This window comes from Mytilus trossulus, unplaced genomic scaffold, assembly GCF_036588685.1.
Source record: "Mytilus trossulus isolate FHL-02 unplaced genomic scaffold, PNRI_Mtr1.1.1.hap1 h1tg000373l__unscaffolded, whole genome shotgun sequence".
NCBI classification, from domain to species: Eukaryota; Metazoa; Mollusca; class Bivalvia; order Mytilida; family Mytilidae; genus Mytilus; species Mytilus trossulus.
In genome coordinates, this window is record NW_026963340.1 from 2,245,400 (window position 1) to 2,389,578 (window position 144,179).

At 32.6% G+C, this 144,179-nt stretch overlaps 2 protein-coding genes across 12 annotated transcripts; one reads left to right on the forward strand and one right to left on the reverse strand.

The window, feature by feature from the left end:
• Nucleotides 1-8,004: 8,004 nt before the first annotated feature.
• Nucleotides 8,005-9,867, forward strand: LOC134702017 (uncharacterized protein K02A2.6-like). The gene has a single exon (XM_063563126.1). The coding sequence runs from the start codon at nt 8,005-8,007 to the stop codon at nt 9,865-9,867; it is 1,863 nt and encodes a 620-aa protein (XP_063419196.1).
• A 12,875-nt stretch (nt 9,868-22,742) lies between these two features.
• LOC134701964 (CAP-Gly domain-containing linker protein 1-like) lies at nt 22,743-110,056 on the reverse strand. 11 transcript variants are annotated; one of them, XM_063563079.1, is made up of 32 exons: nt 109,960-110,056; nt 98,686-98,906; nt 98,164-98,275; nt 93,444-93,530; nt 91,381-91,963; nt 90,654-90,873; nt 85,654-85,704; nt 81,881-81,940; nt 79,324-79,422; nt 77,909-78,054; nt 77,447-77,507; nt 76,244-76,348; nt 73,510-73,627; nt 68,715-68,749; nt 65,460-65,576; nt 62,113-62,170; nt 61,540-61,623; nt 59,710-59,777; nt 57,783-57,871; nt 55,234-55,399; nt 53,654-53,869; nt 52,101-52,304; nt 50,010-50,147; nt 48,677-48,763; nt 45,459-45,689; nt 44,860-44,912; nt 40,954-41,008; nt 39,844-40,000; nt 38,986-39,023; nt 38,018-38,142; nt 36,891-37,066; nt 22,743-23,800 (listed from the first exon to the last, which is right to left on the reverse strand). In XM_063563079.1, exons 3-32 carry the CDS (start codon nt 98,273-98,275, stop codon nt 22,779-22,781), a joined length of 4,761 nt encoding a protein of 1,586 aa, XP_063419149.1. In that variant the 5' UTR covers nt 98,686-98,906; nt 109,960-110,056; the 3' UTR covers nt 22,743-22,778. The 11 variants fall into 11 exon arrangements, with proteins under 11 accessions (XP_063419149.1, XP_063419148.1, XP_063419145.1 ...); XM_063563078.1 differs by having other exon boundaries at nt 40,954-41,002; nt 90,621-90,873; XM_063563075.1 differs by having other exon boundaries at nt 90,621-90,873.
• Between the last annotated feature and the right edge of the window lie 34,123 nt (nt 110,057-144,179).

Sequence of the window (144,179 nt, forward strand, 5' to 3'; positions counted from 1 at the left end):
ATATTCGATATCTATGGATGGCTTGTATTGTCACTTTTCAGCTAAAAAAATTCAAAATTTTAGGACAAAGGGCACTGGGCAATGGTGAGAGCCCCCTAATTGCTCAATCTTTCTAATATTATGCAGACATTTAGTCAATATGAAGATACACACTTGACTAAAAGAAATTCGGGTAGACTTTTTTGTCTTTTATGTTTACGGAGCGCCCAAAGTGCCAGTTGGATATTCAAAATGTATAGTGAAAAGCTACCTGAGACCGCTTAAATGAGGGTGAGACCCCCGTGGTCTTTCAATGTCCACAAAATTTAAGAAAATCATAGACTCTGTATATATGAAGGTTGTGTCAGAAGGATTGCCAAGAATAATGTCATATTCGATATCTATGGAGGGCTTGTATTGTCACTTTTCAGCTAAGAATTATCAAAATTTTAGGACAAAGGGCACTGGGCAATGGTGAGAGCCCTCTAATTGCTCAATCTTTCTAATATTATGCAGACATTTAGTCAATAGGTAGATACACACGTGACTAAAAGGAATTTGGGTAGACTTCCTGTCTTGTATGTTTACGGAGCGCCCAAAGTGCCAGTTGGATATTCAAAATATATAGTCAAAAGCTACCTGAGACCGCTTAAATGAGGGTGAGATCCCCTGGTCTTTCAATGTCCACATAATTTTAGTAAATCATAGACTCTGTATATATAAAGGTTGTATCAGAAGGATTGCCCAGAATAATGTCATATTCGATATCTATGGATTGTATTGTCACTTTTCAGCTAAAAAATTTCAAAATTTTAGGACAAAGGGCACAGGGCAATGGTGAGAGCCCCCTAATTGCTCAATCTTTCTAATATTATGCAGACATTTAGTCAATAGGTAGATACACACGTGACTAAAAGGAATTTGGGTAGACTTCCTGTCTTTTATGTTTACGGAGCGCCCAAAGTGCCAGTTGGATATTCAAAATATATAGTCAAAAGCTACCTGAGACCGCTTAAATGAGGGTGAGATCCCCTGGTCTTTCAATGTCCACATAATTTTAGTAAATCATAGACTCTGTATATATAAAGGTTGTATCAGAAGGATTGCCCAGAATAATGTCATATTCGATATCTATGGATTGTATTTGTATTGTCACTTTTCAGCTAAAAAATTTCAAAATTTTAGGACAAAGAGTACAGGGCAATGGTGAGAGCCCCCTAATTGCTCAATCTTTCTAATATTATGCAGACATTTAGTCAATAGGTAGATACACACGTGACTAAAAGGAATTTGGGTAGACTTCCTGTCTTTTATGTTTACGGAGCGCCCAAAGTGCCAGTTGGATATTCAAAATATATAGTCAAAAGCTACCTGAGACCGCTTAAATGAGGGTGAGATCCCCTGGTCTTTCAATGTCCACATAATTTTAGTAAATCATAGACTCTGTATATATAAAGGTTGTATCAGAAGGATTGCCCAGAATAATGTCATATTCGATATCTATGGATTGTATTGTCACTTTTCAGCTAAAAAATTTCAAAATTTTAGGACAAAGGGCACAGGGCAATGGTGAGAGCCCCCTAATTGCTCAATCTTTCTAATATTATGCAGACATTTAGTCAATAGGTAGATACACACGTGACTAAAGGAATTTGGGTAGACTTTCTGTCTTTTATGTTTACGGAGCGCCCAAAGTGCCAGTTGGATATTCGAAATATATAGTGAGAAGCTACCTGAGACCGCTTAAATAAGGGTGAGACCCTCCTGGTCTTTCAATGTCCACAAAATTTAAGAAAATCATAGACACTGTATATATGAAGGTTGTGTCAGAAGGATTGCCAAGAATAATGTCATATTCGATATCTATTGATGGCTTGTATTGTCACTTTTCAGCTAAAAATTATCAAAATTTTAGGACAAAGAGCACTGGGCAATGGTGAGAGCCCCCTAATTGCTCAATCTTTCTAATATTATGCAGACATTTAGTCAATAGGTAGTTACACACTTGACTAAAAGGAATTCGGGAAGATTTCCAGTCTTTTATGTTTACGGAGCGCCCAAAGTGCCAGTTGAATATTCAAAATATATAGTGAAAAGCTACCTGAGACCGCTTAAATGAGGGTGAGGCCCCCCCTGGTCTTTCAATGTCCACAAAATTTAAGAAAATCATAGACTCTGTATATATGAAGGTTGTGTCAGAAGGATTGCCAAGAATAATGTCATATTCGATATCTATGGAGGGCTTGTATTGTCACTTTTCAGCTAAAAATTATCAAAATTGTAGGACAAAGGGCACTGGGCAATAGTGAGAGCCCCCTAATTGCTCAATCTTTCTAATATTATGCAGACATTTAGTCAATAGGTAGATACACACGTGACTAAAAGGAATTTGGGTAGACTTCCTGTCTTGTATGTTTACGGAGCGCCCAAAGTCCCAGTTGGATATTCAAAATATTTAGTGAAAAGCTACTTGAGACCGCTTTAATGAGGGTGAGACCCCCCTGGTCTTTCAATCTCCATTAAATTCAACCAAAGTATAGATTTTATATATATAAATGATTGTATCAAAAGTGGAATGTTCTTGAACGGACTGTTTGCTGCCGATCAGATCAGACCAGAACCCTAGGCCTAGTAGAATCGATGACCTAGTTTCAAATACAAACCGTCACTATAGGTTGTAGGGAAAATATACAGACCTTTATCACGCACCTTCACACAGCTCACACAACCACCCCTTTTGATGTAAAATCCAGGTCCAAATGCATTGTTGATCGCTATTTCACACAGACAACTTAGGGCTCCAACACCTCATGCTGACATGAATTGTGTTCGCCAACATAGGAAGGGCTCGCATTGCCCTTTCCGCTAACATGGATAGGAATCCACTTTCTTTTTGAATGTTTTTCTTCAATTGGTTAGTGCTTTTTCCACTAGAATCATTTTGTAGGAGCTTGGTGATCTTTTCAATCAGTCGCGGGGTAAGCAACATCTTGTGTTCACCTTGCAGGTTTGTGTGTGATAAACGAATGGTGACCGGGAAACCTTTTTTGTCTGCTCTCTGTAATATTTAGATTGACCTTTTATAAAGTTCAAACCGTATTTCGATAGGCTATTTATTCATGCCTCGCGAAGATGGAAGCGGATGGTGAAATGTTCTCTGCGGGGATTGTGGAGGATCGCCGTCTGGATCGGTGAGGTATGTCTGCATGCGATTGATGGTTCTCAAGATCACGGGTAAGTACACCATATTTTTGGGGGGTTTGAATGATCTTTACCCCAGAATCGATTGCGGCGGGGGGGGGGGGGGGGGAGCTTCAGATAGTTGACTGAGATAGTTGACTGTTGGGTGCCGTGTATGTAGCTGCTATTGATGATGCCACTGTTCACCAGGATGCTGTTGATTCTTCTGATGCTAACAATGTATTCACCCTCTTTGTAACATGTGTTGCCCGATCAAATGTGTAGAGCTGTCTCTTAAATCCCAATGTGGTGTTCGATTCCTTAAATTGTAGTTGGGGGATGGGGGTTGAACCGAGTACAAATGCAACTGTCGTTTCCAGAGACAAGGATGGAAAACCCTTGTTTTTGGTCTGTGTTGTGGACGATTTGCTGCAACAGTGTGGTGTCCATTTATTTATTAAAACACGACGTTCAACTACTGACCGACCGATTCGAACTTGAGGCCTAGGACTCCTACGGAGATTGGAAGTGCAAATGCTTCGGTGTTGGCGGGAACATAACGCTCGAATTCCGCTCGAATCTGGATGTCCGCTCGGACTGATGACTTACATCGATGACAAACAGCGGCTATATGTCAATGAAATCAGAGGGGTTGACACCACCGTTACTGAGGAGGGTGTCAATGTTGTAGAATTTCTTTCTGGAGTCTCCTCCTTGAACACTCTGGCAACCTTGTTTTGTGAAAAAAGTCGACGGCTGAGTAGCGTTCACCTTTGAGGGTGACATGGATATTTTGCAATCGACAGCGATTGAACACGGAAGCATTATGGGTTTTGTCATTATCTCTGTCGGTTTGAAAGGCAACGATAATATATCTTGGCTTTTCTTGACCACTATTGGCAGCTAGGCGGCAGTTAAACTGTGAGGCTTGGGGAACGGCTATGAAATCACACTGTCTCATGCAAAATCCACAGAGGATCGTGGATTTTTTCTGGATGGTTTTGTACAGTTGCATCTTGTTTTCGTCTGCAGGAGTGACACTCAAGAGTTGGTAAGTTGGGCGCCGGCTTAAGGTTCGAATTCGTGAAGCTAGTATTAATATTTTTGAAGACTTTCATCGAAGGTCAACCCTTCTGTGATTGTAAGGATGTCAGACATTATGTATTTATTTATAGCATTGGAGGAAGTTGGGATGGTACCGATGCCACGACCAGAGATGAGATTGTTTAACTGGGTTTGGTTGTTGGGCTTTCTGCATTTAACACTGGGCTTGCTGCGTTGGTCAATGGGTTTTCGAGTGCGGGTCACTTTGTCAACGACATGGTTGACGACTACCACCTACCACTCCTATCATGGCTGCATTGGTGGCAGTGCTCATAGGCCTGCTTTTCAATGTCTTGGCAGCAGAGGAGGTGAACATGCGACCAGCGATACTGGCGATAGCGTCAACAAAACTTCTACCACCGTATGCATACTTTCGAGCAAAACCTTTCTTAATTGAGGATATTTCGATGGAGTTGCTTATATTCCTTGATCCTGATGTGTTCCCCTTTCTTTATGGCATCGAGGATCGCCATAATAGCGTTGCGCACACAATTATTTCCAGCACGGTATGCAGTGTTGCACAGATCCAAGCGATAGAGGAGCTGGTCAAAGTCGGAGGGTAGAAACACGGTTTGAAGTCCGCTACAATGCTTATTTTGCTGCTTTAGTTGTGAGAAACAATCTTCGACCACTTTTAGATCTTTATCGCCTTAGGGTTCTCGAGAGGGTTAATTGCATTGATACATGGCACCGGAACTGGGACAACATCCCTAATGCGCCTTGAAATGAGGAACTCAAAAGTAACGTGTAAAGCAAAAATCTCTGTGTAGTGATATTGGACATGTTTCTATTTTTAGCAAGTGACTGAACTTAATTATTTGTGGTGATTAGAAAAGTAGAGGAACATAGAATAAATGTATAAAAACTATGGAGCTATTGAATGTGTTCAAAGTATTAAATTTTCAAAGAACTTATTGTGTTAAAAATGGGATATTTTACCACAAAGAGCCGCATCACAAAAGGATGTTCGGGGTTTGCTAATTTACGGAAAAAGTAATCTCACTTTGTACCCCGAAAATTTAACCACATGTGTGAAAATGTCACAGCTTCGAAACGAGGTATCATACATATCCAAGTTAACGATATGGACTGAGCTACAGGAAAAAACGTTACCATTACCGCCTATGTAAAAACAATTTAAGATTTTGACCAACTGTTCAGGATCTCTGGATAGTCGACAAGGTCTTTTCGAGGCGATGCTGCATGTTATTGGCTTGAATCTTCCGCTTGATCACTTGCAACTCCCAGGCGAGCGCCTCACACTGTTTAGGGTCTGTAATCTTTATAAACGTTCATTTATTCAAAGCGTTGACGTGAACCTTCCTAAGTGAAGGGTTGAATACATGTAAGCGTTTGTTTGAACGCCCCTAAGCGTTGGTTTGAACAGTTGTACATTTCCTAAAATCATAGGCATATATCTATCGAAAGGTTAAAAAAACACACATGCATTTTTGCTCGTTTTTCCATAAATTGAATTGAAAAGGTCGAGCGATAAATATTTGTTGAGAAACACTACAATAATTTATGGACCTATGGGTGGTACGGATAGAAAAAATACGGACTGTCAAACAGATAAATACCATATAAAACATGCTAAAAACAATCTAAATGTTCATATAACCCCACTAAGGAGGCTATATTATTCTTCAATTATCTGAAAATCTACTAAGTATTTCATTGTACAAAAACTTTCATATTTAAAAAAGTCACCATGGCCATAATGCGACACTAAACTTCTAACTGTGTATTGCTACAGAACCTTATCGTTTTTTGTTTCAACCTTATCGGTAAATCAAAGCACTCAAAGTCCGCGTACACTACGAAAGGGACTCTCATCGGGTGGGTGTTGTTGACAAAAGTCAGCTGGTATGTCCCTTCTTTTTGGCAGCTCTGATTATGACTGCCTTGTGGTTGACGCAACACTCTTTGTTGGTTTCCAGAACTTCCTTGCTATAAACGTGGTTCAAGCACATGTAGCCTTCGATCAGCAGTAAGTTGGGTTCTCTCTCCCTCTGTTCACCAACGTTTGAAATGTGCAGCGGGTATACTTCACTATCATCTATTCTAAATACATTAAACGCCAGGGTGGAATTGGTCTTCTCAACTTAATTAATATCCTTAAGGCTTACCAGATTGAGCTCTGTGTAACACTGTCCGTTTTTTTGGTCTACCTGCAAGGCCGAAAGTATGGCCCACTTGAAACACTCCTCGTCGTTATTTTTCACATTGATTACAGCCTTCTTGGATTTGATCCATGCTGGCTAATCAATGTACTGTGACCTACCCAGCGGTCGTTGGTAATATTGACTTGAAATTTTACAATTGCTTTCGATGTCCAGTCACTTTTTTCAGAGGTCCACTGTGCAATCTTCTCTCCGATCTTTTCATCCATCTTCTCAAGCGTTTCAAGCAAGTCCGTGGTTGAGGGGAATACCTGGTTTCCCGAGTGAAAGTATCCCACGTTCTCATCATCCATCTTACCTGTTGGGTTAATCTTCACAGTGCAGCATCACATTGACTTGTTATCCTTTCAATGCCCAATCGTCTATAAGTTCCACCCTTGACATCTGAGAGACCTCAAGGAAGGTCTGCACATCCATCTTTCAGGTAGTAAATACATCTTTAAAGGCTTTCTTCAGTTGATGTACCTCAATTTTATCCCCAATGATTTCCTATCTTCTCTGATCTGTTCCTGTAACTTCTCCAGTAGTCGATCTTTCGACATCCTGCTAACCTCTATCAACTCATGCTGTTTGGCTTGGGTGATAATATCCTTCTTAGTATAGGGTTGGGACAACGCTAAAAAAATGTTGGTCTTCGTTACGATCAACTGATCCAACTGATCCTTCCTCATCCGGGAGTACCATCGGCGGTGGTTCATTTTGGCAATACCACTCAGGGCTTTGACGTTTTCAACAACTAATTCCAGCTATTAATAGCTATTGGATCGATGTCTTAATCTTTATAACAATCCAAAATAAAATCAATTTGTTTCACCCAAAACCAATATCCACGATTAAATGGTTTTTAGACCCAGCTTTTGATCTTTCGATCATATCGTCCATATCAAAATATATAAAATTCGTGGAAATCATAACCGGTGCGCCTGGTTTTTTTCATCCCATAGCTCACAATTTGCCGAGCTCAATCGGTCTCTCTCTTTGTCAAGACGGTGGTCAGCTGCTTGTTTAATCTCTCACAACCCCCAGTGGGGATAGTTGCCCCCTTCCAACATCAGGTTATAATGTCTGCCTACCTATTAACTAAATGTCTGCTTAGTAATACAAAGATTGAGAGATAAGAGGGCCATCACCATTGCCCTGTGCCCTTTGTCCTAAAATTCTGATTATTTCGGCTAAAAAGTGAAAATATAAGCCCTCCATATATATCGAATATGACAATATTCTGGGAAATCCTTCTAATACAACCTTCATATATACATAGTCTTGTAATATTGTAACTTTCATTCATTCATAAATATCTATAGAGTTCAGAGTTCACGCACGTGTTGTGTTGATGGACATAGCAGATAAGGTCGCGTCTTATTGCTTTATGTATTTGTGTTGATTAGTTAGCTCTAGCATTATATTAAAGTATGTTAACCAGAACACATGGCTTGTCTCTCACTAAATATATATAGGCTACCAACGTTACATTGGCGACGAGGATAAAAACAAAAGTTGGAAATTTTAAAAATGTATCTTTATGGATTTATTAATTAGTGACACTGATAATTAAACCATGGCTACATCTTTGCCAAATTTTCCGAGTTTTCCGGTACATGAGAACAATGCTGAAATAAGGTGGCGTAAATGGATTAGTAGACTTGAAAATTTATTCATTGGATTAAACATAAAGGACAGCAAACGACAAAGAGCACTCTTGCTACATTACGCTGGAGAAGATGTTAACGAAGTCTTTGATACCCTTGATAATACAGGAGAAGACTTTGATGCCGCTAAACAGAAGTTAACCGCTTACTTTGCTCCGAAAAAGAATACAGAATACGAAATCTACAAATTTAGGCAAGCCAAACAAACATCTGATGAAACTATCGACAGTTTTCATACAAGATTACGCCAGCTAGCTGTAAACTGTGAATTTACTGAAACATCTAAAGAAGTAAAATCTCAAATTATCCAAGGTTGTCATTCAACTAGACTAAGACGAAAGGCTCTTAGGGAAGACACGACCCTTGAAGGATTAATTTCATCAGCCAGAGCGTTAGAAATTTCCGAAAAACAGGCATCAGAAATTGAACAATCAGACAAACAATCCGCAAATGCTGTAAGAAAAGGAGTTGGAAAACGTAGAAACGGACCACGATTTCTACAGACACAAACTGACCAAAACGTAAAGAAAAGGACTACTGGTACTTGCAGAAACTGTGGAGGTGACTTTCCACATGCAAACAAGTGTCCGGCTTTTGGAAAAAGTTGCAACTCGTGTAAAAAGTTGAATCATTTTGCTTCTGTATGTAGATCCAAACGTATGGATGAAACTAGCACTTTTAAACGAAAAGTAAACAAAGTTGACAATTACGAACATGATGATGATCGGGACAGCAGCTCTGACGACGCTTACGTATTTGGATTGAGAGAAAATACTGTGAATAAAGTACATAAAGGACAACCGAAAATCAACGTGAAAATTAATAATTCTAATGTGGATATTTTAATTGATACAGGATCAAGTATTAATGTTATTGATGAAAGCACATTCGAGAACATCAAGTGTAAACCCAAACTTTCTCACGCTGACACTAAAGTCTTCGCATATGGATCAGATAAAAACTTGAAATTAATGGGAAAATTTCACGCTACAATAGAGACTGACCATAAAATAACAACCGCACCGGTGTATGTGATGAAAGGAAGATACGGGAATTTATTATGCTATGATACATCTGTTGACTTAAGCATAGTGCCAGTCATTTCGGCAGTAGCAGATAAACATGAAATATTATGCAATAAATACAGCGATGTGTTCAATGGAATTGGAAAATTAAAAGATGAAAAAGTGAAAATTCATATTGATGGAAGTATAAAACCTGTAATTCAACCACATAGGCGTATACCGTTTCACATTCGAAAGCAAGTAGAAGCAGAACTCGAAAAACTCGAAAAACAGGATATAATAGAAAAGGTGGATGGACCAACACCTTGGGTGTCCCCGATTGTTGTGGCCCCTAAACCGAAAAACAAGAACGAAATTCGATTATGCGTGGATATGAGGGAACCGAACAAGGCTATTTTGCGTTCACGTCATATTACACCAACACTTGATGATATGATCTTGGATTTAAACGGATCTAAAGTATTCTCGAAAATGGACCTTCGAAGTGGATATCATCAATTGGAGTTAAACGAAGAATCCCGGAACATCACAACCTTCACGACACACGTAGGATTACGGAGATATAAACGACTCAGTTTTGGTGTTTCATCAACCGCAGAGTTATTCCAAAACACACTGAGTAATGCACTTGAAGGATTAGACGGAGTCCGAAATATATCCGATGATATTATCGTATTGGAAGGAACCAGGACGAACATGATAAACGATTGGAAAAAATATTTGCACGACTTAAAGAGAAGAACTTGACATTGAATAAGGCAAAATGTGAATTTAATAAGAACAAACTTGAATTCTATGGTCATATTTTCAGTGCAGATGGCATATCAGCCGATCCAAGAAAAATAAGCGCTATCAGGAACACGACAATACCGAAAGACGTAAGTGAAATTCGTAGTTTCTTAGCAATGACCAATTATGTAGGACGTTTCATTCCAAATTACTCAACTATTACTGAACCGCTCCGCAGATTAACAAAGCAGAATTCCAAGTGGGAATGGACATCTTAACAACAGGAATCATTTGACAAGCTAAAGAATGAACTTGTTGCTGACCGTGTGATGTCATACTTTGACCCTAACAAAGAAACAATGTTGATAGTAGATGCTAGTCCCGTTGGATTAGCTGGATTATTAACACAAAATGGAAAAATTATCGCATACGCAAGCCGATCATTGACAGACGTTGAAACACGCTATTCGCAAACAGAAAAGGAAGCATTAGCAATTGTATGGGCAATTGAACATTTTCACCTTTATTTGTACGGACAATCATTTATATTGGTATCCGATCACCAACCGCTTGAAACTATATTCAACAGTCCAAAGGCAAAAACACCAGCACGAATTGAAAGATGGAGATTAAGATTACAGGGATATAATTTCAAAGTACAGTATAAACCAGGAAAGGTGAACGCAGCTGATTATTTATCAAGACATCCGACACCGAATACATCAATCGCATGTAAACATTCTCAATTAGCTGAAGAATATGTCCGATATTTAACTGACAACGCTGTGCCGAAGGCAATGACCCTTAATGAGATAGCTGAAAGTACACAAAAAGATAAAGATCTACAAACTGTTATTACTGCATTAAAATCAAACAGGTGGGACAAGTATGAGAGTAATACGCTAGATACATTCTCAAGATTAAGATACGAATTAACAATCGTTCCCGTTAATGATATGGAGATCATACTTCATGATAATAGAATTGTCATTCCGAAAGAGTTACAGATGCGTGTAATTGACCTTGCACATGAAGGACACCAGGGCATAGTACGTACAAAACAGTTATTACGTGAAAAGGTATACTTCCCTGGAATAGACAAACTAGTAGAACAAACGTGTAAATCATGTATACCATGTTTAGTGTCAACCCCGAAAAATGTTTTCGAACCATTACAAATGTCCGAGATACCGAATAATGTATGGGAGAATCTCAGCATGGATTTTTGTGGACCATTTCCGAATGGATATTACGTTATGGTAATAATTGATGAATACTCAAGGTATCCTGTAATAGAAACTTTAACCAGTTTAACCGCAAAATCTGTCATACCGCTATTAGACAAAACCTTCTCAATTTTTAGAATACCGAAAGAACTGAAAACAGACAACGGACCGCCGTTTAATTCAGGAGAGTTCCGAAATTTTGCAGATAACATGGGTTTTAAGCACCGCAAAATAACTCCGTTATGGCCTCGCGCTAACGCGGAAAGTGAAAGATTTATGAGAACTATAGGGAAAGCAATTCGTGCAGCTCAAACGGAACATCGCAGTTGGAAGCAAGAAATACACACATTTCTTCGCAATTATAGAGCAACACCACACTCAACAACTAACGTGTCCCCGGCAGAACTTTTATTTGGAAGGAAGATCAATACAAAAATGCCGAACATTTCAATAAATAACCAAGCCGACAGTGAAGTCCGAAAAGAAGACCACAAGAACAAAATTAAAATGAAATCATACTTCGAGAAAAAACATTCAGTAAAAGTACCCGATTTTACAGTAGGAGATACCGTATTAGTTAAACAGGAAAAGAAAGATAAACTATCTACCCCGTACAATCCTCAACCATTTACAATCAAGAATAAAAAGGGTAGTATGATTACGGCAACGAACGAACAACAAAAAGATATCACTCGAAATTCGTCACATTTCAAAAAGGTTGGAAAATCTAACATAATGACTGATGAGGAAATAGAAGAAATCATTGATGATGACATACCAAACACCATTGAGAAGATCATCACGAGAAAAACAAACACCGAAACATCTCGATGATTATGTGCGTTAAAGAGCTGTGTTACAGGCATAATAATCCTGTGCTCTTTCTGATGTATCAGTTAGGTTTGATGTTGATTTATATGTTTGTGAATTTATGATACAAATCAATTTTGTGGAATTTACTATTCACACTCGTAATGATAGCCTTATCAGATTGATCAGACGATCCACTTATTATATTGACATTACAGTACGCGTACCGAATAATTTACATTTATCACAGACTATAAAGTTCTAATTTTCTATTGATACAATTTTATGCTTCTTATCACTTAATTTGTTTACACAGACAGTTAAAGATTTTATGACTACACAGACAGTAATATAATTAATTAAAGTAGAACTTTAATCTGAGAAAAGAAGAGATGTAATATTGTAACTTTCATTCATTCATAAATATCTATAGAGTTCAGAGTTCACGCACGTGTTGTGTTGATGGACATAGCAGATAAGGTCGCGTCTTATTGCTTTATGTATTTGTGTTGATTAGTTAGCTCTAGCATTATATTAAAGTATGTTAACCAGAACACATGGCTTGTCTCTCACTAAATATATATAGGCTACCAACGTGACAAGTCTATGATTTAATTAAATTTTATAGACATTGAAAGATCAGGGGGGTCTCAACCTCATTTTAGCGGTCTCGGGTATGTTTTCGCTATATATTTTGAATTTTTTGACTGAAAAGTGACAATCTTAGCCCTCCGTAGATATTGAAGATGACGTTTTTCTGAAAAATCCATCTAACACAATCTTTATATATACAGGGTCAATGATTTGGTTGAGTTTTATGGACATACAAAGACCAGGGGGGTCTCAACCTCATTTTAGCGGTGTCGGGTAGGTTTTCACTATATATTTTGAATATCCAACTGGCACTTTGGGCGCTCCGTAAACATAGAAGACCGGAAGTGTACCTAAAGTCCTTTAAGTCACGTTTGTATCTACCTATTGACTAAATGTCTGTTAAATATTAGAAAGATTGAGAGATCAGGGGGCTCTCACCATCACCCTGTGCTCTTTGTCCTAACATTTTGACATTTTTTGACTGAAAAGTGACAATCTTAGCCCTCCGTAGATATTGAAGATGACGTTTTTCTGAAAAATCCATCTAACACAATCTTTATATATACAGGGTCAATGATTTGGTTGAGTTTTATGGACATCAAAAGACCAGGGGGGTCTCAACCTCATTTTAGCGGTCTCGGGTAGGTTTTCGCTATATATTTTGAATATCCAACTGGCACTTTGGGCGCTCAGTAAACATAGAAGACCGGAAGTGTACCTAAAGTCCTTTTAGTCACGTTTGTATCTACCTATTGACTAAATGTCTGTTAAATATTAGAAAGATTGAGAGATCAGGGGGCTCTCACCATCACCCTGTGCCCTTTGTCCTAAAATTTTGACATTTTTTGACTGAAATTTAGTTTTTTTGGCTTTCCATATATATTTCTATTTATAGTTATAAATATTTCTGGAGTTATTGGTTTTTTTCTTTTTGTCGTAAGAAATATTATAGACAAAAGTACATCTTTGAAGTCGTTTTTGTGACAAAACTCTATGATACATACAGACAAATAAGTCGCACGGAAAAGGGTTTATATTCAAGAAATTACGACAGCTTGAAAAGGTCATTTTATGATTCCTACGTATCTAATCAGTCCTTTTTACTATGAAAATCATGCGTTTTATGATATCAAGTATTTAATTTTCTTATGATTTTTCACTTAATTTTGAATATCAAACTGGCTGCTAGCAGCCGGTTGGATATTGAATATCGAATAACGAATAACGAACCGGCTGCTAACTTCACATACATTGTGGATTGTATATGATATATCCGAGAGACATTTTAGGAAACATTTTGACAGATCGTTGGAAGAAGCTATTACCAATCAGTTAAACCTCTGCCTAACCCATTTATCATTTTTATCAATACATTATGTTTAAACTAAAATTGCATTTCAACTAATTTTAAAACTGATGAATTGTTTTGGAAAAAAATCAATTTTTGTGTAGCGTAGCAACAATCGAGCAGCAGATAATACGACATTTCAGAGCTTGCTTTTCCTATCATGATTTCCATTATATCAGATTGCTCCTTACTAAACCAATCTTTTTTTATTCGGGTGGTAAAGTTTTGTCATTGTTTTGGTACTCAAGTTTAAGTCATCCTTTAGAACATTTCATGTTAATCATTTGCCTGGTTTGGAATATTTGGTGTGTCACAGACGATAACTGATAAACTGTAATCGTCGTTATCAAAATCCCGTTTTTGTTCTTAGGTTGTAACACCACTCAGTTAGACTAGTTCACTAAATGTGAAATAACAACGAACAACGCATCGGATACCACGGCGTTTGTTTGGTTGGTGTTGTCTAAGTGTTTGTTCCTTTGTGCAGTATTTTGTTGATTGTTTTTTTTTCTCTTTGACATCTAACTGGCACTGTCGTATATTTTTGTATAATTTTGACTGTAAATAAATGACACCCTTTTTTGTAACAAAAAGACTTTGGATTGTGTCTGATGTTCATATTTTGATATCATAATCTTTCAGTCAGTTTAATTGAAGTCTGGAGGTGGCATGTCAGTTAACTGCTAGTAGTCTGTTGTTATTTATGTATTATCGTCATTTTGGTTTTTTTCTAGGGCGTATGACATTTGCGCCGATTTTGAAAATTTTCATTCTTTCATTTCCGCCGATTTCATTTTTTTTCATTTGCGCCTATTTTATTTTTTTCCCTAATTGGATTTACAGGTAAGTTACAGGTAAGTTCATACTTTTACATTGGCCGAGCACAGAGTATAAAGACAAATCTAGTGACATTGCAATTGGTAAATGGCTATCCCAATGTTTCGGGTTACCATTCCTTTCCCTAAATGAAATCGATGACTGCTTCACGTTTGACATTGTCTGACGCTCCGCCCCTTTTGATGACAAATTGATACATTCGTAGACAACGTACAAGTACACATTCCATAACGGTCAACCAATTCTTGATGGCGTCCATAGAATTAACGAAGGGATGATTTCAACTTCACCATGTGGAACTCTTGGTTTAATAGCTCCCTTGTGAGAAAATGCGAACTCTAGAAATGCCCCCACCAGTACGTATGCCAGAAAAAGAAAAGATGGCCGTCTTTATCGACAATTACGCCAAATATAGAAGAGACGAAATCATAAAAAGGTATACATTAGATGTGTTGCCTACTATACATACTCAGCAAAAACAGATTTATGATTGAATGTATTCCGTTTTTATAGATTTGAATGCTGTACATATATTTTTAATTCGTCATTTTAGTATAAACAAAGTGCTTTTATCTTAGGTTTTCACTTCTTGATTTAAAACAGGAGACAACAGTTATATGCATGTTATGATTGACAATTCATAACATATGTACAACTGGCTAACGGAAAAGGTCTTTAATGATAAATGATAAATTGAAAATAACATTACTAAAATGGAGATTTGTCTCATTGGCACTCATACCACATCTTCTTATATCATTTCACCTGTTATTTACCTGTAAAAAAATCGGTGCAAATGAAATGCAGATCGGCGCAAATGCAAAACGCCGATTTTCTTTGGTTACATCTTCTGACATCAGACTCGGACTTCTCTTGAACTGAATTTTAATGTGCGTATAGTTTCTTGTGTACAATTTGGAAATAAGTATGGCGTTCATTATCACTGAACTAGTATATATTTGTTTAGGGGCCAGCTGAAGGACGCCTCCGGGTGCGGAAATTTCCCGTACATTGAAGACCTGTTGGTGACCTTCTGCTGTTGTTTTTTTTTTCTATGGTCGGGTTGTTGTCTCTTTGACACATTCCCCATTTCCATTCTCAATTTTATTGTTAATTCATTAACATCCATAACGATAACTGTATTGCGCTTTTAATATTTTCAAATAGATAATCCAAAACAAAAAACATGAACACAAAGACACATCAATAATTTGAGGGAAAAAACCCCAATTCGATCAACAAACATTATGTCAACATATAGTCGACTGGTTTTATGTTGTTACATGTATCAATCACAATAGGACGAAGCAAAGCCCGAGATGCCACGCTATCCAGCGTGAGAGACGACTGAGGTCTAAGTAAATCGTTTATCACAGCAAATTGCACCGCGTGGGCTATTTCGCGAGGCAAAATAAAATATCTTGTTTAAAAATCTGGCTTATTAGGACATTTATAGTACAGTTGGGTGTATGTATGCATCCAAACAATACGTTTGCAAATGTTTACACCTGTCCTAAGTCAGGAATCTGATGTACAGTAGTTGTCGTTTGTTTATGTAATATATACGTGTTTCTCGTTTTGTTTATATAGATTAGACCGTTGGTTTTCCCGTTTGAATGATTTTACACTAGTAATTTTGGGGCCCTTTATAGCTTGTTGTTCGGTGTGAGCCAAGGCTCCGTGTTGAAGGCCGTACTTTAACCTATAATGGTTTACTTTTTAAATTGTTATTTGAATGGAGAGTTGTCTCATTGGCACTCACATCACATCTTCCTATATCTAGTTGTAGAGCATTAAATGAAACAGAAAGGTCGTTGATATCCTTACATACCGGTAAAGCCGTCAGAAGTTCGTGAAAAATATGCATTTGTATCTTATATTTAATTTTCTGATTAGTTGTTCCATTATTTATACTCCAAAGACCCATCATGTTTGACCCCTCCACGTTATGTGTAAGCCTGTCAAAGTCAGGAGCTTGTAGACAAGCGGTTATCGTGTGTTCCTGTATATCATATTTGTTTTTCGTTTATCGGTTTGCACATACATTAGGCCGTTAGTTTTTTTCGTCTGAATTGTTTAGCATTTTTCATTTTGCTGCCTTTTATAACCGTCTACATACCGTATGGATTTTTCTCATTGTTGAAGGCAGTTCTGTGGCCTATGATTGCTTACTATCGCTTCATTTTAACTCTAGGACATATTTGTCTCAAGACATTCATACATCTTGATCCTATTTTTTTACAAGCAAGTGTTTATATTGTCAGTATTGTAGTTGTTGTTATCTGATTTTAAAAGTCATGCCTTAGATGTATCGGATAACTAACTTAACTTCTCCATCTTTGACAATGGAAGTCCCATCGGCAGTGGAATATTTCAAATATCATAATAATATTCAACTTAATATTAAATGATATCATGGGAGTATATATGATCCATAAAGAGAGAAGATATTGATAAAGTTTATTTGCACGTATGTTTCACCACAATAATAACAGATTTACGTCATCCAATTTCTTGAGAGGACACGATTTGTCTGTTGTACGCAAATATCAAATATCCATCCGTATTAATCCGCGTCTAAAGTTATTGAGATATAGATATTCAAAGTTATAGGTGTTGATTTCAATTACACAATTGTTTGTTGTTGAAAACAATACAGCGACGACAACACTACATCAGGATAGAGTTTACTGTAATAAATTTACACACATACGAACGCACACACACTAAACTTAAGTCACTTTATCAACGGATGACATTGAGTTCATTTCCCCTGTTAAATCTTATGTCACCTCCTGCATGTCCTGTTAATTGATATTTCAAAAATACACAAAGGGAATAGACATATAAACGAAAACACAGATGAAGACCGAGAAAGATTGAAAAACATCAACAACAAGAGTGCCCATGCAGCACATCTTAATTGAATTTAAAAAGGTATGCGAACCATTATTGTTGAAAATTTCGAGGGAAATATTTTTTTGCGACTATAAATAGTCCCAAATATGACATAATAGGATCTTCTCTTATAATTGTCATATGTGGTCCTGAACGTGAATGAAATATTAACCATTGGACGTTAATCTACCGACAATCAATCAGTCAATATAATTGTCATAATAGGATCTTAATTATCTTTTTATTGTAATTTTAATGATCATAATACTTGGACTCGAGTGCTGCTTGCGTAGATAAATTTTGACACAATAGCCCAAAAACCAAGAAAACAATGTGTTTGATTGGATAAAGGTACACAATTTTTTATTGACCGATATGATAACAAATGGAGCAATTGATTTATCTTTAACCCTGTTTTATTGTTCAATGACCACTGATGGAGTGATCAAAATGTACATGTTTATAATGGGTATTATTAAACTAGTAAGATGCTGTTCTGACCAGCAGGTTTGTGAGATGACTGACGTAAATTATTTACACCTCGGTCGTACAATTTCGTACATCAACAAAATAATGAATATATATGATCCTGGGATTATCAGATACCATAATTAATTAAAATTGTAACATTTGTCAGTAAAGTAAAACGAATATAGAAAAGATACCCACATCTCCTTTATAATATCCGAGGTGACACGGGGCTACTAATTTCCAAAATCCATCCTTTTTGGGTTTTTTCCCTCCCACTTGTTATGCATCTTTTTCCAGTTCCCACTATCGAACCCATTAGCTAACAGCGTCACCTATTTCACCCCTTATCACAACATCTCAAAATTGGCCATTCCCTCTTCAAACATAGATAGGAAATAAACTCATCATAGATACCAGGACTAAACAAAATGTATACGCTAGACGCACGTTTCGTCTACAAAAGACTCATCAGTGACGCTCGAATCCTAAAAAGTTCAAAGGCCAAATAAAGTACGAAGTTGAAGAGCATTGAGGACCAAAGTTCCTAAAAGTTTTGCCAAATACAGCTAATGTAATCTATGCCTGGGGTAGAAAAGCCTTAGTATTTCAAATAATTCCAAATGAATCTCTGTTTAGTAAAAATAAAAAAGTTCGGAAATGAGATAAAGTATATTCGATGGTTACAAGCACGTACCATTAAGAACTTCTGGTACTATTAACATATTTACAACCTTCTCTGATGGGACTGGTTTTCAGTATACTAATATTGATTTATACGTATTTGTTTAAATTAATCTAGTCGTATTTTACCAGATTGTGGATTATATAAGATATATAAAGCATAATGAAGACAGTATCGTTTGGAGAAGATCTTTATAAGTTGTAAAACTTGTGTCTGACATATTTGTCATCTGGATCAATACATCATGTATAAAATAACATTGCTCTTCGACTAATTTAAGAACTGGCGAATTGTTTTAGAAATGTCTACTTCTGTTCAGTAAAGCAACACTCGAGCAGAGTTTGCTTATTTAGTATTAGATATCTCAAGGTTTATACGACATTTCAGAGCTTGCTTTTAATATCATGATTTCGTTTTTATCAGATTGCTCCTTACCTAGAAGTTATTAAACCAAGCTTCATGGTTTCTAGTGGTAAAGATTTAAAATTGTTTTTTGGTAATTAAATAGGGTAACATTAAATAGTTCTAAAAGAGGGACGAAAGATACCAAAGGGACAGTCAAACTCGTAAATCTAAAACAAACTGACAACGCCATGGCTAAAAATGAAAAAGACAAACAGAAAAAGACATGACACAACATAGAAAACTAAAGAATAAACAACACGAACCCCACCAAAAACTAGGGGTGATCTCATGTAATCTAAAGTTGGAGTCACCCCTTTGGAAGATTTACGTAAATCATATACTTGTTGTGAAATACGAACACGGACATGCTGCAATTGTCGTTATCAAAAGCAGCACTTTGTTCTTCGGTGGCGACATCACTCAATCATCAATGAAACGTATCACCGAATGTGTAGTAATCAGTAGCAATATTACGTCAGATGCCTTGGCAACATGTGGAGAACCTTTCGGGGATCTCTGAGATAACACCGACTTTTGTTTGGCTCATGTTGTTCAGACATTCGTTTGTTTTGCAGTGTTTTGTTGGGTATTTTTTGGTTTTTGTCGATATCTCTTCAACTTATAAAATTTAATTATTGACACTCTGGATCTTTTTGTCTCTAATTGACTGCAAATAACTAACTTCTGTTAAATAAACAAATATTTTTTTTAATTAATAAACAGCAATAACAATAACTGCATTTTACGCTTATAATATGTTCAAATATAATTCAAAACAGTAAACACGAAAACAACGACACAGCAACAATTTGAGAAAAAGAACAATTACCAACAAATAGTATATTCATTTGAGATACGATCGGCCAACTTTATGTTGTTATACATGTACCAATCACTATCCGATAAACCAACGCCTTAGATGATACGCTCTTCAGTGTGAGATAACGAGATCTAAATGTATCTTTTACAGCAATTTGCATCGCGGCGACGGTATCGCGTGACAAAATAATATATCCCGTTTGAGGGTGTGATTTATTAAGGACATTACATTGGAGAGAATGACTTTTCAAGGGACATCACGTTGGAGAGAATGGCGTTTCCGAACATATGCTGTAGAAAGTTTGATGAATCAAAACAGGTCGTCTATTATACCTATAAAAGAGGGACGAAAGATACCAAAGGGACAGTCATTCGTGAAGAAAACAAAATCGATCGAAATTCTAGGATTAGTTATTCCGTTATCACTTGGGAGGGCATGGACTTCTTGACCGTCACGAAGGCCCCGATTATGAGAGCTGTGTAAGTAAATACCACCTGTTACAAATACGTATATTTGAATCCCTTTGAAAAGGGGATACACGAAGCACACGATTTGAACCAAACACGTGAACACTAAAAATAAAACGGTAAAATATGAAAACACTTGAAATAAAAAGACCAAAAACGTTGCACGAAAATAAGCCTTTACCAGCCTCATATAAGAGGAGTTCAAATGAAAGATTAGCCACAATGTGTGGTGTGCCAGAACAACACGTAGAAGAATGGAGCGCATCAAAATAAAAACATAACCTGCATGCATCAGCATGAATACGTTGTACTCTATTCCATTCCTTTCCATTCCTGACAACTGAAAACTTTTAATTAGCACGAATAGAACCAGATGCTCCGCAGGGCGTAGCTTTATACGACCGCAGAGGTTGAACCCTGAACGGTTGGGGCAAGTATGGACACAACATTCAAGCTGGATTCCGCTCTAAATTTGGATTGTGATTAAATAGTTGACACAGCATAGGTTTCTGACACAGAATGAATGTATTCAAATGAACTTAAAATTTTTGTTTTCTCTTAGAGCAATTCACTATGCTGTTGAATATTAATCCTCTCAAAAAAATGTTTGAAGAAATTTTCTTTTTATTTATGAAATTTCAAATGAGAAAAATTGAACCCAATTTTTTAATCACATCCCCCTTTCCCTTATTCCAAAACTAATTTCAATTAAAATATTCTAATGGAGTTTGCAACAATTACTACTCATTTAAATACATCATAAAATATTAAGATGTAAAAAAACTGCTTGTTATCACTGAATGGTAAAGACTATTTAAATTTATCAGTTGGTAGTAAAAAGTGAATAAACATTGTATATTGTATATAACAAAGATTTAAGTTGATTCTGGACAAAGAAAGATAACTCCAATTAAAAACAATTCTTGCAGATATTTCTTGCTTACTATACTGGACAAAGAAAGATAACTCTTAATTAAAAAAAAATTTGCAATTTCACAATATTGTGAAATTAGATATTTCTTGCCATTGCACAATACTGTGCAATTGAAAAGACTTGCTATTGCACAATACTTAATATAATAATTTTAGATCCTGATTTGGACCAACTTGAAAACTGGGCCCATAATCAAAAATCTAAGTACATGTTTAGATTCAGCATATCAAAGAGGCCCAAGAATTTATTTTTTGTTAAAATCAAACTTAGTTTAATTTTGGACCCTTTGCACTTTAATTTAGACCAATTTTAAAACTGGACCAAAAATTAAGAATCTACATACACATTTAGATTTGGCATATCAAAGAACCCCAATTATTCAATTTTTGATGAAATCAAACAATGTTTAATTTTGGACCTCGATTTGGGCCCACTTGAAAACTGGGCCAATAATCAAAAATCTAAGTACATTTTTAGATTCAGCATATCAAAAAACCCCAAGGTTTCAATTTTTGTTAAAATCAAACTAAGTTTAATTTTGGACCCTTTGAACCTTAATGTAGACCAATTTGAAAACGGGACCAAAAATTAAGAACCTACATACACAGTTAGATTCGGCATATTAAAGAACCCCAATTATTCAATTTTGATGAAATCAAACAAAGTTTAATTTTGGACCCTTTGGGCCCCTTTTTCCTTAACTGTTGGGACCAAAACTCCCAAAATCAATACCAACCTTCCTTTTGTGGTCATAAACATTATGTTTAAAGTTCATTGATTTCTATTTACTTTAACTAAAGTTATTGTGCGAAAACCAAGAATAATGCTTATTTGGGCCCTTTTTTGGCCCCTAATTCCTAAACTGTTGAAACCAAAACTCCCAAAATCAATCCCAACCTTTCTTTTGTGGTCATAAACCTTGTGTCAAAATTTCATAGATTTCTATTAACTTAAACTAAAGTTATAGTGCGAAAACCAAGAAAATGCTTATTTGGGCCCTTTTTGGCCCCTAATTCATAAAAAGTTAGGACCAAAACTCCCAAAATCAATACCAGCCTTCCTTTTATGGTCATAAACCTTGTGTTAAAATTTCATAGATTTCTATTCACTTTTACTAAAGTTAGAGTGCGAAAACTAAAAGTATTCGGACGACGACGACGACGACGACGACGACGCAGACGACGACGCCAACGTGATAGCAATATACGACGAAATTTTTTTCAAAATTTGCGGTCGTATAAAAACACATTACATGTATCCGAGAGTAATCTGTAAATAAATTTAATGTACCCTCGCAGCAGTTGATGAAAATAAGCAAAATAAAAAACAGTGGAATATACTAGTATATATATGTTGAAAAGTTAAGACCAAATGCGCTGAACACATTACGTATGCGTTAAAAATAAGCTTTTCAGCAGGTCCATCATGTGCGAATTCTTAACTTATTTTACAAGAATCCCGATTATCGTCAGTCTTCATCATTCGTTCTTCTTCGTGACGTTCACTGACTGTGTGACTATCATTATCGTCGATAGGCAAGGCGTCTCTTTTATTGTCAGTCTTTAACTGATGTTCTTCTTCGTGAAGTTGACTGTTGTCGATTTCGTCGTCAATCGGTACAGAATCTCGATTATCGCCCGTCTCTAACCTTCGTTCTTCTTCGTGATGTTCGCTAACTTGACCACTGTCATTATCGTTAATAGGTAAACCATTATCCTCCCCATCATCGCATTCAGTATCTTGAAATTCATCGACATTTTCATCTTTTCCCACGTTAGAGAAGTCTTTTTCGGTCTTGTCGTCCAGTTCATCCACACTGAAACCCTTTCCATCTTTATCGTCGTCACTTATGTCACTTTCCTCTGTATCTGCGACATTTTTATCACTTTCCTCAGATTTTAGTTGCTCTTGTACATCATCGAAATCTTCAGCCATATCGTCTTTTTTGTTAATAAATTCCTCCATATTTTTATTGTTTTCGACGTCAGATTCTTGTCCCGTATCAATTTCATTGTCTTTGCTCTCAGATTGTTCTCTTCTTGAAGCGTCTGTATTTAAATGGGCTTCGTCCTTAGTGTCTTTATGCTTATAATCGTCAAGAATGGGATCAACTTCATTTTCAAGAACAGTATTAACTACTTGCTCTAAATGAGTTTCGTGGTCTTTTTCGTCTTTAACGTCTACGCTAACATCATCATCATCGTATATTCCAAGTTGTGAATTACTCATTTCGTGTTCGTTGCTCCGTAGTCTACCCTCATAAGACTGTTTGGTTTCAAAATCTTCACATGTCTCTTTTAATTGGTTTTCATCCCAGGGTTTGCAGACATTGCCTTTGCCTTCAGAACATTCTATTTCGACTGTCTCGCTACCGCTATGATAACGGACTTTCGGTTCCGGAAGATTGGACTTATCATCAGGAATTGGTATCTGTAAATTCTCACAGGGTTCATGGAATTCTGTGAAATTATATATAATTTAAAAATAAATTACAAAACGTTCTAATCTAATCCAAATATTTCGTCATTGTTCCAAAAAAAAATTCTAAGGGTTCCGCGGAACCCAGTGTCTCGCCTACTTTTGATGTAAATCCCAGGCGCAACAAAAATGAGGAAAAAGATCAATAAAAATATTCCTTTTGATACAATCTTTTGATTGTAAGAAGCTACTTTCCAAGTTTGGTAATAATTCAGCATAGTTTATGAATCTAATAAATGATTTAAAAACTTTAACTGTAGACTTTTAATACACGTATGTAAGGTTAACTGAAAGAAAATCTAAGTCCATTTAAAAGTAAAAATCCGAAAAAGTGGATTTTTCTTTTTCTTCAAAATTTACTTCTGGATACTATCTTATGATCATAAATAAGCTTCTGTCCTATTTTGGTACAAACCCAGGATAGTTTAAGAAAGTTATTAAAATTTTAAAAACTTGAACCACAGAGTGAATGTAATGTTTCCCCGCAGAAAAACTAAGTCCATTAAAAAGTAAAATATGGAAAAAATTATTTATTTTTTTACAAAATTTACTTCTGGATACTATCTTATGATCATAAACAAGCTTCTGTCCAAGTTTGATACAAACCCAGGATAGTTTAAGAAAGTTATTAAAATTTTAAAAACTTTAACCACAGAGTGAATGTAATGTTTCCCTGCAGAAAAACTAAGTCCATTTACAAGTAAAATATGGAAAAAAATGGATTTATTTATTTACAAAATTTACTTCTGGATACTATCTTATGATCATAAACAAACTTCTGTCCAAGTTTGGTAGGAATCCAGTATAGTTTAAGAAAGTTATTAAAATTTCAAAAACTTTAACCACAGAGTGAATATTTGTGGACGCTGCCGACGACGACGCCGACAACGGAATGTAGGAACGCTTAGTCTCGCTTTTTCGACTAAAGTCGAAGGCTCGACAAAAATGAAAATAACTTTCTGGTATTTACATCAAATATTAAATTAATACAAAGCTTGAATCGGAATATGAAGAATAAAGGTGCCCATTTTTTAAATTCAAAATACGTCGCACAACTGTCCTGAATTTGTATGAAATATTAACCACTGGACGTAAAGTAAGCTATTTTGTATAGACTTTTCACAAAATAAAGTAACTCATCGGGTCTTTCTTTACCACGAACAACACGACGGTAGCATTAGGGGAGCAAGAACGACCGACCTTTCCGAAGTTCCTGAATTCACCCATCTGGTCCGAGTACACAGTTATCGTCCTTTGATTTTCGTTGTCCTTTGATTTTCGTTGTCCACAAATATAGTCCTTAATGTGGACAGTGTGTTACTTGCCAATTTTTGTTATACCCCTTCCAAATTTAATTCTCCATGTTTTATGCCTCATATAGCAAGTTGGGGGGTGAAATGACACTGTAAAAAAAATTGGGTCATAAATATATAGGTAAAGTAGTGATTAGGTCAGCTGAAAAAGGTAAAAAATTAGCACTTCGGAAGCTGTCAAAAGATTTCAAGACCCCCTTAACAAAAAATTGTCCATATTTTGAGTTAGAGCTGATGAAGTTTTCTCTAAATTTGATATAATTTGTCCCAAAAGTAGTACAACATACTGTAAAAATGTTATTGAGAAAGCGCAGGTGGGATTTTTTTTATTTACATTTATTGTCTAAAAGAAATGCACTACGAAATAACTGTGTACTCGGACCATCTGCTTTTAGAATCCTTTTTGTATCGCATCAACGGTTAAGAAAAGCAGTTATTTCTTCACACAACAAATAACAACACAATATACTCGTTATTCATTTTAAGAATGAGGGGACAATAGAGTATTTTTCATAAATATTTCGATGGTTTTTTTTTAAAACTAAATATCATATTAGGATGTTGATATAATGAACATTTTTGTTGTTGTAAAAATAATACACTGAACAAAATTTTGCCAGTAGTAGTGTGGAATGGGATTAAGAAGTGCAAAAAATATCATGCAGCAAGAAAAGTTCATCGTTATGTTAAAATGGTCAAAATAAAGAGATGTGGTATGTTTAATAATGAGACAAATATCCAAATGATGTGAATTTAAGTTTCTATAGGTCACCATATACGGCTTCCAAACAAAGTCTAGACCCATGCAGATATCGTATTAGTATAACGGTATATGATGTGATGTTTTAGAAATAATACAAATGGCAGTCAAATAGCAAACTGAGCCTTGTTTCTTGTGAGTCAATTTACCATTCTTTTTTGTCTTCTATACAAGTTAGCAACTGAGAACATTTACGTGCTAGTTCAAAAAGTAACAGTCTGTCCGAGAACATGACACTTTTTCGGACGAATTATTCAGTCTTGCTCCTTACTTTTAAATGCGTAGCTGTACCGCAAAATTAGCAAATATACAAATAAGAAAATGGGCACATAATTCAAGAGCAGTTAAAGTGACGCTACCCAAATGAGTAATCGATCCGAGTTTTGCCGAAATAAACATTCTGTATTATTTTCATAACATTTGGTTGAGGACCACTTACGTGAGAGACACAAACGAAAAATTCTGCAATTTTTCCATTTGTAAAAGTTTAGAACTTTAGAACGGTAAAAGTGAGCGTCGTGTATGAAAAAGAAAAAATCTTTTTTTTCCATTTGTAAAGGCTGGAAATACAACACCAAAAATCAAACTTGAACTGTGTTTTGTAATAATAAGCTTTGTGTATAAGTTTCATAACATTTAACCTAATTTCAGGTCAAACGAACGCATAGATCAGACGATGGGACATTTTCTCTCATAGGATTGCTGGAACTGGACATACACCCTAGAGTCCTACGAAACTGGACCTACGCTATATAGGATCATTGAAAACTGGACCTCACCTTTGGGTCCATTAAAACTTGATATACATCCAAAGATCTCTGAAAACTGCGATACATCCCCGGAACTCTGAAAACCAGATATACACTCTAGTATCCCTGAATATTTGGTATACATACTAGGATCACTGAAAATCCTAAGACCTCTAAAAACTAGATATAAACCCTGGGATTTCTCAAAACTGACATACATCCCAGGAACCTTAAAACAGACATACACCCTAGACTCCTTAGAAAACTACATATTCCCTAGGATCCTTGAAAACTGGACGTACGCCTAGAATCTTTGAAAACAGGATTTACACCCAACGATCTCAAAAAACAGGATTTACACCCAACGATCTTTGAAAACTGGACATACAATTTGGAATCTTTGAAAACTGGACATACAATTTGGAATCTTTGGAAACTGGACTTACATCTTAGGATCTCTGAAAACTAGACGTATACCATTGGATTTATGAAATCTGGACATTGATCCTAGGATCCTTGAAAACTGGACATACATCCTAACCCATTAAGATTGTGTTACTGTCGTATGCGGGATTCTAACTCACAACCTCTTTATTGACTTGCTAGTGATACAGTAGTTGGACTACTTAGACCATTCAGTCTTCAAGGCACCACAAGTCAATAAGAAAAAATAAATGTTACAGTCGGTTTTAATACTACTTGGCTAACCTGCTGTATCCTTTAGGTTTAACTTGCAAATTAAGTCAAAACCCTTTAAATGTTCTATCTGATGTTCTCATTAAAGCACTTCCAAGAAGTTGAATAAGCTTGATCAAGGATTTGTATAGTTAGATATACAAATCCTTGGCTTGATAAATCTTGAAAATTCCAATGAAATACTAAATCACTGACCCTCTTAAACCACAGAAAGCTAAGGACTTCTTTCTCTTTTTTAAGTGTGTTTTTTTGCTCAGAAATATGAATGCATAAATAACAATATAAAACAAATTATTAGCAATTTATTTCTGCAATATGGGATGATATGATTATATGTGGAATTGCATTATATAATGGTACATATTATATGGCAGTATAAGACCTTACCCCAACCTTTAACTTACACCCAATCCATTCAACAAGTCATTTAACTATTATTAATAAATACACGTAATTTGTCTAGTTATAATTATTAACTTATCTATCACATACCACATACATTACTGACATTACTTATATAATAGATATGATTAAGTGTGGCCTAAGTTGCTGTGCAAATGTGGAGTTTTCAGTTTAAAACAAGGTAATACATGGATAACTTATGATTAAGAAGTGATTTGTATGGTTCCTTCCAAGGTGAATCAATTCAAAAATACTCTTTCTGGTGTTCAGTGATCAACTATGAATCCTAGGTAACTGTTTGGTGAATTTGATTAATATTTTAAACTATCACCAACATTTCATGTGAATAATTTATTCTATTATAAAATCCTTCTAAAATGATCTATATGAATAAAATAGGGCTTGGAGTAAAGGTCAATGAGAAAGAAACCAAACAACACAAAGACATCCAAATTTCCTATCTTGAAAGAGGGACCAAAGATACCAAAGGGACAGTCAAACTCGTAAATCCAAAACAAACTGACAACGCCATGGCTAAAAATGAAAAAGACAAACAGAAAAACAATAGTACACATGACACAACATAGAAAACTAAAGAATAAACAACACGAACCCCACCAAAAAACTAGGGGTGATCTCAGGTGGATCTCAGGAGGGTAAGCAGATCCTGCTCCTTGAAAATGATCAGTAATTAGTATTGACCTTCAAGTAGATCATCCTCAAATGCATAGTACTTTAGGCCACACCCAATCAGGTCAAATTGATAGAATAATAGTAAAATTTACAATTATAGCGTTGTAATATAATAATCTACCACCCTGAGTGACCTATTTTTATACAAATTTGTTTCATAAGAAAATCATTTTTATTGTGACAAAGTATATTTTTGAATTAAAGATTTATACCTTGTTTACTGCTTAAACAATAGTGATTTGGAACTTTTTTTTCATTCATAAAAGGGAGGTAATCTGTCAAAATCATGACCACAACATGAATCCATCATATATAAACGTGAACTTACATAAGACATTTTTTTAAAGTCTAAACAGAATAAGGAATAAATCAGTTATGCACCATTTCATTTACAGAATGCAGAACATTTACAAATTATTAGTTTAATATGATAATGATAATGTACTTCCTGTTGACATTGATGAAATCAAATTTTTAATAGAGACATGCAAACCAAACTTTAAAAATATCGATATTAAATTATATTTTATGTATTTAAAAAAAAAATTGTTTATACATGTATATGTCCATCTATTCCCTTCATATTCTGTGGACATGACAATACTATTATTTTGAATGGTTAAAAAAAAGAACTCAACTTAGACTAGTGAGATATTTTCAGTTTCACCAATTTAATTTCTCAAAGACATTTATACCACTTGATGAAAAATTTAATTTCTATTGCTTTTTTCATACCAATTAAAAGAAATTAAAAAAGGTTGTAGGCTGACAATTTGCAATGACTTGAAATATTTCTCCTTCTGGAATAACTTTTGTTTACAAGGCAAGCTTCCAAATAAAACACTTACATGTTTAAAAATAAGCACAAAGTAGCACTGAGTATACTTAAACACTTTTCACAAATGAAGACTAAACTGAAAACAAACATTAACAAATACCATAAATAAATGCAAAAATATGAATAAATAAAGAAATAAGTAACACCCTACAGAAAACATCCTACTCAACAATTTTAATTTATTGTAGCCATCCCCTAAGTTAGAATCAACTCTACTTAAAATATCTATTGTTTTCAAACCCAAACTTGGAAGTAAGAAATGACTTTGGATGTAAATAAAAATTTATGTCTAAAAATCCTATGTATCTGCTTATTTTAAAATCAAAATTGAATGTTCTCCTGGGAGCTTATAAATACAAATATTCAATTTAATTTAGTCTCATTCTCCTTGCAGTGACATTAAAAATCACAGAACGGGTCAAAGTAATATATATAAATTTGGATTTCCTTATTCAATATTAACCACTGACATGGCACAGTTAACAAATTTGGTCCACTAATAGAACAAATGTTCAACACTGAAAACAAACACACATTTAAAAGAACATTAAAGGCACATTTTATCTGCTTTGATTAAAATGCATATTTTTCAAAATCACACTCAGTCTGACTGTTCTGTAATTTTATTCAAACCTAGCAATGGCTACAATATAGCTATCAATCAATACATTTTTATCCAACCTCCATCTTTTATAATTAGAAGGGATGATCCTACCTACCAAGGCAAAACTTATCACAGGGTTTTAATTTAAAAATTTCCACTGAGATCTCATTATATGCACAAACCTTACATGTATGGTTTATACAACCTATGAATATTTTGAATGTATTTGTTTTTGTATAGCTGAAGCAAAATATTTGTTACAATGTATAATTCAGCAGTAGCTTCAAAAAGCATAATATAACCAACAAACTGCATCTGTATAACACACACACACAAAAAGTCCATAAAATTTGTGAATATTGAAAGTTTACAAAAACTGGTTTTTCAATAGAATTTAACAAAAGCACCATATTTATGAATAAAAGGAGATGTGAGGTACATAAAAATAAGACATACCTACATTAGGTGGCATTATTTTTGAAGAGGAATATGTTTAAGCTTAACCTTTGATGCAATGAGAATAAGAAAATCTCTTTAGTTTTCCTTTCTTCCAATAAGCTAATGTGAAGTATGTACTTACCGGTACAATAAAAACATAGCCTGTTAATTCATTATATGTCACTGTAATCAATATCTTAAGACCAATAAAATATATCAAACCAACAGAATGATATCAGATTCAACAAATTTTGAAAGCAAATTCTGGGGCTTTACCTCAAGAAAAGTGAGGCTTTAACTTTAAGCCATTTTTAGACTGATTTTTATGGGAGATTTTTGTTAAAAAGAAACTTTCAGAACAAATAGTGGTACAATAAACTCCTGTCATTATTACTTTAAAGTTCCAATATAGTTTGCAGACTAAGAAATCAACCAATCAAAATATTGGATTTAGTGTTTCAAGCACAAATCTTATACACTGAGGACTGTACAGCTTTATGAGAGCCCTGGAAGCCCCTGAATCAAGTGTTGACTTCAGATCCTCATTCTAGATATATGACAACGGTTTCTCCCTCAATATTGTAACTGATGGTATATAATGAATCTACAGAGCGTGGAATGGTTCATACACAAGTATACAAGTTGAGCACTGGGATAATTTACATAATGATGTGTTTATACAAAGTGGTTTACAAATTTATCACCTGTTTTTGTATTTGAAAAAGTAGAAATTTAAAGTTTTATATTGCTATAGCTAAAATGCTAATGACAATCTTTCAAATTATTTCTTTGTCTTATTGCAACAATTTAGAATAAATGATTGATTTTATAGAGTTATGTGTTGTTTCAACAGTAATATTAAACACATACAGATATGTTATTCCAAAATTTCTGCATCTTGCATCCAAAATTGGACTTCCACTTTAGATAAAAACATGTGATAAATTTCACAATCACTTTTGACAAATTTGTTAAATTATTATATACAATATTTATATATATGTACATTAGTTTACAATACACAATTGTTTATATATTTACACTTTACAAGATGTGCAAAATCTATTCTTTCTAATGTCATAAAATGCTCATGAACTGATGATAAACAGAAAAGGTTTCTTGGTAACTTTGAACTTTTTTGATAGATATTTGAAGAGGAGAGATCACTAATTATATGGATTCCCTTTAACATAAATAGTTACCTATAGAACTACAATAAATGTACATGAACCATAGTCATTAGTTATTGTTTTCCAAAACCTAATCTTAATTTATACAAAGAAAATGAGAAATCGTAAATTATTATAAATTAACAAGAAGCTATATAACTAAAAATGTTCTTCATAAATTCGACCAAGATCAAATATTTATCTGTTTAAGGTTTCATAGAATAATCTAATTTTTATTTACCCAATTCCTCTACTTTTAAACTAAATACCCAATCCTACCCTAATTTCAGTGGCTACCATAAATAACCAATTTTACTAAAAATTTTGGCTTACTCCTATCGAATGGAAAACTGTTAACTTTTATCTGAAATAATATTTCTAAAATTTTAGTATGTACATTTCTATCTATCTATCTATCCAATTTTTAGTATTAACAAACCCTAAAAAGATATCTTTCTAACTTTAGCCTGGCATATACTACACTTAAAGACTTAATTGGCAGTCAATTTGATAGTGTTCATTTAAATCAAAATTTTTAGATGTTTTTACATGTAACAGTCCCACATGGAGTATGTGTTACAATTGGCAGTTGTTCATATCTTGGTGGTTGTTGATGCAATGTCAAAAGCTAGTTGTATCAAGTGACGTCTTACGGTTCTTGCTGATGGCAGGTGTACTTTAGGTGAAAATAGATGAAGATTATGCACTGGTATTATAAATGGAAATCAGCAGATTATAAGCATATTATGTAAAAAATTTGAACTTGAAACATTCAATTATGTAATAACCATAAGAAAATGACTCATAAAGCAGTATTTTGATGATACAATTCAACAGGATTTGTAAATTTCAAATCAGATATGTGTGCAATGTGATATTCAACTTCATTGTATGGAACAATAGACAATATTCTACTGAAAACCACATAAAAATTTGAAAATTTCCACCCATTCACTTGATAATGAAGACAACTTGTACCAGATGGCTTAGAAAATACCTTTCTAACAACTTCAAAATATTGCATTTAAGTTTCGTTATAAAAGCTTACGAAACTGTTGCTAGAAAAATATGATTATCTTCAATATCTAAAGCTTAAAGCAGGAGGTATGATAAGGGTAATATTCTGCCTATTATATGGGACTAATAGCAAAATCAAGGATGCTTTCAATATCATAATTATTTTATCAATACAAGTACATGAATTGGATGATACTTTCTTGACATTTTGATGGCTATTTTTATAGTTTTATAAAAAGATTTGTGTCAAGTTTTGCCCACAATGATATTGTTATTTAAATCAACATCTTTGATTTTGTTGGTAGTTTTACCTAAAATGAAAGAAATTTGTAGCTATAAAAAGTTTTAAAAATAAATAAGTTTATTCATACTCAGTGTTTTTAGTTTAAGGTGCCAAAAGGTGGCCTTTTCTTACCTTCTCCTTTAGGAAATTGAATCTTGAAATAATATTAATTATATTGTAATAAAATTTTGAGCTATAATGAAGTTTAAATGAAAATCAATAATGCACAAATACCTCATAGATTTAAACCAAACCCTGTTAATTTATAATAAAAGATTCTAGTAAGAAATTAACCTTGTGCATATTGTTAAAAAAATGGTTTTTTGGTGTTTTTTTTTACATTTAACACATTACACATTATATCAGACTGAATAAATCTGAGAATGGAAATGTGAAATGTGTCATTGAGACAAAAAACAGACATATGAGCAATAAAAAGCTAGAAAACTAAGTCCTTGAATAGTCAAAAAATTACTTATTTCAAAATAAAATAATAAAAAAATTATGGACTTGGAGAATAATGCAATTTTTCATTCATTGTTGAAGCATCACTATAACCTATCAAACATTTTCTTTGAATAAAAGAAAGATTTCATTTCGAAAAACTTCCATAGAAATAGCACAAGGTTAATTTCTTTTTAGTTTCACTTTATCTAATGAAAACCCTGTATTACTTAAAAAAGATATAAGAAGACAAATGCATCCTTAAATATATTTCCTCATAACTGTTTTTTTTAGAAGTACAATAATTTTGCTCAGCTAAAACATGAACATCACAACTTTTAACATATAATACTGAGTGCATATAACACAAATCACAACCCCACATCAGACTTGGACATATGCATGTTAAGACACATAAAATAATTATCTTCTGTTGAAAGCTCAAAGGTTCAAAGCTGGGTACTGCAAATGCATGAACTCTGTTCCAGTTTTGAAATTCTGTTTCATTTTTGATGAATTTCAGCAGGTTCAAGCCAAAGTTTATGCCATTAGGTTCTTCAAATATAACAATTACTGATGACGAAAGATGGTTGTTTCACAAAAATTTTGGAACTGTAAGTAGCTGGTTCACACAATATATCTTCAAATGTTGGTTGTAAGAGTTCATTTTGCTAAGCCAGTTCACACTGCATCTTGAGGTTCAAATGAAAGCCAGACTTGTTAAAGTTCAAACTCATTTGGTCTCCAAGAGGTTCACAAGAATTCAGTTCAATCCATTTTCATAACATGTCAAAGTGGTTCAAACACAGACTCATAAGTCAAAAAATTAACACGTCAAAATTGGCACTGTTTTAGAAGCAACTATAGTCTGCAAAAAGCTCGATTAAACACAAACTTCAGCATTACCTCGGAATATTGGTTTAAATTCATACTAACATAAATTTTCCTTCCTAATTAAAAATTAACTTTTTATGGAAATAACTTACAGGAAAGTTTATTAACATATGATAAATAACAAAAAAACAAAACAAGCAACATGTTTGCGTAAAATGTTAACATGTGTTTAAAACCAAAACAAATATGGAAGGAAATTCATGCCCAATATGAAATGCAGCATTCCATTGGTGGAGTAAATCTTCTTTCATGAAAGACTATAGGTGATTGGTTAGAAAGTCTGTTCATCATCACAAGCATCTGTCCAATGACCAAATGCTGCAAACAAAATAAGAATGCACACAGTCAATGTTATATTGTCAATTTTTCTAAATTTTCATCCAGTTCTTTCATACAAATTGGTTTGCAGATATAACTGACCCATTTTCGATTATTTTCAGATTAAAAATTATTTTGTTATTCTACTTTTTACTTTATAAAATTAAAAGTATATGATAGGAAGTATACAAATTCTAACTAGGAGCTGGATGATTGATTGGTTGGTTGGTGTTTAATGCCACTTTCCACACCAGGCCTCTACATTATCATTTTTTCTCACTTGTCCCTTCGGACAAGTTGCAAGAAAATCAACTTGTCCGAACTCATAACTCACTTGTCCGAATTTATAATTGAAAATTCTCTGTATTGATTATACATGTTATATGCAATAATAACACTTGCCCTTTGATTGTACCTAATAAAGATCATTAAAGGGAGCATTTTGTTATGTTATATGAATACTACATCAAAATTCATTTTATTATTTCAGACTGAAGGCTTATTTGCAAGACTGAGCTCTCTAACACATTGTCACTATCATGTGTCGTTCAAAATCAAATGATACAAACTTTAATTAAAAATTTTAAAGTTAAGGTAAAACTCCATATGGAGGTGCTCCTAATTCAAGAGACTTATACTAAGAAGAAACATTTACATTTGGTTTCCTTCCCCTTACTTATTTTCCCCTGGTCAATGGCTGCCAGCATGTTCAAATACGTTCAATCAGAGACCTAATATACAAGTTTATATGTCTCTGGTTCAATCAATGAATATTTATTTCATTTTGTATGATCAATAAAACAATCATTCATATTTTTAGGAATGTAAAAGTCTTGAATTTGATCTATTAACATCTGACATCGATTTTTTCACTTGTCCCATCGGACAAGTAGTATGATGAATCTACTTGCCCGACACCTATTTCCACTTGTCCCGGACAATCGGACAAACGGTAATGTCGAGCCCTGCACACTATTGTGCTATTGTATGGCTGTCAATATTGATTGAGGAAGCCAGAGTGAGAGAACCTCAGACTTTTGGTAATGCTGGTTTGATATACCATGCATAATAATTCTTGACGGGATGAGCTTCAAGTATTTTTTGACTGACCAAAGCAGCATTTTTAGATAAAATCTACAAATCTACAAACCAATTTATCAAAAAAGTGTGATTATACACATATTTTGTAATTTATTATTAAATTTTGAAAGATGAAAAAGACATTTCCAAATTGCAACTACTTTTTCTTTATCCCTAGGGAAAAATATCAAAGTTATTTATTGTCTTTTCATTTTTATAACAATATAACAATAAACATGTTAAACTTTCAATGGCAGATCACTGAATTTCCGAAAATTACTTTTTTATTACCTGTCCGACATTATTTATAAGCATTTTCATACCCACAATTTTTATATTTACATTTTGACCCCATTTAACATTTAATAGATCTGCCAGTGAGGTTCATTTCAATTTGATACATATATTTCAGTAGATGATTGTGGCCAATCAAAATTCATAAAGAAAACATTTTTTCTCACTGTTGTATATAACTGTACTATTTTTTAAAGTTATTTTTAATACAATAAAATGTTTGCATTTTTCCATCAATCTTTTGAAACATAATCTAATTTTTCATCTTTTACAAAAATGTTTGATTTAAATTAATTTAAATTTTAAGTTTTGACTGGCCATATCATGCAGTTAATTCATGATAATATAGTTGAAAATAAAAATATGATTCATGCCATTAACATTTCATCAATTTCAAAACAGAATGCAATATAGAGGAAATATCAAAGTTAGTTAATTACAGGCTAAGAATTCAATTTCAGAATCCAGAAAAGAATGATATGGCCAGGAGAAAGCCAGAATATTGCTTGTAAATTTATTTATGAAGTTTTAGTAATATCCATTTCATGAATAGTTATTAACTGATAGTTAATACCTGATAAAGAACAGAGCTAATCACAATAAAGTTCCGTTGGATGAACAAGACTGACATTCTAAACTTGAAATAACTATTTATCCTTTTACTTTTCAATAAAACTATAATTATTTATCTTTCACTCTCTTAACTAAAAGTAAAATCTTTGCTCAAATAAATTCTGAATGATCACATACATTGACAGCGAAACATTTGATCTACTGTTTAAAAGTTGGAATTTTGAATTCTATCAGAGAACCAAAATTTTACTAGTTTCAATATATACCAACAAATTTTTTGTAATATTTCTTATTACTTTATCATGTAACATGGGAAATTTTAGCAAAGACATTATCTTGGCTAATTTAGTTATCAAGATATAATTCCTTAAATGTCTCCTTTTGTAAATTCCAGCTTTATGGAAATTAGACCGAAGGACAAGAAAGATTAGATAAAGGGAGCAGGGTTTGAGTCAATGCCTTTGAAAATATTACCCAGAATTCAATATAATCTAAAACTTTCTTACCTTCACATATATCACAGTAAGGTCGTAGTTGTTTACGGTCACCACCGTGATGTGAGGGCGATGGAGTTTCCTCGTCGTAATCCATGGCCTGACAAGGACAATCTTCAGTATCATGTTTATCAAACACGTCACAAATATCACAGAATAATCTTGGAGGAGGCTTTTTACTTTCACTTCTATAAATAGACATCAAACAAATAAATATACCAGAATAATCACAGAGGAGGCTTCTTACTTTCACTTCTATAAATAGACATAGGAAAGAAATGTATCACAGAATAATCATAGAGGCAGCTTCATACTTTCATTTCTACAAATATATATCATAGAATAATCACAGAAGATTATTTTCACTGATACTTAATTTTGCATCCTTTTCTTATTTAATAGACCACTTTCGAGTTCCGTCACCGGCAAAAACTCGTCAATTATGCTCGCCTTTATGACATCACTTACCAGATAGAGGGGCTCGCCTGTATCCCTGTACTATTTACGTTCATCAAGCGTCTTAGTGATCGTCTTTGTGCAGGATAAACTAGAAATAATGGTTGCTCTGTAGGTACTTACTGACAATTCCCTAATGACAGCAGTGTTGATTGTCAATTTTGAGAATTCAATTTGCCTAATAATTCGTACAATATAGAATTATAGTTTTCCAACCACTCGCTCAACATTGGAAGGAAGTGACGACGCCCCTAAACGCAAAAATGACGGTGACAAAGGCGCGTATAATTTAAGAGTTTTTTCCGGTGACGGATGAACTCGAAAGTGGTCTATTGAGGTAGTTAAATAAGGAAAGATCCAAATTTGACATATTCCAAACTATTCATATTTGCGTTAATTTTCTACTCGAGAAGGTCATAAAAATTAGTTGGTTTACAGTAACTACCATGTAACTAATAAAATAGAGAATGGAAATGATAATGTGTCAAAGAGACAACAACCCGACCAAAGAATTAACAACAGCAGAAGGTCACCAACAGGTCTTCAATGTAGTGAAAAATTATCGCACCCGGAGGCGTCCTTCAGCTGGCCCCTAAACAAAAATACACTAGTTCAGTGATAATGAACGCCATACTAATTTACACCATTTTAAAGATATACCTACTCTTCAATTGACTACTTACACTTCTTCCATAGAACTGTTGGCCTCCCCATTTGTAAGAACACCTGATTCCATGGCTTCCAATCTTGTTTTTAAATCTCCATTTTTCTTTTGTAGATCAACTATCACAGAGTTAAGGAATTCAACCTAAAATCAAATGACTAGATTAAGAATCTTGCTGGAATATCTACTGTGGGTTCACTAACTTTTTCATGGATGACGGAAAACTTACATTTTTGTGGATATTTGATTTCACAGGGTTTTAGTCATACAAGTCTTAATAAAAATTGTTATTCATTGAACATTTAATTTCATGGGTCAACTGTACCAATGAAATCCATGAAAACTGGTGTCCAACGAATAATAAAGAATTCACAGTTTCTCCTTTCAGCTCAGACATTTTTTCCAAAAAAATGTACTGTTGACTGTTGTACACTTTCTTTGAAGTATGCTGAGATATAACTTTTAGAAAAAAAAAACAATGTTGAAATGATTATTACCCCAAGGTCAGTATTCTTTCAAGCAAGACAGTTGCAAACAACAGTTTAAAGAAATAAAAGCTTTTTTTTTAGTAAAATTCTTACTTGTTTATTGAAAATGGTAAATATCAATTTTTACTGCCCATTTTTTTTTATTTCCAAATATAAGCAAGTTTTAAAATTTGATTTTTATCTCCAGTTTTTCTTACCTTATTGAACTTTCACACATTTTCTTATTCTGTGTGTAAATAAAAGGTTGGTTAACATGGTTTTTTTGTTGTTCATCATTTTATACATAAATTAGGCTGTTAGTTTTTTTTTATTGTTTTACATTTGTCATTTCAGGGCCTTTTATAGCTGACTATGCGGTACGGCCATTGCTCATTGTTCAATACAATATTGTAACCTATAAGTGTATGTTATTTGGTCTATTGTGGAGAGTTGTCTCATTCAAAATAATACCACATTCTTCTTTTCTATATTTATCTTGTAACTATATATACTGACTGACCTGACCGTCTATTGTCTGTTTATCTTCAATTTCATTGGCTACAAAAAAAAAACCAATATCTCAATACATGTATAAGCTTCTCACAAGCAGGAAAAAATTCTACCAAAGGATGTCAGATATTGGTTTTTTGTTGTTAAATCAACTAGCTATGAGTACTTGAAGGCACATGTTTAAATGGCATATCACTTATGGAATACTTATGTTCAAGAAACTGTAGCTAAATTTAAATTTTAACAAATAGTGAGACTGTCTATCTATAGTTGAATTTAAGCATTCTTTTTTTACTTATTCAACCTAAAAGAAGCTACTATTTAATCTTTCATTCCTACATTATTTAACTAGTCGAAAGTTAAGATTTTACAATAGAGTGAATTCAGTATCTCTTTTTGAAGTTGTATTATAGATTGTACCTGACAGTCCTATAGTATTACTGTTAACTTCTTGAGCCTGGAGTTGAGATTTCAGTGAGTTTACCTGACAGTCCTATAGTATTACTGTTAACTTCTTGAGCCTGAAGTTGAGATTTTAGTGAGTTTACCTGAGATTCCTATAGTATTACTGTTAACTTCTTGAGCCTGGAGTTGAGATTTTAGTGAGTTTACCTGAGAGTCCTATAGTATTACTGTTAACTTCTTGAGCCTGAAGTTGAGATTTTAGTGAGTTTACCTGAGATTCCTATAGTATTACTGTTAACTTCTTGAGCCTGGAGTTGAGATTTTAGTGAGTTTACCTGAGAGTCCTATAGTATTACTGTTAACTTCTTGAGCCTGAAGTTGAGATTTCAGTGAGTTTACCTGAGAGTCCTATAGTATTACTGTTAACTTCTTGAGCCTGAAGTTGAGATTTTAGTGAGTTTACCTGAGAGTCCTATAGTATTACTGTTAACTTCTTGAGCCTGGAGTTGAGATTTTAGTGAGTTTATCTGACTCATTAAGTCTTTGTTTTCTTTTTCTTGGTTCTCTGTCGAATGTCTGAACTTATCCAGTGAGGCATTTTCATTCTTTAAGTTGGCAACCTGTTTGTATATAAAAAAAACAGTTTTAAACAGACTTATAATTCAGTACAAGTACACATGAAGTACCTATCTTTACCAAAATAGCTGTTTGAATCAAACAATATATAATTTGGTTTTGCTATTTTGTACATTGTGTATATTTGTATGTCAGAAAAGATTGAATAAATAGAGAGTGTGTCCATGGGACAAAGATGATGCCCAGCTTCCATACAACATGTAAACAATCATATCTGTAGAATGATAAAAGTGATGCAATCCAAATGTGAACTTAATCTGTGTTTTGTGGTATTAAGCAATGAGTATAAGTTTAATAACATATGCTTGAGGCAAACTTAAGTCAGAGATCGGAAAACATATTTTGGACATATAAACTAGAGGCTCTTTGGGCCAGGTGAGCTAAAAAGAGTAACACTTAATCCCACCTCAGCTGCAGTTAGGGTATAAAAAACAAGAATGTGTCCAAAGTACACGGATGCCCCACTCGCACTATCCTTTTCTATGTTCAGTGGACCATGAAATTGGGGTCAAAACTATAATTTGGCATTAAAATTAGAAAGATCATATCATGGGGAACATGTGTACTAAGTTTCAAGTTGATTGGACTTCAACTTCTTCAAAAACTACCTTGACCAAAAACTTTTACCTGAAGCGAACGGACGCACTGACGGAGGCACAGACGGACGAACGAACGGAGGCACAGACCAGAAAACATAATGCCCCTCTACTATCGTAGGTGGTGGGGCATAAAAACACTTCTGAATAGGTTTCATTTATAGAAAAAAGACAGATATTGCTGCATTAAAATGTCAAACAATCAAGAGGAATTTGGGCAAACAAATCCAAAAATAGAAATGATCTCATCAATATCTGATAGTGAACATGTCTAGTGGGACAGCTGACAAGGTTAACTTAAAAAATCTGTGCCCCACCCCAAAAGGAGAAGCTATAATTACCTCTTTCTGAAGTGAAATCTTTGTCTTTTCTAGACTGTCAATTTCCTTCCTGTGACTGAAAAATAAACATAATAGGAAAATAAGTTGTATGTCGCTTGTTTATTTAAACTTCACTTTTTAGAGTAAACATAGAACAAATTACAATGTAAAATGATTTCAATATGCTGAATACTTGTTAATTGGATTATTTTTTTATGACATCACTCATTTTTTCCTTTGGTTTAATCTCTTATCTCAGGAGTTAAAATTATCACTTTAAGTTTAGGTGAATATTTCAGATGTAATTTATCTTTTTGTTTGCATTTTAAATGCAGTGTACTGAAATTGTTCTTCACAATACCAACTTGATTCATTTGGAAATATTTCTTTTTTGTGTTGGTTGAAATAATCATGTATGTTTTTCAGAACTGGGCTCAGGATATAAAATACTTTCTTAAAGAGGAATTTCTGTTCATTATTAAAATTAAGCTTTTGTTTTGTCTGTGTTTAAAACAAATAACATATACATAGAAATATCCTTTATAATACATCAAAAATCTAACTAAAACAGCTGAAAAAATGAAAAAGCTTAATGTTAAATGTTAATTGGTGACAATTTTTTTTAATTGTAACTAACTAAATGTTATTTGCCCTAAAATGCAAAGTTTGGGAGAGAAAATAAAACATCATATTTTCTTCTTAGAAATTTTAATCTTTCGTTTGCTCAAAGTTTTTTTCCTATAGACACTTTGTTGTTATGTTTCTAATCTAAAAGTTATATGCTCATGATGCCATTCTGTTCTTTAATTCCACAAGTTTTTTTTATAATTTACTTAAAAATAAGATTTATCCTTTTCTCAAAGATATAGTTTCAAGAGTTTATTCCAAAGAGTTTTCAAACAAGTTTTTTTTGTCAAAAGAGAAAATATTTTGCATCATTTCTTTTTTCTCAACATCATTAGACCAAATTGCATAGTCTCATATCTATCTTCCAGTTAAATAGCAAATATTTGTCCGAACGAATAGCCTTTAAAAATTTACTATGGTTACAGAAACCTTGTGAATATTCAAATTACCAGATAATTTACATAATTTATTCAAAATACCAGATAATTTACATAATTTATTTAAAATACAAGATATATTAACATAATTTATTCAAAATACTACACACATTTACATAATTTATTCAAAATACCAGATACATTTAAATAATTAGTTGACTACTTTAATGAGCATCTCCATGCATGTACAGAAGCAAAATTACATAATTATACACTGGCTTAATAATTCATTCCATATTATCTAGTGTTCTTGGTATGATAATCATTTCTTCAGTCAAATAAAAAATTTCATGCTGTTAGTATTGGTGATCTTTAAACCTGATCCAGATATCATTTCCTTTAAGGTTATTTTTATTTAATATGTTATTTAAAAAAAAACAGGTAATCATAGAGATGCAAGAATTAAGGGGATTCAAAATCATGCATCTGACAAAAAATTTGTGAATAAGAATAAATTTTGTACTTTCTGCTTCTTTATCTTAATACAGGGATTTAAAGTAGGTTGTGAGTTAAACAAAAATATCTGAATCAGATTTCATTGTATAGTTTAAAAGAAATTTTTCTATCTTCTTTTAGTCCCAAATATATAAGATTTTTTTTCTAAATCTTCTATTATTCCTAACTATTTAAGATATTTCTTTTACATATATCTTCTATTATTCCCAAATATATGTATTTCTTATAAAGCGTTTTGTCCTCAGAGTAGGTCACCAATTTGTAATTTTAAGTAGAAGTTCAAATGTCAAACTGTTTTCCAAAAAGAGGTTACATCTTGTAAATGCAACAGACACATTTAAAACATATCTATGTTAGAAATTCAGTAATGACCTTTTATGACGAAGGTTGTTTAAAAAATAGCTTAAAAAAATAAACAAATCATTAAAGCATTCTGTAAACCAACTTATTTTCGCGGATACTTTATTTTGCGTTCCTCTCTTTCTTGACCACTTCACGGCTATTTTATTTCGCGATTTTCTTATTTACTTGAAGGAAAGATCTAAGTTTTACATGTTCAGGACGATTTATATTCGAGTTTTTTTTCTACTCGCGAAAGTCGTGAAAATAAACCGCTCGCGAAAATAAGTTGGTTTACAGTATTTGATATTGAAAATTCTATTTTTACACTTAAAACAGAAGACAAGTAAAGCTTGTACAACATTGGTCAAGATCACAGAATGAAAAGAAAAATATAGACTTCAAATGAGTTATTCAGGGGACAGAACTCTAACAAGCATTATTCAACTCAAGGTCACTTAAGTCTGTAGAAATAACTGTGCAATAATAATAATTTCTAGCAAATATAACATTCATGCACTTGTGAGCTTACCATTAAGACCATGTGGTGAAATCAGCGACACACACAGTCAAGGTTGAATAAAAAACACAATACACACTTTAATAAGACAGTTCTAAAACTACTTCCCAATTAGTTGAACATTTCTTTTATTCAACTTATTGTTTGAAGGTGATTTTCTAATACTGTATAGCGGGTTATTTTTGCAGGGTGTAAATTTTGTATTATTTTCGCGGATAGAACAAAACAGTCAAAATAAATTCCACCAATTTAAAAGTGCACATGCAAAGGTACTGATAAAAGTTTTTCATTTGTGGAAATAATAACCGCCAAAATATTTTGTATACCTTATTCAATGTAAACTACAAAATTTTACACCTGCGAAAAATAACCTGCTATATGGTATCACATTCCTTCACTGCAAAAATATCTTAACATTACATTGAAAACTAAGGCTATATCTTCCTTTTTCATAACTTTAAAAGCTCCTGATGACTAAATTCAAAATAGAAATAAAGCTTACAACTACTGTAAATTCAGAAATTAATGCGAGGTTTTTATTATTGCGAAAAATGCGACCGAGTTGTAAACGCAATAATTTAAACTCGCATTTTGAAATATTTTATATGAATTTAACACGATTTTTCTCAAAATCGTAAAAATTAAAATCGCATTTAAGTCTAAAATGACAAAATCGCAATAATAAATGCACGCAATAATTTCTGAATTTACAGTAGTTGATTATACACTCAGGTAAGTTTAGCTAAAATCATGTCTATTTTAACTAAGTAATATGTATTAAGGTACACAAGAACACAGATACTTCTTGATGATATATTGAGTGAACCCACAAAAATGGTGCTTTTAATTATGTGTATTGGCATTATTTTTATGCTTTAACATTTCCTCCACTGATACACATAATTAATATGGCTACTATTAATGACAGCTGTATTTTGAACTCATATGGTAAGAGACCTCTTATGTTAGTACACCTTTTCTGTATGAACTTACAAGAATGGTTTATGCTGTAAAAGAACTGCAAGTATTGAACAGTCGAAGTCAGCCGGACCGGAGATACACATAGTTCGACTCAAAGGAAAAGCGGAAATTTGACAGAACAAGGGACACAACTCTTGCTTAGCATGGTAAAGCTAAAATAAATCAGGGCGAATATGGAAAGGGGATCAATATTCTGGTATCAGATCGATGTATTTGTATGTCATGGTCTTTCATTATTATAATAACATTGTTTTTACTTATTCAATTGTTTCAGTTACAATTGTTTCCTATGGCTTTTATCAGAGAGAGTAATTTCAAATCAATAGTTTCGTTATTTAGGTCGTTTAAAGTTGACAAAATTGTTTAAAAGGAAGTCATAATCCTATCCTTAAATTTCAAGTCAACCGAGTTCGAGACGAGAGTTAACTGTAAATTATATCCAACCACTTTTTCATTATACAGATTTGTGACAATTCTACAACACTTTCTAAGTATGTATGTGTCACACACAGTGAAGTGATCAACCATGACAAAGTGACAAATATTTTGACTAAGGACAACACCCACCTTTCTTCTGTTTTCTCCATTTCTTGGTTTAACTGCATGTTCTGTTCTTCTAACTGTGAAAGTAAAAAATAATGACTTGTCGTTAAATTATGTTATGTTTTGAAATTATGTGCATTTTTTTCTAACAAGCTTTGTATAATTATAAATTGTAGTAAGTGGTTTAAAAATTCTTTTCCCTGTACTATATACTGTCAGTCTGCACGGTTGGCCACTAGTCCGATGCCCCAGACTAGTAAAATTTCATTCGGACTAGTAATATTTTGCAAAATTTTGTTAAGCCCAATAAGAAAAATGTCAGAATATTGGTCTGTGGACTAGTAGTTGAAAAAGTTTTTGGTGCAGACTGTACTGTAAGCCAGCGTATATTTCCAGATTCTTTATTTCATGTTTAGCTCTTTCTAACACATATCACACAGATTTTATATCGCAATTCTCAAATTTACTTGATATGGTTGAGTAAAGAAATAGCAAGTTTTACATATTTCAACAATTTATATTCATGAAAATAAAATGCTTGCAAAAAATAGTTGCATACAGCATATTTCCATTGACAGCTCTTATCCAGTTTTTAGAATTTAAAGACAGTTATCATCAATTACCCTCCTCCTTTCTTCAGCGACCAGATTAGAGAATTCTAACTGAGCCTTCATGGTATCTCTCTCATCCTCCACCTCTTTAAACAAAGCCTCTAACTGGTTATATTTTTGGTCTGTCTCAGAGGTCTGCATTAGAAGTTTCTTTTCCAATTCCTTCACTGTTTTTTCTCCACGGCTTATTTCTGATTGTAACATGCCATCTAATTCTTTTACCCTGGCCTGTGCTTTCTGAATCTGTATTAAAAAAACATGTCATTCTATCTTTGATACAGTGAAACCTGGGTAAACCGAACCCTGATAAAACCGAATTTCAGTTTAAACCGAACAATTTTCAAAGTCCCACAAAATTTCCCTATCAATTAACGTTAATCTAACCTGAAAAAAACGAACCCTGTCGACACCGAATTCCGAACGCTTTTTTGAAGGCTCGTTAGTAAGTATGTAACTTAAAATTACCTGTCAAAATCGATCGATAGCAATCAAAACAAAAAAGCATTTTTAATTATTTGCATGATTTAATTAAACAAACACAGGATGACAGAGTATCCCCGGGGTAATTGAGGTTTAATGAACTGCTGAGTTGTTTTTACAAACTAATCAGCTAATTAGCATGTCTGTGTCTTTGTATTCAGTGATCAAATGATTTGTTTGTAAAGAAACGTTAAACTGGTCAGCTGCCCTATCGCCGGAAAGGACAAGAATGGATCTTTTCCTTAAATCAATTAAATGCTCGTTACTCAAATATTTACGGTCATAAATTGGTAACTGTCATTTAGTAGCTAACCTGTTTAATTAAACAATAGTTTTAAAGCGTTTCGCTGGATTAAGAAGTCGTGCAAGACTTTCGAATTATATTTACGGGATGCCGGATTCCCTTTTGAGGCCCTATATATATAATTCATGCTCCTCCTCCTCCGTTATCTATTTGTCAACGATAAAGTCCGAGAATAAACTGGACCCCTGCTGTTGTTTCGCTCTTATCTTGTGGCAAAGTATCGATCAGCGGGTGACCAGTTTAGTCCAAGAACTCGTGTGTTCAGATTATTGAAAATGACGATATCGATTCAACAACGGAATCGTCTTTTGACAGTGACTGAGAATCTGAATTGGTCACTGAATCAACGGATTAGAAAATAATTATAAAAAGCAAATTCGCTCCATGTCGGACATTATTGAACGATTTATACCTTTACACAACGAGGATTGTGATTGACGGAGCGGTGTTTGATTTAGATCTAAAAAGGAAAAATACGTCTATCTTCATCTATCTATCTTTTTACATTTACATATAAATCATCATGAAAATAAATTGTCGTCTGTTGTGTCACCTATCGTGCCTTGTTAGTAAGTGCCTAAATTATTTTGGTGTCGACTTCCCAGGGACTAAACTTAACTGTTTTTCTCTAGGGGCCAGCTGGGCCCCTAAGATATTTTTTTCAGGGGCCCACTTAAAATTTTAGGAGCCCACTAATCTTTATACTAAAATAAAACAAAACTGAAAATTACTTAGTATATACTTACTAACAGTGTTCCAGCTTAAATCTCAGGGCAGAAGGGTGCTAGTTTTCTGAAAGGGCACTTTAGCGTAATAACCGGGATTGTAAGGATACTTTGTACAAGTTACCTTGAATATTGGTAGCTATAGGCTCAGCTGGAGAACATTGTATTTAAACCTTATTCAGAAATTAATATGTTCTTGATGTTGGTTCCAGTCAGATTTTTTTTTTATCAAATTATCATACCATGAAGCAAAGCAAATCATTTTGATGTTTATAGTTAACAAACTTGTACATTTGTTAAGTGCTCCCACGTAAGGAGGATCATTCATACAAGAAGTAAAACAGGAAGTAGTCTTCATATATGTTCAAATACAAACTTCTTTGATTCTTCTTTAAATGTATGTTCATGGTATCACTATGAAACAAAACAGTTTTTGTAATGAAGCCTTATTGTGAAATCCTACTTGTAGTCTTGAAAATGTTTTCTATGGTAACCATTATAATATTTGAATTATTGCCACCAGAAATGCATCATAAGATTTGACAATATTTATTTTAGGTTGTTTCCTAACAAAATTATCTCCCTTCAAATTTTCAACTTCCTGTTGACCTTTAGACAATATGGCTTTTTCTTTGAACATTAAATATTATCTCAATCCAAGCCATCCTCTAATAGTGTTGATCAAAATATATTTTTCAATATGTTTTTAATGAAGATTGGATATCAAACTAGATATTGGGATTTTTATTTACGAGATTTTAAATTTCGTTTTTTATTAAATATTTTTGTAAAAAGCGATTCAGGGACAAGTTACCGTCTAACACAGGCTTGTAATGAATCGCAGGACAATAAGAAAACATCCCTTTCACAATGCTTATTGAACAGTAAAATAGAAAACACTGTTCAATAATGAAATTATCGTAGAAAATTTAGCAGAACTAAGAAAACATGCGGAAAGAAGAAGGTATATATATGCAACATCGTGACTCCGGATTGAAAACATAGCTATTCGACTGGGTTCAGTTATTAGAAATAACCTACTGGTTTTCGGAAATACTCTATATTATCGCTTTGATAAGACAAACAGGTTTCCTTTTGGGAACAGTCTTTGGTAATATTTCGGGGGAAGGGTACAAATGGGATTTACTTCAATTTTTTTACAGTCGCCAGCTGGGCGACCATGTTGACTAAATATATTCGCCCAGCCGAAAATCTGGTCGCCTCGGGCGCCCGGGCGAGCGTTAAGTTTAGTCCCTGCCTTCCGTTTACCTCTTCAATCCGAACACCTGTGAAAACCGAACAAAACGAAAAGTCCCGTAGGTGTTCGGTTTGGACAGGTTTCACTGTATATAGTATATACACAAATTTGATCTGTGTTGTCATTTTGGTTAATTGATGCTTAGATTTGCTTTTCATTCTTCCAATCCTTTTGGTTAATATATAGTTCAACTAGTGTGTAGGTAATTATACATCCTGGGCTTTCAAATTTTAAGGTTTGAGTGTTCATAATGAAAGTTAATCTAGGGGGGAGTTGGACTCACAAACTCGACTTTAACAGTCACAATTCGAACAGAACATTGACTTTGACAGTGCTTTGTTTGGACGAACCCCCCTGGCTACGGGTATGTTAATCTGTGAAATGATACCTACTATTAATATAATATGATATTAATAAAAATAAAAGATTTATAGAAACTAGCAACAACTTGAGCATAACTAACCTGTGTCTGTAGATCCTGTGACTGACTTTGTGATTTCTGTGACATAGCTTCTTCTTTATCATTCACTTCTGTTTTCATTTTCTCAACCTATTATTTAATAAAATGCTATAAAATATGTATGAATCTAAACTATAACTGTAAAGTCCTTAATTTATTCTGTCTCCTTTTTAACAAAGTTTCATTGCTTGATTGTTGGTATTTTAACACCACTTTTAAGCGCCACATTTGGGCTATATCATGGCGTCCATTTTTTGTTGGTGAGGATGTCCGAGTGTCAGGAGAAAACTACCGACCTTCAAAAGGTTAACTGACAATCTTAGTCAATTATAATTAGAGTCCAGTGCACCCGCACAAGGGGTGGTAGAAATCACAACCTCAGTGTTGACTGCCTAGTGATTAAAGTAGTAGAACTAGTTAGACCACTTGACCACCTCAGTGTTGACTGCCTAGTGATTAAAGTAGTAGAACTAGTTAGACCACTTGACCACCTCAGTGTTGACTGCCTAGTGATTAAAGTAGTAGAACTAGTTAGACCCCTTGACCACCTCAGTGTTGACTGCCTAGTGATTTAAGTAGTAGAACTAGTTAGACCACTTGACCACCTCAGTGTTGACTGCCTAGTGATTAAAGTAGTAGAACTAGTTAGACCACTTGACCACCTCAGTGTTGACTGCCTAGTGATTAAAGTAGTAGAACTAGTTAGACCACTTGACCACCTAGGTTCTATGAAGTCTTATTTGTATCACAGAATGAATGTCTATCCCTTTTCAAAACAAGATCACATCCCCACTAATTGCCAAAGAATATTACTGAATTAAACTTCTTCATTTTCAAACATTTCTTATCTCATTTAAATGTAATGAAGATTCTGTTAGTTCAGACAGTAAAACTTTTTTTGTTAAAGAAAAAATAGAAAGCTTGTGGAGATTTTATAGTAAATTTTCAAATTCTGCTTTGAAGGAAATTTGTTTTTTCGTGAAACACTTAAAATCATGATTTACCCTCCCTAAAAATTACCAAAAAATAATATCCTCAAAAACAAGGTTGAATCCTCAATGATTATTGGTTTAATTGGGGAGCAGAGGGGTCCCGATCCTGAAGTTCTGGGCTTAAACACATGAAATCATGAGGTTCAAAATTTAAAGAAATTTAAATTCCGACATCCCGAAATTCGAAGAAGAAAAATCCCAAATCATGAAAAGATCAATCCCGAAATCCTGAGCTTAAAAGCACCCGAACCCAGAATCCAGATAAGGTCCGTCCCTCTTCAAACCTCTTACAAAATTATTCCAGATTTACTTTAAAAATGTTTTATTTTGTTTGACTCCATTACCTCTTTCTGTAATTCTTCGATCTGTATATCTTTCTGTTGAAGTGAAGCTTTACTTTCTACTAGTTCCCTGTTGACCTTGTCATTTTCTTCCACAAGTTTAGTCTTCTCAGTTACCAGTTCTTCTTTTTCTTGTAGAATCTATTCAAAATAGAAAGTTTTAAACTTATTTGCAATTCAGAAAAGCAAAGTACTGTAAATTCAGAAATTATTGCGAGGTTTTTATTAATGCGAAAAAAAGCGACAGAGTTGTAAACACAATAATTTAAAAAGGGTTTTTCTAGTAAAAATTAAAATCGAATTTTAGTCTTAAATGACAAAATTGCAATAATAAATGCACACAATAATTTCTGAATTTACAGTACTTTTTTATTTTTCAATGAATTACTTTACAATTTGTTCCTTCTATTGGATTGAAAATGCCAATATAGAACTGCATAATCAGATTTTTTCACCATTCACTAAAGTTAAAGCAACTCTACAATTCAGTACTCTAGTATAAAAAAGATCAGCTACTTATAATTATAATGCTTCAACTGACCAGAAATGACCCTTAATAGAAATATAGATAAGTTGCCAATTTAGATTTTGTGAATGAACTGTCTCGGCTATCCTGGGGACTTTTATAAGAAAAGATGTTATTAGACAATGTGACTTGAAATTATTTGCTTTGTCACATAAAATGTTTTTTCCTGAAAAAGTTAGATCATGTATTGGGGTCAAACAGATGTGCTGTGTGAATTTTGTCTGTCTTTTTAGTTTGAAAGCAGGGTATACTGCATATTATGTGTATTGTCAAAGTGCTTTCACTATGTACTATGCATGTTTTATTGAAAGAGACTTACGAAATTATAGAAATTTAGCATCTGACACTCTGCCACTTTTATAAACTTACAGACATTGTTGTTTCTGATTATAAAATTACAGAAGTTTCAGTTTCTGCAAATAAACCTTACAGAAGTTTCAGTTTCTTAAAATTAACTTACAGGAGTTTCAGTTTCTTAAAATTAACTTTCATAAGTTTCAGTTTCTTCAAATTAACTTATAGAAGTTTCAGTTTCTTAAAATTAACTTACAGAAGTTTTAGTTTCTGACCATTAACTTACAGAAGTTTTAGTTTCTGACAATTAACTTACAGAAGTTTAGTTTCTGACAATTAACTAACAAAAGTTTTAGTTTCTGACAATTAACTTACAGAAGTTTAAGTTTCTGACCATAAACTAACAGAAGTTTTAGTTTCTGACCATTAACTTACAGAAGTTTTAGATTCTGGCCATTTACTTACAGAAGTTTTAGTTTCTGACAATTAACTTACAGAAGTTTTGGTTTCTGACAATTAACTTACAGAAGTTTAAGTTTCTGACAATTAACTTACAGACATTTTAGTTTCTGACCATTAACTTACAGAAGTTTTAGTTCTGACAATTAACTTACAGAAGTTTTAGTTCTGACACTTGACTGAAAATTAACTAACAGAAGTTTTAGTTTCTGAACATTAACTTACAGAAGTTTAAGTTTCTAACAATTAACTTACAGAAATTTTAGTTTCTGACAATAAACTTACAGAAGCTTTAGTTTCTGACAATTAACTTACAGAAGTTTTAGTTTCTGACAATTAACTTACAGAAGTTTTAGTTCTGACACTTGACTGAGAATTAACTTACAGAAGTTTTAGTTTCGGAACATAAACTTACAGAAGCTTTAGTTTCTGACACTTGACTCTGACAATTAACTTACAGAAGCTTTAGTTTCTGACACTTGACTCTGGCAATTAACTTACAGAAGCTTTAGTTTCTGACACTTGACTCTGACAATTAACTTACAGAAGATTTAGTTTCTGACACTTGACTCTGACAATTAACTTACAGAAGTTTTAGTTTCTGACACTTGACTGACAATTAACTTACAGAAGTTTTAGTTTCTGACACTTGACTGACAATTAACTTACAGAAGATTTAGTTTCTGACACTTGACTCTGACAATTAACTTACAGAAGTTTTTGTTTCTGACAATTAACTTACAGAAGTTTTAGTTTCCGACGCTTGACTCGGACAATTACCTTACAGATGTTTTAGTTTCTGACAATTAACTTACAGAAGATTTAGTTTCTGACACTTTGTCCTTGTCCTCCTTCAGATCCTCAATCTGTTGCTGAAGTTTATTTTTCTCGTCCACCATTTTTTCGTACTCTAATTGAACCTTACTGTTAGTTACTCTGATATGTATTAAGTCTGTGTTTATACTATCTTTCTCGCCTTCTAACCTTTTCACCAATTTGTCACCTTTTTCTTTTTCAAACTGAAAATTTAAATGTTTTTTTTTTAAATTCATCTACTTTCTTTTTTGACCTCTGAAAGCTTTAGTCCAAAGAACTGAATCAATGTTACATTCAAGAACTACATCAACAATGGTGTTTTGTGTAAATACTAAAAAATGTTCTACGAAAATGTTACCAGAAGAAAAAGCAAGTCATGTCATATTTGTTTTAAGTTAAAACTTTTGTCATAAAATATAAAATTGAGAATGGAAATGAAAATGGGGAATGTGTCAAAGAGACAACAATCAGACTAAAGAGCAGAAAACAGTCAAAGGCCACCAATGGGTCTTCAATACAGTGAGAAAATCCCACACATGGAGGTGTGCTTCAGCTGGCCCTTAAACAGATGTTAGCTTGTGTTTTGGTTTTTTTTGCTTGATTTTCGGTGTTTTTTTTGTTGTTGTTTTTTCTTCATTTGCAAACTATAACAAGTGTTACTGCGAGCTACTGCTCACTGATGATACCCCCGCTGCAAATGGATAATGTTAATGTGTAAAAATATGTAAATCAGAAGATGTCGAGTGATGAATCTACCAACGCATCACACAGTATAGCTGACGTAGATAAACTCTGAAATCAAATTTTAGAAATCCTTGCATTGTAGTTCCTGAGAAAAATGTGACGAAAATTTTAAACTTGGCCACCATGTGTAAAATGATACAAGTGTACAGTACAGGAAGTTGTCTAGTGATGAATCTGAAAACACATCACACGTATAGCTGACTTATATAAACCCTGAAACCAAATTTCAGAAATCCTGGCATTGTAGTCCTGAGAAAAATGCTATGAAAAATATTCATAGGACGAACTTATGTACAGATGACAGATGGATGGACAGACAGAGGTAAAACAGTATATCCCCCTTTTTTTTTAAAGTGGTTTAAACCGGGGGTATAAAAAGACATTATATTTTGTCATGTTAGAGCCTCTTACAGCTGACTACACAGTATGGTTTTTGCTCGTTGTTGAAGGTAATAGAGTGATTAAAAGTTGTTTAAATCTATGTCATTTCAACTCTTGTGAACAGGCGTCTTATTGGCAATCATACCACATATCCATACTTTATATAATATTTTAATACATTTTATCTGAATTCAGTGATAATTAAATGAACACGTCAATATTTTTATCTATTACCCAAGTTCCTGTTAGGTCTATTTGTACCATCAAAATGGATGTGCGTGAACATTCAGAGACTTCCACAATCTTTTTGCAAACTGTGTTGTTGTGTGTCATAGAAAGACAATTTGTTTTTATTAACCTGTATTTTTGAGTTGCTGAATCAATGCAAGTTTGTCCTTTAACCTTGTCCATTACTTTTCATACTTACTTTAAGTGCTTCCATTTCCATATTGGTTTTGTCTAGAACCTGTTTATGAGCTTGGGTTTGAACCTCTTGTTTTTCTAAATCAGCTTTACTTTGTTCCAAGTTTTTCTTTAAATTGTTAATTTCAGTAATTTTACGATTAATAGCATCTTCTTTTTCTTTTTCAAATTCTTCTTTCATGGCAGTCATTTTATTATTTGATTTGGATAATTCTTTTTGCTGCAAGGAAGAAAAAAAATTTTTAGTAGCGGAAGATTTCATTGTATACAAAATTCTGTAATTATCATTATATTGCTTTTAAATTTCAGCCTCATTTTTTCCTTGAAAAGGCAAGTGTTACTTTATTTGATGCCACATGACAAAACAAAGAAATTACCAAGAAAACATTTGTGGCATAAATTATAACATGGTCAACTATTGAAATTCCATGGATCCAAATATACAGTTAAAATGTAATACATTGGTCAGTGATTAAATATTTCATAAGCACTTCTCCAGCCCCTTTCCTCCAAATTTATTTGTACTTCAGGAAGGTTTATTTACCAATATATAGACCCTTTTTGACCTGATAGTCTTTAGAAAAATGTTAATTTATCCTTTTGATTTTCATATTCATGAGGGCTAACATGGCCTTGTAGTTTTAGTACTGTTAATTCAGAAATTATTGCCATGTTTTTATTATTGTGTAAAATGTGACAGGGTTATAATCACAATAATTAAAACATGCATCGGGTTGTTGTCTCTTTGACACATTCCCCATTTCCATTCTCAATTTTATTATGAAATTTAATATACAAATTAAAAAGGATTTTCCTCAATATCACAAACATTTAAATCACATTTTGGTTTAAAATGACAAAATCACTATATCAAATGAATGCAATAATTTTTGAATTTACAGTTTCGCTAGATTGTCTGCGCTGAGGTTGTGAGTCCGAACACTTCATGTTGCGTGTTATTTAAACCTGAATCTTAATTGACTAAGATTTTGACAGTTTTGCTGCCAAAGGTCTTTGGTTTACTGAGTTGCAAGCTTTTAGGCTGGCATGGTTAACACTACAAGTATTTCCTGATGCCAGCCTAAAAGCTAACAGCTAAGTGGCCTGTCTATGAACTGAAAATGAAATCAAATTGTTTATGGTGAAATCCAGAGTAGCTCCACAGTTAGAAACAATGGCAAGACTTAAACAACACATTTTATCCTGGTCACTGCACAAAAATGTGAAGAATAGATATAGGAAGATGTGGTGTGAGTGCCAATGAGACAACTCTCTATCCAAATAACAATTTAAAAATTAAACCATTATAGGTTAAAGTACGGCCTTCAACACGGAGCCTTACATGAATTAAGGAAGAAAACATTGCAAGTTATAATATGCAGTAATTGATCTATAGAATTGAGAATGGAAATGGGGAATGTGTCAAAGAGACAACAAGCCAACCATAGAGCAGACAACAGCCGAAGGCCACCAATACCAAGGTACACAAGTGTCACAACACAAAGTCTTTACGTTACAATACATCAAATAAGTGACATTCCCCCATTGTCTTCACAACATACAAAACTTCCAATGTTAACTTACCACATCTTGTAAAGTAAGTTTAATAGTATTTACAACATCATTATGTTTAACAATTAAATTTTCCCTCTCCTTCTCTCCTTCCTTCCTCAATCTATCTTTCTCTTCTCTAAGTTTTGCTGTTTGCTGTGTAGAACTTGACAAGTCGGCTTGTAGATCCTGGATTTTTCTGGAGATGAGAAAGTAATTTTATATAACAATGAAACTTGCAGAACTCATCATACAGAATTACTTCTGTTTTTTTTATCTAAATTTTGATTGATTTTTTATTGGACTAAAAAATTTATGAGTATTTGTAAATAAATCCGTAATTTTTTGATAATACAGTTTTCTGCGAATAATTTGCAAAGAATTGAATTGAAAAATAAAACATTTTTATCAATTATTTTTATTTTCCTTTATCATTGTAAATATTCTGCTAGTTTACGTGCACCAAACTTTAACAACCAATATCATAGAGATTCTTCAATTTTTTTTTACAGTGTTGATTTACTACTCTCAGAGTTTTGGGGAAGAGTCAGTATGGATAATCTGCCCTTTAAACATTTCAAATTTCTGATATATATTGAACATGCAAGTCCAAATGACTGACACATGTGCTTGATTTTATCAATGGAAATAAAGAATTAGACTGACAAATTTTCAAGCTATGCCAGTCCAATTATGTCTTTTCTGCATAGAAAAAGTATCCAATAATTTAAAACCAGTATCAACAACACTTGGGTTTTTATCTTTCTCCATTAGGGCTATTCCATTAAAGTGGTATGTGGGTGGGTAGGTAGGAAGGGACGTTAAAAATATTTCTACAACAATTTTTTTTAGATAATTTTGCATAATGGTAATAAACTCAAAACTGTATAAAGACACGACCCACATTCAATACTGTAAACCAACTTATTTTCGTGAGCGATTTATTTTCGTGACTTTCCCCGAGTAGAAAAATAGCTCAAATATAAATCGTCGCAAGTATGTAAAATGTGGATCATTCCTTATTAAACTATGACAAGTAAATTCAAAAATCGCGAAATGAAATAGCCGTGAAGTGGACTTAAAAGGGTAAAACATGAAATAAAGTATCTGCGAAAATAAGTTGGTTTACAGTAATTAAATTTCGTTTAACCCTTCCACATATATTTAAATGGAATAGCTCTTATAGATAATCCAGGGAACCCAAGTAGATTTAACATTTTACAAATTTTAAGCAATGAATAAATAAAATGATCACCAATAAGAAGAGATTATCAAAATATCTAAAAGGGGCAATGCACAAGTTTTAGATACGGTTATAACCGTCAAAATATGGATTGTAACAATTATTTCACAACTTCATTGAGATTTAGATTGTTCGAAGTAAATACAAATAAAGTAATAACAACAGACAAAATGCAGTGCAAAGCTAACCACAAAAAAAAAAAATACTGCAGTATCATGCTGCATCTGTGTTCAGTATCAACTAAAGCATTGTAATTTAAATTAAAAATAAAATAATAATATATCAAAATGAAAATTAGCAATAAGACCAAGCAAAGATATATCATTACAAAATACCTACAACTTAAAATTCATAATATTTCTTAATATCATATCATTATGATTGATCTTGAATTATTTGTTCAAAAAGGTTACTGTAAGATCAGTATTGACGTAACTTTGTCACTCATGCAACTTTATTTCACTGTTTAGTACGAAACTATAGCAAACTTGAGTACAAATCTTCCCATAATTCCATACAGGTTGTTAAAAAATTTCTTCTAATGAAACACAGAATACAGATGTAATAAACAACATTTGTAAAGTTATTTTGAATTATATATTCACATCTTTTTTGACTGTGCAATTATAATTTTATATAAGTGTTAACTGCAAAAAAGCTAATTGAAAAATCCTCAGCGAAAGTCAAACTGACAAAACTATTATCTATTAAATTGATTTGCAACTATCTACACATCAAAACTCAAAATCTTGCTGATTTAAGGGAAAGCAACATTCAGTTATGACAATACAAATAGTTCAAAGAATCAGTCGAATATTCCTGTATTATCTTTCTAAAAATATTTTCTTCAATTATCTTTAAGAAACAGATAATATAAGTACAGGAACCAGTCTACAGATCCAGTTTGTAGCTGATGAATTCTGGGTAATAAATAAGGTTGATGTTTTGATCAGCTGTTTTTGAAAATGATGATCTAAATTTTACCTTTTGACATGAAACAGTCATTTTGTTGCATGCTATATATCCTTACTCCAGCATTAGTTTATAAGCGTATGAAATTTTGTAGTACAATGCAACATGCATTACGCTCCAAGTCAGCATGTGGTATAACTTAATCGGAGAATAGTATGCCATTGCATTAATGTTTCAGCAACATCAGTTGAAACCAGCTCATTCTATAAATTCAGTACCGCCTTTGTGCATAAATGTTCAAAAAGATGAGTTTGTTTTTTTTTAAGTGGAAAGCCAACAAAGCAACACATTGCATTTTTATATTCTTTACCCAGAATTCATTTCTAACAGGAAATGACCAATACAAACAAAGGGAGGTAAGACAAACCTATTTCTGTCCTGTAGCTGTTCAGTTAAAATAGACAGACGTTTGGAACTATCACCAGAATTCCTCATCATGTCGCTCATTTGCTGTTCCTAAAAACATAGTCAATAATATCATACTACACTCTCCCCTTATATTGAAAAATCTGAATACTACTGTGTATTGTACCTGATTGCATATTAGACCAATTTTGTTGGAATGTTCTTATCTTCTAGTTTAATTAAATCATACTACACTCATCCTAACTTAATTCAAATTTTGTATTGAATCTAATTTAAGTTAAGCCAATATTGTAGAAATGCTTTTGTCTTTGAGGTTTAAAATTTTAACATGAAAACAACAACTTTTTTAAGTTCAATTTGAAGCAGCAATTTTTCTTAGTTCTATGTACATCTGCAGTTTTTATAAGCTTCTTAGAGTAGTTTTTAAAAGTTAAAATAATCATGCTTTCATTGCCATAATGTTTAGCCCCGTTAGCATGTAGAGACGGCTTTTACATACATCTTGCACACTATGGAACAGAATCATCTATCAAGCTCTACAGCAATTCAAATCATACCTTAAAATTGTATTTTCAATTTCCTATAATTATGTTCACTAAAGTTGATAAGGGCAATTTGAATATTCTTTATAGTGAAATTGTCTGTTTCTTCCCGAAAGGGAATATCTTAAACATATCAATATTAGGAATTTAACTCTTAAAACTGAACAGAAAATGAATTTATATACAATACATGTACATGTAACAGCCAACAATATTGAAAGCTAACACTCGGGTCATGGTTACATATTTGGAATGCATAATATACAATGTTCAATTTTGTATCAATTAAACAAAGTTGCCAAGAAATTAAATAATAACTGATAAAATATGTAAATATAAATGTGAAAACAAATTACAGATACACTACACTGAAAATACACAAATATTATAACTTAATGTGTATAAATATAAGGGTGTACACATATAATCCAGCCAACAATATCAAAAGCACAACATGTATTTGGAAAGTAGCATCAAAGCTCAGGTAGGGTTTAAACAAATCTTTGAAGAAGGAAAACAAAACACTTGGCTTGCCTAATAAACTGCATTGATACTATGAGAAATATTCCAAGTTTGAGATAATTTAGTGTCCTTAACACAAAACTAAAAGTATGGTTTTAAAATGAAAATGTTTTCTCAATAAATTCTATTTTTAGAAACACAATGTCATAGTAGAGCCAAAACCTGTGAAGCATTATGTACATTGTGTTCATTGTGTACATTGTGTACATTGAAATTGATTTCTGAACATTGAAAATTAGAAAAGTAGAAAAGTTTATATACTGTCGATTCATTATTATTCGTTACATACCAATTTTCATAGTTTTTTGTGGGTACAGGTAAACCATGAATTCAAATGTACCACGAATATCAAATTTTCAATAGGCTTTGTATACAGAGATTGACAAAACCACAAATCAAATATCCACGAATATGCAAGTTTTCAGCAATCCACGAAAATTGATACCCAGGAATATAAATGAATTCACAGTAATGTATTATAACTGACATTAACTGGTGAGAGGTCATATTTTCGGACACATAACACTTTCCCACATTAAGATATGGAGCAGCTGATAGTAATATCGAATAAAACACATGAGGACATTTATTTGTAAATATTTATTTTTTGCAGGAAAGAAAACCTTGCCTCAAGGTCATAAAACTTTCGAGCATGAATTTTGAACTCAGACTCGAAAATCAACCAATCAAATTGCTTCGAATTGTTTCGAGGATGATTTTTTGGCTCCAAGCACTGAGCAAAGTTTTATGCCTTCAAGGCCTTATCTAAGACATCAGCAGCTATACTGGACAGAAATCACGACAATCACAATACATATCAGGAATCCATTGTAAAACAAATATCACCATGGTAATTACACTTACCAGCTGTATCTTCTCATCATTAAGTCTCTTGGCCTTATCTTCACTGGAGTCAAGCTTTCTCTGCAGATCTTAAAATACAAACAAAATATTAGTCAATTTGACCTCTTTCATGCAATGTTGGCCATAGCCAATTTTAGCTTTACTATCAATAGGTCATTTATTGCAAATTCAGAAATTATTGCATGCATTCATTATTGCAAGCATTCATTATTGCAAGCATTCATTATTGCAATTTTATCATTTTGGCCTAAAATGGGATTTTAATTGCCGCGATATTGACATAAATCCTGACTACTTCATATAAAAAATTTCAAAATGCGAGTTTAAATTATTGCGATTATAGCCCTGTCATATTTTTGCAATAATGAAAACATTGCAATAATTTCTGAATTTACAGAAAGTTTTATGCTTTAAGATATTTATTCTTCTTGAATCACTTATATAAGTGACTCCAGCTTCCTTTGTAAATCTTAAATTGAATATGCAAATAGTATTAACTTGTCTACTATGATTTCTGTCAGGAAAAGTTTCCCAAAACATTCCATGAAATGTTATCTATACACCACAAGAAAAAAAGGAATCTACAATAACTGAAGTTTTTTCCTGATATCTGAGATCTGAGCTACTTTTCTCATGTTTAATTTAATTCATTTGCTGTTCTTGTGTGTAGCTTTCCTAATATTTGAATTGCTGCACTAGTGTTTAATAAGTTTGCAGGTATCTAAGTTGTTTTACATGTTGTATGTGTGCTTTAAAACTTACCTGATATTTGAGATTTGAGTTGCTGAACTTGTGTGTATCTTACCTGATATTTGAGATTTAAGTTGTTGTACTTGTGTGTAACTTACCTGATATTTGAGATTTGAGTTGCTGTACTTGTGTGTAACTTACCTGATATTTGAGATTTAAGTTGTTGTACTTGTGTGTAACTTACCTGATATTTCAGATTTGAGTTACTGTACTTGTGTGTAACTTACCTGATATTTCAGATTTGAGTTGCTGTACTTGTGTGTAACTTACCTGATATTTCAGATTTGAGTTGCTGTACTTGTGTGTAACTTACCTGATATTTCAGATTTGAGTTGCTGTACTTGTGTGTAACTTACCTGATATTTCAGATTTGAGTTGCTGTACTTGTGTGTAACTTACCTGATATTTGAGATTTGAGTTGCTGTACTTGTGTGTATCTTACCTGATATTTGAGATTTGAGTTACTGTACTTGTGTGTAACTTACCTGATATTTGAGATTTGAGTTGCTGTACTTGTGTGTATCTTACCTGATATTTGAGATTTGAGTTACTGTACTTGTGTGTAACTTACCTGATATTTGAGATTTAAGTTGCTGTACTTGTGTGTATCTTACCTGATATTTCAGATTTGAGTTGCTGTACTTGTGTGTAACTTACCTGATATTTGAGATTTGAGTTACTGTACTTGTGTGTAACTTACCTGATATTTCAGATTTGAGTTGCTGTACTTGTGTGTAACTTACCTGATATTTGAGATTTGAGTTGCTGTACTTGTGTGTAACTTACCTGATATTTGAGATTTAAGTTGCTGTACTTGTGTGTAACTTACCTGATATTTCAGATTTGAGTTGCTGTACTTGTGTGTAACTTACCTGATATTTCAGATTTGAGTTGCTGTACTTGTGTGTAACTTACCTGATATTTCAGATTTGGGTTGCTGTACTTGTGTGTAACTTACCTGATATTTCAGATTTGAGTTGCTGTACTTGTGTGTAACTTACCTGATATTTCAGATTTGAGTTGCTGTACTTGTGTGTAACTTACCTGATATTTGAGTTGCTGTACTTGTGTGTATCTTACCTGATATTTGAGATTTGAGTTGCTGTAGTTCTAAATTGAAGGTTTCAGAAGCTTTACTTTGATTGTCTATTTGAGAAGTTAGTTCTGAAATAAGTCAAGGAAAATAGTCATATTAACCTCTTCTGCTGATATAAAGGCAATAACCAGGTAAAGAGAGACAAACTGACAACTGGTCAGAAACATTATACCTTCCACAACTTTCTTGTATGAAGTATAATCTAAATTCTACTCAAAACAACAGATCAGAAGATACACACAACTTTAGTTTTATTTTACTCATATATTTTTAGGAAATTTATTCTTGACGGCAAATCTTTGATAGTCCCCATTAAATTTACAACTTTGCAAGATGAAGAGCAATTTAAAGACTTAAAAATTATGCAGTCATTTCAAATAGTTGAAATTGAATTTTAGTATTGTGTGTAGACTGAAAGGGAAATTTATTAAGATACATATTTTAAAAGTTTTGTGCATAAAAAAGATTTTTTTACACCCCTACAGTGTTTGAAAATTATGGGTATATACTGCCCCCACTTATTCAGGACTGATTTTGATAATGCCTGTCACACTTACTTTCTACTTGATTCTTCATGTGGTTGTTCTTCTCCCTGGACGCAAATAAATCTTCTTCCTGTTTATAAATAACAATAGAAATACTACATGCTTATCAATAACTCATATACATTGCATGAAGTTCGCCAAAACTGAAATCTTTTTATTAGTATACTTTTAAGCTTGACCTTGTGGAATTCAGACAGTAGTATAGAATTGCCAAAAATAACGATTTGTTTTTCATTCGATATCATTTATTGAAAGTTATTTAAAAAAGATTTTAACAACAGAACTTTAAACTTCTTGATCTTCTTTCAAATTGAGGAGATTTTTTTCTGTTTTGTATATATTGTAATATAAGCCATTTTACACTATATAACACCACTTTATAAATTTATATTTAGATATTTTTTAAAATAACTTAATATTCCTTAAATAGCTATAACGTTTAGAATTCCACAGCAAATTTAGTTTTTTATACTGCAAAGTAAATAAATAAAAGTATAAGGCTACATACAAATAATAATCATGCAGTTTTTAGAGAAAAGAATATTAATATTTAGAGAGTTTGATATCCAGCTGGAAGCCTATGTATTACCCTTTTACCTTCTATCAGCAAAATCTAAAGGAACCCAAAAAACTCTAAACAACATGCGTAAATAAGTATTGAAGTTAAATAAAATTAGTAATGCTCTATTCTATTTATAGAAAAGTTTCTGAAACAGAGGCTGAATATTTTCTTCAAATTTTGCGAGCAGCAGCAAATTACGAAATTCAAGTTGTTACAAAAGCAGGAAACATATACTGTGGATTCATTAATTTTTTGTTGAATACAAATTTTCATGGCTTTTGTCGGTACGGGGGGACCACAAATTTTAATATTCGACGAAATTAAAAATTTTCTTAAAAACTGGAAGTAGATTGTCAAAACCATGAAATTAAATATCAACGCATATGCAAGTTTTCCTCATACCACGAAAATTGGCATCCAAGAAAAATAAATGAATTTACAGAACTTGTAGTTTATTTTAGATATTTTCCGGTATAATATTTATCAACTTTCTTAAAGCACATTCAAGCATGGCAATCAAAATAGATAACACTCAGCTTTGTATGGCTTTGATAATGAAGAAACTAACTTTTGTGGGGTTAATATTTCATTGTTTTGTTTCTGAATAAGATTTCATGGGGATTAATTTTTGTAATTTCCTTTATGAGATATTAAAATTCTATGTAGATGATAAATTTTTTGGAGTTTAAATTTCATAAAAATGACTCCTTTGACAATGCCTTGACAATACCTGATTTATATTTTCTCGGTTATAATTGCAGTGATTTAATTGTGATAATAATCAGATTTGTTTTCCACTGCATGTGACTATACTGCTCATTAATGTAGAATGTGTGTTAGTTTAGAAAACATCAGCCTTTGTATCAAAAGCATGGGTTATAAAGTGTAGGTCCATAGTTTAGGACCATCTAATCTGTCTAAGGCCCTCTCATAATTCAACAGTTAAAGTCCAACCAGCCATTTTAATTGATGGAGTGTGAATACAAATAAATCAAATATATTTTATGCTGGTACCAGTACTTTATGTTTTAAAACTAACAAATGTTAAGATTTCAATAAAACATGATAAATTTAAAAAAAAAAACAAATAAAAAAAAAAATAAAAAAAAAAATATTTATGCTGCACATGATGATGTTCTATTGAAATTTTGATTTGAATAGAATTTGTAAAAATTTAAAAGACATAGTTTATGACCTTTGAATACCATAATTATTTTAACCCCAGCACAAATAATGGAAAACCTTACAAGAAAAATGTTTGTTTGAATAAATGAATCCTCTGTGTAATAATAAAATGAAATTTATTGTACAAGTATTATATAATGTTACTTCGCAGGTGATACATAATAACTTGCAACTTAAGAAAGCATAAGCACTCAAGTGTTAGTAGAAATGTGTATTCAACTGTTCATCGCAAAAAATGCTTTATTCAAATTCAATTAAATGAGAAATATAACTTCCATGAGTCCTTCAAAGGAAGAAATATTTTGGCTAAAGCAGCTGAATTAACTGCCAAGTCCAAGGGAGATAATTAGTACTTTTTCTATTTTGTTTTAAATCTGCGGGACATAAAACATCTATATGTTTCTTGTATGGCTTTCCAATTTATATATGGTCCATTTACCAACCCCCCACCCCCCCTTTAAAATGTCCTAAATTTTGAACCCTGTGTGCTGTGAGGATGGTAGATTTATTGCTAATAGCAGGTATGGGGCTGAATTGTGTGCGTTTTTGCCCCTTACCTTCAAAATGTTTGTTTTAATGCAACATGTCATTACAGAGTAAAGCTTCCAGCTGAATCAGTCCAAATCTCTGAGAATAAAGACACAATGTTAGTAGTTAGAAAGGGTGTTCAAAACATTTGAGAAATAAGCTTTCAAACTATGATATGACAGCCTCTAATCAACACAGAATATTCCTCTCTATAAAAAGTATATTTTGTTGTTATATGTTCTCAATCTGATTGAAATACAACACTCTGTTCTACATTCTGTTCTGGTAATAATTTACAGCCAATGAAAATACAGCCTTCAAATTTTTGAAGTTGTGTATCATTATGACAAAACCAGAGGATATCGAAGGTCTTTAAAACAGAAAGTAGAATGTCAGCTGAGTGTCAGAGATTTCAATCCGATTGATATATTCTAAAACTATTATTTCTTGAAGTGAAGCATAGAATAATTTTAATTTTCCATGAAAATTGAAATAAGCTAATTTTAACATACTATTCAAATAGAAATAAGCTTCATGAAGGTAAAAAGTTGAATTGTATAAAGTAATTGATAACAGAAATGTGTTCAATAGAAAAAGAATGTGTGAACAAGCTACATTACTTATCAACTATGCAAGAAATTTCAAGTTGACTTAATAATTACTTATAAAGTTTATGGAACAAATAAAGGACACAGCAATAATTTTGAAGTAATTCAGCAGTTCTACATTTTAGCGGTTAATTTAATACATCCACTTACAGCCGATTTCATTCAGTGTGTAGGTAAAGGTAATATCTTTTGTTAGCTTGCTTGCTAGCTGAAGTGTGTTGTCATTATAAGTTAGATAAACTACCCTCCTTTAACAGTAGACCAGTGCGACAGATAAACAATCTATCTGTCTGTAGGACTAGGCTACCTCGAAAGGAGGGTAGTTAACCGTACCTAATAATGACAACACGGTTCAGCTAGCAAGCAAGCTAAACAAAGATATAAAGATATTACCTTTACCTATACACTCAAAGAAATTAACTGTAAATCTGAAATCTTATTCCACATCGTCGTCCAATCAAATGCTTCGTACTTACCACTTCCTGTAGATTATTAGATAATTGTTTGACTTCTTTGTTCTTTGTCGTTAAAATTTCCTCCAGTTCTGATATCTTATGTTCTTTCTCTTCCAATTCTAGACTGACTTGGCTCGTCTGTTAAAACAAATGTAAATAAGACATCAAAACCACAAAAGACCAGGGCCATGTTGAATTGCAAAAAATTAAGATGAATGTACAAAAAAAGTGTCCTTGTGATTTTGATTAATACCAGCTAATATATTTTAAATTCAAATTCTTGCAAGGATTTAATTCATGCAAATACTACAACTGTGTGAGTATTGCAATAATAGAAAAAAAATAATAATACTGAAATTGCAATAATTAGCACTTAAAATTCCCTAACAATCATGATAATTATTACCTTAGCACCTTCCTCAAGTCGATTTGACTCGTAGCCTTTGATTTTAGTTTCTGACTGAGATAATTATTACCTTAGCACCTTCCTCAAGTCGATTTGACTCGTAACCTTTGATTTTAGTTTCTGCCTGAGATAATTATTACCTTAGCACCTTCCTCAAGTCGATTTGACTCGTAACCTTTGATTTTAGTTTCTGCCTGAGATAATTATTACCTTAGCACCTTCCTCAAGACAATTTGACTCATAACCTTTGATTTTAGTTTCTGCCTGAGATAATTATTACCTTAGCACCTTCCTCAAGTCGATTTGACTCATAACCTTTGATTTTAGTTTCTGCCTGTGATAATTATTACCTTAGCACCTTCCTCAAGCCGATTTGACTCATAACCTTTGATTTTAGTTTCTGCCTGTGATAATTATTACCTTAGCACCTTCCTCAAGCCGATTTGACTCGTAACCTTTGATTTTAGTTTCTGCCTGTGATAATTATTACCTTAGCACCTTCCTCAAGCCGATTTGACTCATAACCTTTGATTTTAGTTTCTGCCTGTGATAATTATTACCTTAGCACCTTCCTCAAGTCGATTTGACTCATAACCTTTGATTTTAGTTTCTGCCTGTGATAATTATTACCTTAGCACCTTCCTCAAGACGATTTGACTCGTAACCTTTGATTTTAGTTTCTGCCTGTGATAATTATTACCTTAGCACCTTCCTCAAGACGATTTGACTCATAACCTTTGATTTTAGTTTCTGCCTGAGATAATTATTACCTTAGCACCTTCCTCAAGTCGATTTGACTCGTAACCTTTGATTTTAGTTTCTGCCTGAGATAATTATTACCTTAGCACCTTCCTCAAGCCGATTTGACTCATAACCTTTGATTTTAGTTTCTGCCTGAGATAATTATTACCTTAGCACCTTCCTCAAGTCGATTTGACTCATAACCTTTGATTTTAGTTTCTGCCTGTGATAATTATTACCTTAGCACCTTCCTCAAGCCGAATTGACTCGTAACCTTTGATTTTAGTTTCTGCCTGTGATAATTATTACCTTAGCACCTTCCTCAAGCCGATTTGACTCATAACCTTTGATTTTAGTTTCTGCCTGTGATAATTATTACCTTAGCACCTTCCTCTAGACGATTTGACTCATAACCTTTGATTTTAGTTTCTGCCTGTGATAATTATTACCTTAGCACCTTCCTCTAGAGAATTTGACTCATAACCTTTGATTTTAGTTTCTGCCTGTGATAATTATTACCTTAGCACCTTCCTCAAGCCGATTTGACTCATAACCTTTGATTTTAGTTTCTGCCTGAGATAATAATTACCTTAGCACCTTCCTCAAGCCGATTTGACTCATAACCTTTGATTTTAGTTTCTGCCTGTGATAATTATTACCTTAGCACCTTCCTCTAAACGATTTGACTCATAACCTTTGATTTTAGTTTCTGCCTGTGATAATTATTACCTTAGCACCTTCCTCAAGCCGATTTGACTCATAACCTTTGATTTTAGTTTCTGTCTGAGATAATTATTACCTTAGCACCTTCCTCAAGCCGATTTGACTCATAACCTTTGATTTTAGTTTCTGCCTGTGATAATTATTACCTTAGCACCTTCCTCAAGTCGATTTGACTCATAACCTTTGATTTTAGTTTCTGCCTGTGATAATTATTACCTTAGCACCTTCCTCAAGACGATTTGACTCAAAACCTTTGATTTCAGTTTCTGCCTGAGATAATTATTACCTTAGCACCTTCCTCAAGATGATTTGACTCATAACCTTTGATTTTAGTTTCTGCCTGTGATAATTATTACCTTAGCACCTTCCTCAAGTTAATTTGACTCGTAACCTTCGATTTTAGTTTCTGCCTGAGATAATTATTACCTTAGCACCTTCCTCAAGTCGATTTGACTCGTAACCTTTGATTTTAGTTTCTGCCTGTGATAATTATTACCTTAGCACCTTCCTCAAGTCGATTTGACTCGTAACCTTTGATTTTAGTTTCTGCCTGAGATAATTATTACCTTAGCACCTTCCTCAAGTCGATTTGACTCGTAACCTTTGATTTTAGTTTCTGCCTGAGATAATTATTACCTTAGCACCTTCCTCAAGTCGATTTGACTCGTAACCTTTGCTTTTAGTTTCTGCCTGAGATAATTATTACCTTAGCACCTTCCTCAAGACGATTTGACTCATAACCTTTGATTTTAGTTTCTGCCTGAGATAATTATTACCTTAGCACCTTCCTCAAGCCGATTTGACTCATAACCTTTGATTTTAGTTTCTGCCTGAGATAATTATTACCTTAGCACCTTCCTCAAGTCGATTTGACTCATAACCTTTGATTTTAGTTTCTGCCTGTGATAATTATTACCTTAGCACCTTCCTCAAGCCGAATTGACTCGTAACCTTTGATTTTAGTTTCTGCCTGTGATAATTATTACCTTAGCACCTTCCTCAAGCCGATTTGACTCATAACCTTTGATTTTAGTTTCTGCCTGTGATAATTATTACCTTAGCACCTTCCTCTAGACGATTTGACTCATAACCTTTGATTTTAGTTTCTGCCTGTGATAATTATTACCTTAGCACCTTCCTCAAGCCGATTTGACTCGTAACCTTTGATTTTAGTTTCTGCCTGAGATAATTATTACCTTAGCACCTTCCTCAAGCTGATTTGACTCGTAACCTTTGATTTTAGTTTCTGCCTGTGATAATTATTAACTTAGCACCTTCCTCAAGACGATTTGACTCATAACCTTTGATTTTAGTTTCTGCCTGTGATAATTATTACCTTAGCACCTTCCTCAAGTCGATTTGACTCATAACCTTTGATTTTAGTTTCTGCCTGTGATAATTATTACCTTAGCACCTTCCTCAAGACGATTTGACTCATAACCTTTGATTTTAGTTTCTGCCTGTGATAATTATTACCTTAGCACCTTCCTCAAGACGATTTGACTCGTAACCTTTGATTTTAGTTTCTGCCTGAGATAATTATTACCTTAGCACCTTCCTCAAGTCGATTTGACTCGTAACCTTTGATTTTAGTTTCTGCCTGTGATAATTATTACCTTAGCACCTTCCTCTAGACGATTTGACTCATAACCTTTGATTTTAGTTTCTGCCTGAGATAATTATTACCTTAGCACCTTCCTCAAGACGATTTGACTCGTAACCTTTGATTTTAGTTTCTGCCTGAGATAATTATTACCTTAGAACCTTCCTCAAGACGATTTGACTCATAACCTTTGATTTTAGTTTCTGCCTGAGATAATTATTACCTTAGCACCTTCCTCAAGTCGATTTGACTCGTAACCTTTGATTTTAGTTTCTGCCTGTGATAATTATTACCTTAGCACCTTCCTCAAGACGATTTGACTCATAACCTTTGATTTTAGTTTCTGCCTGAGATAATTATTACCTTAGCACCTTCCTCAAGTCGTTTTGACTCGTAACCTTTGATTTTAGTTTCTGCCTGAGATAATTATTACCTTAGCACCTTCCTCTAGAAGATTTGACTCATAACCTTTGATTTTAGTTTCTGCCTGTGATAATTATTACCTTAGCACCTTCCTCAAGCCGATTTGACTCATAACCTTTGATTTTAGTTTCTGCCTGTGATAATTATTACCTTAGCACCTTCCTCTAGACGATTTGACTCATAACCTTTGATTTTAGTTTCTGCCTGAGATAATTATTACCTTAGCACCTTCCTCAAGCCGATTTGACTCGTAACCTTTGATTTTAGTTTCTGCCTGTGATAATTATTAACTTAGCACCTTCCTCAAGACGATTTGACTCATAACCTTTGATTTTAGTTTCTGCCCGTGATAATTATTACCTTAGCACCTTCCTCAAGTCGATTTGACTCATAACCTTTGATTTTAGTTTCTGCCTGTGATAATTATTACCTTAGCACCTTCCTCAAGACGATTTGACTCATAACCTTTGATTTTAGTTTCTGCCTGTGATAATTATTACCTTAGCACCTTCCTCAAGACGATTTGACTCGTAACCTTTGATTTTAGTTTCTGCCTGAGATAATTATTACCTTAGAACCTTCCTCAAGACGATTTGACTCGTAACCTTTGATTTTAGTTTCTGCCTGTGATAATTATTACCTTAGCACCTTCCTCAAGACGATTTGACTCATAACCTTTGATTTTAGTTTCTGCCTGAGATAATTATTACCTTAGCACCTTCCTCAAGTCGATTTGACTCGTAACCTTTGATTTTAGTTTCTGCCTGTGATAATTATTACCTTAGCACCTTCCTCAAGACGATTTGACTCATAACCTTTGATTTTAGTTTCTGCCTGAGATAATTATTACCTTAGCACCTTCCTCAAGTCGTTTTGACTCGTAACCTTTGATTTTAGTTTCTGCCTGAGATAATTATTACCTTAGCACCTTCCTCTAGAAGATTTGACTCATAACCTTTGATTTTAGTTTCTGCCTGTGATAATTATTACCTTAGCACCTTCCTCTAGACGATTTGACTCATAACCTTTGATTTTAGTTTCTGCCTGTGATAATTATTACCTTAGCACCTTCCTCTAGACGATTTGACTCATAACCTTTGATTTTAGTTTCTGCCTGTGATAATTATTACCTTAGCACCTTCCTCTAGACAATTTGACTCATAACCTTTGATTTTAGTTTCTGCCTGAGATAATAATTACCTTAGCACCTTCCTCAAGACGATTTGACTCATAACTTTTGATTTTAGTTTCTGCCTGTGATAATTATTACCTTAGCACCTTCCTCTAGACGATTTGACTCATAACCTTTGATTTTAGTTTCTGCCTGTGATAATTATTACCTTAGCACCTTCCTCAAGCCGATTTGACTCATAACCTTTGATTTTAGTTTCTGCCTGTGATAATTATTACCTTAGCACCTTCCTCTAGACGATTTGACTCGTAACCTTTGATTTAAGTTTCTGCCTGAGATAATTATTACCTTAGCACCTTCCTCTAGACGATTTGACTCATAACCTTTGATTTTAGTTTCTGCCTGTGATAGTTATTACCTTAGCACCTTCCTCAAGCCGATTTGACTCGTAACCTTTGATTTTAGTTTCTGCCTGAGATAATTATTACCTTAGCACCTTCCTCAAGCCAATTTGACTCATAACCTTTGATTTTAGTTTCTGCCTGAGATAATTATTACCTTAGCACCTTCCTCAAGTCGATTTGACTCGTAACCTTTGATTTTAGTTTCTGCCTGTGATAATTATTACCTTAGCACCTTCCTCAAGACGATTTGACTCATAACCTTTGATTTTAGTTTCTGCCTGAGATAATTATTACCTTAGCACCTTCCTCAAGTCGTTTTGACTCGTAACCTTTGATTTTAGTTTCTGCCTGAGATAATTATTACCTTAGCACCTTCCTCTAGAAGATTTGACTCATAACCTTTGATTTTAGTTTCTGCCTGTGATAATTATTACCTTAGCACCTTCCTCAAGCCGATTTGACTCATAACCTTTGATTTTAGTTTCTGCCTGTGATAATTATTACCTTAGCACCTTCCTCTAGACGATTTGACTCATAACCTTTGATTTTAGTTTCTGCCTGTGATAATTATTACCTTAGCACCTTCCTCAAGCCGATTTGACTCGTAACCTTTGATTTTAGTTTCTGCCTGAGATAATTATTACCTTAGCACCTTCCTCAAGCCGATTTGACTCGTAACCTTTGATTTTAGTTTCTGCCTGTGATAATTATTAACTTAGCACCTTCCTCAAGACGATTTGACTCATAACCTTTGATTTTAGTTTCTGCCCGTGATAATTATTACCTTAGCACCTTCCTCAAGTCGATTTGACTCATAACCTTTGATTTTAGTTTCTGCCTGTGATAATTATTACCTTAGCACCTTCCTCAAGACGATTTGACTCATAACCTTTGATTTTAGTTTCTGCCTGTGATAATTATTACCTTAGCACCTTCCTCAAGACGATTTGACTCGTAACCTTTGATTTTAGTTTCTGCCTGAGATAATTATTACCTTAGAACCTTCCTCAAGACGATTTGACTCGTAACCTTTGATTTTAGTTTCTGCCTGTGATAATTATTACCTTAGCACCTTCCTCAAGACGATTTGACTCATAACCTTTGATTTTAGTTTCTGCCTGAGATAATTATTACCTTAGCACCTTCCTCAAGTCGATTTGACTCGTAACCTTTGATTTTAGTTTCTGCCTGTGATAATTATTACCTTAGCACCTTCCTCAAGACGATTTGACTCATAACCTTTGATTTTAGTTTCTGCCTGAGATAATTATTACCTTAGCACCTTCCTCAAGTCGTTTTGACTCGTAACCTTTGATTTTAGTTTCTGCCTGAGATAATTATTACCTTAGCACCTTCCTCTAGAAGATTTGACTCATAACCTTTGATTTTAGTTTCTGCCTGTGATAATTATTACCTTAGCACCTTCCTCTAGACGATTTGACTCATAACCTTTGATTTTAGTTTCTGCCTGTGATAATTATTACCTTAGCACCTTCCTCTAGACGATTTGACTCATAACCTTTGATTTTAGTTTCTGCCTGTGATAATTATTACCTTAGCACCTTCCTCTAGACAATTTGACTCATAACCTTTGATTTTAGTTTCTGCCTGAGATAATAATTACCTTAGCACCTTCCTCAAGACGATTTGACTCATAACTTTTGATTTTAGTTTCTGCCTGTGATAATTATTACCTTAGCACCTTCCTCTAGACGATTTGACTCATAACCTTTGATTTTAGTTTCTGCCTGTGATAATTATTACCTTAGCACCTTCCTCAAGCCGATTTGACTCATAACCTTTGATTTTAGTTTCTGCCTGTGATAATTATTACCTTAGCACCTTCCTCTAGACGATTTGACTCGTAACCTTTGATTTTAGTTTCTGCCTGAGATAATTATTACCTTAGCACCTTCCTCTAGACGATTTGACTCATAACCTTTGATTTTAGTTTCTGCCTGTGATAGTTATTACCTTAGCACCTTCCTCAAGCCGATTTGACTCGTAACCTTTGATTTTAGTTTCTGCCTGAGATAATTATTACCTTAGCACCTTCCTCAAGCCGATTTGACTCATAACCTTTGATTTTAGTTTCTGCCTGAGATAATTATTACCTTAGCACCTTCCTCAAGTCGATTTGACTCATAACCTTTGATTTTAGTTTCTGCCTGTGATAATTATTACCTTAGCACCTTCCTCAAGCCGATTTGACTCGTAACCTTTGATTTTAGTTTCTGCCTGTGATAATTATTACCTTAGCACCTTCCTCAAGCCGATTTGACTCATAACCTTTGATTTTAGTTTCTGCCTGTGATAATTATTACCTTAGCACCTTCCTCAAGACGATTTGACTCGTAACCTTTGATTTTAGTTTCTGCCTGTGATAAATATTACCTTAGCACCTTCCTCTAGACGATTTGACTCATAACCTTTGATTTTAGTTTCTGCCTGAGATAATTATTACCTTAGCACCTTCCTCAAGCCGATTTTACTCGTAACCTTTGATTTTAGTTTCTGCCTGTGATAATTATTACCTTAGCACCTTCCTCTAGACGATTTGACTCATAACCTTTGATTTTAGTTTCTGCCTGTGATAATTATTACCTTAGCACCTTCCTCAAGCCGATTTGACTCATAACCTTTGATTTTAGTTTCTGCCTGAGAAAGTTTATGTGTAATTTCCTCTATTTGATCTAGGTAGGTTATGTTTAATTCTTCTGTAGATTCTAGCTTCTCTGTATTGTCTTTAGCCATTGCCTGAAATAAATCACACAATTTTACATGTATACGTAAAAAGTTTATCAAGAAATATTATTGGACTAGACCGTCAACTTATAAATTAGTACAATTGCTTTCTGTTGAAAACACTAAGGAACTTTGTAATTTGGGAAAGTACTTACTCTATGCATTTATGGTGACTTGAGAAACACCGATATCACTCAGATTACATTTCTACCTTGACAGGTAAGTTTGTATTTAGCCTATGAAATACTTATTTAGCCTTGAGAATTGAAAGGTCAGTTTATCCCATTCATACAATAGAAGTTTACCTATGAGGGTCAGAATGGGGTTTACAGAATAGAGAATACATGTTATAGCAACAACAAAATAGAGAAAAGAGAAAATGAACAACAAAATAAAATATAGAGAATACTGCAGTGCAAAAGTATAAAGAATACTTGAAAAGGTAACTTTAGTAACTGTAATGCAATACTGATAATATAATGATCAACGTGCATTTAATTGATAAATAATCTTGTAACAGAAAGACTATATATAGTAAAATCATTTTCATGAACATTTTACAGAATGAGAGTTATTTTTAAGGCTATTAAACATGTTAAAAGGAAAATGCCATAAACATTTAAAGAATACAGATATTAAAAAGACCCATGCAGGTCCTCATGTCATTTAAATTGTCAATATATAGGACACATCTAGTCAAACTGGTTTTAAACTAAACATCTAGTCAAACTGGTTTGATATAACTGATAGTTTCTTGCCCTAGTTGTATATTTCACAGTGACCCTATGTGTTTGTGCTATTAAAGAGTACATTGTAATGTCATATTATTTGATTTTCTGTTGGGACATGACCTACATTGTTAACATGAAAAACAGTGGTTTGAGATTTCAACTGATATTAGTATAAACAATGATAAATTAATATTTGGAATTTTATATCCTGGTTGATGATGTTTTTTTGGGACCAAGATGTTTTCTTCATTCTAGTTTATATTATGATTATTTTAACCTTCAACATTGTTTAATGCACATTTAAAGATAGAAAAAATTTCAGGTCTCATTTAAAATATTTTGCCCCTAAATAGTAATTTGTCAGATTTGGTGTAAACTAAAAAAAAAAGACAGTGTAATAGATAAGTATAGTCTATTTCTATAACAGTCAAGCAGATAATTTTTTTATATCTGAAAAAAAACCTACCATGTAAAGAAATATGCAATTTAAAGGCCTTTAATTACCCCTAAAATTCAACATTAACAGATTTTTAACAATTAAATCAAGATGCACAAAGTTTTAAGTATTGGTCAGAATATAGGGTTCTTTTGTACTTTAACAATATAAGTGACCTTAATTTTGGACAAGGTAAATGGCATGAAGCCAAATTTATCAACTTTTATTGTATGAATGGGATAAACTGACCTTTCAATTCTCAAGGCTAAATAAGTATTTTATAGGCAAAATACAAACTTACCTGTCAAGGTAGAATTGTATTCTGAGTGATATCGGTGTTATTCAAGTCACCATAAGTGCAGGAATAATATTTAAGATCTATGTTTTTTATATGTAGTCTGAAACTCACAAACTGTATAATATGTAACTGATATTTCTGACGTTTGTTATTTATGTGTATGTTAACGCTATACAACTTGTAAACTGTATATTTATGCATATTATACTGATAAACTGTATTTTTTAAAGTAAATAAAGAATTAATGTCACATTTTTTGCTAATTATCTTAATTGTACAAACAGTTCTCAATTTAATGCACAGAAAACATGTCAATTTTGTAAAGGTTGGTTCATATTAAAATGTTTAAACCTGCTGCATTTGATTGCACCACCTGACATAAGTCAGGAATCTGATGTTCAGTGTTGTCCTTTGTTGATGTGGTTCATAAAGGTTTCTTGTTTCTTGTTTTTTAATATAGATTATAGATAGTTCATTTTTGGGGCTTTTTATAGCATGCTGTTTGAGGTTAGCTAAAGTTCCGTGTTGAAGCCCTCACTTTGACCTATACTGATTGACTTCGACAAATTATGACTTGGTTAGAGTGTTGTCTCATTGGCACTCAAACCACATCTTCTTATATCTATATACAAGATGCGTACTGGTTTTTGTTGATGTAATTTATACCTAGGGAAAATATGAAGTTCTGATTTATTAATGATTTTGTCGGTTCTAACTTAATAAAACATTCCCTGGAAGCCTTAAATATGGGTTTGTATTGCAAAAAAGTTTAGTTTATTAACAGCTGTTTTGCAGAAAGGCAGTGTTTGATTGCCACTGAAAGGTATGCTGAATAGGAGCATCAATTTTGCTTTGCAGGGGGCTTTTAAAGAATGAAACAAAGATAATGTTCACAAAACACAAACATGTGAAGATACCTTTCTTTATTGATATCACTTTTCCAAAACTAATACAGGTCATGAGGTATCTTTTTTTGGAAATATTTGGAACATTTGGAAATAGATCAAAACTAAATTGGACTCCATGCAAAATATGTACTTCCTTTAGTTCTTAATATTTTGGTTAGGAAGAGCAAAGAAATCCATGAAAATTGTAACTCACAGACAAATAATACATAAACATTGATTGTTCTTTTTAACACATTGTAATATTTGATTAAATACCTTCATGGTAAATATATCCTGCTCCAGTTTATCAGCTCTTTCTTTCTCTCTCTGTTGTAATCTTTCTATCTCTCTGAACTTCATTTCTTCTTCTTCTGTTCTTGACTGAAAAATACCATATATTAATGTAAATTCAGAAATTAATGCAAGGTTTTTATTATTGCGAAAATGCGACAGAGTTGTAAACGCAATAATTTAAACTCGCATTTTGAAATATTTTATATGAATTAGACAGGATTTTTCTCAAAATCGTAAAAATTAAAATCGCATTTAAGTCTAAACTGTCAAAATCGCAATAATAAATGCAATCAATAATTTCTGAATTTACAGTATACATTACCTATTCAATTCAACATGCATAAGACAATGCATATAGGTACATGTAGTATACATTTAATGTAATTTAATTCTCATGGTTAAATGTCATACAAATGAAAGATTCTTTGTAAATATAGTGCAAGTGTAAAACCAACTTACTGTAAAACTAAAGACAATAGATGCAGAACATGTCCATGAGACACAGATGATGCCCCTGCTTGCAAGTGATCTGTACTTTGTGGTCATAAGTTTGGTATATAAGTGTCATAACATTTAGTTTAGAATAACTAAAGTTAGAGAACAGATTTTTTTTTGGCAAAACGCACTGACAAGGATAACACTTATTGCTACCTCTGGAGACGGTGGGGCATAAAAAGTACCAGAATCAAGAGCATCAATATATTGTAAAATTTCTGATGCTAATCATATTAAGAAGCTATATTGTGAGAGAGTGTATTAAGTTCAAATAGGCTTCATATTGTGCCATGTAATGAAATTCTGATTATCAATTCCTGAAATTTTATTTGTTCAATTTCTATAATATTGTTTGAATTACCAAATTGAACACTACTTTTCCAGAAATAGATTTTCAGATTTTCATCACATGGATACTGTAAAGTATAATACACCTTATCGCTATTTGCAAATATGTCCCACTTAACCCTAGAATCTACCCCACACAAACTATTGACATCATACAACAATCATTTTCCATTGTGGCGTCAAGATATTTTAATTATAATGTTAAAATTTTATCATGTTTATGGGAACCTTTGTGATGACAAGTAATGGCGGACAAATAGGGATAATATGTATATTGTCAGATCAATACTTATATTTATAAACCTCCCTGTTCTTAACCATTTAAATCGTGTGAGTACCCACCTCCATATCATCCTTTGTCATGGCTTCCTCTTCTATCTGGAACTGTAAGTCTTCTACTTTTCTGAAATGAAATAAAATTATTGTAAAGTCTAAATTTCTACAAGATGTTTGTGGAGAAAACTCTGCAAAAAAATATAAATTGAGTTCTTGTCATAAAGTGGTATGGACTGAAACAAATTATATACGAATAGAGAAACAATTCTTAATCAGCAAGAAAGGGACTTAAAAAATTGAAGAAATAACAATATTAAATTTATATCTTTAAGGAAAACTCTTTAGTCCTCTTACTTCCTAAAACAAAATCATAGTTTTTGAATTTTAAGTTGAGATGTATAGAGGTCAAAATTAATTGAAAAACCAAAATCATCAGCCACAAGTATTCACAGCAAAATAAATCCTCATTGGCTGAAATAAACTTCTTGACAGAATATTTTGCTGGTCTAAGAGAATTTTTCAATCTACCTTTTTTCTGTATCTAATTGGTTAACAAGTTCTACTTTTTCTTGCTGCATGTCAGCTACAAGGGACCTAAGTTTGAGAACTGTATCGTCGACATCCTGTTTGTATCTTTCTTGTTCACCCCTCATCATTGACATCTGACCTTCGGCCTATAATATGACATAAATATTACAATGACTGTAAATGTTATATAATGAATTCTAACATGACGTTCAACAAACGATGCAAAAATTTGGTATAAGCCCATTGTTTTTATACATAGAAGACATGTAAGTAAATTATCATTAAAATTCATCCAAATTTATCTAAATACGCTATTGTAAATAGTTTGAGCATGTCACTTATTCTGTTTGCTCCGCTCTTTTACACCAATCTAAAAGCGAATTAATTTATGGGAACTGCAAATATTTGCCTCCACCTAAGAGCGCTTCGATCCAAAAGAATTGCTGTATTTGTCCTATTAGAATCGAAATAATTCATGGGGGCTTAAATATGTCTAGATTTTACAATGGGTTGTCTCTTTATGCCGATATTTTACCCCTCACTATTGCTCAGGATAAAATATTTGTCATAAAGGGCCAACCCGTGGTAAAATCACGATATATTCAAGCCCCTGTGAATTATTTCTTAAATAATTTTTCTTCATGGTCTAATAATTTAAGGAACAAAAAAATTGCCTAACACATATAATTGAAAATGTCAGATCAATGTAAGTTAAAGAGAGACAATATCTTCTTCTGTCAAGTTTACATGTTTTAAAATAGCATAATGGATTTATTCAGTACTTAAATGATCTTTAAGCAAATCAAACTTTTTTTTTTTGTTATTTGGAAGACATATTTTTGTTAATGTCAGATGTTTGATAATCTTTGTTACTATTAAGAATTTAAGGGAGTTCGCTTCTCAGTTTCAAAGTAATTAACTTTTCAAAACACTAGTTTATATTGATAAGGAATTAATAAAGGAACCCAAAGAGCAAAAAAAATATATAGGTCACCGTGCTTGTTTTCGAGATATGAGCCATTGAAATTTTGGCGGGAAAATATACTCTCTTGACTTTTCATAGTTTTATCATTGACAAGTTTAAGTTCTCAAAAACTGTTAAAAAGCAAAATTTTATAAGACTTTTACAGATGGCTTATCACTATCCATGTTAAAGAATTTCAAAAAGAAAAATGGGGGTCACCGGGCAAATTTGTTCAAGGCATTTAAAGGGATGAAACCAGAGGATTCCGAAAATCTGACAAAAAAACCAAACATGACAAGCTAGCTTCCTTAAAGAGATGAGTTTGACATATTGTAGGAACACTTGTCTATTGTTGATGACTTTGTTGTTCTCTTGATGTCTTTTAGTTTTTTGTGTCATAGATTGCTATCTCATTTACATAATCCCATTTATTTATAATTATTTGAACTACCTCATCACATTGTGCAGCAGCCCTAGCGACCTCTGACCTCTCTAAATCTCTCTCTTTCAGCAGCTGTTCTATATGTTCTTCTTTCTCCTTTAAGGCTTTCTTAAAAGTAGAATAGAAAAACAAAATAAAAATTATTCAAATGAAATGTAAAAACAAAATTATTTAACTACATATTTGACAGCAAATCCTGCATTTTCAGAATTTTTTGTGTTCCAACACCAGTCATCCACTTAAATTAGAAAACAAATCCATATAATTTGTTGACACACAAGTAGTAACAATATTCAGTTATCAATGAACCTAATAAAATCTCTATTTTCTGTCCAGAACACCAAAAAAATGCCAAACACAATAATATTTCCAATGTACAATTTCCATTGCCAGTGTATGTGTACATCAAGTAGAACTTCTTCAATAGCCTGAAAATCATCTGTTTATTGGTTACAAACCATTTGAGACTGAAATTTCTTGTTTTATTGTCTTTGTGGTAGATAATTATAGCAAAAAAACCAATAACTTTACCGATATTAATAATAAATTTTAAGAAACACGCAAATAAACTCAACTTGTTATTGACATGGCAATGAGTACAAGCAAGTTAAAAGGGGAAATTATCACACATTCATGAAAGGTCATAATACAAGGAAACTGCATATTATATAAATATATGGTTTTACAAATATTTACAGCTTCACAATAATGTGCCTTCCACTATTAGCAGTAAAAATATAGTCTTTTGAACTCTGCTACACTTGTCTTACTTTCTGGACTATCTATGCCAACTCCTCTCCCCAACCCTTTGATGTAGATGTTGAATCATCAAATCAAACTCATAAATTAACTATGTGTTAAAACATATGCACAATCTATGCATGTTTGATAAAACAATAGAATGGTTTTAAGATAGGAAGTTTTTTATTAGTCTAGTTTCTAGTGTGTTTAACAAATAGATTTATAACATTTACCATTTAGATTTTTTTCAATGATATTTCCGATTATCCATGGCAATGCAGATTTAGAAATGAAAATAAGATTGCTCTTTGTTTTTTTCAGGAACTCAAAAGGATCACTGTAAACTTGCATGCCATCCAGTCACAAAATACTAGAAACCTTTGCAAAGGGTCTCACAACCATAATTTTGCAAAAAAAAAACTTGATACCATTGGCAACAAGAATGCAATATCATTAGATTACCATGCCTGCTCACACAGCACAATAGCATGTTCTGATAATTGGGAATTCTGGGTAAAAATCTAATCAGAACAAGGAATTATTTGAATTCTGGAAAATTGATAAAAAATTTATGATAAAAACTAACCCAACTAAATAGGGTTAGCCATGCGCTCATGGCTAATGTTAATTTTACTTTCACTATCATTTCAGTATGAACTAACTTACTCCCCTTAGCCATGTGTGCATGGCTAACCCTATTTAGTTGGGTTAATTTTCATCATAAATTTCTAATCAATTTTCAAGAATTCAAAATTATTCCAGATTCAAATAATTCCTTGTTTCAGGCATATATCTTAAGTTCACATCATATTGAACAAGCAGACAAAGCTTCAAGTGTTCATACCTAACCAAATATAGCTTTTACTATAATCAATTAATTTCGCAAAAATACCTCAATTAATCATATCAGCTGCATCGTATAGAAGTCCACCTTATAGAATGGTGTATACATGTACATGTGTAAGACTTTTGACAGATTTTGGAACATTCAAATACCAAATAAAAGATGAATTTTGGTCTGCTGAAAGTAATCCTATAACTTCTCAATTTTCAAACAGTTACAAACTTTGCGTAGCGTAATTTTTCAACCCGAAATAGGTTAACCCTTTCCTCCATAGATTTTTTTTCCTCACACACTTGATTCACATAGGATTTTTTCAATAAAAAAAAGTCATCAGGTTTTAAAGTATTAATGCATTGTGAAAACGAATATTTCATCAATGAAATTCAAGTCAGATATTCTTATGAATGGCCTTTTCATATTGGATACAAATTTTTTTAAATCCGATGCAGATATTTTGTAGTCAAAGCGCTTCAAAAGGCTTCATCATGGAAGAAAGGGGGTGGCGTCAAAAAGCGTCATTATGGAGGAAAAGGTTAACAGATGTCATGATCATTTGCATAAGGTCCATTTATTGCTATCCCAAGCCGCTCATATGTGATTTAAAATACATCAGACCAAAAGTGTTGATAGTTGTTTCCTTGGGCCTTAGGGTAATGTGAGTTTAAGTAAAGACTTGGGCATTCTTAATATATATTTGTGAGATGAGCTTCAAATAAATCTGACCATGACTTTTCAACTTCATATATGAAAATTATTCTGTAAAAAAAACACTTCAAACTTACAAAATATAAATGGAAAACTAAAAGCAAATAATATAATGTATATATTAATACTAATGTATATGTATGTATAAATTGCCTAACAATGTAATTTTAACACACTATTTAGTATGTAAATATAGAATGTTAAAATTGTTTACAAGGCGATAAAAAAAATAGTTGGCTCTAATATATGTATATATATACAGAAAACTCTACTCACCTGCAAAGCAGTAGTTGTTGCCGTTAAATTGAGAGTGCTTGGCCGATGACCTGGTTTGGCCTGTGTTAATTAAAGGACAGAAACGTTACACCAAATTAGTATAAAGCCATGCTCAAAAATTATCCAGCAATATCATATTTACTTAGTCCTCTTAGTGCTTACTTGCACATGAGGCCATCACCAAATATTATATATAGTGAGCTCAGAATATAATAAAAACTTATGTCTTTGGGAGAAAAAAAATGTTTTGAAATCATTTATACTAGTGAATATGTTTGTAATGGTACTTCTCTTTAAATAATCTTTTTCCATTTTTAAAAAATAATTAAAGCATCTGCATAGTTTGTTTCTTGCACACATTAAATAGTCTGAAAAATCTAAGATAACTTTAGTCATGTTTTATTTTGGCCCTGTACAAATAAAATTGTCTCTTCTCTTTTATTGTGGTAACAATTATTTTGAAAATTTATCAAAAACTTCACGAATCAAATTTATATATAAATACATATCAAATGGTTATTATCTGAATATATGTGCATTTATATATCCTTGTATAATAAATTTGAATAAGCAAGCAAGTTATATATTTTGTTTTTATGAAATATGACGTCTTACTTCTATCCAATATATATATCATTATCTTTTTCTGAATAATACATGTGGTAAAAAAGTTTTTGGGAAACATAAATTAAAACACATATTTAGAAACAACCAATTGAAATGTACTAAATGTTAGGCTTAATTGTCAAAAATTAATTAATAATACAATGACCTTTTGTCAAGAATTTAAAATTATGGAGTACAGTATTTATTTCTGACAGGATTTTTTCTTTTGTTTTTATGAATTTTCAAATCTCCTTGTCATATGTTTTTTTTCCTTATTTCATTTTATTACACATCATTGATAAGACTAGTCGTGTAGGGCTAAGTTCATAATATAATTCCAACCAATTTCTAAAACTGTAACCATGTCAACTTTTGACAATAAAATAATATTTTAGAACATGATATTGCTGGACCTATTAAATAACATATGGTTTAACTGAAAATCTTATCCTATGCAAGCTAACTATACTGAATAGGAAGGAATAATAAATAAATGATAAATTCAAAGGGAGATAATCCTATGATAACTGTAAAGGGAGATACTCCTATAATAACTGTCAAGAGAGACAATTCATATAAACAGTGAATACTTGTATAAATTCAAATATAAATTATTCTAAAATGTGGTCAGTCATTGAGTACTAGTAAAATGGTTAACGAAAGTTATTATTATGAAATTTTTATTTCATATAAATACTAAAATGTTTTCCAACATAAGTGAAGAAAACTTATAATTTGAAAGGTTTCAAATAAGATGCCTTACGATCTGTAATTTAGAGTTTTTATATTTTTTCTTACATTTCATCGTTAGCCTTACAATTGTTGAAGTCATCTGATCAACATAACAAGTATTCACAGTTATATATACATAAAAGTTATATCAACTAATGGTGACAACTGTAGCTAATTTAATAATTTAATCTAAACATTTCAAAGCTCTTGTTCTCTTGCACAAGACTAAGATATTCAATCTAACCAAGTTCACACAATCAAACTCTGTAAACCCCAAAAATGTGCTTGCAAAAACCCAAACATTTTTTTTCAAATTTGTTTTCACAAAATCCTGGATGTGTTTTGAAAAACAGGTAGGTTGGCTGTACCAGCATTCTTAAAGCATATAACTATGTGTATGAAAAAACAGTGTAAATATATTAAAAACATGTTTCCTTTTCCATTTCCATTAATTAATGCCATCTTTTTTTAATGCAGATCTCATCATTATCATCTATTTTCAAATTAAGGAAAATTATATTATAAATTTTTATTCGTTAATTCACAAAAATATTTTTTTCTAAACCATATTCCTGATATCCTTTTAAGACTGAACTACTGTAATCATGTATCTTTTACAGCAATCACTTTGCACAGTTTACCTTTTCTTACCATTTTGTTAGTGAAAGACTGACTATAACCGCTTCATCTGAACAGTGGTAAATAGTTGTCTTATTTGCCATCATACCACAACCTGTTTTGTCAGATGTTTTTTGTTTGTATTAATGTAGTATGATTCAGAAAGTGTTTTCTATGGAATTTTTTCAGGTAAAAACTTTTTTTTTATATAAATTAAAAAAACTACAAAAATAGACAGTTAAGTAAGAAGACAATTAATGAAGCGGGAAAGCTTGCATGCAAAACAACGACTAGCTACATTAAAATAGAAAAGGGGCAAAGTTCAATTAGATGTTAGAAAGTGCCTTTTAGATTTGTTTCAACATGGATTATTTTTCCTGCTCCGACAGAAATACCTGTATGTTCACACTAACTTTTCTCAACATTATATTTGTATTGAAAATTTGGTCACTGTTCCATATATATCCTATTCCTTCAACAATCATTTTTATCTCTAATGAAGAAATTTGGAATTGGAATCGACCCTACTAAACAAAGCACGGATGAAATTTTGTACACAAAAATGATTACCCAAATTATGATTCTTGAGAGAAAAAGGCAACATTTCTTTTTTTTATTTCCTTAAAATAATACTTTTTTATGCTAATCCTAGTAGAAAGATGAAGTTTTTTTTTGGTGGTCAGTTTCAGACAAGTTGTTTTGTCAGAGGTCTATTGAAAGTCTTTGATTTTGTTCTTACAATGAAATTTGAAATATAACTGTGATAATAATATTATATGTAACATTGAATTTCAGCACATAAGAATTGAACTATACCACTAAGCTATCTGACAATCATGCAGGCCTACATATATGTATAACCAAATACATGCAATATTAATTCATAAAATGTAGAATGCACAAAATGCATTTAAAAGAAGTAATATAAGATTTAAATTCATTAAAAAAATAAAGCAAGTTTTGCTTTTTATACCTTTACAAATGTTTGTGTTTATTTTCATGCTAGATTTCATTTGCAATCATTCAAAAATATCATATCTTCTTTGCAAACTTAAATTTGACATACAAAGTCATCAAACAAAGTATTTATTTTGCAGGCACACTGAGTAATCTGATTTCTAATCTCATGCAAATAAACAAAGCACAACTACAAACAAAAACAACGAACAAAATGCACAAATATGCAACATCGTCAATTCTAACAAAACCAACTCCACATTTCTACGGACGTATTTAAAAGTCAAAACCCAGACACCTTTCTCTACGGAGGACTTACTTCAAAACCAGATATATTCATCATCGTCAAACATCTGATATAGAATGTATGATTTAGCTCAATGCTAGAAACTTTCAAGGCATGCCAAATCAGTTTTACATATTGAGAAAATTGCAATGAAAATTGTAAACCTCAAACTTATTTCTTGAAATGTGATGTATTGAAAGAAAATATGGATTGTGACACTTGACTTTTCTATTTTTCTTTTTATAATTCAACTTTGTCCAAATATCATAGTTCTGCCTACAAATCAGAAAAAATAATAAAAATTTCAATAAAAAAAAATCAAATGTGGGAAAGTCGTTTAAAAACATTCCCATTAAAAAAATAATCTGTTCAACTGTAACTGGGTTTTTAACAAACTTATCATCAAAACAAATACTTCATTGGAAAAAAAGTCAACACAACAATTTCATGAATGAATGATATCTACAATTTTTGTGCAATTTTAGAGAGCATAAAACCATTTCAAATCTTTCAGTTATCACTAGCTCCAAAACCAAATCATGCCAATTTTAAGGGAAGTAGCTTCAAAATTTACCGCTATTGGTGTACTCGTAAGTTCTCTTTTTCGTTGATGATGTAGAGGAAGCTGTAGAAATAAAATATTTTTATACAACTACATGTATAAGCAGGAGATTTTATTTTCTCCGGACCTGCAACATTTTGTCCTCTGTTTAAATTCGGCACTGTTGTGATATGATGAAAAATATCATACTTTGCCAGTAATATCCCGCCATCAGGTAGGATATTACATATACTGTGGATTCATTTTTATAAGTGGAACACCAATTTTCATTGAGTAATTGGAATATGTGAACCAAAAATTAAAAAGTTTAACAAAGCACAAATTTTCTATAGCCTATATGTATTAATAGGCTTAAATGCTGACTAGGATAACATGAAGGAATCATATACTGTGGTTTCATTAATATTCGTTGGATACCAATTTTTGTGGATTTTGTGGGATCAGGGGAATCACGAATTTAAATGTTCAACAAAATACAAATTTTCCAAAGGAATGCATGCAAACTTTTCCAAAACAACGAATTTAAATATCCTGGAATATGTGAGTTTTTGCAATCCACGAAAATTGGTACCCACGAAAATAAATGGATCCACAGTAAAACAGAAATTGGTGTCCTCAATAATAGATGAATCCACAGTTGACAAACTTTTTGGCTAGCTTTGACAGTCTTAATGAAAATAATCTACAACGTATTAGCTCATCTAGCCACAGTCTGTAATACTTCTGATAATATCTGTCTCTACCATCATGGCCACCTTTTGTCTCCATAGTGGGTCTCATTGGAGGTATCCGATCCCGGATCACACTTACTGTTTTGTCAGATTCCTGTATCCCGCTTACACTATGTACGTAAGCAATTCTCATATTTTTTGTCATTTCCCGGGTCCCGCTAGACCTCATTTCCAGTTTTCATGACACAATAATTTGACTTTCACGCGTCACACGTTTTTTTACAAAAAATCGGCAATCCTGCATCATGCTTAGACCCCAATGAGACCCACTTCATGGATGCATCTGACTTATCATTAGCTTAGTACTGCACAAAAGACTATTTGAAGGCTTCAGGAAAGCCTTATGGTCAAAGACCTTTAGACATGATCGATGAAGCATAACTTAATGTTAAATAGAACCTAACATTACATGTTTTCAAACTGTTTCAAATTTGTAGTTTTGAATCATTGAGCATGAGAATGACAATAAGTTGTTAAAAACTGTGAAAAATCTTACTTAGTGTACTTAGTGTTTATCTATTCACAGGTACAAAACAAATTTGAGAAATCTCATTTATTTATAATCAAAGGTAAAATGTTATGAATATATACTGTTTTCACTTTAAAAAGTTGACAACATCCTTTAAGTCAAGATATACATGCACCTCAACAACTAAATTTTGTCACAGCCAAAGATAATGTTCCCTCTTCTAAAGTTTACAAATAGGTATTACAGTTTTACACCAATTCTAAAGGGCCAAAATCCCTTATGTAATGCTCCAGTGTGGACAACTTATTCTGTGCTAATATCCCTTTGAGAAGATGTCACCCATCATTACAGTTCTGAGGAAGGGTAGTTATTATTTTTAGCAGGAACCTCAGTTGCTGAGTGGTCTTAGTAATTCCTCTTAAGCCATCATTAGGCTGTTAACGCTGAGGTAATGAGTTTAAACATCACTCAAGCCAGGTTTGTTTGACTACAATCTTTAATACTTTACTTCGATCAACAGTTTTCCTACCAAATGTTGGTTGAGAGAGTAGCTATGGAGTTAGGTTTGAAGTAGCATATATATGTCACACATAACATATTAGAAGGAGAACATGCTAAAGGAATTCTATAAAATTGACAAATAATTGTTTATAATGGAGGAAATCATCATAATATATTGATTAGCAATTCTGTTGTACATGCCTTATAGTGATATGCTGAGAAGGGAGATAATTATACAAAATTTTATTATCTCCCCCTGCAATTTTTTTTTTTTATTTAATTTGATCATCTTCTTTGATCATACAATCAGATGTCAAACATTTTAAATATTGTGATAGATACATTAAACCCTTTAAACTGATTTTTCACAATGTATACAGGTATGGCCACCAACAGTAACATGCAAGAATTGACACATTTCCATTATTTTTTTTTAAATTGAACTATTGAAAATGTAGATGCAAATTGTGTACAGAAGTTTTTCAATATTGATTATTTCTGTATATCAGTCAAAACATATATATAATGCACATAGTTTAAACTTTCAGCCATAAAAAAAAATGAAAAAAAAAAATTGCTATATTTTTTCTTATTTCAAGAATAGAAAGTAGATATAATTTCAGTGGCCACACATTATCATTGTACACATATATAAAATACACATCAATAATAGGTTTACATGCAGTTTACTTCAGATTTTTGTAGAGAAAAGCAGTGTGAACAGCTCCAGGAAGTTGGATGATAAATATATGTTATTAGAACCAGAGACTTCTGTCAACCATGCCATAATTTCTATAATGCCCTAAAAAGGCAAAACTTTCATTTTTAGGTCACATGTCTTCTTAAACCAATATTCAATTTTGCAGTTTTACTTTAATTCAGTTAGAACTGAAAATGAAAATATGACAAAAGTCTCTGTTTCAAGTGACAATGAAAATGACAAAATTCAATGAAATATCACTCTTCTTGCAATTCATAAATTTAGAATGAGATATTCATTGATTCAGAATCTTATGCATTCTGGGCAACTAAGATTTTCAAATGTACACCAAAATAGTGTGATAGACTTATAAAAACTTAAATATTGAGGAGATTTGACAAGTTTCTAAAAATTGTTTTTTCCTCTAATCGGGTATGAGCAGTAGAATTACATAAAATATTACAGATTTAAAAGAAAATTGTAGCTTATGAAATAATTTTGTTACATGAATGGCTAAACCTGATTCAAGAAAGTATTATGAATTGCAAGAAGAACAATATCTGTCAACATGTGAAGGTTAATTTTTTATGATAAATAAAGTAACGTAACACATACTGATGCATGTATTGCACTGGATACAAGTACAACAGTTAACATTAAGAAAAACAAAGCACAAAGCCAACCAGAAGCAAACATTCATTGATCAGCACACAGCTGATGGGAAGCAAACATTCACAGCTCAGCACACAGTTAGAGCCAATATTACAAAGATTAGCATAATAAGCCAATCAATAGGAAAATGGTCTTAGGATTTTAAACAGCACATATTACAGACAAGACAGGTGTCATCCAATAGGATCATTGGTGGGGAGGCTCATTGAGGGACACCAAATTGTTTAAATCTTTCAATTTCAAGACAACAATGAGTCATGCTATTACTATACATATAATCAGTGTTCACAGCAGGTACATAGTTGGAGGTTTTTAGAATGTAAGAAATAGTTTAAATCATAGTTGTTGGTGGTTTTTTTTTTTAAATAAAAGAGGTTTTTATTTAAAACTCAGTCATTTGATGTCCAAAGAAACTCATTATATGTATCATGTAGGTTCACAATAAAATTTACCCATGTTACACTTAACTTTAAACGGTTATTTTTTGGCTGTCTATGGACAAACCTGCAAATGTTTTTTGTGTGTTTCATATCTTCCAAGTTTTGATCCTCTTTAAATGTAATACTTTCATAGGTTTTTTTTTGTGTGGTTTAAAAAGAATCAGGGAATACATGAAAATGCTCCCTGAACAGTATGTGTTATCAAATGATTACAGGCAAATTGTTTCACTTAGATTTTCCTTGACTTCTGTTCAGAGATGTATACATGTACTAGAATTATTTCTGATCTATATCAGTTTATAAAATCACGGAAGGCGGCATTAAAAACAAATCAATCAATCTAAAATTTTGAGAATCCTAAATCTAAAGAAAAATTTGATATCTTTTAGTTCAATGCATCCGAGGAAACAAAACAAAACATGTAACAAAAAACAAACATTAGTAAATAAAATAACTATGATTGATGAGACGAATATGTATGATGTGCAATGTTTTGATGATGTTTATGTGATGGTATAAAATAAATATCATGTGAAATGGTGAAATTAGTAAAACCCCTGGAGCTGATAAATTTCAATTTGTTTCTCTTTTTTTAAGTTGACAATATTATAAATGATTGTGATATTATATATTTCCTATAATCTCATCCCCAAATATTAAAGACATCATAAAAGTTTTTTTTTTTTTTTTTTTTTTAAATTGACATTATTATTTTACAAACATATTTAAACTAGATCAGTTATCTAAAATCAGGTAAAAGGAAGACATTGGTATTTTTTAATCTTTTTTTTATGTGAGCACTTTTACGAAAGAACACTTTAAAATTTGAAACTTTAAAAAAAAATATCCATGAAGAGTTTTTCCAATGTCTTGACAAGATGGAGTTATAAACTTTTGTCTTAAATAAATGTTTTTCCTAGAGTAAATTATTTAAGTTTTTATTGCTTTATTATTAAACCTTCAGTATTTTCCTTTTGACAGAGCTTAATATTTAGGCTTCTCTTGAAAATTCAGTCAGTAAATAAAAAGGGTGAAAGTGTAAAAACAAAAGAATTAAAGAGGTGTTTGATTAACTCTGATGTAGTCATGGTAGTGATTGTGATTTGTTACCTTATAAGATAGTGAAATTTTCAAGATTGCAATCTAAATTCTCTTTTTAATTCTCAGAGTTAGTTAATGATCGTGTTTTATTAAGATATCAAATAGAAAAGCTCAATAGTGAAATGAAAAGCTAATAGTGAAATTATGATTGAATATACGAAACTAATAATAAACAAAATTTTTAGTTTCCCCAGTGGACATTTAAATAAGATTCTTCTGTTTTAAAAAGTTATTCTTAAATAGGTTACCAAGTAAACAAAGGATCCCCTCATTAAAAATAATATAATATCACCAATTATGCAAATTTGTCACACTCTGAAGCCAAATCTAAAGCTTATAATATTGAGTTTGTAAACTGCATGTACCTGATTGCCGAGTGAGGTGACTCCAAGCCTTACCCGGCTACGGGACACACTTGATGCTGACGAGCTTATGGAACTGACAGATTCCTGACTCCCGCTCCTTTCTTTGGAAAGACGAAGACTTGTGTTCATCAACGACCGGGACTGTGATGTAGGTGTTGTGGCTGGTTTTCCCGGCCCAGCTGTTCCTGATGTCAGGCGAGTGACTTTATGAATTGGTGCAAATAAACCAAACATTGGCTTACATTCAAAATATCTGAAATAGAAATAAGAAAATCTTTTTCATGATAAATGTTCTTACAGCAATTTATTACATTTTTTTTGGTTGAAATTGACTTAACACTTAAATCTTTTCATTTTTCTATTCTTTTGCTATTTAAAAATGTAAGACATTAGACATGATATTGAAAATTATGGTCATGAGTTACAAACTAATATCAACATATATAATAAAGGCAGGCCATAGACAAAATGTCTTAACTATCTTTATAATACAATGTATATCTACTTTTAAACTATGTCAGCCAGAGTTGACAAAATATGCATTTGGAACATCATAAATACTTACGCTGAAATAAATTGTTAAAAGCATTTGGCTAAGGGTTTGAACAGATTAGCTCCTACAAAACAACTCTGCTGAAAATGATATTTTTCTTAAATCTTAATCTACCATTTCAGGTGAGAATGAAAGAAATTTAAACTACATTTATTCTGTTTCAAGCAAACAAGATTTTAAATATAACGCAGCCCATTATAGCCATACCTTTTACCAGCAACGGCACCATCATTTTTACCCTGTTTCTCGTCAAGTTCGACTCCAGCCCATTCTCCTTTAGCAAAGTCTGTTTCTCCCATGTACTGCAGTGTACCCATCTTACTGCCACTCACAAACACACGATCTCCAACCTTTAAAGCGGGTCTACTTCCAGGTCTGGTTCCCGGGGCAGGAGATGCTCTGCTTAAACTAGTATTAGAACCAAACACTCCTCTTGAAGGTGTAACGCTTGGCGTTGTAGGTCTTCTTGCAGGTCCATTTGGTTTGATAGGAGTTTCTGACAATGTATCGTCCATTTTTCCGGACATTGGTAAAAGTCCTGGGGTTCTAGATAATTTAGAAATTCTAGCAAACACACCCCTGTCTGATTCACACTGAAAGTATCTGATACCTTTAACTGATCCATCATTTTTGCCTTCTTGTTTGTCCAGGGCAACACCTGCCCATTCTCCTGCGGCGAATTGAGTTTCGCCTAGAAAAGCAATCACACCTGGTTTGCTCCCACCTACCCATACTCTGTCCCCTATCTTAAAATCATCTGATGGAGGGGGTGGTACCTCATATTCAGGGCCTGTAACATATCATGTATAGTCAGTTAGATTTGAATATAATTATTATACAGTAAAATCTGCTTGAAGATAAACATGTATTAGAGTCTAGAATGTAGAACTGTTGAGTGTGGATTGAAAGAGACTGAAAAATAAGGGACTCAGAAATAATTTTTTCTCAAATCTCAAAAGTATTAAAGAATTGATTATAAATTTCTTTTTTTAATAATAATTCTTTTTTAAGTTCCTTACCTCAAGTCTGACAACCAAAGGATCTGAATGAATAATATGATTTAAAGTGCATTTGTACATGTTATCATTAATGCCTGTTCTACAATAAAAACAGTCATTAGACACAGGGAAGGAACTTTTCAAATCTATCTATTGATTGGTGCTTAAGTATAGTAAAAACATAAGAGAAATTCTATTTCCTCTATAGATGGTTTCCCCATTTTCCAGGTACCATGTATGTTGTAATGGAACAGCCATAACTACAAAGCTGTTTATCATCTTTGTAGAGTTTAAATTTCACGATTTCTATGGTTGAGCATGTTTTCATGAAATACGCTTAAAAAATAAACAGTTTTTTAATGGTCGTGTCTGATTAACCACACAACACCAAATATAACAATATTAATTGAAATACAAGTTAGTTTCTGACATACCAACTGATTGATTTTTTTACTGATATTGTGTTTAGAATCACCTACCAGTTGACCCATACAGCCAAAACAATTAGGCTAAAATATTACAGGTTCCATATTTCTTTTTTTGGGGTCTGAAAATTCCATCCAATTGATAAGTTAAAAAAAATATTTTGCAATGCAGATGCTAGATTGACCACTAGTGAACTACCAGCATCAATAAGAATAGTAGATATGCGAATTGAAGAAGCATAAAACAATGAAAGACAAGAGGCATGCGAGAATAGCAACATAGAAGGCATACAACATTCAAATGCACATGGATTAAATTTGTCAGTCATATAAAATAATCAATTTTATATTTTAAGAAAAAGTTTTGGTGATGCCTAATTTATTATAAATGTATCACCAAACTTGTGCTTTAATCTTTAGAAGGAATGTAATTTCATTATGTTCACTGATTGAGATCAATTGTTTACTGCATAATTACATAAAAAAATTCAAAAGTTATTATTTTCATAACACATTCAGTTAAGTTAAGTTTTAGTTACTCTTTTGACATCTCAGCATGTTAATAATATGCAATTGTTATTATTCAACTAAAGAACATTTTCTACAGGCTGCTATGCAGACTAAGAAAGAAAAAAAACAATGTAAAAAATTACAATTTTGTTTATCAATTCTGAAAATTAGCATCCATGAAAATGGTTGAATCGAGAGTTTTGTGAGTAGTCAATTTGTACAAGAAGACAATTTGACGACAGAGTATTGTATCAACCAATATGCATAAATTAAATTGCGATAGAGTTTGACATTTTTGTGACTTATTTCAACATGTAACCATGGAAACATAAATTACCTGGCAGTTTATTGACAACAGTGGTGGCATACTTATCAGCTTGTGTAGCACTAAAACCTGCAGCACGAGCACTTTTAGCAATGGCACCTAGCAACACATAAACAGAAACATAGCAACACACAATCAAGACATTCAATTGGTAAAAGGGGAGATAACTGCCATTCTAATTCATGTCAACATCAAGGGGGAAAAAGTCAATAAAAATGTATTTGAGTTGAATTAACATCAATATATATAGATTTGTTATTTTGATATTTATAGAAAACTTTAATGATTTTCAAATGTTCAAATATTTTTAAATTGCAAATAAGTTATAGGATCTGAATTCAAAACTTCAGTTTCCTGATTCCGGGGTTGCACATCAAAAATAGATTTAGGAAGCAAACATGTCAAACCTTGAATAGAATGGCAATTTAGAAATAAAATGTATGCATCAATACAAAAATGAAATAGAAACATTCAAAGTTAATATAAAACTAACATGCATTGAAATAAAAAGTTCAGTCATGTTAAGTAAAAATGATATCTTTGATGGTCTTGAAAAAAATCATTCATCATAAAAAATTATTCAGACCTGAAATATTGGCACATACAATCTTTTTTAAGACCATGAAACGCTATGAGAATGAAATATTTTCAATTCTGCTATTTAAAAACAATTCCAAGCAAAGTTGAATATGACAGGTATTTCATTTTAATATTATTATACCATACGGCATAAGTTTGTCAAAAAGAAATATGTAGAGTTTTATTTTGCTTTCCAGAATATCGAATGTATATATATATATATATATATCATATATGTTTAAGAAACGAGAGAAAATAGAAAAATATGAATAGAAAATCATGCATTCCTGAGACTAAAGAAGATTTCATATATATCTGACATGACGGTATGTGCTCTTCACAAATTTATCATGGGGCAATGATCAACTTTATTGATAATGCTTGAGATTGAACAAAAGTTGTGTTCCAAGTGGTATAAAAATGGTGTCATTTCTATCAGTTTAATTTGTAAAGTCCTGCAAGCATGAGCATTGATTTTGATAAGAATCAAAGGTGAAGGATGCCATGCCAGTTTATCCTCATCGTGGTGATGATTGGGGCTAACAGTATAAGCAAGGAAAGCCCTGTTACCTTTACCTGAATGAGACTTCCGTAGCCATATAAGCCAATTTTCGCTTAAGGAGTGAATAAAGCAGAGTGATGGGGGAGGCAATATTTTTTTCTCTCTTAAAAGTCAATTCACAATATAATAAACAAAATTCCACTGATAGCTAAAATTATCTCCCCTGACTTGCAGTTAACTTTTCATAAATGGTGGTAAAAGTGGAACACAGTACATTAAAAAATCCATGAAACTTAAAAGTAATATGATAATAATATATAATAGAAATAAGAAACCAAAAGTCTTTAAGACAGTTTGTATAATAAAACAGCTTCCCGTTCCAAGCTAGTACATTAAAATAAAAACAACACTTGAAGAAAAAGTTAAAATAACATTTTAAAGTTTCACATAATATATTTCAAATTAAAACAATTGTATGAATTTTCAACTGTTTTCGCAAACATCTTGAGAGAAACATGTACATTTACTTATAACTTGTAATCTATTTTGAAAGTTTAGATTTAAGGTGAAAAAAATCAAAGACCTTAAAAACATAAATAAGACAAAGTCAAATAATGGAATACTTAATTAAATTAAGAGATAATTTTTGGTGGTGCTAAGAACATTTCTTTTACTGCTCACACATTTATACATGCATCTTTTTTTTTAAATTAATTATCGTCAAACCTGTTCTGAATAAATTGTCATAACAAAATTTTCTCTGCCTGAACCAATGCAATCAATGACATTTTCTATATATCACATGAATATTAATGTAAATAAAATGCTGTGTTGGTAATTCTGTATGTATTCAATTCAAATTATGTAAGTTCAAGGTAGGATAAAAAACTTAATTCACATAGTTTTTTCACTGAACCCCAGACCCCTCTTAACTTAATTTGGAAAAAATTGATTAACCTATATGGATATACGTAAAATCGATTATGGATTAACAAAACTTGCAGCAATGTAAACCCCCCACCCCCAAACTATTTAATTTAAGTTTTTTATCCTACATCGATCTGTTGATGTCGTCCCTAAAGTTTGTTTGAATTGGAATTTACTGAATCAGTCTTAATCAAAGCATCCCTACAATTAACTCGCACACTTGTATCTAAATACTGTGTATTTCATTATACTTATATTTAATATGTTATGTTAACATTGTAATTTTTTTTTAGCTTTTGTTACACATTAAATATTTGTTTAAATATATATCCTCATACATTTATTAAACAAGTTATTTTCAAATTGTTAAAAAAAAATCACCTGACACAAAACTTACTTGGAATGGTCCCTGTAAAAGTCAAATTTCTCTATATTTCTTAGCATTCTTTCATATAGAACAGTATTAAAGCCATCTTAACTTAATATGTATACTGTTAATTCAGAAATTTTGTGTCCAATTTTAAACAGATGTGAGTTGATATTTTTTGCAAACATTTAATATTTATGATATTGGCAATTATTACAGTTCTTCTATTAAATCTTGCAAAACAAACAATTGATTAACTTGCTTGCTAAAATTGTTTGGATGTTCGTAAACAACAGGTAGGTAGTCTTATTCAGTCTGTTTACTATTTACTGGAATATGATTGGACAATAAACAGTAAATTCATTTCATGTGAATTCTTATTGTCCAATCAAATCCCAGTATATATAAAACAGATTGAAACTCCGCCTACCTATTGTTTGCAAACAACCAAGCAAACATAGCAAGCAAGTTGATCAATGTTTTGTTTTGCATGCTTTTATAGAAGAACTGTAAAGATCACAAAAATTATGAATTAACAGCAATACATTTCCTTACACCCACCTATGCAAGATGGAACTGGAAGATGGTAGATATTTTTTCCATATTTCTGTACTTGTAATGATATGATTGACAAATTCAAACGGCTAATCTTAAAACTTCACTGCAGTGTCGCCAAAATATTGACATGAATATGATTTTACAAATGGTAATTTATTTCTCATTCAATTTAAGATTGTACATCTATACTATATCATGTATATAGCCTGATATTCCACCAATATTCCATATATATACTGTGAAAGTACTTTTATTCGTGGGGTACCAATTTTCGTGGTTTTCGTGGATGACTTTATCCACGAATTTAAGTGTCCAACGAAATAAAACAGCCATTGTCCAAATCAAGACATGGAAAGATCCCCATCGGAAGTTTGACCACTGATATGATCTAGAGAATATGTTGAATAACGCCAAATCTGAGAATACTTTGATCGCAGTCACAGAACTACAACCGCATGCAGGATTATACCCATTTAATCTTTAATAACATAACCTGTACAACTTTTGATCCTTTAATTCTCATAAAAAAATATTTTTGATCGATGAAAGTCAGATTTCCGGTATTGATATGCTAGTATGATAAAGTGTTCATTTTATATCCTCATAGTTCTCGTTCATATGGAAAATAATAATTTCATGCTGGGCTTGATTTTGATAAGAATTATTTGACAATTCAAGATACGTTTATAGCATTTGTTTATGTTACTATTTTCAATAGGTGACATGTGTATGGCCTAATTAACACCTTTGATGGTCTTTAATCTGTTGATCACTCTATCATGGGTAAATAAGTGGTATCACTACGATTAACACGGGTCAATGTTTACTTTGCAATTTCCTTCAATTCAGACTAATTTTTTTTTAGAAAACTAAAATCCACGAATTTAAAAACCCACGAACATGTTAATATTGCTCAATCCACGAAAATTGATACCCACGAATTAAAGTACTTTCACAGTACCTCTTTTTCAGGTACACCTTATGCTACTCTTGTATGGTGAAACTTGCCTCATTCCACTGGAATAAAAATAGTTTACCTACTCGTGTGACCTTAGATTATCATTCTTGCAGAACTGCATATCAAAAGTATATTTTGAATACACTAGAAAACAGAATATGATATCAACCCTTTCCTCCATAGTGACCCCTTCTGACGCAGTACCTCAGTTGAAAAGCTTTGACTTCAAAGTGTCTGCAGTAGACTTAAGGTGGTACCTAACACTACAGGGAGATAACTCTGTAAAATATGCTAAACGTTTTAATTACGTCGCATTGTTGAGGGAATATTAAGCTTCTCTGTGATCAAAATTGGTGTTTGTCAAACTGCTATATAACCAGTGTATTTTTTCTGACAAAACCGTTGGTTCAAAATTTTTTAATTTTTTATATTTTTGTAAAAGGGTCAAAGTAAATACTTTTACAAAATTTTATGAAAATTAAACAAGCCAAATTAATTTTAGTGAAAGTGTTAGGTACCACCTTAATAAAATTTGTATCCAATATGAAAAGTAATATCATAGGAATATCAGACTTAAATTTATTTGATGAAATATTTGTTTTTCACAATGCATTAATACTTTAAAGCATATTTTCAGCATTTTATTGAAAAATCCTATGCGGATCAAGTATGCAAAAATATAAATCAATGGAAGCAAGGGTTAATAAACATCTTTGCCTAACTTGTAATATATTTTACAACAGAATAATCATGAATTACAAACTGTTTATAATTACAATACATGTACATGCATCACAATGCTGTTTCTACACATATATTATTACACTATAATACATCTTACTTTTGGCTTTATCTGGAGCTGGAAGAGAAGAAGCAGATTTGGGCTGTGGCAGACCTGTAGGCTTGCCAATCTTTGATGGGGCTTTCAGCCCTGATGGTCTCGGTAAACTCATCTGTAAAAACCAATGTAATAAATAATGGAACACATTTTTATCATAGAAGTGGAAAATTTTAATAATCATTTCAAGTTTCCTTTAGATAATATCATGAATATTGCCCTGTTTTTTTCTAAATAATATTTTTTAACACTTTTCTCCTAAGGTTAATATGTTTCTTAATAAAAAACACTGTCATGACTGTGTGACTGTAGGAATACAAGTAAATTTTTATTATAAAAATTACTTTTGATTCTTTGCCTTACACAATCATTCATTCATTAATTTTACCTGCAAACTTTAATTCAACAACATGTTACAAAACAATTTTAGCACTTTTCTCCGTGTAAGTTTATATTTTTCTTGATAAAAACACTGTATTGTAAATACTTCTGATTTTAGGACTCACATTCATGTGTAATTTTTACCTGCAAATTTTAATTCAACTAGCTACATTTCTTTTTTCCTCTGGTTTATACTACATGTAGGGTGATTTACTACTGACTGAGATCTCAAGGAAATTGCTGAAACTTTCTGAAACCAGAGCAGGATGTTGACCAAATCTCTATTCTTTTTTGTATCTTGTACTTTATCAAGTGTCTTTCTTTCCACATACAACTGGGTCAAACCATTTTTCTATCTTCTACACCTACAAATGACCTATAACAGAAAATTCTTATATATTTCTTTGTCAACTGCATTTGGGTGATTTCTTGTACTTTGTTTACTGAATTGATATTTGTCTGTGAGCAACTAAATCTTGGCATACTGACTTATTTTTTAATTACTATTTTCATGCCATAAAAAAAGAACTTGTTTGTTTGTCTAACACTACCTACAGAAAATAGCTCCCTCCTCAAAATCTTTTTATTGTCCTGGTGAGATGAAAAATACATCAATTATAACAGGCACATGTTTCTGTCAATATGGGGTTTACTATTCATACCCGTACGAAAGAATTTTAATACGGGTATGGATAGTAAACCCATATTGACAGAAACAAGTGCCTGTGACAATTATATGCCAAAGTAAAACCTACAACATGGAGCTTTGGCTCTCACTGAACAGCAAGCTAAAAAGGGCCCCATAATGACTATGTGTAAAATGATTCGAACAGGAAAACCAAGTCTTATTTCGTCCCCTACTAGAGCAGTAGAAAAATCAATAAAAAAAATATATCATTTCCAATGTTCTTATGAACTCAAAATCGTTAACTTTTTTTTCTAACTTTTATTTTCTTCCTGTTTGTTTGTCATGAGGCTTAGAGTGAAATAGGACCAACATCGGAAACTTTATGGTATTTCTGTTTCTTTTCTAACATTAAAATATGTTAGATTTATAAAAAGTCATTGATACGGACTTCACCCCCTTTCGCAGGCAACACCTGCCTCATATTAAAAATAACCAGAAACACATATATTCCACAGCAGCAAAATGAACAACAAGTTCTATTGAACCAGAGCCATAATACATGGATCCTGTGGTCATAGTCATGATAGTAGTCAGGGATGGGGAATCTTAAAGTAATCTAAAAGTAATCAAGATTTCACCTGTTTTTGGCAATGTAATCGATTACATTACAACTTACAAGTACTTGTAATCAGAAATGGCATGATTACTGATTACATAGGATTACACTGAAAAATGTAATCAATTACAGCTAATTATGATTACTGATTATGATTACCCCATGCCTGATGGTGGTACAAAATCTAACGAAAATTGAAACTTTACATTATAAAATATCAAATAATGTTTTTGAATATTCACTTTTGAACAGATATATCATGTTCAGGAGGGGTATTTGCGAAATACCAGTGGAGAGAATGTTAAATTTCAAGAGCCGTTAGGCGAGTGAAATTCATTCTCAAGACTGGTATTTTTCACAAATACCCCTCAATAACATGATATATTTGTTTAAAATACCCCTCAGTAATATGATAATCTGTTCAATAACATGATATATCTGTTTTGTCGCTAATGAGTAAGACCACATTGAAGTATCCTACCGTAGTCTAAGATCGTTCATCTTGTCAGTTCGTTAGGTATTTGTGTTTGAACTTAACACACGGGGAAACTCTGCATTGATGTCACTACGGTACTTCTGGCGTAGAAAAACAGTGCAAAATACATTTTTTCTGCACTTTTGAATAAAAACATTTCTAAAGGTAAGTTTTCATTGTTGTTCTCAATTATTGCCAAAAAATGCCAATTTTCTAATGCCCGTTTCAATCCCAACTTCAGAATATTTAAAAACATTCTAGAATTTCACAAAATCCCATTTCGTGCCTCCATTGCTTTGTGTACATTCCATTCAGCGTCATCAATCTTGTGGCAGGCAATACAGGTCAAGCAAATCGTATTTTTAGGAATTTAAAAATGACATGCTCCTTACCTCTTCCTTGATTTTCCTGCGAAAAAAGCCCAACCAAAATGAAAGAAGAACTAGTATCTCAATTGTTTGTGAAACAATTGAAAGGTCTTTCCTGTAAAAGTGATGTTTTCGAAATGTACTTTGTACAACCTTTCGTTTGATATACGACAAGCATACCTTCTGAAACTTTTCACTTTTTACACTTAATGACCTCATCAGCCTACCTTTTTGAGATCGGAAGTATGATGTATGTAACACAGGATAGATGAGCTTTCATTTGATATGCGACAACGCCATGTTCTAGAAAGTTTGATTTTTGCACTTAATAACCCCATCCAACTAATTTTTGGAGGTCAAGAATTTGATATTTCAAATGTACACATCATGACCTTTTACTTGATATACAACAACCCAATTGTAAAAGTTTTTTTTTTGCACTCAATGACCCCATCCAACCAATTTTCGGGGGACGTGAATTTGAAATTTGATATGTACGCTTTATGTTCTTTCATTTGATATGCGACAACATTACCATCTGAAAAATTTGAATGTTTGCACTAAATGACCCCACCCTTCCCCCTGGGATGAAAAAGAGGTTTAAAATTTTTATTTTTAAGCAGAGTTTATTGAGACCTTCAATTTGATATATCAGTTGACCCCATTTGGCAAAGTGTCAAAAATGATGCAATATCAACGATATAAATAGAAGTTATGAAACTTACAAAGTTAATGCAAAACATGAAAATTTCAAAATGATTTTTTTTGTGTTTTTTCCCATGGAATGTTTTTGGTATTTGGTCAAACATATAACTATGCCAACCTCTTCAATTTCTTAAACATTTTAAGTGGTAAGCTGTTGTTGATTCGGAAATACATGCCGCCGCTCGCAAAATTTCAAACTGCATTATCTCTAAAACGACAGCAGATATCTCAAATCTGTTAAATGGTAAATGATCTACAGTTAAAGGACAACATCATAGAAAAAGAATTGGGACAATTTCAATGTTCACCAAGGTCACAATTAATCATCAAATATATGATGCAATACCAAACTTGAGAACCGGAAGTCGTAGAGACACCGGACTATCACCATTCAACTCAAGACCACTTGACCTTTCAAATATCACAAGGTCAAGGTCATAGTATAATGTGAAGGTCAAGGTGAAATTTCATCATGACCTGACATTGACCTCAAATTGAAGGTCTTGAATTACTGATCATCTTTTCAGTTTATAGTAGGTTGATATCTGTTACCTTTAAAAAGATATACACAAAATACTATACTTTTAATAATCATCCCGTTGTAACTTTTGAACAGACGGTCGGACATTTTTGGGCTTATTATATAAAATGTAGAGTTCGTCGAGAGGAACATTTTATACGCTGTATGTAGGCAGCAAAGTCTTATTGTTTTCCTAATATGTAAGCTTGAAATTGCAGCGTAATTTTTTTTTGCACTCTGTGACCTTTGACCTTGGGTGCATATTGAAGGTCACATGAATTAAAGATTATTGGTGAAGGTCCCAAGTCTCTACGACTTCCAGTTCTTGAAATAGATTTTTTCTAAAATTGTATACATTTTTTCAAGGGGAATAACTCCTTATAAGGGTTAATAACAAAATGATTGTATATGTTCATTAACATTGCCATCTGTTCCTGTACATGTTCCCGTTTAAAATCGATTCTATCTCTAACATTTTTTGAGAAATGAGCAAAGGAAAGAAATTGTTTCAAGGGGAAATAACTCTCAAAGGGGATGATGAAATTCTATGCAGCCTCATATGGTAATACATCATTATGAGATGTACCTATTGTCCAAATAAGATCATGATATCTTTAAAAACAACGAGGGGGGGGCCATGTTGAAAAATCAATAAAAGGGAGATAACTTCTAAAGGGGATGGTGAAATCCTACACAGCCTCATCTGGTAATACTTCATAATGAGGTCTACCAATGGTCCATATTTCGTTTTGATAACTCCAATAGAAACGAGGGGAGGCCATGTCAAACAAATGCTGGATGAAAAAAAAAAAAAAAAAAAAAAAACATGCGAAAAACAATAAGGTCTTTCCTCGCGGAGAGGAAAGACCTTAAAAACTATATGAAAAAACGATGTCCATGCCATAATTTTGAACAGGCATATAGAGTTAGTTAATAAGAAACAATTTACCTTTATTTTTCATAGAATTTTCCTTTTATTCATTATAAAAAGATCGATATTCTGACCATCATGACTGTAGGTAAATATTCATACAAAATTCCCTTGATGTCAAAAGGGATGGCAAAAAAAGAGCTTTCCTGTTGAATAAAACCCAGAACTATTGCAAACTATTTTGAAGCAATATCCCAGAAAGAAATAACGTAATTGCTGTAGACTGAAAAATCCCCTAATTGACAGTAGAGCAATTTGATTGGATATAACGAATTGACATCACGTGATTTTGACGCCATTGAAATTTTAATGTAAACAAACAAGGTCAGAAGGTTCCGTATGGGACATCATCGTACATTTAGTTACTGACAAACAATTACGAGTTATCAAGCTTGCCAATGCATGGTTATGAAAAATTAAAGCTAAGTCTACAGAAAAAATAAGAAAATCAAAGAGCAGAATGCTCTGAGGGATACGATTGCTATAGTTTTCATTGACACATGTATAGCAGTTCTGCCAAATTTTCATTAAACAAATGCATGAGATTTGGCCAAAATTGAAAAGATCAAAGAGGTAAAAAATAGATCCAAGAATACTGCCGCAAAAAAGCATGAACATGCGTGAGTCTCAAGCATTTTTTGCCAGTAACCATGGTTTAGCTGGATAGTATTATTCTCTTAACTAATTCAACTGCACATGCAAAATGTAACAATCTAAATAGCCACTCAACTTAAAGAATAGCCAATCCCCGTTACAAGTGTATGAGCCATGTACTTATTGTGTTTTATCGAATTATAGTTATCCTTTGTTATTTTTTCTTTGTTATGAAGAAATTGTGTGAATTGCATTGTGAGTGGAGTGTGAGGGCCTCAAGGGAGAATAGTGTTTGTACTAATTGAGCATACCCTCTTGAAATAAAGATTATTATTATTATTATTATTATCCTGTACCATTGTAAACTCATACCACTAAAAAAAAAATTGTACCAATGCTAACTGGTACCAACGTATTTAAATGCATTCAATTGGTTTTAAATGATGAATATACATGATATACGTTACTTTCACCCAATACCTCTTAAGTCTGTAAAATGTATATAATTTGAAAGTACAATGACCAATTTGTAGCTAATGTTCCTTGTATATTGGATAGAAAATACTGTGGCAGATGTAGATAATTAGGCAGCAACCATTTGATTTTCGGGGGGGGGGGGGGGGGGGGGCTATGGTTTTTTTTGGACCCTGAAAAAAAAAAATTGTTTGTTTCACCCTCAGCTGCCACTATATGTAATGCTAATATTGAAAGAAAAAGATAGTTTTCGATTTGTCGCTTAAAAAATAGATTGTTCCTCGCCGAAGGCGAAAAAAAAAGTTTGCACAGAAAAAAAAACCATAGCCCCCCCAGAAAATCAAATGGTTGCTGCCTTAAAGAATCAACAGTTTCACCCGAAGAAAATTTTTCATGAATAATTAAATCTTAGCAGTTAGTCAAAATGATTGCCAAAATTATTTTTACTGTCTATAAATAACAATGAAATGTAACTGATTCCTGTTAAGGGGGTCCGCATTTTCCCCACAAAAAAAGCACATGGCTTTCAACAATTGTAAACATAGCATTCAATTTGTGATCATGGATTACAGCTTTAATTAACTTAAATTGGATATATATATTTTCAACATGTTCAATTTTAATAAGGTACAGTTTAATAAAGCAATGTTTTAACTTTCCTCTGGATTAAGTTCTACAGTGGCGGATCCAGAACTTTTCCTAAGGGGGAGCCCGCTGACTGACCAAAGAGGCGGCCCGCTCCAGTCATGCTTCAATGATTCCCTTTATAATCAACCAAATTTTTTCCACAAAAAGGGGGGGGGGGGGGGGGCTGGATCCGCCTATGTTCTAGTTTGAAAGATCAGTTAAAACATTAATGCTTTAAAACATTCTTTATTTTTGTCTAAGTTTTCATTTAACTCCTGTGTAAAATTCAAGTAATTCAACTTTATTTCTATTAAGTTTACAAACAGAAACCCATAAAACATCATATTTTTTAATATATTTTTCTGAATGGTACGACTTCCCAGTAGTACAAGTTAACTTTTTTGGTTCCAATGCCGTGGTACAAGTTAACTTGCTTCCGTATCTTATCACCGTAATTCTAGGAGGAACCCTAAACTGGACCCCTGTTTTCACTTATCGCTACATTGACCTTCGGTGCGAAGCTATATATAGAATGGCGGACCAGTTTAGGAGGAACCCCATTTCTTACTCTTTAATTATTGAAGTTCCTTTGGGTCAGAGGGCATGACTCCTTTCCGTACACACTACTCTGTTTACATTGAGATCGTTCTTAATATAATACGACGTTTATGGGCATTAACGAGTTAATTCTTCTTGACGAATACTTCAAAAAGGGAGACAACTCGAAACGATAATATGGAAGATTCCATTTCTGCTGAAGGGGTGTTATAGGTGATTTTTACGATGAAACATTTATTTGAATTTAAATTATGCATATGATTTAAAATTATGCAACAACAATAGCCCTCCATATTCAGACAGACATAGAAAGAATCCCATGAGTTTCAAATTAATTAATGAAACGGGGAATCACTCAATCTGATACCCCTTGAAATCAGGAAAACTACACGCATGTGGGGTCTCACTAATTAGCGACAAAAACCGTCAAGAAGCGACAAGAAGAAAAATCAAAGAGCTGAAAGCTCTGAAGAAAAATGACGCCACTGTCTCTAATATTGGGATAGTTTTTATGCAAGTCTTGATTTTCACATACCGTAATTAGTTTAACAATGCAACATGTATCGTGAGCATATAATTGATATTCGTATATGTGTGTGTGTGTGAAGTGAAGGTGACAACTGGCTGGTTTTTTTAAGACAAATGAATAGGTCAAGACTAGCTGAATTGTACAAATAAATACCGTAGCAAGGCTTGTATATTTCTCACTGGTACATAGTCTGAATCTGAGTCCGTTCGCTTCCATTCACGTTTGCGCCCACTCATTTTCACCCCTTTCACTTTCACACCCTACATGTTCGCACCCAATCTTAATTGGTTTTGTGTTTAATAACTATGTAAGCAAGTGTTTTCTTATAAGTATAATTGTTGTCATTGTCTCAAAATAAAGTGAGACAGCAATTTTTTTTTGGTGTTGAATAAATCTTAATTATGTTTTGGATAAGGTATTGCTAAAAATAATAATAATCCTTTCTAAATAAAGTGGTATTTTGTCAACGTTTTATTTTGTGTTGAATAACTCTCAATCATGTTTTGGTTAGTGTATTGCTATAACTTGTTTCATTGACTTGTTTCAAAATGAAGTGAGATTCTGACTATGTTTGTTCCTGCGTGTTGAATAAATTTTATCATGTTTTGGTTATATTAGTGGATTGCTATATTTTGGTTTCTATGTTTTATTGTTTCGTTGTTTCAGATCAATGGGACCAAGCTGTTAAAAACAATTATCTTTTGTGTTTTTTCCTTTAAAATCTTCAATGTTTTACTCATACCAAGCTATAAATACATTCAGTATTTTCACCAAAGCAATTTAAAACAACAACCATAATTTTCCAATTATTCAACTTGAATTTGAATTAAAATTGGGCGTGAATGAGTAGAGTGTGAATGTGCGAACGTGTAGGGTGCGAAAATGTATTGGGCACAAACAGACCTGATGCCACACAGTCTGAACCCCCTTCTCCCACAAAATATTAAGTAAATAATCTTTTTGATACTGCTATCAAAAGTCTAATGAAACTCAGATAGTTTCAAACATTTGTCATAGAATTCTAGTCAAACTGGCACCTAGTTAAATTGGCACCTGAACGTCCTAGGAAGGCGTCCCAGAAAAATAATAAAATAGCCTTGCCAGACGTCATAATTATTTGGACTAATACATGAGATATTGTGTATTTTTCTGCATTATTTTAACCAGTTGAGCATTTTACAGGATTGTTGGTTTAATGCTGTTTAAACTTTACTGAAAAACAAACACCTTAAATTTGCTAATTATTTGGCATGAAAGTTTGATTTATTGAAAGTGACTCATAGTTTTCCATTTTATTTTAATAATTGACTTGTTTTTACAATTACACAAATTGTCTAATTGTTAAAACAACAGCTTTGGTAAGGGCTTCGTTGTTTACCTTTATACACTACATATTCACTTTCGTTTCGTGGTTTACCAAAATACACAACAACATATTCACTATGTACTTGGTAACAGTAATTAATTAATTGAATAGAAAATATTATATCAAATATTATTGGATGCCGAATTGACGTCGAATAGGTGCCGATTTGACTAGATGCCAATTCAACCAGGTGCCGACTTGACTTGTACGTTTCAATCCTCTGCGATTGTTTGCGGTATTTTCTTGAGAAAACCTATTTTCCATCATCAAAGAGAAGAAGAAACTGCTTTAAAATGATTCTGGAACGCTTCATGATTGTTAAAATAAGTTTAATTCACTCAAAAACAATTTTAAAACTTGCGATTAAACAGGAAGTTTCCAAAGCACGTGTAAAAGAAGAAATTAACCGGTGAGAGTGGAAATCCGTATATGACAGATATCCCTATAATACGACTTTGAAAGTAAAACAGTTCAATCCTTTTGTAAAACAATCTTTAATATACCTATCACATTAATGTTTGAATGGTCTTAAGCTTATTCAAACCATATAAGTCGGTATAAAACACCAAAACGGAATGAACAATAACCGATTACGTTTTGTAGTTTACAAATTCTAAAACTGGTTCCCGTCAAACTACAACACTTTGTTCGAGTGTAGTGGAATACAAGCAAAAACCAGTGTAAACTGGGTCCTGGCTGATTTAATACTACAAAATGATGCATAATGATAACACAAGCAGATTCCAGTTTGTTTGGAAAATAGGAAATACGAAACCAAGCGCGGTAGGCAGAGAAATGTAATGAAGTTCAGGTCGGCAGTTATGGAACAATGACTGCGTCATTTTCCAAAAATAGTGACAAAAAGCAACAAGAAGCTATTTAGCGACAAGAATACATTTTGTTATCACATACATCAAAATATTTTTTTAGGATTATATTGAAAGATGAAGAAATAAAAAAAATTTGAGGAAAAGATTGTGTACTTTTTATTATCATATTGATCGATGAAGAAATTAAACATGTGTAAGAGCAAAGGAAATGTGAACGCTATAAAATGAAAATAAAAACAAAGATTTGTCACCTTCCTTTTGAAGGATTTAATAAAACAAAAACATGAAATATTATTTCCTTCCTAACTATACAATTATTTTTTCCTGATAGGACCAACATTAGCTGTGGCTTCACTCTAAGGTAATACACAATTAAGAGCATCAAATGAGATAAACTAGGTGTGTGTCCTTTGTTTAATTGCTACAATAACATCCATTAACACCTTCATCAATTACACGCACCAGAATATACAATTATTGTACTGAATAGTGAACACCTGTTGAAAACTCAAGATTGTCATCAGTTTCCTTTAATCTTCAATCTATATGCATAAACATGATAAATATCGTTAAATGAGACAATACACTAAATACTAGTAAAATGATGAAAAATATTCAAATTTTAATTATGTTTTCCTCTTGTTTGATTTCAGTTCTAAATTTGTATTTCACAATTTGTGTATGTATTTTCTGGACAATTATGCACAAATAATGCATTTTGCAAGTTAATTATATATTGTACAAAAATAGTTTTAAAAACAAATAAAAAGACAAAATATATTATTGTTCTAAAACACAAGTAAAAGTAATACCATAAAACGACAGGGTAAAGGTAATTTTTCCTGTGATACCATAAAAAATATCATGTAAATAAATGTAGCAACTGAATTAAATTTACAAGTTTCATTTTTTTCCCTATCAAAATTAACTTTCCTGTCATTGAAATTGTTTTCTTTTGCATGTTTTTTAAATATTTATTTCGAATAAGTAATATAAATAAAAAAATGTTTTCTTGTCGCTAAATACTAAGTTTCTTGTTGCTAATATTATTCTTTATGGCGCTTCTTGACGCTTTTTGTCTCTACAATTCTTTTTGTCTCTAATTAGTGAAACCACGCATAGGCATTAATACATAAACAAACCGTGACTTCCGATTTGGAACAAGAACGTTTATTAAATGATATGATGAATGGTTCTCCATTTCTTTATGAGAGTACAGTATCAAATATCAGTTTCATAACGGTAAAATATAGAAATACTCCACTTCAGTTCTTGTGACAGAAATAGAATTATCGATCGGCTTTCAGAGAACTCTCGCAAGTTATCAAAATTTGGGAATTCCCTCTGACGTGTTTCTAAATTTATAAAAACACTAAATATAAATACTGTTTAATTCTGATTTTCCGTATTGTTAAAAACACGCATATAAGTCAAGGAAAATATCACACATGAAGATTATGAGTAAAACATTACAGGAAAGTTGTTTATGTTCAATTGTTTGCTTGTTTTTACCTTTTAAAGCAAGACAATCATAAGAATCTGAGATGTTGCTGAATGTTTAGAATAAAACGAATGACGTGAGGGAGTGTATCATAGGGTCAACGGTAAAAGTCTACAGATTGCTTGACAGCAATCGTATCCCAAAAATAGCCTTAGTATAACGACTTATCATTACACCTGGATACAAGTGTTTTTAAATTAGTAAACTATGTACATTGTATTTGTGTATGTTATGTCATATTGCATGGATTTGAATTCAAAGTTGGTTTAAAAAAACCTTTCAGAGTTTGTGTTATGCTACTTTGTAAATGTATCAACTATAACATGTATATGCACATCTTCTTGATCATGTTATACACCATCATGACCATCTGGTAACCTCAACAGAAAATTACAATATTCTAACCATCAGGGAGGGGTCAACTATTCATGTTTTAATAAATTCAACTTGCTCTGTGTGTTTTAAGCTATGAGTAACATTTAGATTTATCTTCAAAAATGATACATCGGTTATATGGATACTGTATTAAACTGCCCAGACAAATATAGAAAAGATACACATCACTTTTCAGAGGTAGATCGGAGGGGTGGAAAACGAGTTAATTCAAGGGTCAAATGATGAATTAGTAAGACAGTATTTGGTGCATATCAAAATTAAGTAAATAATAAGTAATGTGTTTTTCATAAAATGACGCACTATTGCACCAAATTGCTGCAGCAGAAGCTGAAATCAAGTTAATTTATCCTTGGTAAGTTGTCAAATCTTGATGACTCAATGCGCAGACTCTCCCATGACTTCCGGTTTAAATTTTAGCTAAAAGATTTTTGGTCCCGTGCAATGACTGTCTTATTTTTAATTTTTTAGCTTTTTAATTAGATAAAAGATTATAATTTTTATCAATGAAATTCCACATCACCAGTCAAGAAAATTGATGTTCACTATTATGAGATATTTTATCATATTAAAATTGATGCAAAATATATTTTTACTTTTTAAAATACATACTTGTTCCTTTTAAAATAATTAAGTAACCTCATTTTTAGAAAATTAATCTATAACTCTATCCTTTTATAAAAAAAATAGAATTATATATATATAACTACTATCATTATAGACACTTATTTTGTTTTTGTACAACTTTTAAATATTGGATGTTTAAGTTTTAAAACAAACAAATAAAACAACAAAAAACATGTATATAAGACCCTCACATGTAAATACTGCTATGGTGCACGTTTCTTTTATTATATTAAAAAAAAATTTTAAAAAAAATAGATACAAAATAAAACAGTCTGTATATATATATATAAAAACAACTTATAAATGAAAGTAAACCTCCTACATAGTGTGCTGTACATAGTTATCTACATACAACAAAAAAAAAAAAATCTTACAAAATTTACCCCAAATACTCTAATAATATATATATTAGAGGTGTTCCTATTTAAAGGAAGCTAATACAGAGAAGAAGAAGAAGAAGCAAGCACCTATCAAATTTATTGATTGATAGCACTTGCCTATTAAAGAAGATTTTATTCGTTTGGCTAACTAGGATTTCAATTGAAAAACGTCAACATCAAATGTTTAAACGACAGATCGGAATTTTTTGTCGAACTGAAATGGCAAAAGCATATAAATAAGATTGAAAACATAATATTTCCCTGAAACACCCAACATAGATCAGCATACCTTAACAAAACATGAGAACGATACAACCTTCGTGTACATGTGTAACATTAATTTCAAATAACGCAACCAAGCAGAGGAAACTGTTAGAAGGCTTTTTCATCTCTTGAAAAGAATAAAGATGGTTATGGATTTCTCAAAAACTAGTCAGAATGGAATTTTATAATGTGCTCTGACTCACTGTAACAAGTCCTAACAAGTGAATTTCTCATAGTATTTATAGTATATTGATCAAACATATTCGAAATTAATACAAATATGCGAGTTAAATTCTCAAAAGAGCAGAAATAACATTTAAGATTAATACATGTTTGTAAGCAAAAGCCGTATTGCAATAATTACGGCAGATTATAAAGTGAAGGTTTCAAAAGGGTTATTTGCTTTGAACACAACAGTTTCAGTAACTGCAGAAGCTTTTCAGCTGCTTCTTATTTTTCTTTTACGCCATAGTTCGAGGTTAAGGTGGAGGGTTTATCATTGTCACAAATGTTTTAAATCAGGTAAAATTTACCGTTTGAATTGTTTTACATTTTTTTCAGCAGTTTTTTTTCGCATGACTTCAATTTACACTTATCAAGACTAAGGAATTCATGATTAACATATTTTTTTTAACTGGAATGATTTATATTTTTGGGAATTCGGTATTAAGCCCATATCTTTATGGAATTTGGGATCACACACCATTCGCACACGCTTTCGTATAAAAGGGTGATTTTCAAAACGTGCAGTTGATGTATTTTTTTTCTTTCTATAAACATATTTTATAGTATTTTTCCATTACTGTCAGTCATTCTCGAGGCTTAAATATAGTACTTAGTCGGAAATCAAGTGTTATCATAATATGGAAGAGCTTATTAACCTAAAATTTAAGATATCATATAGCTCATCAGAGATAACAGGCAAATAAAACTCTAAGTAGTAAATTTTTCCTTAACCACCTTATATATTCCAGGGACTGGTAGTCATTTGAAAAGATATAATAAAAGCTATGTGTTAGACTATTCTATAATATTGTGAAAGGATTATGATTTCCAACCAGTAACTGCCGATAAATACAACAAGAATACATTTAATGACTCCTTTAGAAATACATAATGCTCACAAAGAGTAAAATCACAAAACGGAAAGTCCCTCATCAAATGGCAAAATCAAATGATAAAACACATCAAACGAATGGACAACAACTGTCATATTCCTGACTTGGTAGAGGCATTTTCAAATCTAGAAAATGGTGTATTGAACCTGGTTTTATAGTGCTAAACCTCTCACTTGTCAAATTCTATTACCGGGTATATTTACAACGAAGTGTGTACAAAACAGACACAAATTGTTCGACAGCGTTTGTTGAATTATAAAACTCTTGACCTTGAGACAATGTTCCATCAGACACGAATACTAGATCTAGTTCAGCGCAGTAATGAAGTGAATGTTCAATAATATAAAGAAATAATCATGCCTAGGCAAAATCCCGATTAAATTTGTATCAAATAGTGCAACCAGGCAGATGCATCTGTTCATTCACTGACTCTCGCTCCCTCATTTGTTGACTCCCTTTCTCTCGCTTAAATATTACCATTTCCTTTAGATCCTCCAACGCAATTTTCAAACCAAAAGGACATACACCAGTGTTGAGATGCTTGGTTACGACAATGATGGATTGTTACCCGTTAGGACTACCTTCAAACGAAGCCCGTCTGGGAAAACGCCACACCTACCAGATCTTTGAAAACTGCGGTCGACATAAGTAAGGGTCAAATACATCTATTGAAATGAAACCTCATCGTTTCAATAAAAAAAAAAAACATATTGGTGACCTTCTGCTCTTGTTTTTTCTATGGTCGGGTTGTTGTCTCTTTGACACATTCCCCATTTCCATTCTCAATTTTATTGTTGTGGTGTAAATGCTATTGATTTCTTGTAGTTTATCTTATATGAAGAAATTTCATTATGCTCATATTTGAAATTGCATTTTGATTGTTTATCGATCGTTCTTTTCATTTTATTTTAATGTAATTAACGTAATCAGGTTAATATAATTATTTGTTAGTGATAATGTTTATCGGTGAGAAGAAGCTACAAGTTTCGCGTAATCACCTCCTACCGTTTTCAACCCAGATCCTTGATAATTCTTAGAAAGAAAGCATGGCATTACAAGATCTTACAGTTCAGGTTCAATATATGATTCGATATAGTTACATATTAGACATTCCGGTTAGAATGAAAATGAAATAATTGGATCTACTATCACAGGCACAATTAATTTGTCTCAGACTTCCCCCTATATACATTTTGTACCTTAACAGATTAAGGTACATAGTAAAACAAATATTGGTATTGATTATAGAAGCCTTCATAATATGTAAACTAAACGATACTTTTTGTGTGTATTTTTCTTTTTCTAAGAAATTATTCTGTACGTAATACATTCTAGGCTTTTGTCTTAGTTGTAACAAAGATGAGAAATAGATAGTTAAGGTGAGATGTTTTCAGTGACGGCGTTTCAAAATCTAAAATAGAATATCTTCATACGAACAAAGAGGGCGAACCCTGAATATATAGTTCAGTGGTACAAGTATGGACACTACATTTAAGCTCTGAATATGAATTTTGATTAAATATTTGACATACCATTGGTTTCTGAAACAGAATGAATGAGCTGAAAACATTGAAATTGGACTTTTACCTGTTGTTGTTCAATATCCACAATCTAAATACACAGCTCGATTCAGCATATCAAAGTTAACTTAGATTTAAATGTATTTATTCTTTAATGGATGATATAAGCCTTAGGTTTTAAAAGAACCAGCTTTATCAAGGAAAATTATAGTATACTAGTATATAACTATTTACATCACCGGGTCGATACCACTGCTGGTGGACGTTTCCTCCCCGAGGGTATCACCAGTCCAGTAGTTAACATTTCGGTGTTGACATGCATATCAATAATGTTGTCATTTTTACAAGTTTCCTGTTTACAAAACTTTGAATTTAAAAAAAAAGAACTAAGGATTTTCCTATCCCAGGCATACATTACCTTAGCCGTATTTGGTACAACGTTTTGGAAATTTTGGACCCTCAATGCTCTTCAACTTTGAACTTTTTTGGCTATATAAATATTTTGATATGAGCGTCACTGATGCGTCGTCTTATGTAGGAAAAACGCGCGTCTGGCGTACTATATTATAATCCTGATACCTTTGATAACTATTATTTTTATTTTCATACAACTCGTCTGAACATCAACCCGACAATGTTAGATCTGTTAATTTGATGTCGCATTTTTTTTGGTCTTCCCTCGCCAAGATTCCATCGAACTAATGCCTCCTGAGATATTGTGACACCAAATCGCGTCACTGTATTTGACGCGCTAGACCACTCGACCACCTTGGCTTCACAAATAATAAAACTTTCGGTGACCGGGTGACATTTCCTCGTCAGTTTTGAACTAGCGTCGTAATACAGTACATGATGTTCAAGGCATGAAAATGAAATTGTTTCAGATCAGCTGAAATATTTATTGTAAAAAAAGGAAAAAAGATACCAAAGGGACAGTCAAACTCATAAAACTAAAATAAATTGACAACGCCATTGCTAAAAATGAAAAAGACAAACAGACAAACAATAGTACACATGACACAACATAGAAAACTAAAGAATAAACAACACAAACCCCACCAAAAACTAGGGGTGATCTCGGGTGCTCCAGAAGGGTAAGCAGATCCTGCTCCACATGTGGCACCCGTCGTGTTGTTTATGAGAAGAAAAAAAAATCCGGTAAATACTAGTAGTCTAATTCGGTAGGTAACATTTATGAAAGGGAAGGGGATTGTAGTTACGACGTAAGAAACATATCCGATATCATTTGTGAAACGGTTATTCCATAACGGTCAACCTACTCGTGATGACGTCCGTAAAATTTACGAAGGGATGATTTCAACTTCACCATTTGGAACTCTTGGTTTAATAGCTTCCTTATGAGCAGCAACCCTCTATCAAGAAAATCATGATAGTAAATGCAAGTACGGATCCGGAAATATCGTATCAATTGGGGAGATATGTACCCCGTATGCAGGTGCTGTTGGAATGTTGCTACTTAGAAAGAGAAAGTTCACAATTGGAAAGGTGAAATCATCTCTTTTGTCGTAAAGTTTTGTTTTCAACCGACCATCATTGTCAATTTCTAGATGTAAGTCAATATATGAGGCTAACTTAACTGTATCTGTAGTATCCTTTATCTCTAGTTCGATGGGATAGATGCGTGACACATAGTCACCGCATTTTGAATTATTTAGTGAAAGAACATCATCTATATAGCGGAAAGTAGAGTTAAAGGATATTGCTAACTTCTTGTCTTTCTTCCTAAGAAGTCCCTGCATGAAGTACTAGTAATATATGGTAATTTGTAGGCTCCTTTACGGATAAGACAATCACCATTAAAATCAATCCCAACATTCTTTTTGTAATGTCGAACCATGTAGAACAATTTCTTAGCTATCAACGCACATTTACTTAGGTTATTGTCTAAAAACCAACTATCTTTGAACGACGACGTGGTTAAAAACGTCATAACATACATGTATAATATAAAAACTCGTATAAAATGCTCCGGACGAAGTAACTGGCATAAGACAGGGATATTGCATGCATATCATTTATACTTCATTTTGTAACTTCATTTGGGTGTAAAAACGTTGACCGAAGTACATTTTGATTCTAAAAATGTACGCACGGTGAACGCTTTTACAATCCTGTGAAGTTACAAGAAGAAGCATTCAATATTTATAATTACATTTTTTGGCTACGATCATGAAAACACGAATTTTATCAACTTGTTATTTGATTCCTCTGACTATGCACTTTATCGTGGGACCTCGTGTCATCCTATATGATAAATTTTGCAATTGATTAAGGAATAACGCGAGATGTGTAGTTAGCCAATCAGAATAACGTATTATAATGAAACATACATCTAATGTAATTATACATAAGTGTAAGGAGTTCTTTGAATACGTGTATTTCTGTTAAAACAAATACATTTGATTATGTTATATTTTATTGAAATTAATTCTATTTTTTTTCATTCGATTTCTAACGGAAAAACAGCTTTTATTTTAAATGAAACAAACAGAAATCGAAAATTAAACTGTTCTAGAAAACAGGCCGTTTCCAAAGTAACGTCACGTAATCAGTTCATAATTTGAGCTGTTGTATTCCACTGACGCAATCATCAACATCCGAATCGGGTGCGAATGTTATTAACCAATCGGTATGGTCAGGGAATGTTCCCTTTATCGCTGGAGGATATCCTGAGTCATTCTCAACATTTGTTATTCTTTCATCATTGAGAAGAACTTTTAGAGGCTTTTTTCTCCATACAAATATAGTATCGTGGAGTACAAACTGTTTTATTTTGTACATAGAAACGGAGGGTTGGTTGTGAAAATGTTTAAATATTCCGTCAGCCACATTTTTGTCTGTTTGACCATTCATTAGATTCAGCATTTGTCCCTTTTTCAAGATATCAAAGTCTGAAAGGGAAAAACTAGTTTCGCATTGACTACCTCTATTCATTGCTTCCTTCATAGCCTCGAATCCCTTTTCGTGGGAGGATGCGAAGATCATATGGTACAGGGGAGTATCGGATTTGTTTCTCATTTCAAATGACAATGCATATGCGGTTGTACGATATTGATACTTAAGAATGTCTTTGTAAAATGACATTCCATTTTCTAGTCTGTCGGATTCGTAAAGTGTCAAATGGGATTCTATTTCGTCTTTTCCCATTCCAAATAGACTTTGCATCCCATTTTCGTCACTATCGAAGATTCTGTTCACGAACTGACTCATAAAGTTAATGAATATTTCTTTTCCTGGACCCACGAACTTCTCCACATGGTTCATTGGTATATGTGAATAGTCAAATGGATCTATAAATGATGCAAGTCGATCAAAATCATCCATACGTGGAGGATCAACATTGACGAATTTATTGTGTGAAATTCGACAAGCTAGAGAGAACCCTTTATCACCACTTAATATTTCTACGCATTGCCTATCTGGGCAATATTCTTTTACAATAAACTCACGGCTATAATGAAACAAAATCTTTCGGACATTTTGAACGAGTTTCTCAAAGTTGGTAATACTTGCTTCTACAAGGAAAATCTGGATACTGTAGTCGTGCATTTGTTCATTCGAATACGGAAGACCTTCTTCAATGTTTGCTAGATCTGGCCGAGAGATGCAATCCGACATCATTTTTTTGATTAGATACTCGCATGATACTTGTATGGCAATAAGAGGAGAACCATAACTGGCAATATCATCAGACCAGTAATCACAATATACACCAGCACCAGCAAATCCATCGTAAATCAAAGTCTTATATCTAGCATTTTGTGTCTTCGCAACAAAAGCTTGTAGGTATCTCATCCAAATAAATCGTTTGACGTATCCACGTGGTGTATCATTCTCAAAAAAATTGACGGCTGAAACTTGGTCATCAGGCATACATGGATTCATATCTGAAAATACATAAAAAAAAATAATTATCAAAATAGAGATCATGTTGAGTCTCAAATAAAGGTTGAACAGAGGCACACAACGCCTCATTTTGCATTGAAATTTGTGAATACAGGAACCAATTTGTAAGTAGACCTTTTAAGATAACTCGAAAGAAAATTACTGGATTTAAATAGATTAAACGTGTCAAATTGTCCACACAATATACTCATTCGAATTCCATGAAATTTAAGAACTTTGGAAAACAAAAAAAAATGTAATGACTTAGAAAGCTTGTGGTATCAAGATTACAAAATTAAAATGCCGTCAACAAATATTTTGTATGATCTCTCGATAGTTGAAATAAAATATTAATATAATATGTACGCATCTTAATAGGACCGCAGAGGTCGAACCCTGAGCAGTAGAAGTATGTGTGGATACTACATTCCAGCTTGATACAGATCTGAATTGGGATTGTGATCTAATAGTTGACACAATATAAGATTCTGAGTCCGAATGAATGTGTTTAAATAACTAAGAAGACGAAACAACACGTTTTAAATTGCATTTATCCGCAGCACAGGGACGTCCAAAACCGAATACTTGAAGGCCAAGGTTGACAAGAACCGAAACTAATTGGAAAGCTACATATCTGAAAAGGATCTTAAAGTCAAATACATTGTGTACATCGCAGGTCAACTTTGACTCAGGGACTTGAAACCTTAGATTCGTTATGAATCAGAAAGATTATAAACAGCAATTTTAGAGAGACTTTAAATATATTTAAGTTTGTAGCATGAGTAATACCCATTATGGACCAATCGGTGTCTCTAATTTCTCAAAGAAATCGACATAGTTGAAACGTGGATCGTGAAGAGGACCCCCAAATGAACTGGTTTTGAAACAGAAGTATTCATATTACCGCTTGCTTAATATGGAACTGGGGTAACTGGAGACTTTATTTGTACAAGTACAAATAAAGTAAAGATGTATTTGTATACCTGTTACGCCACTGTACCAGGTTAGGAGAGGGCGACATAAAATAAGTTTAACCCCAACAAATGCGTAATGTGTCTGTCCCATGTAATGGTCCTGTAGTTGAGAGGTGGTTGTGGTTTGTTGCTTATTATCATATGTGTTTAATGTTCTTGTTAAGTGCTGTTGTGCCACTGTCCCAGGTTAGAGGAGCGTTTGACGCCACCTAACTCGTATAACCTCGCCACATCTGTATTTGCCTGTCCCATGTCAGTAGCATATTATTCAGTGGTTGTCGTGTGTTTCTGTGTTGCATATTTTGTTCATTCATTATTTTGAACATAAATTAGGCCGTTTGTTTTGTCATTTGAATTCTTTTACATTTGTCATTTCGTGGCCCTTATAGTCAAATATGCAGTATGGTCTTTGCTCAATGCCGAAAACCGTACGATGATCTATAGTTGTTAATGTTCTTGTCATTTGGACTCTGGTAAAGAGTTGTATCATTGGAAACCATACCAGATCTTTTTTTTTATATATATATAAGACTACCAAAAAAGGGGAAAAGGTTTTGCTTCTGCTGGTCACTTTTATAAGTTAACTTTCCCTCTCCAATGTCACTTATATGTATCAAAGTAATCAGCATTAATGTAGGTTCAACGTATACCGCCATTTTGGATTGCATAATCCCAGTAAAAAATCAGTCTCGTTATATAACGTTATTTGCCCATATCTGCAAATTTGTACACATATTTGCAATTTATTGGTTAGCCTGTTTATTAATATATAAAGAAAACTTGGTGGTTTATTGTATAATAATAAATATTTAAACAAATATCATATTTTGTGATTTTAATGCAAAATCCCAAATTTATCAAAGGCACTAGCTATGCTATATTAATTTCTTTTTTTATAATATAATATTTTTCAATCATTAATGAAAATATAATAGTGAATTATATTTTGCTTTTAACAGCCAGTATGGTTCAATTTGTCAAAACAAGCTAAGAAACATCGATGGTGAATTACTCACTTGCAAGTGAATAATTGGACCTCGTTAAGACCGTATTCATATAACCTTCAATTTAACCCCTTACCTAGAGATGTATTGCTTACGAATTATGAGTGTTCAGTTATTATAAAGAAAATGAGTGTCAACATTGTAAATGAAACAAAGGTAAATCTTTTGATTGACTGATTCGTTCAACAAAAACTCATTTTGATGCAGACAAACATGATGACTAACATATATTTTAAAATTTATTATATGAAATTAAAAGAACCAAGAAAAATACAATTGCACGACCTCGCGACATCTTAATATCTATATTTTGTATTCTTTGGATGTCAGCTCTATAGTTAATTAGAAGGCATTTAGTCTAAAATACACGAAACGATAATAAATCATATCGAATCCATGACTTGTAAATTGTTTACTAAAGTATTTAAGACTTTATATAATTTGGATATATGTTTTAGTATGTTATAAATCAAATATGTGAATGTTATGTCATTGTCTAATGCACATTACACTCTCAACATAATTACTTTAATAAGGACTAATTAATAGTTTCAGGAATGGTATAATATAGTTGATTGCATATTTGAAAATGCCTGTACCAAGTCAGGAATATGACAGTTGTTGTCCATTCGTTTTTGATATGTTTTGTCATTTGAATTTTGTCATGATTAGGGACTTTTCGATTTGATTTTTCTCTGAGTTCAGTATTTTTGTGATGTTACTTTTAATTACTAGTACCAATTAAGAAACTGACAACAACATAATCAATTAATCAATACACATCTTTAGAAAATGATTACTCAAAAACAATAATTGGGAACCGTAAAATAACAGAGAATTGGAAAGATTTATTAAGTAACAAAACAATTTAGTGGTAAAAAAAGCAAAGAGTAATATGCCAATTAAAGACAAAAACAACAATATGCTAACAACAGAACGAGATCAATATTTGAGATGGAATGGACATTTTCATGAGATTCTTTATCGGAAAAATCCAGATTATCAAGCAATTATTCCTGAGGCACCCATAGGCCTTGAAATAGACACAGATCCAACGACAAAACAAAAAATACAGAAAGTCATTAAAAGCTTGAAAAACAAAAAAGCACCTGGCATAAACCAACTAAACGCAGAACTTTTTAAGATTGATCCAGTTCTAGCAGCGGATACTTTATATCCAGTATTCCAGAAAATATGGGAACAAGCTGTTATTCCTAACAGTTGGTCTGATGGAAACATTATAACAATACCAACCAGATGCTCCGCAGGGCGCAGCTTTATACGACCGCAGAGGTTGAACCCTGAACGGTTGGGGCAAGTATGGACACAACATTCAAGCTGGATACAGCTCTAAATTTGGATTGTGATTAAATAGTTGACACAGCATAGATTTCTGACACAGAATTAATGTGGTCTAATGAACTTAAAATTTTTGTTTTGCCTTTTAGCAATTCACTATGCTGTTGAATATTAATCCTCTCAAAAAAAGGGTTGAAGAATTTTTTTTTTATTTATGAAATTTCAAATGAGATAAATTGAATTCCCCTCACCAATTTTTTTTTCACATCCCCCTATCATTTATTCATTAATCTAGTCCTTCGTGTAACTCGGTGAATGTGATGAATATTTTCAACTCGACTCCTCGACGTAGACGTAGTCATGGCCATCGTCATTATACATCACCCTCTCTGCATGATGTCTCTATTAATGACTTGCTGCCATGCATACAAAAACCGTTAGGTATTCATCACATTTACACGAAACTTTATTCATTACCCCTTTTAAAACTTCATTTTCTGTTCAATTTATGTTTAGAATCCACTGTAACAAACCCTCATTCAAACCAATACAAACTACAAGCTATAATTTCGGATATTGCTAGTCACAGACTTTTCAAGCCAGTTCGCATTGGAAAAGATGAAAAAGAGAAAAGATCTTTTCTAAATCTTTCCTTTGCCAACAAAGGTCTCGATGGCGTCAACCTAGGCAATATCCTTCATCATAAATTAGTTCAATCAAAAATACCTCCTTATTTCAAAGACCAGTCTGTACCAACATATTTCTTATACCTATACCAAACCTATTGCAACTAAAATTTTCAATTACAAACGCGTTTTGCAGGATCTCGATATTGACGACTTCAAGTCTAAACCTCCTGATTGCACTTGTGCTAGTTCCCAATTCACATATAATCCTGCTGGCCACGTTATTACCGGTGACCTTAACATTGTTAATAACACTTCTCTACGAAACGTGTTATCGAAAGGTCCGAAATATCGTGAGCCTAAATCCATCAATTGGAAACACAACTTTAAAATTTTGATGGATTCAGTCGAGGATTATGCCAGGCAATGGGCTAAGCGCGAGAAGGAAGACGTAGACACTCTACCCGAATGGATTAAGGCAGTGGGGTCGTTAATACAAATCAGAATTAAGAAACTGAATGGGTCCATCAATGCCCATGCTACGTCAATCTTCAAAGATCCAAATGTTGCTAAACACCTATCTGACCTCCATGATGAATATGTTGTTGTCCCCGCAGACAAAGCCCCAAATAACATCGTTTTTATCTGTAAAAGTCATTACATTAATTGCTTGATAAACGAATTAGGTATAGACAATTCACTTGGAAACCCAACATATACCCTCACGACACTTACCAAAGAGGAAATCCTGGATAATCATAGGTCTGTTCTTTGTTCCTTTGGTATTTCAACCAAAGATGAAGAACTGGATCTTCCATCACTGTATTGGATACCTAAACTACATAAGTGTCCTTACAAACAACGGTATATTGCTGGGTCTTCCAAGTGCTCCACGAAACCCCTTTCTAAATTATAAACATCCATTTTATCAGCAATCAAAGACGGGCTTCAAAGTTATTGTGAAACTGCCTATTCTAGAGGTGGCGTGAATCAGATGTGGATACTTAAAAATTCCAAAGATCTTTTAGAGTACATACAATCTAACTCTCTTTCATCTTGTAACAGTATTAAAACATTTGACTGTTCTACTCTTTACACAAGTATTCCACATTCCAAACTAAAAGACAAATTAAAAGAGTTGGTATTACTTTGCTTCATAAAAAAGAATGGCCAACGTAGATACAAGTATCTTGTCTTAGGGAGGGATAAATCATACTTTGTAAAGAACCATTCTGATTCAAACAAAAAATTCTCTGAAACCGATATTATCAAGATGCTTGATTTCTTGATTGACAACATATTTGTTACGTTCGGAGGACGTGTTTTTCAACAGACTGTCGGCATCCCAATGGGAACAAACTGTGCCCCTCTACTTGCTGACTTGTTTCTTTATTATTATGAGGCTGACTTCATGCAGGAACTTCTTAGGAAGAAAGATAAGAAGTTAGCAATATCCTTTAACTCTACTTTCCGCTATATAGATGACGTTCTTTCACTAAACAATTCAAAATTTGGTGACTATGTGGATCGCATCTATCCCATCGAATTGGAGATAAAGGATACTACAGATACAGTTAAGTCGGCTTCATATCTTGACTTACATCTAGAAATTGACAATGAGGGTCGGTTGAAGACAAAACTTTACGACAAAAGAGATGATTTCAGCTTTCCAATTGTGAACTTTCCATTTCTAAGTAGCAACATTCCAGCAGCACCTGCATACGGGGTATATATCTCCCAATTGATACGATATTCCCGTGCTTGCATTTCCTATCATGATTTTCTTGATAGAGGGTTACTGCTCACAAGGAAGCTATTAAACCAAGAGTTCCAAATGGTGAAGTTGAAATCATCCCTTCGTAAATTTTACGGACGCCATCACGAGTTGGTTGACCGTTATGGAATAACCGTTTCACAAATGATATCGGATATGTTCCTTACGTCGTAACTACAATCCCCTTCCCTTTCATGAATTTGATCTACCGAATTAGACTATTTACCGGATTTGTAATCACATAAGCAACACGACGGGTGCCGCATGTGGAGCAGGATCTGCTTACCCTTCCGGAGCACCTGAGATCACCCCTAGTTTTTGGTGGGGTTCGTGTTGTTTATTCTTTGGTTTTCTATGTTGTGTCATGTGTGCTGTTGTTTTTCTGTTTGTCTTTTTCATTTTTAGCCATGGCGTTGTCAGTTTGTTTTAGATTTACGAGTTTGACTGTCCCTTTGGTGTCTTTCGTCCCTCTTTTATTCGTAAACTAATCACAATTCAAATTTCTAATGGAGTTTGCAACAATAATTTCTCATTTAAATACATCATAAAATATTAAAATGTAAAAATGTGCTTGTTATCACTGAATGGTAAAGATTTTCTTAATTTATCAGTTGGTAGTAAAAGTGAATATACATTGTATATTGTATAAAACAACCTATTCTTGACAAAGAAAGATAACTCCAATTGAAATTCTTGCTATTGCACAATATTGTGCAATTAGATATTTCTTGTTATTGCGCATTATTGTGCAATTGAAAATACTTGCTATTGCACAATACTGTGCAATTGAAGAATTCATGCTATTGCACAATACTGTGCAATTGGAAATTTCTTGTTATTGCTGAGTACTGTGCAATTGAAAATTTCTTGCTATTGCACAATACTTAATATAATAATTTTAGATCCTGATTTGGACCAACTTGAAAACTGGGCCCATAATAAAAAATCTAAGTACATATTTGGATTCAGCATATCAAAGAACCCCAAGAATTCAATTTTTGTTAAAATCAAACTAAGTTTAATTTTGGACCCTTTGGACTTTAATGTAGACCAATTTGAAAACAGGACCAAAATTCAAGAATCTACATACACAGTTAGATTTGGCATATCAAAGAACCCCATTTATTCAATTTTTGATAAAATAAAACAAAGTTTGATTTTGGACCCTTATTTGGACCAACTTGAAAACTGGGCCAATAATCAAAAATCTAAGTTCATTTTTGATTCAGCATATCAAAGAACCCCAAGGATTCAATTTTTGTCAAAATCAAACTAAGTTTAATTTTGGACCCTTTGAACCTTAATGTAGACCAATTTGAAAACGGGACAAAAAATTAAGAATCTACATACACAGTTAGATTCAGCATATCAAAGAACCCCAATTATTCAATTTTTGATGAAATCAAACAAAGTTTAATTTTGGACCCTTTGTGCCCCTTATTCCTAAACTGTTTGGACCAAAACTTCCAAAATCAATACCAACCTTTCTTTTATGGTCATAAACCTTGTGTTTAAATTTCATAGATTTCTATTTACTTATACTAAAGTTATGGTACGAAAACCCCAAAAAATGCTTATTTGGACCCCTTTTTGGCCCCTAATTCCTAAACTGTAAGGACAAAAACTCCCAAAATCAATACCAATCTTCCTTTTGTGGTCATACACCTTCTGATTAAATTTCATAGATTTCCATTCACTAATACTAAAGTTATGGTATAAAAAAGTTGATTTAACTACTATTCTATACAAAGAAAGATAACTCCAATTGATTTCTATTAACTTAAAAACCAAGAAAAATGCTTATTTGGACCCCTTTTTGGCCCCTAATTTCTTAACTGTTAGAAACAAAACTCCCAAAATCAATCCCAACCTTCCTTTTGTGGTTATAAACCTTGTGTAAAAATTTCATAGATTTCTATTTACTTAAACTAAAGTTACTGTGTGAAAAAAAAAGAATATACTTATTTGGGCCCTTTTTGGCCCCTAATTCCTAAAATGTTGGGATCAAAACTCCCAAAATCAATCCCCACCTTCCTTTTGTGGTCATAAACCTTGTGTTAAAATTTCATAGATTTCTATTCCCTTTTACTAAAGTTAGAGTGCGAAAACTAAAAGTATTCGGACGACAACGACGACGACGACGACGACGACGACAACGACGACGCAGACGACGACGCCAACGTGATAGCAATATACGACGAAAATTTTTCAAATTTTGCGGTCGTATAAAAATCAGGAGACTCAACTAACTCCAACAACTGGAGGGGAATCACCTTACTATCAATTCCAAGTAAGGTCTTCTGCATAAATTTAATATAAAGTTTTATAGAAGCTGTGGATAAGAAACTAAGACAAGAACAAGTTAGTTTCAGAAAAGGTAGATGCTGCACATACCACCTATGTGTCCTACGTAACATCTTAGAACAGTGTCATGAGTGGCAGAGAAAACTACTGGTAAATTTTGTGGACTTCGAAAAAGCGTTTGACAGCTTACACCGGGAGAGTCTTTGTGAAATCCTGAGAAACTATGGAATACCAAATAAGATAGTGCAAGTCATCAAGCAGTTCTATACAAATTTCTCATGTACCATCAACTCTGAAGCTGACACTAGTTTCCTTGTAAAATCAAGAGTAAGACAAGGATGTGTTATGTCATTTGTGCTGTTCATAATTGCCAATGATTGGGTAATGAGAACAGCCCTAGCAGAACGTAACATTGGACTAAGATGGACACTTTGTACCTCCTTTGAGGACACAGACTATGCTGATGATTTAGCACTTTTAACGCATACCGAAGACCATATGCAGTAGAAGACCAAAAAACTTGGAGAAACAGCTAAATTGATTGGACATAAGATCAGTGCCAAAAAGACAAAGTTAATGCACCACAATGCAGAGAGAAATCCTGTCATATATGAAGAAGGGAAACAGCTGGATACAGTTGATTCATTTAACTATCTAGGCAGTTGTTTAACAACAGAAGGTGGTGCTGAGATATTAAGATCAGAATAGGAAAGGCTAGATCCGCATTTATTAGATTAGGCAACATCTGGAAAACAACAGCCTTTTTTAAAGAAGACCAAGTTCAGACTCTACAACAGCTATTTACTCTCTGTACTTCTATATGGCTTATAGTGCTGGAGAATTACCGAGAAAGATATCAACAGACTCTCCAGCTTCCATAACACATGCCTGAGGAAGATAATGATAATTTTCTGGCCAAACAAAATCTCCAACAAAGACGTACATGAGATGACCTGCACCAACGGTATGGAGACTTTGCTGATACAAAAAAGATTGAGGTGGCTTGGTCATGTTATACGCAAACCATATGATGACATGACCAAAGTAGCCCTACGATGGACAGCAGAGGATAAAAGAAAAAGAGACCGACCTAAAACAATATGGAGACGCACCATAGATGTTGACACAGGGTGCAACGAATTTGTTCTTATTTAAAAATATTAACTTGTCATTTTTCTCTGGGATGAAAATTTCTCAACTTTGTTACGTTATTAACATTTCGATGAAAATATTTGCTCTGACACTACAGAGGTGGGGGAATGACTAAGATTATACGTTAAAGTGTTAGTCTTGTAAAGGTGCTTTTGTTCATAGCCTACCTCTGTTCATGGGAATTTTAAATGATAATTAAAAGTAAACATTGGAGGTATTATAATTTCGATTAAGTTTAATAAATATTTCCAGGGAGGCTTTCTCAATTTAGATAATTTTTGTTTAACCGTAAGAAAGCAACAACATTCTGACAGGCACCGATTAGTCGAGTATCATTTTGGTATTCGACACTACCGAGCTATACCAGTCGAGTACTCGTTGACTTCCATAAAAAAAATATCGAACTCAAAGTGAAATTCAAAACGGAAAGTCTTTAATAAAATGGCAAAATAAAAAAAACCAAACACATTTACGATTGGAAAACAGCTGTCATAGTCCTGACTTGGTTTAGCTCAGTTTAGCAAAATTTCAAGCATACTACCAATTTGAAGTTTGTCATACAAAATTATCTTTCAGTGGACATGATAAAATTAATTTTTGTATCACAGACTTTACTTTTGATACCTAATTTTGAAATTGGGCGACAACAGTCAATTTTGTATGCAAATTAAGTAAGTTTGGATCCTGTGAACTAATTTGTATACAACATTGACTTTTGTGACACACAATATACCTTTATTTAATTTTCACTTCTGTTTAACAAAACTCTATTCCAAAAACAAACCACATTTGTTTTCTCACGAAATTGAATTTTGTGTTTTATATTTCATATCAGGTATTAGAGGTTAAATGTAAACTTATTTGCGTACATTTTTGTAAAAAACTGATTTTTTTATTGACAAAAATGAATTTTGTCTAGAAAAATTAAGTTTTGTCTAGAAAGATTGAATTTTGTCTAGAAAAATTAATTATGTCCACAAAAAATAATTTTGTCACTACAAAATTGAAGTTGTCATAAAACAAGTCTGTATCACATAGTATTGTAAGACAAAAATGATTTTGTTATAACAGAATTTAATTTCAGGCCTGAAATATATGAAACAGTTGATATTGAATTAAAAAACTTAGAAAGTAATTAATTAGAAAATGTTAAACGAAAAACATATATGACAGACAGTCTACCACTGAAATACAAGCTTCTGACTTCGTCCAGGCACATATGAAATTTATTGGGATTAAACATATTTGATGGTGCCAACCCCATACCTTACCTGGGGTAGTGGTTAAATAGTACAATATGAAAACAAACTATAACAAAATGGGGTGCAGTCTGAAACGACCACAGACTGGATCGGATCATGAACAATTGGGGCAAGTATGGACACCACATTCAAGATTAATACAGCTCTGATTTGGATTGTGGTTAGATATTTGACACAGCATATAGTTATGACACAAAACATGCAGAATGATCGAACAGATGAATTGGAAATTGGAATTTATTCTAATACAATCCAATATAAACTAGATGCTCCGCAGGGCGCAGCTTTATACGACCGCAGAGGTTGAACCCTGAACGGTTGGGGCAAGTATGGACACAACATTCAAGCTGGATTCAGCTCTAAATTTGGATTGTGATTAAATTGTTGACACAGCATAGGTTTCTGACACAGAATGAATGTGGTTTAATGAACTTAAAATTTTTGAGCAATTCACTATGCATTTGAATATTAATCTTCTCAAAAAAAAATTTGAAGAAATTTTCTATCTTTTTATTTATGAAATCTCAATTCAAATTTCCAATTAAGTTTGCAACACTAATTACTCATTTTAATACATCATAAAATATTAAAATGTAAAAAAAGTGCTTGTTATAACTGAATGGTAAAGATTGTTTCAATTTATCAGTTGGCAGTAAAAGTGATTATACATTGTATATTATATAAAACAATGATTTAAGTTGATTCAACTACTATTCTAGACAAAGAAAGATAACTACATTTGATTTCTTGCTATTGCACAATATTGTGCAATTAGATATTGCTTGCTATTGCACAATATTGTGCAATTAGATATTGCTTGCTATTGCGCAATACTGTGCAATGGAAAATACTTGCTATTGCACAATACTGTGCAATTGAAGATTACTTGCTATTGCGCAATACTGTGCAATTGAAAATTTCTTGCTATTGCACATACACCTTGTGTTAAAATTTCATAGATTTCTATTCACTTTTACTAAAGTTAGAGTGCGAAAACTTAAAGTATTCGAATGATCGACGACGACGAAGACGACGACGACGACGCAGACGACGACGCCAACGTGATAGCAATATACGACGAATTTTTTTTTCAAATTTTGCGGTCGTATAAAAATATGAATACACAGTTAGACTCAGCATATCGAAATACACGATGAATTTGATGTATGTTTTCAATGTTGTTCACATCTTAAAATAATATACATGTATACAGATAGCGGGAAATCAATTTATACAGATAAACAAAATAACCAATCACGAAGTTCTCAAGTTGCAAAAACAAAAAAAAGAAAAAAAAAAGAAAAAAGAACACTATGTAAACAAACAATTTTCAAACTATCATTCCTCTTACTTTATTAGTTTTTTTTTTTTTTTATAAAACTCACCTTTGATTATAATTTATCTATTATATATCATGTATATCTTATCATAATTCAGTTTTGGATGTAACACGTCTTTTGATGGCTACTCGGGTTCTTCAGTGTGCACAACATTTTTCATGTTGTTTCGAATGAACAGAAAAGTATTACATTCATTCCATATGATTTAATTTCAAATTCCATTTATAAGGAATACATCATGAAAAACATTCATGTCATCACGATCACAAGAAAAAACAAGAGGCTCTCAAGAGCCTGAATCGCTCACCTTAATTTTTTTGGTTAAATCTCTCATCAATGATTATTTTGGCTTTTCAATTTATTTAAATGTTCTTTGAATGGTCCTATTTTCTTCAAAAGCAAAAAAAAATTATTTTCTCCTATGTTCTATTTTAGCCATATGAGTTATGTTTCTTGACATACAAGGAAATGAAACATAAAATTTATACTAGATACTCTGAAACTCATTGAGCCTAAGTTTGGCTGAAATTGATACAGCAGTTTCAAAGGAGAAGATTTTTTAAAGTAAGTCAACACGATGAACAAATTGTGAAAAAAGTCTTTAAAGGGCAATAACTCCTTAAGGGGTCAATTGACAATTTTGGTCAAATTGACTTATTTGTAGATCTTACTTTGCTTAACATTTTTGCTATTGACAGTTTATCTGTATCTATAATAATATTCAAGATAATAACCAAAAACAGCAAAATTTCTTTAAAATCATCAATTCAGGGGCATTATACCTAAAAAACCAGTTACATAATAAATACTTTAACTTCTTGTCTTAATTGCTCTAAAAGCTGGAGTTTTTGAGATATAAGCCAAAAACTGCATTTTACCCTGTGTTCTATTTTTAGCCATAACGGCCATGTTTTTTGACGAAATAAAAAATAAAGCACAAACTTTATTTTATTCACTCTACTGATCATTCAATTGAAGTTTGGTTGTATTTGGTTGAGTAGTTTTAGAGCAGAAGATTTTTTAAAGTTAGCAAATATGATGAACAAATTGTGAAAAATTGTCATTCAAGGACAATAACCCCTTAAGGGGTCAATTGACAATTTTGGTCATGCTAACTTATTTGTAGATCTTACTTTGCTGATCATTTTTGCTGTTTACAGTTTATCTTTATCTATAATAAAATTCAAGATAATGACCAAAAACTGCAAAATTTCCGTAAAATTACCAATTAAGTGGCAGCAACCCAAGAATGGGTTGTTTGATTCATCTGAAAGTTTCAGGGTTGATAGATATTGACCTAATGAACATTTTTATCCCATGTCAGATTTGCTTGAAATGCTTTTGTTTTTGAGATATAAGCCAAAAACTGCATTTGACCCCTATGTTTTATTTTAAGGAACGGCGGCCATATTTTTTGACGGATCACAAATCAAAGCACACACTTTGTGCAGGATAATCTAAGAAACAATCATGCTAAGTTTCATCCAAATCCATTCAATTGTTTCAGAGGAGAAGATGTTTTAAAAATTGTTAACGACGACAGACGACGACGACGACGACGGACGCCAAGTGATGAGAAGAGCTCACATGGCCTTGTAGGCCAAGGTGAGCTAAAAACTCAGCCAATAGAAAGACGTGTTACATCCGGAATTAAATAAATATTAGATATAGTTTTTTTAATTATAATAATCAAATGAACGTTTTATAGACTTTGCTCTACAACATGAATAAGTGAAAGTTGTTTCCTGTTCAGAACTGAACAAAACAAACAAAATGGTCAATAAGCTATATATTTGAATTAAACCTGTCTTTGAAAACAGCACACTTGAATATCGCATTGTCATCTTCGTTACAAGTCAGCCAAAAGCTTAGAATGCGTTACATCATACAGAATAATTTCTTATCAATAGAGCTACAAACATGTACATAGAGTATAATGACTATATGACTTACTTTACTATGATATCTATAATTGATACTAATGAAATTATTTCAAAACAGTCTAACTTTCCAGGTAACGAGTTGCATTATGTTGTGAAATGTTACATGGTATTGAAATACATATATTTTCCTTCTTCTAATGTTATATAAATCCAAAATAATATATACCTTATTCCTCGTATGAACACAATGAAGTTATGGTCTGGTAAAACATTTAGTTTTGTCCTGTTAAATTTTTTCTTTAAATATACTTCATACATTCATTAGAATGTTTTCCTTCGTTAAATATATGTGTATCTAATTACTTGCGAGTCTTAACTAATTTTTAAACCTAAACAAGAGGCTCTCAAGAGCCTGAATCGCTCACCTTATTTTTTTTCATGTTGTTTCGAATGAACAGAAAAGTATTACATTCATTCCATATGATTTAATTTTAAATTCCATTTATAAGGAATACATCATGAAAAACATTCATATCATCACGATCACAAGAAAAAACAAGAGGCTCTCAAGAGCCTGAATCGCTCACTTTATTTTTTTGGTTAAATCTCTCATCAATGATTATTTTGGCTTTTCAATTTATTCAAATGTTCTTTGAATGGTCCTATTTTCTTCAAAAGCAAAAAAAAAATAATTTTCTCCTATGTTCTATTTTAGCCATATGAGTTATGTTTCTTGACATACAAGAAAATGAAATATAAAATTTATACTAGATACTCTCAATAGAGCTACAAACATGTACATAGAGTATAATGACTATATGACTTACTTTACTATGATATCTATAATTGATACTAATGAAATTATTTCAAAACAGTCTAACTTTCCAGGTAACGAGTTGCATTATGTTGTGAAATATTACATGGTATTGAAATACATATATTTTCCTTCTTCTTATGTTATATAAATCCAAAATAATATATACCTTATTCCTCGTATGAACACAATGAAGTCATGGTCTGGTGAAACATATAGTTTTGTCCTGTTAAATTTTTTCTTTTAATATACTTCATACATTCATTAGAATGTTTTCCTTCGTTAAATATATGTGTATCTAATTACTTGCGAGTCTTAACTAATTTTTAAACCTAAACAAGAGGCTCTCAAGAGCCTGAATCGCTCACCTTATTTTTTTTGGTTAAATCTCTCATCAATGATTATTTTGGCTTTTCAATTTATTAAATTTATTTAAATGTTCTTTGAATCGTCCTATTTTCTTCAAAAGCAAAAAAAAAATCATTTTCTCCTATGTTCTATTTTAGCCATAGGAGCTATGTTTCTTGACATACAAGGAAATAAAATATAAAATTTATACTAGGTACTCTGAAACTCATTTAGCTATAAGTTTGGCTGAAATTGATACAGCAGTTTCAAAGGAGAAGATTTTTTAAAGAAAGTCAACATGATGAACAAATTGTGAAAAATGTTTTTAAAGAGCAATAACTCCTTAAGGGGTCAATTGACAGTTTTGGTCAAATTGACTTATTTGTAGATCTTACTTTGCTTAACATTTTTGCTATTGACAGTTTATCTGTATCTATAATAGTATTCAAGATAATAACCAAAAACAGCAAAAATTCTTTAAAATCATCAATTCAGGGGCATTATACCTGAAAATCAGTTACCCAATTCGTCTGAAAATTTCAGGACAGGTAGACCTTGACCTAATAAATACTTTAACTTCTTGTCTTGATTGCTCTAAAAGCTGGAGTTTTTCAAATATAAGCAAAAAACTGCATTTTACCCCTATGTTCTAATTTAAGTAACGGCGGCCATGTTTTTTGACGGATCAAACATCAAAAGTAAAATCACAAAAATACTGAACTCAGAGGAAAATCAATTTGGAAAGTCCATAATCACATGGCAAAATCAAAAAACAAAACGCATCAAAAACGAATGGACAAGAACTGTCATATTCCTGACTTGATACAGGCATTTTCAAATGTAGAAAATGGTGGATTAAACCTGGTTCTATAGCGCTAACCCTCTCACTTTAATAACAGTCTCATCAAATTCCGTTACATTTACATGATGCGTTAAATAAACAGTCACAATCAATAAAATAGTCAAAATATGGGAACATCAGTCATCATCTTATAACAATTTAACAGGACACAACAACATAAGCACACACTTTGTGCAGAATAATCTAAGGACCAACCATGCTAAGTTTCATTCAAATCCATTCAGTAGTTTCAGAGGAGAAGATGTTTGAAAAATTGTTAACGACGACATACGACGACGACGACAATACGACGACGAGGACGGACGCCAAGTGATGAGAAAAGTCAGCCAATAGAAAGACGTGTTACATCCGGAATTATATAAATATTAGATATAGTTTTTTAATTATAATAATCAAATGAACGTTTTATAGACTTTGCTCTACAACATGAATAAGTGAAAGTTGTTTCCTGTTCAGAACTGAACAAAACAATCAAAATGGTCAATAAGCTATATATTTGAATTAAACCTGTCTTTGAAAACAGCACACTTGAATATCGCATTGTCATCTTCGTTACAAGTCAGCCAAAAGCTTAGAATGCGTTACATCATACAGAATAATTTCTTATCAATAGAGCTACAAACATGTACATAGAGTATAATGACTATATGACTTACTTTACTATGATATCTATAATTGATACTAATGAAATTATTTCAAAACAGTCTAACTTTCCAGGTAACGAGTTGCATTATGTTGTGAAATATTACATCCTCGGTTTTTTTTTTTATATATATCTTTAAAATGGTTGTTTATATATATTTTTCTTCTTCTGATGTTATATAAATCCAAAATAATATATACCTTATTCCTCGTATGAACACAATGAAGTCATGGTCTGGTGAAACATAAAGTTTTGTCCTGTTAATTTTTTTCTTTAAATATACTTCATACATTCATTAGAATGTTTTCCTTTGTTAAATATATGTGTATCTAATTACTTGCAAGTCTTAACTAATTTTTAAACATAAAAAAGGCAACACATTATAAATTTCCGGCGTCCTATGCGCGGATCTAGATAAACCTTTAATCAGGAAAGTTGAAAGCCAACAAAGTTTAAGAACCGAAACTGTTGAAAATAAAAATCATGAACTAAATACGTTTAATATGTGACATTTGTCTTGTAATTATAAAAATGAATAAAAATTGTAAATTCATCTGGAAACGTACTGGTTTTTTTCAATTATGACGTTGTTTATCCTCTTAATAACGTGTTATACTCGGGGGGGGGGGGGGCACTTCCTATGTAATGACTGGTAGAGATGAGCCGCTAGAAAATGTCACGATTTCATGCTTCATGATATATGAAAAGGGTGAGAAATTCAGATTATATATATATCAATAGGTTGATATTATCACTTGCTGGATATATATTATAAGTATCTGAAACTAATCAAATGTTCGTATTTATTTTTGATGCGGTTAAACCTCAGTCGAAAATACATCAGCTATTTGTCAAATCAATTAAACTCTATTTATTCAATGTGGTATTTCAACTGAGATTAGAAATACACCATTTAAACGAAACATATGTGGACCTAAAGAAAGAAAAAAGAAGATTGCCCGCTTAAATCAACTTGCTTGATCATGTACGTGTGCCGGTTGTAATTCACACCTGATATTAGGTGATAATTGGATCATTAGTCTAAATAAACATTTCACTTTAATCTTTTAATTGGATTATGGGGGATTATCATTATTTATCTTGTTGATATTAAATATTTTTATCACAAGTTGCTCTTCACTCTTCTTGAAAGAAAATGCAAATGTTTTATAAGCTAGTATGTTGAATTAACTACAGTATATATATATATATACATATCCAGGTTCATACAGGACTTAATTTTTCATTCAGCTGGTTCGACGTTTGTCACAAAGTGAAGGGTCCAGACTTAGGACACGCACACAAATATTGTGACGGGGTTATCATAGTTTAAAAACACCAAACCTTTTCCTGAATTATTTATCTCTATGGTAGACCCTATATTATGTCTCTTTGACTTACAAGTCCTGACATGCAAATTTTCTTTGGTATCTCCCGTCTTTTTTACTTGTATCAGTTTTGCGTATCATATTAGTATCTTCCGTCAATAAAAATTAGAAAGAAGATCTGGTGTGATCCCAATGAGACAGATCTCCACAAGAGACCAAATGACATCGAACATGAAAAGTTATAAACCATATTGTTCGTCTATGTTTATTAATTTCGTTTTAAAAAAAATTAGCAGAATTTTAGGCTCATTCAGATTTTTAGTTTTCCGTTCATGTCCGAGTTTTGACATCCCAACCATATTTTTCATATATTTTTTTTATATTATCATTATATTGAACTTTTTGTTTCACAAAATCAAAAGTTGAAAGATATCCACTAAATATTATAAAAGTTATTGAAGTTAAAATTAGATCTTCAGGTCCCTTCAGATCTTTTCATTTCTCCGTTCAGGTGTATTGGCATTAAAAATTTGTTTTTGATTTAAAACATTTCAATTTTAATGAAATATGGATATTTACAATTAATAGAATTCCAACTTGAAGAAATTCCATTCAATAATAAAAAAATTTGTAAGGGTTCCGGGGAACCCAGTGTCTCGCCTACTTTTGCAGTAAATTGCAGACTCAACAAAAATCAGGGAAAAAACAATAAAAAAATTCTGCTTGATACTATCTTTTGATTGTAAGAAGCTTCTGTCCAAGTTTTGAAAAAATCAAGGATAGCTTATGAATCTAATAAATGTTTTAAAAACTTTAACTATATGGATGTAATGTTAACCGGAACAATAACTAATTCCATTTATAAGTAAAATACAGATACACAGGTACCAAATATTCACAAAATTTTCTTCTAGATACTAGTAGCTACAATCCCCTTCCCTTTCATGAATTTGACCTACCGAATTAGACTATTTACCGGATTTGTAATCACATAAGCAACACGACGGGTGCCGCATGTGGTGCAGGATCTGCTTACCCTTCCGGAGCACCTGAGATCACCCCTAGTTTTTGGTGGGGTTCGTGTTGTTTATTCTTTAGTTTTCTATGTTGTGTCATTTGTACTATTGTTTTTCTGTTTGTCTTTTTCATTTTTAGCCATGGCGTTGTCAGTTTGTTTTAGATTTACGAGTTTGACTGTCCCTTTGGTGTCTTTCGTCCCTCTTTTATGGTCATAAACAAGCTTCTGTCTAAGTTTGGTACAAATAAATAATGGTATAAGAAAGTAATCAATTTTTTTAAAAATTTAACCACAGAGTGAATGTGTTGTTTCCTGGCAGAAAATCTAAGTCCATTTATATGAAAAATCCGGAAAAAATGGATTTATAGTTTTACAAAATATACTTCTGGATACTATCTAATGATCATAAACAAGCTTCTGCCAAAGCTTGGTACAAACCAAGGATTATTTAAGAAAGTAATTAAAATTTTAAAAACTTTATCCACAGAGTGAATGTTATGTTTTCCCGCAGAAAAACTAAGTCCATTTATAAGTAAAATACGGAAAAAATGGAATTTTATTTTTACAAAATTTACATCTGGATACTATTTTATGATCATAAATAAGCTTCTGTCCAAGTTTGGTACAAATCCAGGATAGTTTAAGAAAGTTATTAAAATTTTAAAAACTTTAGCCACAGAGTGAATATTTGTTGACGCCGCCGACGACACCGACAACGACGGAATGTAGGATCGCTTAGTCTCGCTTTTTCGACTAAAGTCGAAGGCTCGACAAAAAAGTTATTGCAATTTGAATAATTTTAGTCGTATATTTTCAGGTCTTTTCAGGTCTTTAGTGTAACCCGCTTAAAATAGAATTTGAATTCCATTCACGAATGATTCTTAAAGCTAGGCTAATAAAGATAACACAAAGAAAGTGGCTGAGCACGAAGTACGTGATGATGCTGAAAATAAGTACAAGGCTTCTAGTAAATCTGTTCATAGGGTATTTCCGCAAATCAAATCAAAACTTGGTAAAAGAAAGCATTATGATTCAGATGAGGTTGATAGTTCTGCTTCTAATGGTGAATCTGAATCCCAGGAATACCAGTCTTCAACTTCAAGATCAAGAAGTAGTGAAAATCCAGTAGGTGACGACGATGTTCCTTCCAGTTCCAGCACTAGTTCTTGGAAAGCAGAAGAAATTTGTAATCGGTTGCAGATTGGTTGTAGAGAATGTCGGGATCCGTTCTCCCTGTTTATAAGAGAATATCTGTTATTAAAAAAAGTTTCGCAGTTCTGTAACTGTATTTTGGAGCGGTTTCCTCGGCTCACTACAACAGATGATGATGCTTCAGTGACAACAGACGAAATTACTAAAGAGCAGAAAGAATTGATTGAAAACACAATTGAAGCGTTTGACCAATCCTTCAAGTTAAACCTAGAGTGCTTTGAGTATGTTTTAAATGCATGGAATGATTTAGACTGTGAATATATCAATCAGATAACTGTAAGTCATGCGTTAAAAATGGTTAAAGAATTGGAGCAGTTTAAGGGGTCATCTTTAAGTACATGTGAATGGTTAAAAAAAAAAAGTACAGAGAAGAAGTCAATCATACATGACACCTGTCAACAGTAAGTTGCATATTCACAGCCATGGATATAAAAAGATTTGGTATGAATGTCAATGAGACAACACACTATGACGAGTCATAATTTATTAAAGAAAACCATGCACCTAAAAGCTTTTTATTCATTCTGGGTGAGTTCTAAAATGACTCAACTTTTTTGTCCAGTTGACAAATGCTTGAAGCTATCTGAAACCTAATATAATGCCTAGGTCACACATTCACGGATTTGAAGCTGGATTATCTACAGATACTATCCGGCTACATTTGTGGCAATCTGTATTAGTCCCTAGATAGACGTATTGTTGTCGTAGTCATAGGTAGTAGATTGAAGTAGTACTTGTATATATCCTTGACAATTTTTGAAGATGGGCAAAATTTTCGGGGGGGGGGGGGTCACTTGCTATAAAATTAGTGGTAGGGATGAGCCGCTGGAATAGGTAATGTTTTCATGCTCTATGATATATGGAAAGGGTGAGAAATTCAGATTAAATATATCAATAGGTTGATATTATCACTTGCTTGATTATATCATAACTATCTGAAACTAATCAAATGTCCGTATTTTAAACCACAGTCATAAATGTGTTATATATCAGTATATATGGTCAGATTATGTTTCTGTATGTGAGAGAGAGTTGTTCCCCTTTTGTCAGTATTTTGTATTCATGTTTGTGACGTAATCTTTGTCTGATTAAAATGTAGAAAATGAATGCTGTGTCTTTTTATGTGTCCGTATATTATCGCCTCCATCCATGCTACCAGAGCTATATTCCCCTAGTCTGTAATATGGTGGAGTGACCTAAACGATCGGTGGATAATGATTTATACATAGTTTGGATTTATTTTTTTCATTTGATTTTGGATAGTTTTTACATATAAAGTTGACCGAATGTTCCTGATGGATCCTGCCATGCCGCCATGATGCTGAACACTTTTCATTGTGTTTTAAAAAAAAATTATACCTGAACTTTTAATATAATACCAACATTTAAATTGATTTTTTGGAAAGAAGAAGAACAGACCATGTCTCGTCTCGTGTATGTACTGTCTTTGTGAATTATTTATGAATGTCTACATGTATTCCGTTTTCAACCAGAAAGCACGTGAGATTTATCTCATTGCATCATCATGATCATACATCTTATTTCTGTAACATTTGGATCTTGTTTATATATATGCTGTTTTGATTTTACATATAATTATGTCAACTTGTATCGGTGATAACTGTATCGCCATGCATACGAAACTTCCGATTTCACCAAAAAAACCATTTTAACTGTTTATTGATGTTGACCCAGTTTATCCGTTGAACTACACGTGTGATGTGTATTGCGTAATGTTGACTGTATTGCTGTTGTGTTTCATTCCGCCGTAACCTATATTTGACTTTTTTTTTAAACGTTGATTTACTGTGTTTTGGTAATAACTGTATCGCCATGGTTTTAAAGAGTTCCAAGAAGACATTTTAAAGAAACCCTGATGAATTTATTCTGTACAAGAATATTTTATCTTTAACTATGTTGATTTTATGAATTCAGATACTTTTCATGTTTATTTTGATCTACGTTATTTGTTTACTTCGAATTTAAGCTAATGTGAACGTGTTTATCATTTAGCGGTGTGATATTTATCATAAATAAAACCTTATTAAATTTAAGAGTTTAAGGTCTCTGATGATATTATCAAATGTGTATTCAGCTTTTTATAATGATATCAGTTAATGCCATTAATATGTGTGTATCACTGTAATTGGTTGTGTGAGAGTAATACGTGCATAAGGTCATCCGACAGAGGAGTCCGAGATGCCAGACTTTCGGTTTTGCAGCGTTGATACGTTTGTTTTAAAATGGTTACTAGAGTGTGAGAGATTAAATTTATTCAGTAAACTTTTAATTTTGAAATGATTATAAATTGTATTTTTTTTAACACATAAACATATTGACCATTGTAAAAATTAAGTAAATTTTTGTTTTGGGGGCGGGATGTTATATATCAGTATATATTGTCAGATTATGTTTCTGTATGTGAGAGAGAGTTGTTCCCCTTTTTTTCAGTATTTTGTATTCATGTTTGTGACATATTCTTTGTCTGATTAAAATGTAGAAAATGAATGCTGTGTCTTTTTATGTGTCCGTATATTTCGCCTCCATCCATGCTACCAGAGCTATTCCCCTAGTCTGTAATAAATGCATCAGTTATTTGTCAAACCAATTAAACTCTATTTATTCTGATGTGGTATTTCCACTGATGCCAGTGATAGATGCAATAAATCCAACTATTTTGACATTTGCACCTAATTAACATTCAAGGGTGTGTATACATAAAACATGATAACAATTATTTAAAGAAATTCCATTGTGACAGCGTCCTTTGGGAGGGAATGGCAAAGCAACTTTTTATCATTTTTTAATTGATATTTAAACATTTTAACATCAATGAATGGGGTGATATTACATTTATCTGACCATAGATGTAATACCATCTATGATCTGACCAAACGTCTTTTATATGTATTGTATTTTTGAATTGAAATATCTTTATAATGAAAGAAATGGTCAATAAGAAAAAAGTGTTTAAGATGTGACTAATTTATTGCAAAAGAAAAGGATATAATTGCAACTATTTTGCTTCTTAACAAGAACGTGATAATGAGCGGGAAAAATATTAAAATATATCTATAGGTCTGTTTTTTTGTTAATTAATATATGACAAGGTATATATTTTTGATTTACAAAATATATGAAAAGGGTGGAGTAAATGATGTCTCTGACAGCTGCTCACCCCTACCAAAAATAGTTTGAAGTGCCCCCCCCCCCCCCCAATGTACGATGGGACTAGTAATATGAAATAATGATAATAAAAGTTAAAAATATTTATTTTATATACAATATATACAATAATAAAATACAATTTCTTGATTTTTTTATTTACAATGACAGTTTCTACATATCCAGTAGGTGGTTTTTGGAACATGTTCAAGTCCGACAAAATTTGTATGAAACAACTCCAAGCAATATTCGTATATAGTTATATGGGAAAAAAACCTTTGGTTTGGGTGAGCTCAATCTGATTTTGAAACGAAATTACGTCCTCCATGGACGAGATTGAGGGTGGATACATCATCGTAACATGTATACAGAAGTTTATGGTATTTAAGTTCACAGTTAGCGAACTTTGCTTTTGATGTATCATTTTTTTTTTGTATATATAAAGTTATAAGTTTGTGTCTTGATATTGTTTCAGTTTCGTTTCGAACGGATCCCAAGTTTTCTACTTGTTTAAAGTATAATGACAGTTATAAAAGTAGCTTAGAAGGGCACACTTTTCTCAGCCCGAGTTTTCAACAACAAATCATCATGAACTATATTTTTCTCCTTTGGCACTACTTATCTGAAGTTGTATATCTTTAAGAACATCAAAACCACTAATACGTAAAACTATTTAAACACTATTTGTTGAATAATGATATTTTATGTTCTTTATCATTATAACAAGTATTATTTAGTACATATGAAAGAATTAAGCAACAAAACTATAGAGGATTTAAGTTTTTAATAAATCTAGCGTACATTGCTGTTTTTCATGTAACAATAACGCCATGTAACTGCAGCCTCAATAATTATTGTTACATTCGTAATTAATCAGTTCCTTACCCAACTTTTCGTTCCGGCAATTAGTCTCCAATGTAATAATAATATTTTTATTATTGTTACATTTCCATGAAACCGTAGCCAGTGCCCCCGAGATATGAAGACAATATTGCACATCCAGATGTGGATGTTGAGAAAAAGAATGAATTCGTAGAATTTATTGACAAGGACAAAATTTCAGATTTGGTTGCCGAATTAGAATCAGTTTACAGTAAACTTTTATCTCAAAGCAAAATAAACGAAGTAGTTGAAAACATTAACAGCATTTTTGGGGATGCTGCAGAAAATATTCTAGGTACATATAATGCTAGCCAAGGGAGTCGTACAGGTAAAAAGATTGGTAAGAAGGGGAACAAACCATGGTTTGATAAGCAATGTTGGAATAAGAGAAAGATTTACAGGGGAGCAAAGAGAAATTATAACAGTAATAGATCAGAAGCTAAAAGGTATTACAGACTAGGGGAATAGCTCTGGTAGCATGGATGGAGGCGATTACATACGGACACATAAAAACACATCAGCTTCCATTTCTATATTTTAATCAGAGAAAGATGACGTCACAAGCATAAATACAAAATACTGACAAAAGGGGAACAAAAAGAGGGACTAAAGATACCAAAGGGACAGTCAAACTCGTAAATCTAAAACAAACTGACAACGCAATGGCTAAAAATAAAAAAGACAAACAGAAAAACAATAGTATACCTGACACAACATAGAAAACTAAAGAATAAACAATACGAACCCCACCAAAAACTAGGGGTGATCTCAGGTGCTCCGGAAGGGTAAGCAGATCCTGCTCCACATGCGGCACCCGTCGTGTTTCTTATGTGATTACAAATCCGGTAAAAAGTTTAATTCGGTAGGTCATATTCATGAAAGGGAAGGGGATTGTAGTTACGACGTAAGGAACATATCCGATATCATTTGTGAAAAGGTTATTCCATAACGGTCAACCAACTCGTGATGGCGTCCGTAAAATTTACGAAGGGATGATTTCTCTTGGTTTAATAGCTTCCTTGTGAGCAGTAACCCTCTATCAAGAAAATCATGATAGGAAATGCAAGCACGGGAATATCGTATCAATTGGGAGATATATACCCCGTATGCAGGTGCTGCTGGAATGTTGCTACTTAGAAATGGAAAGTTCACAATTGGAAAGCTGAAATCATCTCTTTTGTCGTAAAGTTTTGTCTTCAACCGACCCTCATTGTCAATTTATAGATGTAAGTCAAGATATGAAGCCGACTTAACTGTATCTGTAGTATCCTTTATCTCCAATTCGATGGGATAGATGCGATCCACATAGTCACCAAATTTTGAATTGTTTAGTGAAAGAACTTCATCTATATAGCGGAAAGTAGAGTTTAAGGATATTGCTAATTTCTTATCTTTCTTCCTAAGAAGTTCCTGCATAAAGTCAGCCTCATAATAATAAAGCAACAAGTCAGCAAGTAAAGGGGCACAGTTTGTTCCCATTGGGATGCCGACAGTCTGTTGAAAAACACGTCCTCCGAACGTAACGAATATGTTGTCAATCAAGAAATCAAGCATCTTGATAATATCGGTTTCAGAGAATTTTTTATTTGAATCAGAATGCTTCTTTACAAAGTAGGATTTATCCCTCCCTAAGACAAGATATTTGTATCTTCGTTGGCCATTCTTTTTTATGAAGCAAAGTAATACCAACTCTTTTAATCTGTTTTTTAGTTTGGAATGTGGAATACTTGTGTAAAGAGTAGAAAAGTCAAATGTGTTAATACTGTTACAAGATGAACGAGAGTTAGATTGTATGTACTCTAAAAGATCTTTGGAATTTTTAAGTATCCACATCTGATTCACGCCACCTCTAGAATAGGCAGTTTCACAATAACTTTGAAGCCCGTCTTTGATTGCTGATAAAATGGATGTTAATAATTTAGAAAGGGGTTTCGTGAAGCACTTGGAAGACCCAGCAATATACCGTTGTTTGTAAGGACACTTATGTAGTTTAGGTATCCAATACAGTGATGGAAGATCCAGTTCTTCATCTTTGGTTGAAATACCACAGGAACAAAGAACAGACCTATGATTATCCAGGATTTCCTCTTTGGTAAGTGTCGTGAGGGTATATGTTGGGTTTCCAAGTGAATTGTCTATACCTAATTCGTTTATCAAGCAATTAATGTAATGACTTTTACAGACAAAAACGATGTTATTTGGGGCTTTGTCTGCGGGGACAACAACATATTTATCATGGAGGTCAGATAGGTGTTTAGCAACATTTGGATCTTTGAAGATTGACGTAGCATGGGCATTGATGGACCCATTCAGTTTCTTAATTCTGATTTGTATTAACGACCTCACTGCCTTAATCCATTCGGATAGAGTGTCTACGGAACAACTCTCTCACATACAGAAACATAATCTGACCATACATACTGATATATAACATCCCGCCCCCAAAACAAAAATTTACTAAATTTTGACAATGGTCAATATGTTTATGTGTTATAAAAAAAATACAATAGATAATAATTTCCAAAATTGAAAGTTTACATGAATAAAGTTATTCTCTCGACACTCTAGTAACCATTTTAAAACAAACGTATCAACGCTGCAAAACCGAAAGTCTGGCATCTCGGACTCCTCCCTCGGATGACCTTATGCACGCATTACTCTCACACAAACAATTACAGTGATAGACACATATTAATGGCATTTCCTACTAGACAAACTGATATCATTATAAATAGCTGAATACACATTTGATAATATCATCAGAGACCTTAAACTCTTAAATTTAATAAGGTTTTATTTATAATAACTATCACACCGC

Coding starts and splice junctions, on each gene's coding strand:
- LOC134701964 (XM_063563075.1), bottom strand. CDS start 98,275: ATGAGTTTACCGAGACCATCAGGGCTGAAAGCCCCATCAAAGATTGGC. Junction 79,423..81,880: donor CAACAACTACTGCTTTGCAG/GTGAGTAGAGTT, acceptor TCTACTTTTAAG/AAAGCCTTAAAGGAGAAAGA. Junction 53,870..55,233: donor AACTTACTTTACAAGATGTG/GTAAGTTAACAT, acceptor TCTTCCTTGCAG/CAAAAAGAATTATCCAAATC.
- LOC134702017 (XM_063563126.1), top strand. CDS start 8,005: ATGGCTACATCTTTGCCAAATTTTCCGAGTTTTCCGGTACATGAGAAC.